At 38.3% G+C, this 144,179-nt stretch overlaps 9 protein-coding genes and 1 pseudogene across 10 annotated transcripts; 5 read left to right on the forward strand and 5 right to left on the reverse strand.

The window, feature by feature from the left end:
* Window positions 1-43,887: 43,887 nt before the first annotated feature.
* LOC120419312 (protein Dr1) lies at window positions 43,888-44,936 on the forward strand. Its single transcript, XM_039581981.2, has 2 exons — window positions 43,888-44,149; window positions 44,213-44,936. The coding sequence occupies exons 1-2, from the start codon at window positions 44,051-44,053 to the stop codon at window positions 44,633-44,635; spliced, it is 522 nt and encodes a 173-aa protein (XP_039437915.2). The 5' UTR covers window positions 43,888-44,050; the 3' UTR covers window positions 44,636-44,936.
* Window positions 44,937-50,785: 5,849 nt separating this feature from the next.
* LOC128093175 (uncharacterized) lies at window positions 50,786-52,315 on the reverse strand. The gene is made up of 2 exons (XM_052709093.1): window positions 52,120-52,315; window positions 50,786-51,900 (listed from the first exon to the last, which is right to left on the reverse strand). Exons 1-2 carry the CDS (start codon window positions 52,148-52,150, stop codon window positions 51,221-51,223), a joined length of 711 nt encoding a protein of 236 aa, XP_052565053.1. The 5' UTR covers window positions 52,151-52,315; the 3' UTR covers window positions 50,786-51,220.
* Window positions 52,316-55,864: 3,549 nt separating this feature from the next.
* Window positions 55,865-58,279, forward strand: LOC128093176 (uncharacterized). Its single transcript, XM_052709094.1, has 2 exons — window positions 55,865-55,944; window positions 57,059-58,279. The coding sequence occupies exon 2, from the start codon at window positions 57,064-57,066 to the stop codon at window positions 57,733-57,735; it is 672 nt and encodes a 223-aa protein (XP_052565054.1). The 5' UTR covers window positions 55,865-55,944; window positions 57,059-57,063; the 3' UTR covers window positions 57,736-58,279.
* A 131-nt stretch (window positions 58,280-58,410) lies between these two features.
* LOC120419322 (uncharacterized) lies at window positions 58,411-59,791 on the forward strand. 2 transcript variants are annotated; one of them, XM_039581994.2, is made up of 4 exons: window positions 58,411-58,581; window positions 59,166-59,382; window positions 59,445-59,582; window positions 59,651-59,791. In XM_039581994.2, the coding sequence occupies exons 2-4, from the start codon at window positions 59,269-59,271 to the stop codon at window positions 59,789-59,791; spliced, it is 393 nt and encodes a 130-aa protein (XP_039437928.1). In that variant the 5' UTR covers window positions 58,411-58,581; window positions 59,166-59,268. The 2 variants fall into 2 exon arrangements, with proteins under 2 accessions (XP_039437928.1, XP_039437927.1); XM_039581993.2 differs by having other exon boundaries at window positions 58,525-58,636; window positions 59,081-59,382.
* Window positions 59,792-60,947: 1,156 nt separating this feature from the next.
* On the reverse strand, window positions 60,948-86,466 carry LOC120419321 (putative U5 small nuclear ribonucleoprotein 200 kDa helicase; annotated as a pseudogene).
* Window positions 86,467-90,390: 3,924 nt separating this feature from the next.
* On the reverse strand, window positions 90,391-91,483 carry LOC120419304 (DNA-directed RNA polymerase II subunit RPB3). The gene is made up of 2 exons (XM_039581971.2): window positions 91,299-91,483; window positions 90,391-91,225 (listed from the first exon to the last, which is right to left on the reverse strand). The coding sequence occupies exons 1-2, from the start codon at window positions 91,382-91,384 to the stop codon at window positions 90,484-90,486; spliced, it is 828 nt and encodes a 275-aa protein (XP_039437905.1). The 5' UTR covers window positions 91,385-91,483; the 3' UTR covers window positions 90,391-90,483.
* A 116-nt stretch (window positions 91,484-91,599) lies between these two features.
* On the reverse strand, window positions 91,600-92,977 carry LOC120419305 (uncharacterized). Its single transcript, XM_039581972.2, has one exon. The coding sequence runs from the start codon at window positions 92,612-92,614 to the stop codon at window positions 91,919-91,921; it is 696 nt and encodes a 231-aa protein (XP_039437906.1). The 5' UTR covers window positions 92,615-92,977; the 3' UTR covers window positions 91,600-91,918.
* A 133-nt stretch (window positions 92,978-93,110) lies between these two features.
* LOC120419303 (snRNA-activating protein complex subunit 1) lies at window positions 93,111-112,719 on the forward strand. Its single transcript, XM_039581970.2, has 4 exons — window positions 93,111-93,348; window positions 93,405-93,892; window positions 111,965-112,388; window positions 112,449-112,719. Exons 1-4 carry the CDS (start codon window positions 93,215-93,217, stop codon window positions 112,474-112,476), a joined length of 1,074 nt encoding a protein of 357 aa, XP_039437904.1. The 5' UTR covers window positions 93,111-93,214; the 3' UTR covers window positions 112,477-112,719.
* LOC120419302 (juvenile hormone esterase) lies at window positions 93,893-102,167 on the reverse strand. Its single transcript, XM_039581969.2, has 3 exons — window positions 100,906-102,167; window positions 94,186-94,460; window positions 93,893-94,124 (listed from the first exon to the last, which is right to left on the reverse strand). Exons 1-3 carry the CDS (start codon window positions 102,136-102,138, stop codon window positions 93,959-93,961), a joined length of 1,674 nt encoding a protein of 557 aa, XP_039437903.1. The 5' UTR covers window positions 102,139-102,167; the 3' UTR covers window positions 93,893-93,958.
* A 13,203-nt stretch (window positions 112,720-125,922) lies between the features above and the next one.
* On the forward strand, window positions 125,923-135,195 carry LOC120419323 (spondin-2). The gene is made up of 5 exons (XM_039581995.2): window positions 125,923-126,166; window positions 126,320-126,585; window positions 134,162-134,439; window positions 134,500-134,721; window positions 134,777-135,195. Exons 2-5 carry the CDS (start codon window positions 126,348-126,350, stop codon window positions 135,113-135,115), a joined length of 1,077 nt encoding a protein of 358 aa, XP_039437929.1. The 5' UTR covers window positions 125,923-126,166; window positions 126,320-126,347; the 3' UTR covers window positions 135,116-135,195.
* Window positions 135,196-144,179: the final 8,984 nt, after the last annotated feature.

Genomic DNA, 144,179 nt, shown 5'->3' on the forward strand with positions numbered 1-144,179 from the left:
AAACGAAGCTTGATTTTTTATAATTTCTTTCAAAAGTATACCTTGCAAATAAAATAGCAGCTATTTTTTTTAACAGCCAATGAAAATATTACTAAATTTAGTTAGTTTCTAAAAAAACTCAAAAATCTGAACATATCTTCAAATGGTTTATGTCAACTTGACATACATATATAATCAAGCTATTTAATTGAAAACTAATAAAATTTAATTAAATAGTCTTTTTAAATGAAACATTTATTAAATTGTTATTTAAATAAATGATTTAAGAAAATTGATAAATTTCACGAATTTCACGTCGTCCACGAAATCGTCTTAAATCACTAACCGTATATTAGTAATTATCCCAGGGTATTCACTCGCTTAATTCTACAGTAGTTTATAAGATTATTTTTATTCCTTTTTGAATTTGATAAATTATTTTGAGAAAAATCGTTACATTTTCACACAAACATAAAATTTCACGGGATTTCGCGGAAAAAGCTAAATTTCGCGGATTTCACGCTGTCCGCGAAATCGTGAAATTTCACTAACCCTAGTAATGAGTATTTTATAGGGTCCGTCTATTTATGACAAACATGATTCACTTTGCGTTTAAAAATAAATAAATCTCACATGGTAATATTGTCGTCAGTTTTTTTTTCGTTAAAAGAAATAATAAACTAAAAAATGAGCAATACAAAACAAATCTTCAGCTTTCCAGAGGGTTGAAATAAAATCCAAAAACAATTTAAAAAGCAGATTGAAACCATAATAGAATGCAGAAAAGGTCAATTGACAACTTTTTCTTGCTGATTTATAAGGTTATTACAAATTTTATTTAAAGTTTTTGTCCCTCGGCTCTGGTCAAGGTTGAGGGGATGGACAAAAAAAATAATTTCAAATTCAAGCCCATTTTAAAAAGATTGAAGCATGAAATATCACAAAATGCTTTATACATTATTACAGATACTATAAATACCACCAAAAATTTTAAAAATTTCAATGCATCTGGAAAAAAAATGTCCTGAAGTTTAATGTCTTTCTCGAACTGTGATTCCAAAATTGAAAATATGCAAAAAAATCTAAAATTGTCCTATTTGATAAAAAAAAATACATATGCATACAATGAATTTTTAATAGTTTACAATCAATTGTACAAGTTTTTAAATTAAAATTTGAATTCCAGCAATATTTGTTTTGACATTTTTTTATTTTTTTTGGGAACAAAAACTTGAAATATTTTTTTTAATGGCTTGAAGATATTTCTGCACTTTTTACGGTACGTACATATAAATATGATCTTTAAATAGTAGTTTATGCAACAAGATTTTTTCGGCACGAGTCGTATATTCATCCAACAAGATTTACCGACCTGGATAAATAAGACGAGTGCTGAAAAATCTTCTTTTTGCAACGAGTTGCTTACAACTTTTTTTGCCACCGTTCAAAACAGAAAAATATTGAATAATGTTACTTTTTGATAAAAGTGTTTAAAAGTTCAACTTTCAGAACCCATTACAGTACTGAAAAGAAGATCATTCTGTTATTTTTGGTAGGGAAAAGTAGGCCGTTTCGTTTCTCCAGAAAGTCAGGAAAAGTTTGACAATTTCACAGCGGAATTGCAAAAAAATATTAAAAATGTTCTTTTTTGTTTTAAAATTGAAAAAAAAAATGAAATCGAAAAATACGTTACATTTTTTCGATAAAACGTTAAGAGTTCAAGTTTTAGCAATTTGAGGGTTAATAATTTTTTTCAGGTTGCTGGAAAAATTATCTACAAAATTTAATTTAACACTTTAAACATTGGACAAAAAGGTGTCGAAAAAGAGCATAGTAAAGTATTACAGTTGAAAAAAATGTATTTTATTGAGTTTATTTAACAATTAGTCTTAATTGTAAAAGTATAAATCGCGACTTTTTTTTGTTAGGTCCTATAAACATATGAAAGACAATAGCTTATAGGACCTTTTAAAAAAAAAACTCTAGAAATGTTGGTCATTTTAAAATGATAAAATCTGGATATTTTTTTGAAAAGTCCAATAAACATTTTTTTATCTATAGCTTTTTGAGTACTCGAGACTCAAGGCGGTTTCAGAATCATACAAAATGCAAAAATTGAAAATTTTGTATATTTTGACCTTTAGAAAAAACACTCTACAAATCTCGATTTTGAAATTTTGGAATCTTTTTATTCGACAGATTGCAGAATTCCACAGAGATATAAATATTTGGTTAAAAATTTATATCTCTGTGAAATGTTACACTCAGTCGAATAAAAAAAAAATCAAAATCAATATTATTTAATTGGCCTTTTTGAGAAGTTATGCCTGATTTAAAATTAGTTTTTAAAATATTTTTATTCGAGTAATTGGAAAATTGTACACATATTTAACTTAAAAACATTTAAAATCGGCTTAAAAACATTGAAATAATAATTGTCAAGATATCATCAGTTAAAAAATTATGGCTAATTAAAAAACCCTTGGATAATTTGAAAATTTGCTATTTCCAATTTCTATGTTTCACCTATAATTGGCTCTTCGGCGTTAAATTACACCTTCTAAAGACGTTTTCATCTGAAATCAAGTAATAAACTGCTTAACGGGAAGTGAAAAAGCAGGTTTCTCTCAAATGTTTTGACATATAAGATTTTAATAATGAAAAAATTGATTTGGATGGAAATAAGAAAAAAATCTTAACCTACCAAACATACGAACATTTTTACCCTTTTTTCAGACATTTAAAGTCAAAAAGGAAAAACGTAGATAATTTTCTCAGCTAATTGAGAAAAAATGTTTTCAGAATTACTAGAATTTGTTATAAAGTTTGATTTAGTTTTGTATTTTTTTAGTATACATAATTTCATTTTTTTCATATTTCATATTTTATATTCATTTCATAAGTTTTGTATTTTTAAAGCATACTTTTTGCTTTTTTTTCAGAGCGAAGCTATTTTTTTCTGAACTGTCCTCATCATAACTTTGAACTTTGCTGATGACTCCAAATCGATCAGAAAATAAGATTTATTTAGAAATTTGTTTATGGACAGCTGCTAAAATGAGAGAGGCTTGTAAGGATGAAACAACTATGCAAAATGCCTTCTTTGGTCATAAAATTGAGGGCTCGATTCAGCCAATTCCATAGATAACAATAATAAATAAAATATTTTCTGCAGAATTTTTAGAGAATAAGTGCAAACAATCTCTTCAACCATCTAGCCTAGTTTTCCGTAATCCTTCCGCAATCTCTTCCCTCCAAAACACTACTTGCCACTCTTCCCATCCTCTCTTATTCATCCCTCTCCAAAGCAGGGCGCGCCCCTATGATGCACATCATTTCCGGTTCCGTTTCACACACAATCAAATTTAATTTCCGATCCGATATCGCATCGCGCAGCCACATGCTCATGCTCCGTGTTTCCAACGAAAATCCCGGCTTGGGTGCAAATAAATATTAAGCCTCGGCTCGCCTCGAAAGCGTTTATAAATTTGCACCGAATCGATACCCGATAAAATTGCAGAAAATATATATATTGCCCTAACCTAGATCGATCGTTTGCCTCCACAACAAACCCACATAAAATCTCTAATACCATCGACCAGCAACAACATCAACAAGACCGAGGGGTCCGCCAAAGGATGATGAGCGAAACCGCCGTCGGACGGACGAGGGGAAAATCAATTCAACAACATATTAAACTCGTTTATAATTTCGTAACTAATATCCGTAAAATATTTCCAATACGGCAACTGCCTTCGACTCTGGTCGATTCTGGGAATGTAAATATCTCGATTCCGAGGGGTTCTTCCCAATTTCCCATGGCACCACCCTTTCTCCCCCCGTTTTGGTGGTAATAATTCCCCCCGGCTCAATATCGTCTTCCTCCCTCTTCACAGAAAAGTTCTTGCTTCATCACAACTTTTTAATGCTACACACAGCAGACTCCCATCATCATCCTACTTCTTCTCACATTCCTCAGAGTGCCCTTCTTCCCTCAACCCCTCATCTTGACGAGAACGTCTCGAACTCCCGGAGCGAAAGAACGAACGAAGTTTTCCTTTCCTGGTGCTTCTTCTTAGCTCCTGCCTCCTACTCTTGCCCAGCATCTCTTCCAGACTCCCCTCCGAGAGTCTGAGCGATCTGAGTGAGTTTTCTTTTTCCAGTCACAGCTTTTTCTTCTTGGTGGATGTTTTTGTTGCTGTTCCTTAACAGTTTGCTCTCCCTTGGAGTGTACAGCCTCTTCTCGACCGCCAGTGTTCCCTTGGATCCTGGCAGAAGTCCTAGGTTTCCATGGGGCAAGGGCAGTGATGCCAGACAAAATATTGGGAGGTTAGAATTACTGACAGCACTGATTTAAAATATATAAATAACGATTAAGGTTATACATTGTAATACCGACAATAACTATTAAAAGTGAAAATGAACTCTTTTGTTTATAATTTTTTCTTGCAAAATCATAATTTTATTACTTTCTTAAACACACACACAAAAATGTAGTATAACTTTTTTTCGAGAAGAATATTCACATCACGCAAAGTTGTATTCTCAAAATAAAATATTTTATTATTTTCGATTTTTTATAAGTTTCATGGGACTCAAACATTTTTAAGTCATTTGCATGATGGTGCAAAATCTGGTTCAAAGGAATTATTTTTTGAAAAAAATTTTTTTTTTTGGAAAATACTGAAAATATTTAATTATTTCAAAATCTTCATAAATTGCAGTTGAAAAATACAATTGAATTGAAAATAACAATTTTTTACGTTTTTACACATTTTATGAAGATACAGCTTTAAGAGTACAGCCTCACAAAAAATTCAAATCGATGAAAATATTTTTTTCCAATTGTCATCTAATTAGCCTGTAATTTTCAATTGACTTGAAAATTATTGGTTCGATTTTCAATGTTAAAAAAATAAACATTTATGAATTTTTCTGATCTTTTCATTAAAAAAAATTCAAAACATCACATTTTCCACAAGATTCATATCTTTGGAAACAGATTTTTCACCATCATGGATTATGGCTCAAAAGACGTATTTTTAAGTTCCATTAAACACATAAAAAAAATAAAAATACGTATCTTGGAAATCCGACATCGATTGAAAAAAAGTTTTATAAAAAACAAGCCTTACCCGACAAACTTCGTCTTGTCTATTTTCGTTTGTTGACGTTTTTAGTTCTTTTGCTTATTCAGCCTCCTGTGATCAACATTTGATTTTACGTAACTGTTCCCGTACAATCTACAGATTTTCGGGAATCGGTTCCAGAGTGGCCAAAGTTGTCGCTTATTGGCGTAAGCACCTTCCTTGGACTTATACGAACCCAACGCAATAAAGAGCACCTCGATCCGACGCTCCGTATTGAACTGATTCGCGTTCGAACAAAACCATCGAAATTTTTTATGTATATAGATTTATAGAAGATGAGTAATAATGTTTTAAAAATATGCATTTTGTAATTTAAATAGTCAATAAACTATTGTAATTTGTCGCAGAACTCGATTATGATGTTAAAACAAGAAAATAAAAAAATAGATTTTTTTTTGTTCTAGATTCTTGAAGTCCCATACGAACCTTCGGATAATCGAAACTTCGAAAAATCGAGGCTTTGGATAATCGAGTCTGGACTGCAGTAGAGGTGGGCAAAACCGCTCTTTTTTTAGAAGCCACTCATTTTCGCTCGCTCGTTAAAATGAGCGGCTCTTTTAAACGGTTCTTTCGCTCTTTTTTTAAATTTTTATGAAAAATTTATTGTTGAAAATGGTGTGTTTTTTATATTTATTATCAAGATTTGATTTAATCAAAAAGTCTATGAATGCTAAAGTTTAATCGGACAAGAGGATATATTTTTTCCAAAATCTCTTAGATATTTGGCAGATTTTTCAAAAAAATTCAAGTTAAGCTATTTGAAATGCTCTAATTTATATTCGGGTTAAAACTTTTACGTATCTTTTTAAGGATGGTTTTTAAGTATTGTTCCAATATTGGCATAAATGCAATTTTTAGTCTTCAAATATCTATGCCTCTGTGTTCTCTTAATGAGAAAGTTGCATTAGACCCACCAACGGAATATGTAGTTTCAACTCTCAAAATGTCGGGAATTCTGGCAAATTTGGCATTAATTTATAAGCATTGATATATTTGAAATGTCATTTTCAGTTCTAAAAAAAAATAACACTGCAATTTGTTGGAAATTCAATGAATAATATTTATTAACTTAAAAATCATACAAATTTATTCTTTCAAAAGACCGGTGGTTCAAAAAGAACCAAGGCTCTTTTGTAAGCCATGGATAGTTCGCAATTTTTAGTGAGCCGGCTCATTGAGCGGCTCGCTCTTTTTTGCCCACCTCTAGACTATAGTGAAAATTAATGGTGCCAAATGAAAATGGCCTCTTTGGACGTAGAGAAGGTACTCACAAAGTTTATCCATACCAATAAAGAAAAAAAAGTATCACAAAATGCATTATTTATTTTAATTTGCAAAATATCAATTTATAAAAATATTTTTTTCCAATTCCGTCTTTCCCCAATATGTGATTCCAAATTTCAAAATGTGTTATATCTTAAAAAAGTTAAATGCAGAAGTAAAGGATAAAAAATGTATTCTAAATTAAACTTTATTTTTCAAGGATATTTTCAATTTCTACATAAATTTTTGTTCTGCTCCTCGATTTTTGAAGAAAATTTTGAATAACTTGACATAAAATTTGCGATGGAGCAATTCTTTGAGACTTCGATAAACATAAATGTTCGTATTTTTGAATTGGGCTCACATTTTGCATACACTTTTTGTATGCCCAGAGGAGTCATTTTTCATAATTCATTTGTCCATACAAGTCTCCATACCAATTTTTGGTGCAAATGTTCGATGTAATGATTTTTTTTTTTAAATTGATGGAATTCTCAGATTAATATGTTGTTAACGGCAAAGTTTAAGGTACATATAGGTAAGAATAATTTCGGAACAAAGGTACTCTCTTCGAAAATTACTCATTATCTAGTCACTCTAATGCAATATTTTTTTTACAGTTTTTTAAACAAAATGTTTTTTATCGTTAAGCTATAGAAATTTCCCACAATTTGCTTTCAAGAAATTAATAATTTGACCAATATTTCCAATCATACAACCTCTGAATGCAAAACCAATAGGAATAATACAATTTTCTGAGTTTTACCCAAAAATGTCAAATGCCGATATCTCAGTAACTAATGGTCCGATTTTGATGTCAAATCATGAAACCTCCGTAAAATTACAAAAAAAATACCTTTAATTTTGTACATCACGTTTTGGGAACAATTTCAAATTTGCTTCATTGTATATTTAATATCATCTTAAATCCAACATATTGAATTCTTGGAACGAAGCAATTTAATAAAAATATAGAACTTTTAAACCCCATTAATAATGTTCCACACAGTCCTGTCCTAAAACCACCAAGTTGATTTTAATTGATAAAACCCCTGCTCCACACCCTCCTTAACGGCATTTTCCCATTGTTATCCAGCTCCAGCTTAACATCATCTGCCGGGAGCGCGCGCGTAAAAAAAATAACCCAGTCTCTCCTTCCCGATCAAAGCCAGTGACTAATCATACGATGCAAATGAGGTGTTAATTTCCATCAAAAGTTCCTCCACACAACTCACACCGACTGTGTGTGTGCAAGCAAGTGAAGCCGGGGGTTTGCCGCTCTAAACCGACCCCGGTACTGCTAAACTGGATTAGTTCTAGCCTCTGCTGCTGCTTCAGCTGTACAACCCGAACACGGGGAACCCACAAATTCAGCCTAACTGTTGTGAGATCTGGCATCTCTGCTGTCTCCTATCTCTTCCACGAAAAATGTGCACGAACGTTCTTTTTTTCTTGAACCATTCCTTCTTCTTCTTGGTGGTAGTCTTGGCTTGAGTCAGAGTTCCAACGCTGTTTGGTGGTCTTCTTGTTTTCCCAGCTTTTTTTTCTGCTTGGTTGATGCCGTCTCGCTCGCACATCCGTAAATTTCCGCGCCAAAGTACCCGAGGTCCCGGGTATTTGTACGTTATATTTACGTTCCTCCGCGTCCGCCGCCCTTCCCGCCGTTTCACAACTGATTCGGTTCGTGCCACTTAGCCCTGTAAACTTCCATTCCGTTCTTCGCCTACGTAAAAAAAACACACCACACACCAGAGCACAACACCAGAAATATATTCGTCCAAAAGAGTCGACGACGACAATCCGAGTCGGCGGTGGCGAGAGCGAGACGCCGAGTATTGGTTTCTTTTCATAAATATCTGCGCAAAGTCGTATTTTCATTGGTCGAAATTTAAAAAGCTGTTGTAATCTCTCACATCGCTGCCGGTCGACTCCACGTGGAGTCGAACATTTTCTCGCTTTTATATTGCTCCGTTCCTTCTGCCTCTTCCTCTCGCCCTCTCTCTCTCTGGTGTTGCCTCGTCGTTGCCGCCACTACCTGCTACCATCCACCGGACCATTTCATTTGCTGCTTGTGCTTCACCCTCCTCTCTTGCCCCGTTCCTCCGCACGGTCTTCTTTGCTTCAGCTTGCTCGCCGCCGCCGCCGCCGCCTGCTTCATTCTCTCGACACTCTCGGCAAACCGACCCTTCGTCAACGACCTACTGTGTCCACCACCTCGTTCCGCCAACCTCCCTCGTTCGGTTTGTGTGTGTTTGCTATGGCTCTTGCCTTCGGGCGAGTTCTCTCCGCTCTCGTGCGCTGTCTGTTTCAGCACTGCTGCTCGCCCGCACTTCGCCTCGCGCCTGTCAGCTTTCGCTTCGTTTTATTATTGCTATTATTATTCCCTCGTCAGCAGTGCTGCTGCTCCCCAGCACCCCCTTCGTGGTCGCGTCTATCTGCGGCCTGCCTGATCCTTCGCAGTCATTTCTGCTGCCGCTGCTGCTTCTTGCTCGAACCAGCTTATTCTCTTCATTTTCTCGCTTCACTCTGTGTGTCGGTCCGCCGCCAGAACCTTCCTCCTCCGTTCCCCCACTTCACGAGAGGGATCCCCACCGCCGTCACCACTGGGTACAAAAACACCGAGTTCGTCAGAAATTCGTCCTCAATCGTTTCCTCGTTCTCTCGTTGGTCCTTGCGGCTGGTGTTGCACGCTCTCTCTCTCTCTCCCAGGATCCCCCCAACCGCGCGCTGAATCCACACTTTATTTTTGTGTGCCGGCTTGCCTCAGCCGCCAGGCTGCTCTCGGATTCTACACATCACTCAGCCCCCTCCCCTCCCCGGGAGGAACTCGCGCGCGAAATTCTCTTCCTCCTCCTGCCCGCTTCGTCGGCGGTTTCGTCGAGGCAACCATCAACGATTCCCCACATTTATAACTGCGCTGCCAAGCTTATAGGTTAGCAACGCTTCCTGGGCACCCTCTGCTCCCCCCATCTGTTCCTTCTGCATCCTGTGACGCGCGTGGAGAACTCCTCTCATTCCTCCGGTCCGGCCACCATCCACCACCACCGACGACGACGACCGTAGCAAAACAAGTCATTCTCCCCCAATTTCCCGTCCCGCCGGGAACCACCGTCCCCCTCACGACCGGCTCTGTGGCAGCTTTAATGGTAGGTCTCTGCTCTGCCAACACCGCCCGCCATGTGTATATATATCGTCGTGAGTACACACACACACGCCGTACACACTGTGGGAAATAGGGCCGGCAGCGGCGATGGTGTCCCACCGGGAGTTGGCCGCAATTTTACGGTTGGTTTTGTGATCATATTTCTTGAAAGCTTGGAAGAGTTGCACTCACCTTTGGCTCCGGAACGTTTTTTTTTTTGGTAAACACAAACTCACGTGCTGCTGTGACAACTGTCAAAGCGCGTGCGAATATTACGCAACGCATCGTTTTGGCGCAACTGTCAAAGTGAGCTAGCGAAGTTTTTCAAAAGGCACTATGACTGAAAATGTAAACATTTCGCATTTTGACCGTTCTTGCAACCCTATCTCCCCTTATTCAAACCCGCCCATTCCGTCCCACTTGGCTAACAGAGGGAATTCGAAATGGTACCCCAACCTCCGCATCCGTTCCCCCCCTTCAAACTTCTTTTCGCTCAAACATTGGCAGAGCCAAAAAAAAACGAAACCCCGAAAAGAAACACATCAGAACACCCCATTTGACCGCCCCCAACCCTCCAATCTCCGGGAAAAACTTTAACCCAAGTTGTGTGTATGTGCGGACTCAATCATGTCATGTTGTTGTTGTTGTTGCTCCAGTCGATTCCTTTTACCGCTTTCCGATCCCTCGGCCTCCGCCATTCATCATGGCGCGCGCACTCGTCAATTTCCAGGATCACCCACAAACGGGTTGGGTGTGTGTGTGTAGACATGCACACATACGGAACAGTTTTATTTTGTTTAAGGGTAGGAGGTGTTGTTCTGGTGTTGACACAGTGTTGTTTGTGTTTATCTAAGTTAGTTATTGAATTTTTGAATTCTTATCAATTCAAATTGAAATTTCGAATCTACGAACAAACCTTTACTCAAACAACCAAACGTCAAATTGACGTTTGATGCTCATCTTTTTTACCTTATTATTTTTTTTTTTTTTCGTTTTGGGGATTTCCCTTGAAAATGCAACCCAAAAACCACTTCACGTATTCTTCCGTATTACACTCAACCCCCGGTGGTTGGTCACTTTTTCGTTTGACACTTTTTTAGTTTGTACCCCGTTGGTTGGTCAAAGTCAAACTAAAAAGTGACGAACTGTCACTTTTTACACGGCGCTCACGCACACTTTCGAAACAAACGTTTGGTAGTGCGTGTGAACTCAGTGTAAAAGGGGTGTCAAACTAAAAAGTGACCCCGTTAGTTTGACAACAGTTTGTGTCAAACCATCGGGATTTGAGTGTAACTTTTCAATTGGGCGAATCTGTAGGTGTAAACAAACAGTCTATCTCACTTGCTCTAGTGACAATTCGCGTTTAGTAAGAAAGGGATAGGCTGCTTGTTTACATCTACGGATTCGCCCTATTGAAAAGTTAATACGGTATTCTTAAACAACGTAAGCGACAAAACATTGTTTACATTACAATTACGCCACTTTTCATTGTTGACAGTGATGCCAGTTTCATGTTTTTTTAACTTTTTAGTGAATTGGCAACACTGCTGTCACTTTCGTTACCCTCAGCTCCCGTGGGAGGGGTGGAAAATAAATCCGGAAATCATCCGCTCCACATCATGTTGCGATAGTAAATTCTGCAACCAACCTAACGGATTCGAAAAGGATCGGTAATGAGCGCACAAACGGCACACTTACATGCATGCATCATATTCCTTTGCAAGCTTCAACTCATGTTGGTTCTGAGAGGATAAATATCGCATACACGGAAAAAAATGTTGAACTGATTTAGGGTAAACTGACTCAATTTTAAAATTATCTGATTTTTTTTTATTTGGGAGTGGTCTTTTATTATGTAACGCAAAAAAAAATAATTGTTAGACCCCTCCGTATAAAAATTTCCATACAAATTAAAAAAAAATGTATGTAGCGTAACAAGGCCTTGAACCCCCCCTCCCTCCAACTGCGTTACGATATTAAAGAACTCTCCCTTTCAGAAAAAAAAAATAATTTAGCAACTGAATTAGATAAGAAGCACAAAACGTGAATTAAAATTGCATTTTTTATATTTTTGAAAAATTATTTTAAAAAAAGCTAATCTAAGTTTCTAAATATTGTTTTAATTTCTTGAAAATTCTCAGTGCATAAAATCTATTTCTATAGTTTTTTGGCAGCTGAACAAGTGAACCATGAACCATGTGTAAGGTCGGTAAACCCCCCCCCCCCCTCCCCACCCCCCTTTTAAAGAGAGGAAAATCGTTGCAAGCTCCAAACCAACGAATGCGGTCGGAACGGGTTGGGTTTCTGGAGGAGGGTAGCATGTATAAAATAATGTAAAATATTGGAAAGTTGAAGTGAACGGCACATTTCAGAACAGTGTTGAGGTTAGGGGAGGCAAACTTTTTTGGACGGGTTTCCCCAAAAATACTCTTTTGTTTTGCACCGTAACAAAAAAAAAACATACTCTCCATGGCAAAAGGGTTAATCCACATGCACGGGAACAGGACGTTCGGACGATGCGATGGCATGTGCATCGTTCCCGCGTGTCCTATAGAGTGGAGTCGGAATCCAGCTGGGACTGGGCCCAAGCCAGCAGGTCCTGGAACCGACAGCTCAACAGAAACGAAACGGAAAAAAAGCTTAAATGGAATAATACAGAAAACGACAGCGAGTTTTTTTTTTTTTTTTTTGCTGTTCGTTTCATTTCCCAACCTCTCGCACAGTCCTGAATGCTGCCCTTTCCACCCTTTTTTCCACCCTTGTGGAGAAGGGGAAAATCATGTTATTTCAGATGAGGCGGGGGAGGGGGACTGGAAGTGCAGCGTTTTTTTTAACGCTCAGCCTCATCTCTATTTTTTATTATTATTATTTCGGGTTGCCCAAAAGAGCCGACTCGAACGCAAAAAAAAGTATTTTATATGCAGATAGCATTTTATACCCATCCTGGCGAGAAAAAAAAACTGCAAAATAGGGTGTTACTATTTTTGGAGATCTCCAAAACGATGAACATAAAAAAAGAAGTACTATTTTAAATAATTTCTTTAAATTGGAAAAAAAGAACAGTAAAATCAGTCGAATTTATACAATTCCCTTCGAAATCCAGCATTTTCGAGAATTATATTTTAATATAAATATAATTTAATTTTTTTATTGGCTGATTGTTTGTGGGGGTCTACTCTATGACTTAAGTGGAAATTTTGCATAGTTGATTTGTTCAATATATTCTCCATGCAATTTTCACAGCTGTCTGTATAAAAATGGTATTGCAATGTATTGAATTAGAATAGAAAGTCTAAGCATTTTTTTTTCATTTTTCAACTGACGATGGCTCTTTTCGAAATCTACCTTTTTTAGAATTAAAGATTTTACAATATTAAGAATTAGCCATAACATTTCAAAAAAGGTAAATCACAAATTCGTATTTTTCCTTTTTTTGTCTAATTTTGAAATTTTTAGTTGTTTTTTCTTCTTACTTTTGGTTAAATTATTTTTCAAGATTCTCTTAAAAAAATGAATTGCATAGACAAAAAGCAAAAAATATTAGATTTTTTTTTATTAAACTTTATGTCTCAAAGATTAAGACATGAATACAAGTTTGCTGTTGTCAAATATTTTCAAAACACCTAAGAAATAATTAATGAACATGCGGTTTAATTACTGTTAGGAAAACAACCTATTTCTTCAAAATACTTTTAATGGATATTTAAGAATCATATTTGGCATGTTAAAGCTTGATTTTTTTCAATAATATTTCAAATTCAAGGTACACAAAAAGTTGTTTTTTTTGTTTTTTTTTTTAACATATGATGTCAAGACAACAGGACAGGTACTTGCTCGATATGCAGAACAGCCATTTTCAAGTCACAATTAAACGTTTGTATGGAAAATCTTTAATAGGTTATTAATTATTTTTGAACTTCAGACCAGTTTCGAGTAACCTGTATATTTTGCCAGGAGCAAGATAGCACCATACTTCGAGAAAGTTTTAGAAGATCTCAATTTGATCGCTCTTGTATAAATTTTTCAATTTAAAGTAAAATTTAAATTACAAAAATCATATAACAAAAACGTACCTTACAAATTCCCATACAATATTTAAATTCTTTGCGGAAGATCCGGCACTGATTGCACTCAAATTTTAGGAGGTTGTTTGGGGCCTACACAGCAAAAAATCCGATGGTAAAATCGCATGCAATAGCATGCACATCACCCTCGTCAAAAGAAACACTTAATATTACACACTGCATGTACATTTTTTGTAAACATAAAAAAAGTTACAACCGACGGAAATCAAACCCAGCACCAACAGTAAGGATTGGCGCCTTAGACCGCTCGACCAACAGACCGATGAAGAATGGAAAGGATAAACGCATATATGAGCATGACATTTCGGTCAAGTTTGTTTCCCATACACATTTCAGGATGTAGTATTACATATAATTTTATAAAATAATGCAACATTTATTTTACACCTGGACCTTTTATATGCAGTTGGATTACTACTTTCTTTGTTGTGTAATTACGACCAGAAAAAATATTTAATCTGTAATGCCAAAATTTGTTTTGAGGATTTTAATTTTCCCCGTGTTTAGGAAGCATATTGCGCAAATTTTTATTCATCGAAAAACTGTACTTCTCTCGATTATGTTTTTTGTATCATTTTTAGTATTTTAAATTGCATCTTCTTTTTCAGTTTATGATTGTTTCTGATTTGGCTTATTCTACCACCTCCAAATATTACCACTTGCATTTTCAGTTTCACCATTTTTTTTTACAGTCACTTTTTCAAGTTTTGGTTTCACATTTTCTATGTAATGAAACCAATATCATTTGAATTGCAACGACAATGTGTGAGAGCATTGTCTGGTACATGACAAAAATGACTGCGTACTTAGGCCGTTGCAAATATTTTTCAAGGGTATGTTGCCCCCCCCCCCCTTCAAAGTTGGCCTGAATAATCAGGGGGCAAATTTTTTTTTTCGAAAAACTTCAAAATTTTAATGAAAATTCAAGTTTAATCAAATGAAAACCAGTTAAAATGCATTTTCCCGCGTTTCTAATCATATTTAGCATGTTTGAACTCCATTGAAAACATTTTAAATTTTCATGAAATACCAATGTACAGTCCCACGAAAAGTTTTTTTTTGTTGTGAAAAAAACCCGTCAATACCTCGATATTTTCAAAACTAATGATTGGAAAGCAACTGTGCGCCTGTAAAATGCATTTTGAAACACTTTTTTCATTTTCATGTTGAAACCTAGGCTTGTAATTTCAATTTTTTTTTGCCCCCTCCCCCCCTCGTTTTTGGTCAGAGCCGAGGGACATAAACTTCAAAAAATATTTGCAACGGCTTTATTTCGATTAAAATAAAAAAAATACGATTTCATTTTTTATTCCAAACCTGACACCCAATTATTTTTTTAACATTAGCAAAATATTATGAAACAAGTCAAACTTCCACACCTAAATTTTCTGCAATTTTATTACTTCTTCTTTCAAACACTTTTTTAGGTAAAAAAAATGGTTGAAAAAAAACTTTTTTGGCAATTCAGGGGGCAAAAAAATATATTTTCCGGAAAACTTCAAAATATGTATGGAAAAAAAGTCTAAGGCTGGTACAACTGGTACAAATTGAATTTGGTAATTTTTAAGGCAATCAACCATTCAAATTTAACTAAAACGGGGTCGCAGAACTCGAATTTGCTATGAAAAATAAGAAAATGAATAAATACGAAACAACTTTGTTTTGTTCGTGATTCGATTAAAACCTTAACCTTCGGATAATCGAAACTTAGGACAATCGAGGCTTTGGATAATCGAATATGGGCTGTATTAGGATTTATAGAAAAAAAATAACTCCTGTATTTATAATCATATTTAATGTTTTTCGCAAAAAAAAAACTTCGTCGATACTCACATATTTAAAAATAAAAGTGATTGCAAAATAACTGGACTGCCCATGATCGCATAAATGTCCCATATGCATTTTCATCACTTTTGAGTTATAGATGCAGTTTGGTTCAAAATCGTGTGCTCTTTCAAAAGAGCATATAACATCCAGTACTTTGTTCTGGAAATTAGGAGGAAATCCAGTTTTTTCGTGAAAACTTAACATGTAGCCTTATGTGTGGGACAAACTTTAAATGCGTTTTTCTCAGCTTGCTGTTTTTGCAACATGGGCAGTGGACTGGTGTAAAATGCATTTTACAACCCTTTTTGCATCCAAATGTTGGAATAATTGCTTGTAATTTCAATTTTTATATTTGGTCAGAATCGAAAGATATGAACACAAAAAAAAATGCAACGGACCTACTTTCTTTCCATAACCACTTAACTTGGTTAACTCTAAAATTATTAAAAGGAAATGTAAGAACTACAATCTCGATTTATAATAAAAATCTCAAAAAAAGTATAACATCTCTGCCGGCAAAGCAATCCACTTGCAATCCACCCTTCATTATTAATTTAATCTCACCAAATAAGAAATCAATCCCAATCTCATCAATTCAACCCAAACTTGACGAAAAGCAGCGCCGAAACCCAAGTCCGTGTGCAGATCAAGCCATCGCAAAAAAAACCAAAACTAGAGCACCCTAACCAACCACCCACCGAAGCTCGAAGAGTGGTGTCCTTCCCACCCTCCCACCACACCCCTTGCCACCGGGGGGGAGGGGGGAAGGGGGGGTCCCGCCAATCCAACCAAATCGAAACGACGACGACCCAACTTTAATGCCTCCGGTCTTTCGCGTTGAGCACCAGCACCAAAAAAAAAAAGAGGAAAGCGAAAAAAAGCAGCAAGAAGAGCGCGGCGGCAGCAGCAAAAAAAAAACATTGAATCCCCCCAACTGCCAGTGGCGCGGAAAAGTTTGGGGTTGGTGGGGGATTGGGAGTGGAAGTGGGGGGTGGTTGGAGAGGGGAGGCCGATGAGGATCCAATGAAGTGAAACATGAGTAAGAAAGGGTGGGGGGGTGAGGGGAGCAGAAGGGGGGAATAAGAGGATTCCATTTCGAGAGAGAGCACGAGAAAAAAAAAGTTGTTGATAGAATTGTTGAGTTTGTGGGACAAGTGAGTGGGTGGGGGTGGGTAAAGGAGGATAAACGGCGAGGATCAGAGAGAGCGCAAAAAAAGGACACGAAGCAGACAGGGGAGAGGGGGAGGGGGTAAAGCATGGCTTGCTATGGCACACAAGTACCTGCTGCTGTGGAGAACGACGCGACGCAGAAAACGGCAAAGCAAACTGAAAGCAAAGGCAAGCGCGAAATGCTGATGCTGAATGGGAACTTGGGAAGAGAAGAGCTAAGAGAGAGGGAGAGAAGAGTGGGCTCTCAGTGTTTGTGTGTTGGTGAGAACGGATGGTTCGTATACGTACACGGAGGGTTGTTTTGAATGAACAGATTCTGCATCGATGGGAAGTATTGTAATTCGGGGTGGGCTGAATAAATCGGCCCACGGGGATGTATCATGCCATTAAATGTCAAATAATGAGCGTTACATTTTATAGTTCTAGGCCCAGTGAGAAAAATATATAGGTAATTCAAATCTGAAATAAAGAACTCCTCTTCACAGTGTCGTGATGTAAACAAATATCGAGCTCGAACATTCCCTGCAAACGTGTTAGCTGCCATCCGCACAACGTTTTCATAAAAATATGTAAGATCCAGCCTCAAACATTGTATAAATAACACTTAAGGCTTCATCCATAAAGTACGTCACGCAAAAATCGGCCAAAATTTACCCCATTTGCGTGGTTTTGTCAATAAATTTACATTTTTGCTCGTAATACAAAAATACAAAGAATTTCAAACGTCGTTTTCGGTATGGTGATGTTTTTTGGCGTCCTTTATAAGACCCTTGCCTTACAGTTGGTCTGAATCCATTCTAAAACCTAAAACCAAGGGTGGCCCATTCTGCCCCCCCCCCCCTCTCCTGCCCCTATACGTGAAAGTGGGTTTGGAAGGTCCAACAAAGTTATCGTTATTTCGATAATTCCATCGGCGATAATCTTATCGTCGATAATGGACGATAGCTCTTTTTAAATCTTTCCAAATTCAAATCATGTCATGTTAAATTTTCAATGCTTTCACAGGGGCGCCGACTTTGGGGGGGCACGGCACTTTTTGCCCCCCCTAAAATTTGGCTGGGGGGGCAGCCCATACATTGTGCCCCCCAGAAATTTTGGAAAAATATTCTTATTTCAAATATAAAAAAAAAACAGAAATAATTGAAAATAATATCTAAAACTTAAATGGAACATTGTTTGTACACATTGATAGAATTCTTGTAAGCGAATCCGTAAAATAGTTCAAAAACATTTGTTGTTTTCGAAATCGCTGAAATTTTTTGAACAAAATTGTTTACAATTTTCTGGATTTAGATGCATTTTTTTAAATCGACAACGTTTTATCTATACCACTGTGCTCTCTAGGAAAATCAGTAAGCTTAGTACAAGAGCACAGTGGCATCGGTATATGATTTGAGAGATGTCGTCAACATAGATTTTACGGATTTGCTAAAAATATTTCTATCTGTGCATGTTGTTCCAAAAACAAAACCAATGTACTTTATCCATAGCACCTCATCTACAATCAAACTTAAGCAAATTCTTGCGAAAACAATTATCAAGTTTTCAACCGCAACATTCTGCGATTTGCCATTGTAGATCAGGATTTAGCGAGTATAAACTGAAACACTTTTCAAAATGGTCATTTGTTGACTGCTTTACATTAACAAAAATGCTGATAAATTCGATATTTTTTTGGGTTATTTTAGAAAGGATTTGAAAAAATTTCAAAGACATTTGTTAACCGTTAACCGTTCTATACCAATTTTAGCTGAAAAATACAATTGTTTCAAAAAAAGTAAATTTTTGAAAACTAGCGCACCGCTTTACTGAGAAACCGCCAAATTTAAACATAATCTGAGACAATTCCACATTATAATCTAAAAAAACACAAGTGTATCCCTTCTGCAATTTATGATCGATTTAAAAAATAAAAGGGTTATAGAAATTTTAACTGCACCCTCAAAAAATATGCCAAAAAATCAGAAAAAAGAAAAAAAGAAAATTTTCAGGAAACGTTTTTTTTTTTTTTACAACGTTTTTTTTTAAATTCTTAAATTCTTAAATTCTTAAGTTCCTAAATTCTTAAATTCTTAAATTCTTAAATTCTTAAATTCTTAAATTCTTAAATTCTTAAATTCTTAAATTCTTAAATTCTTAAATTCTTAAATTCTTAAATTCTTAAATTCTTAAATTCTTAAATTCTTAAATTCTTAAATTCTTAAATTCTTAAATTCTTAAATTCTTAAATTCTTAAATTCTTAAATTCTTAAATTCTTAAATTCTTAAATTCTTAAATTCTTAAATTCTTAAATTCTTAAATTCTTAAATTCTTAAATTCTTAAATTCTTAAATTCTTAAATTCTTAAATTCTTAAATTCTTAAATTGTTAAATTCTTAAATTCTTGAATTCTTAAATTCTTAAATTCTTAAATTCTTAAATTCTTAAATTCTTAAATTCTTAAATTCTTAAATTCTTAAATTCTTAAATTCTTAAATTCTTAAATTCTTAAATTCTTAAATTCTTAAATTCTTAAATTCTTAAATTCTTAAATTCTTAAATTCTTAAATTCTTAAATTCTTAAATTCTTAAATTCTTAAATTCTTAAATTCTTAAATTCTTAAATTCTTAAATTCTTAAATTCTTAAATTCTTAAATTCTTAAATTCTTAAATTCTTAAATTCTTAAATTCTTAAATTCTTAAATTCTTAAATTCTTAAATTCTTAAATTCTTAAATTCTTAAATTCTTAAATTCTTAAATTCTTAAATTCTTAAATTCTTAAATTCTTAAATTCTTAAATTCTTAAAAAAAATCATTGATATATCATAATTTTTAAATTTTTGATTTTTTTAAGCATTGAATTTTATTGTTATTTTTAAATTTCTGATTGCTTTAATTTCTGAATTTCTGCTTTTGATTTCTTATCATTTTCAAGCCATGAGTTTTTTTTAACCCTGGAATTTTTTTATTCCGTATTTTTTTTATTTTGGAGTATTGAATTTTGTGTATCTGTAATTTTTTTCTAAATTGCAGATTTGAAAAATGGATGTTTTTTTAAATGAGTATTTGTATTTTTAAATTTCTGAAGTTTAAATTATTTATTTTTATTATTTACTGTTACTTCTAGATAATAAGTGAGAATATGCCAATGAGAAGGAATTCGCCTTCCAAACATATTAAAAATTCCCCACAATTAATATTCTCAATCTTGTTTTGATTTATTATCTTTTTCGTAAAAAAAGGATTCCGGATGAAAAAAATATAATCCCATCGTAATAAAATTATTAAAATTCGTGATAAACAATAAACTTTAACATCTAATCGCCAATCTTACCTATCGATTCCAAAAACAACCGTGCCCCCCCAACATTTTGGACTAGTCGGCGCCCCTGGCTTTCACTAAGAAAATATTTTTAGAAAATGTAGGAAGTTTCAAAACTGAGCAGTTCTCTAGGATTTCGGTCATTCGATTTTTTTTGTATTTTTTAATCCGACTGAAACTTTTTTGGTGCCTTCGGTGTGCCCAAAGAAGCCATTTTGCATCATTAGTTTGTCCATATAATTTTCCATACAAATTCGGCAGCTGTCCATACAAAAATGATGTATGAAAATTCAAAAATCTGTATCTTTTGAAGGAATTTTTTGATCGATTTGGTGTCTTCGGCAAAGTTGTAGGTATGGATACGGACTACACTGGAAAAAAATAATACACGGTAAAAAAAATTTGGTGATTTTTTTATTTAACTTTTTATCACTAAAACTTGATTTACAAAAAAACACTATTTTTAATTTTTTTTATTTTTTGATATGTTTTAGAAGGCATAAAATGCCAACTTTTCAGAAATTTCCAGGTTGTGCAAAAAATCACTGACCGAGTTATGAATTTTTTAATCAATACTGATTTTTTCAAAAAATCGAAATTTTGGTCGTAAAAATTTTTCAACTTCATTTTTCGATGTAAAATCAAATTTGCAATCAAAAAGTACTTTACTGAAATTTTGATAAAGTGCATCGTTTTCAAGTTATAGCCATATTTAAGTGACTTTTTTGAAAATAGTCGCAGTTTTTCATTTTTTTAAATTAGTGCACATGTTTGCTCAGTTTTGAAAAAAATATTTTTGAAAAGCTGAGAAAATTCTCTATATTTTGCTTATTTGGACTTTGTTGATACGACCTTTAGTTGCTGAGATTTTTTTTTTTTTTTTTTTTTTTGAATTAAATATACTTTATTGAATCTTTCTTATAATAATTACATTTGGTTTACATAATAAGTGGTCAGCTGTGGCTCTTCAGCTTTAGTTTGCTTTTCGTGATTTAAACACTGTTCATATTCATAACTTTAAAAGTATATGATTTATCATTTTTGTAACACTAGGTACAATGAAGAAAAAAAAATTAAGAAAACATAACCTAACCTAAAACTAACTTAATCTTACCATAAACTAAACCAATCCTTGAATCAAGGGGTATTCAGATATAGCACATTTTTCCCTGAATTTCAAACATTTTTCTTGAATCTTCTGATCCAACATTTTTACTTCTGCTAATTCATGAACCTCACTTGATCTAGTCCAGCCAGGAACATTCAAAACCATTTTGAGTACCTTGTTTTGGACACGCTGGAGCTTCAATTTATGAGTTCTAGCGCAACACTCCCAAACAGGTACTGCATACTCAATAACGGGGTAAATTATTTGTTTGTAAACTGCTAGCTTGTTTTTCAAAGATAACTTTGATTTTCTGTTAATTAAAGGATACAAACACCTGATGAGAATGCTGCACTTGTTCAATATTTTATCTACATGCTGTCGAAACAATAGTTTCGAGTCAAGTATGAGACCTAAATATACAACTTCCTTTGACCAGGGTATTGAAACATCATTCATTTTAATCAAAACATCATCCTTTGGGACAAATCGGGCCGATTTGGAAAGTGGAAAAATGATGGTTTGAGTTTTGGCTGCATTTATGCGAATTTTCCAGTCGCCAAAGTATTCGGAAAGAACGTCAAGACCCTTCTGAAGACGGCCGACTAAATATCTGGTTACTTTACCCTTATAAATAACGGCAGTGTCATCAGCATAAAGTGACAACACACCATTACCAGGAAGAGTAGGCAAATCAGATGTAAAAATATTGTACAGAAGTGGGCCAAGAATACTTCCTTGGGGAACCCCAGCATCAATGTTGAATAATCCAGAAGCAATCCCATTCAGAAAAACCCTGAACGATCTCTCCGAAAGATAGTGCTGGATAATTTTGATAAGATACATTGGAAAACCGTATAAATATAGTTTATGTATCAAACCATCATGCCAAACATTGTCAAAAGCCTTCTCAACATCCAACAAAGCCATAGCAGTTGATTTAGACTCAAGCTTGTTCTGCTTGATGATTTTAGTTACTCTCGTAAGCTGATGAGCAGTATTATGCCCCTTTCGGAAGCCAAACTGCTCATTCAAAATTATATTATTATCGTTGGTAAAATCCAAAAGCCTTGAATAGATGACCTTCTCAAAGAGTTTGGACAGACTACTCAAAAGACTAATGGGACGATAACTTGTTGGCGATGTTGGATCTTTTTGAGGCTTCAAAATTGGTATGACTTTGCCCAGCTTCCAATTGGTGGGGAAGTAAGCAAGTTGCAAACATTTATTGAAAATATTGGCTAGATGTTGAAAGAACTGATCACTCTGTTTTTTCAACACTAGATTAAAAATGTTATCAAAGCCAGGAGCTTTCATATTTTTCATTTGTTTAACTGCAACTTTGACTTCCTCACCAGAAACATGGGAATCTGCAGGAAATTCAAAGGTAGAGTCATTGATTGTTGAAATACTATTGGCAACTGATGTTTCTTTACGGCTGGTCATGGAAGCGCCAAGATTATGTGAACTAACAAAATGAAGCCCAAGTGCATTTGCCTTTTCCTCGGATGTAATCAAAGGAGAATCCTCAACAATAAGAGGAGGAATAGGCTTTGGTTTGTTTTTAAGAACTTTTGAAAGTTTCCAAAATGGTTTTGAATAATTCCCAAGCTGGCTTACATGTTTTGAAAATTCTTGATTTCTGATATTGTCAAGTCGGTCTTGTATGATTTTGTTCAAATTGTTAACTGAAATCTTTTTGTCATAGTCCCCAGTCCGTTGATATTGTCTCCTATAAACATTCCTAAGTCTAATCAAGTGTTTAGTATCTACGTCAATATCAGTTACCTTAAAATTAACAGGAACCTCCCGAACGTTGGCAGCCTCTGCTTGGTTGATAGCCTGCTGGATCACCTCCAGCGAACGATCAATATCAGCAGAAGTTTCCGGGTGTTGATCATAGTCGATGTTGCTGTCTACCACTTGCTGAAACTGCTGCCAGTCAACGTTGTGGTAATCTTTCCGGGTTGGTTGCCGCTGCGGAGTAACGGAAGCTCCAACCTCCACAACCACCGGATAGTGATCAGAACTCAACTCTTCAAACACCTCAGGATGAGCCACGTTCTCAGCCATATTGGTAATGAAGAAATCGATGATTGAGTGATTCCCTGACCGAGCCACCCTCGTTGGACGATCCGGACTCACAACGTTGTAGTATCCGTTTTGCAGATCGTTGTGCAAAATCACTCCGTTTCGATTCCTCCTGCTGTTGCCCCAAACTTCATGCTTCGCGTTGAGGTCACCAGCGATGATGTACTTTACGCTCCGCCGTGTCAGCTTCTGGATATCGCCCTTCAGTTTTGCTGCTGAACCATCTCTGGCATTCACCTGACGTGGGCAGTATGCAGCAATGAAGAGTACTGGGCCAACCGAAGTGGGAATTTCCACTCCAACGGCCTCGATGATGTCCAGCTTAAAATGTGGCAGCCGGCGTGGCTTGAGATCACGATGAACAGCGACAAGCACACCTCCTCCTCCAGACGTGGTCCTGTCGAGCTGCGTCGCAATCTTGTAGTTTTGCAGATAAACTTTTTCACCGGGCTTCAGATGAGTTTCCGTGATGGCAGCTACGTCGATCTCCTTCTCGCGAAGAAAATCCACCAGCTCTAAGTTCTTCCTCCTAATGGAGCAAGCGTTCCAATTCAGCAGCTTCAGGGACCTACGATCCATACTGGATGACGAACGAGGTCAGCACTTCAATCTGCTGGGTCTTGGTTTTGCATCCACGCAGTGCAGCGGACATCTGTTTGAAAATATTGAGGAGTTCGGTTGAGGTGTAAAGATCATTACCATTTTCCTCAACTGCTGGTTCTTGGGTTGGTCTTGGCTCCTGGCTGAAGCCCGGTGGTGGCGGTCTCGGCTCCTGGCTGGAACCCGGCCGTGGATGATTCATCTCAGCTCTCTTCCTGGGATCCAACGGTAACGGTGCCAAGTTCGGGACCTGGCGTCGCGGTTGAAGAGGTGGAAAATTTTGCTCCACCAGGGCTGGAGGAGTTCTACGACGCTGAGGCTGATTCTTCGTCGATGCTTGCTGCCGAATTTTCACGAACTCAGCTCTCTTGGGGCACTTTCGGTCGGTTGACGAGTGCTCACCGTTGCAGTTGAGGCACTTCACCAGCGAATCTTGGATGCACTGGGACGTGATGTGCGCATCAGTACCACATTTGGCGCAACGACGCTTCAGGTGGCAGTTCTTACCTCCGTGCCCGAAGCCCAGGCAGTTGAAGCATTGTGTGACGTCACGATGCACTGGTCGGTATCGCTCCCACGACACGATAATGTTGAAAACCGCTCGGATTGCCTTCAGCTCAGGAAGCGTCGTCGATCCCTTAGCCAAATGCAGCAGGTAGAGCTGGTCACGGTACTTGATGTCTTTGTTGCGTCGGCTCATTTTGTGCACGGCCAACACATCCAGTTTCAAAACTTTTAGCTCGGCAGCTAATTCCTCCACTGGCATGTCGTACAGACCTCTGACGACGATTTTGTACGGCTTATCCATGACGACATCATGGGTAAAGTACTCCGCCTCGTTTTCGGTCAAGTAATCCTTGACCAGTTGATAGTGCTGCCTGGATTGCACCAGCACCTTAAATCCGTCCTGACACAGACGAATGTTGCCTAGGACTTTCCCAGACTTGATGAGTTCAACCAGCCCCGCTCGAAAGTCGATCGTTGCTGCTGATTGCCGCACATAAAAAGGAGGCAGTTTCTCCTTTCGCTGTTTCACTTCATTCTCCTTTGCTTCCGCTACCTGGTCCTCGTCAGGCAGTCCAGCAAACTTGTTGTTCTTCAAAAGCTGCTCCTCGTGCGATGAAGAGTTCTCCTCCTCCTCATCCATCGGTACAGTACCGTCGCTCTTTTTCGTCTTTTTGCTGTTCGATGTCACTTCCAAAAGCACCTTCCTTTTGGAAATTCCCGGTTTTTGGCCATCAGTTGAGGCCTCAACCTTCCTTTTGGAAATTCCCACTTTTTTGCCTGCTTGAGCCGCAGGTAGGGCAATATTGCCGGCGTTTTGCGCCGGGACGCGACGAGTCATGTTGATTCAGACAACCTTCACCAACGAATGCTCGGATAACAATGAAGTTGCTGAGATATTGCAATGCAAAGGTTTAAAAACAGGAAAATTGATGTTTTCTAAGTTTCACCCAAACAACCCACCATTTTCTATCGTCAATATCTCAGCAACTAATGGTCCGATTTTCAATGTTAATATATGAAACATTTGTGAAATTTTCCGATCTCTTCGAAAAAAATATTTTTGGAATTTTCAAATCAAGACTAACATTTCACAAAGGCCAAACATTCAATATTACGCCCTTTTAAAATGTTTGTCTTGATTTGAAAATTCCAAAAATATTTTTTTCAAAAAGATCGGAAAATTTCACAATTGTTTCATATATTAACATTGAAAATCGGACCATTAGTTGCTGAGATATTGACGATAGAAAATGGTGGGTTGTTTGGGTGAAACTTAGAAAACATCAATTTTCCTGTTTTTAAACCTTTGCATTGCAATATCTCAGCAACTAAAGGTCGTATCAACATAGTCCGAATAAGCAAAATATAGAGAATTTTCTCAGCTTTTCAAAAATATTTTTTTCAAAACTGGGCAAACATGTGCACTAATTTAAAAAAAATGAAAAACTGCGACTATTTTCAAAAAAGTCACTTAAATATGGCTATAACTTGAAAACGGTGCACTTTATCAAAATTTTAGTAAAGTACTTTTTGATTGCAAATTTGATTTTACATCGAAAAATGAAGTTGAAAAATTTTTACGACCAAAATTTCGATTTTTTGAAAAAATCAGTATTGATTAAAAATTCATAACTCGGTCAGTGATTTTTTGCACAACCTGGAAATTTCTGAAAAGTTGGCATTTTATGTCTTCTAAAACATATCAAAAAATAAAAAAAATTAAAAATAGTGTTTTTTTGTAAATCAAGTTTTAGTGATAAAAAGTTAAATAAAAAAATCACCAAATTTTTTTTTACCGTGTATTATTTTTTCCAGTGTAGTCCGTATCCATACCTACAACTTTGCCGAAGACACCAAATCGATCAAAAAATTCCTTCAAAAGATACAGATTTTTGAATTTTCATACATCATTTTTGTATGGACAGCTGCCGAATTTGTATGGAAAATTATATGGACAAACTAATGATGCAAAATGGCTTCTTTGGGCATACCGAAGGCACCAAAAAAGTTTCAGCCGGATTAAAAAATACAAAAATTAAAATTGAAGAAAAAAGACCGATTTCGTAGAGAATTGCTCAACTCTAAATACTCAAAATTGTATTTTTTTCGAAAATACTCAAATTTTCAATATATGCAGTGTGGGTATCAAACGAAGTGAATTTATTAGAGTTTTTTTTGGGCAAATACTAAAATTTTTACAAATTATCGCATTTTTTCGAAAATACTAAAATTTTCAAAATATGCAATACGGGTCACGGCGTGTTTTCTAAAACAAACTTTTCAGGAAAAAATAGTCATGGCTACTTTCTAATTTTCTCAGCTTTCCAATGCTTTTAAGAGCGAAATGATCCATCGAGAAATTTCTGAGATATCTATTTTTTTAGTTGTTTGTTCTAAATTCCTTCCTTATTTATAGTAAACTTTAAAAAAACAGTTCTGGAAACTTGTCAAATTATGTGGTTTATGTGTCATTCAATCATCAAAATGTGCAAAACAAGACTAGAAACAACTTTGTAGAAGGTTGCAAATTACTAAACATTTTAATAATGTTTCAACTAAGTTTTTGAATATGTGTGATTTATTCTGAAATCAAAAACATAAAACCGTAATAAAATATGTTTTTAACATGAACTTAAAGTTAATTACATAATTGTTATGTACAAGTTTCACGTGTCTGCTCTGATTTACAAAAATTAAATAATATTTTAAAAACAAACATAACTTCCATTCCAAACTAGTTGAACAAATGCCAAAGTATTTGTAAAATGTTTTAAAAAGATAAGATTTATAAGATTTCTATAATAATGTTGATTCCTTGATAATTTCATACAAGAAAACTTACAAAAAACAATTATACTCAGGAAAAATATTTCTTCTGAAGCTTGCAACAGTAATTTGTAGTTAAATTTAGAGTAAAAACATGTTTTTTATCCATGCAACTGGTAAATATTTGGTCTTTTTTATTTAAATATATTTTAATCCGGTTTTATGACTTTCATTTCTGAATAATTCCCTTATATACAAAAACTCGGTAAAACTGTTTTTTAAAAATGTTCAGCGTTTTGTAACCTTCTACAAAGTTGTTTCTAGTCTTATTTTGTACATCTAGAGTTTTTTATGAAAAGGTCCTATAAACCAAATTTTAAATTTTTGCTTTTAGGGTGTTTTTTTAGTCAGGGGTATCCATAAAATATCGCAAAATACCGTAGTTTTTCGAAAGTGCTAAAATTTTCATAATTTGCAATATGGGTATCAAACGAATTGAAATTTCGTATGCATTTTCAATTATTGGAGTTTTTTAAATACTAAAATTTTCATAAATGACAGAATTGGTTCGAAATCACTAAAATTTTTAAAATTTGCAATATTTGAAGTATTTGAGTATTTTCAAAAAGATACGGTTATTTGTGAAAAATTTAGTATTTTTCAAAAAAAAATAAGTGGAAAATGCATATGAAATTTAATTTTTTTTGATACCAATAATTCAAATTTTGAAAATTTGAATATTTTCGAAAAAATACGTTATTTTGTGATTTTTTGTATAAGGCCGTTGCAAATATTTTTTTAAATTTATGTCGCCCGCCATTCAAAATTGGCCTGAAAAATCAGGGGGGCAAAAAATATTTTTCCAAAAAACTTCAAAATTTCCATGAAAATAGAAGTTTAATCAACTCAAATTAATCTAAAATGCATTTTTCTGCATTGATAACCATATTTAGCACGTTTGGGCTTGATTAAAAATATTTTGAATTTTTATAAAATTCCACTGTGTAGCACCGCAAAAATTTTAGTTTTCGCAAAAAATGAAATTTTCGTCAATACATAGATATTTTGAAAACAAATGATTGCAAAACAACTAGGTAGATGTAAAATGCAGTTTTAAACATTTTTTTCACTTAAATGTCAATACCGTGGCTTGTAGTTTATTTTTTTATATATTTTTTGCCCCCCGACTTTGTCCAGGGTCGAGGGACATAAACTTTAAAAAATATTTGCAACGGCCTAATTTAAAAAAAAAGCTTGAATAAAGTGAAAAAGCATACAAAAATTCGCTTCGTTTGAAATCCAAATTGCATATTTTGAAAATTTTTATATTTTCGAACAAAAAATACGGTATTTCATAAACAATTTTGAGTGCATAGTAGGGTGCCTCGTTCGTGAAAAGTTATTAACGATCTAAAATAGTAGTTTATGCAACAAGTTGCAAAAAGAGGATTTTTTCAGCACGAGTCGTACATTTATCCAACGAGGTTCACCGAGTTAGATAAATATGAAGAGTGCTGAAAAAATCAAGTTTTGCAACGAGTTCCATACAACATTTCTTGCAATTCCAATAAACACACACTGAGTGAAATTTTAAGTCAAATTTTCATGTATTTTGTCAATAAATCGTTTAAATCAAAAAAAAATGTTGAAAAGTGTTACTTTTCGAAACAAGTGCTGAAAAGTTCAACTTTTCAGCACCCATTTGAGTGCTGAAAAGTAGAACTATTCAGCATTTTGTTTGAAAAGTGTTGCTATTCGATTCTGTTATTTTTGGTACAGAAAAGTAGGCTATTTCGTCGTTCAAGAATGACAGGAAAAGTGAGTAGTTTCACGACGGAATTGCAAAAAAGTAATTTTTGTATGAAAAACATTTTTGTACCAACTTTAGGGTCGGGTATCAATGTGTTAATCTCAACCAATTTCTCTCAAAATTTTCACAAATGCTCAAAATAACCCATAAATCCGTTTTCCACTTGTGGAGCAGGAGGTCATATTTTCTGGGCACCCTAGTGCATAGTTATGTTTTAAAACATCCTACATTTTCAAAAAATATATTTTTGGTGAAAGCATTGAAAATTTAACATGATATAGTTGAATAAATTGATTTTAGATAGATTTAAAAAAGAGTTATCTCCATTATCGGCGATAAGATTATCGCCGAAAAAATTATCGAAATAACTACAACGATAGATTATCATTATTGTCCCGACGATAACAATAACCATTATCGATATCGTCAGACGATAATATTATCGACGATAATTTTATCGATTGAAAACCTTGGTAAAAACATGAAACAACTCGATAGGCAAATGACAGGTAATGATAGGACGGAATAGGATGAGTCAAAGAAACTAAACATGGCACATGATAAAAGTACTTAAAAATAATGAAGAAAAACACGAAACAAGGGAAATAAAGTTTTTCTTAAAACAGAAGTTGCTCAAAATAACCGGGGGAAATAAAGGGGAAAAATAAAAACCTTAAAAAAAATTAGCATTGGAGGGTTATAATAAGACTAGTACTTTATTTTTTTTAGACATAAAAACCGAGATTATGGGCTTAAAATACAAATACAAATGACATGGTTAATTTTCTTTAAAAAAATACAAAGAGCATAAAAATCCTATATTTTTAAATACATTGATAAGTTTCAGGGGGCTTCAGGGGACAACCTTATATAGATATTTTTTAATAACGTTCAATTTATTCCTAATCTGTAATTTATGATCATAGTTCTGATAATTTCTGATATTTATTTAAAGAGATTAAAAAGGCTTTTATTGTTAAAAATGCATTAAAACTCGTTATGCATTTTGTTCCAAATATTTAACAAACGATTTTTCATGTTTTTCGATGCAAATTTAATTATTAAATCAACTTAATCTTAATCCACCAATGAAGTGGACACGCCGTCGCATTCACCTGAAACGAGGCCAGAACCCCAACGCACAGGATGCCCTTCGGTGTCCTATCCTGATTTTCCACCCTGGGCCACCAAGTGCCGCTACTGCCACGCCGACTGCTGCTCCGATTTTTTGCGCCAAATTAACATCATCAAAATGTAAAACATGAAATTTAATTAAGAAACACCATCAGCGACACGAGCGCGAGACAGCCTCCCCCTTTTCCCCCTCAGGATCCACCGGGTGGCAAATACTCCCCCAACTCCCCCAATTTATGTGAGCCTGGATGCTGCACGCTTTTTCCCTCGTTAGCAATCGTGTTAACTCGGATTTGCATTGAGGTGGAGGGCGGCCGGTGGAGGGAAGTCTGTCCTCTTTCAGATTGCGCGCGCGGAAAAATTAAGAAGAAACATATTTAAGTTATTCCCGTTGGAGTTCAGAAGCACAGCCACCAGCACCACCGCACCGGTTGGAAAGTTTTCCTCTCAAGTTTCCTCCGTGTGAGAGATGGTAGGGGGAAGTTCGAGGGGCGAAAAAACATGTAAGAAACATTCCTACGCTAACTTAGTTGATGTTGTTAATCTGTGGATGATGTGTTGGGGGAGGTTTTCGGGGTAAACAACAAAGAAGAAAGGTGGCTCTGGAGAAAACAACTAAGGATTATGAAGAACTGCGAAAAAACATATAATGACTAACGTCCAAGTAAGATCTTCTTCTACTTCTAGATCTGGGTATCCATACCTACAACTTTGCCGAAGACACCAAATCGATATAAAAATTCCTTCAAAAGATACAGATTTTTGAATTTTCATACATCATTTTTGTATGGACAGCTGCCAAATTTGTATGGAAAATTATATGGACAAACTAATGATGCAAAATGGCTTCTTTGGGCATACCGAAGGCACCAAAAAAGTTTCAGTCGGATAAAAAAATATAAAAATTAAAATTGAAGAAAAAAGATCGATTTCGTAGAGAATTTCTCAGCAGTTGTTCATTTTTTTTAAATGAGTGCTCATGTTTGCCCAGTTTTGAAGAAAAAATATTTGAAGAGCTGAAAAAAATTATCCGGGACCATGGTGTAGGGGTAATCGTGAATGCCTCTCACCCAGTCGGCTTAAGTTCGATCCCAGACGGTCCCGGTGGCATTTTTCGAGACGAGATTTGTCTGACCACGCCTTCCGTCGGACGGGAAGTAAATGTTGGTCCCGGTCTAACCTAAAGGGTTAGGTCGATAGCTCAGTCCAGGTGTAGTAGTCGTCTCCCTGGGTCCCTGCCTCGGTGGAGTCGCTGGTAGGCAGTTGGACCTTTGGACAATCCAAAGGTCGTCAGTTCGAATCCTGGGGTGGATGGAAGCTGAATGTAAAAAGAGGTGTGCAATTGCCTCAACAATCAAGCCTTCGGACACCTAGTTTTGAGTAGGAATCTCGCAATCGAGAACGCCAAGGCAATGCTGTAGAGCGAATAATTTGATTTGATTTGATTTGAAAAAAAATATATTTTTTGCTTCCTTGAACTTTGTTAATACGACCCTTAGTTGCTGAAATTTTCCAATCTTTTCGAAAACATTTTTATCATTTTTTTCTTAATCAAGTCTAACATTTCAAAAAAGCGTAAATTTAATATGTTTGAAATGTTTGTCTTGATTTAAAAATTGAAAATATTGTTTTCGAAAAGATTGCAAAATTTCACGAATGTTTAATATTTTTTAATATGATGGGTTGATAAGCTAAAAAAACCTAAAATTTTCCTGTTATTTTTCCTTAAAGCGGTTGTATCTCAGCAACCCGAGGTCCCATCTTCAATGTTTCTTAGACAATTTTATAGAAAATTTTCTGAACTTAAAAAAAATATTTTTAGAAATGGCCACTCATGGTCACTATTTTTAAAAATCGAAAAACTACAAATATTTCGCTCAAATCAAACTTTCAGTTGCTATCTCTTGAAAACAATACCTACAACTTTTCGATTGGAAATTAAATTTTACATTATAAAATTACGTTAAATTTATTTTTGCATCAAATTTCGATTTTTTTCCAAAAAACACTATTTTTTCAAAAAAATCATTACTCGGTGGCAGATTTTTTGACCATGTTTATCTATGGCTCAAAAGTTGCGTGTTTTTGTCCCCTAAAACATATCAAAAAATCTCGAAAATCAAAAAAATACGTATTTTGGGAAATTGAGTTTTTGTAAAAAAAAAGTTGATTAAAAATATGGGTGTACCTATTTTTTCTCAATAGTCCTCATCAATACCTACTACTTTGCCGAAGACACTAAATTGATCAGAAAATTCACTCAAAAGTTACAGCTGTTTGAATATTTACATACCTTTTTTGTATGGACAGCTGCCAAAATTGTATGGAAACTTGTATGGGTGAACCAATGACACAAAATAGCTTATTTGGTCATAGGGAAGGCCCCAACAACGTTTGAGCCAGATCGAAAAATAAAAAAAAATAAAATGGTCGAAATCTGCCGATTTCGTAGAGAGTTGCTCAAAATTGAATTACCGAAATCTATCTCTATTTGATTTATTTTTTCTAACCCTTGAAAACTTTTGAAAACTGTTATATGATGATATTTTGAAAAAAAAAATCGTTTAACAATCGAATCATAAAATAATAGTTTAAATATGTAAATTTCAATGGCTGTTGGCAAGGTAGGAGTAAAAAAAAATAAATTGTGCATTGAGATTAGAAAAGTGATTTTTCGGATATACATTTTGCTTCGCTGGAAATATGTAGAAAATATTTCTTCAACAAGTTTTGTAGGGGAAATATACCCTTTCTAATCAAACACCTATCTTCGTCATATGTAGAGTTTGATGCTTCGTCATATGAAGAGTTTGATGCTCGATTAAAGCTCCAAAAATACTATTCAGGCTATAAACTTACCAGCAACAGCACCACCTCAAGTAAGCACGCAAATTTATGCCATTCACTGGCCAAAAAGATCAAATTTAATGCACTTTTGACCATAATTTCAATTATGACACACTTATACACACGCAAGATGAGAGGTAAACTGCTTAACGAAAGTCGCCATCAGTATCTTTTTACTTGTGCTAACGATTTCAAAGCGCTTAATATATAAAATTGCTTCCAACTACCGGCAACATGTTCTTTTGCACATTAGTTAGTCACTCACTCGAAAAATAATCCCAAAACATGTAAATAATTAGCAAGCGCCATAAAAAAAACAAACACGCTAAGTCTTTTGACGTTTGAATTCTGATGACCCATTCCAATCAAAGGCTGAAGAAAACCGAGCGAGAAGCGAAGGCAAAAAAAAAACAAAGAGTGGCCACCAACACCACCAGCAGCGCCTGTTGGAGTGAGCCAGTGATGCCAGAAAACTATCTCTAAAAATGCTACTTTTCGTGAGTGTTCGCTTAAAATGTCATCAAAGTTGGCAGCACTAAGCAGACCCAAAAGAACGCAGGAAGAAAAAAGAACTTAGCTGAAAATAGAAAAATGGGCGTGGCTCAATGCATTCTCGTTTGATTAGAACACATTTTGGATTTTTTTTTTAAATGATTGTAAAAGAAATAGAATAAATTTTGGTAAAAGTGAAAATAAACAGAAACTTTCACAAAAAGTTGCTCTTCTCGTTAGTTTACTTGGTTTTAGTAAATTTCAAGAAACACTTCAGATTATCCAGCATCATTCAAACACGACCGCTTATTGGGCTTAAAATGGGTATATTTCCCCTAGGCAACCTCTAGGTAAATTTGCAGGGAGGTTGGCAAAGAATAACCAAAGAATAAAATAAAAAAGTATACAGCCATTTTGTATACTCAAATAGATTGCCGATTAACATATTAAATTTGAGCCCCTGTATTTATAGCATAGCATAGCATAGCATTACGGGTCTGCACCACGCTGTAGGGGGTGCTAAATTTGAGCCCCTGTATTTATAATAGTAAAAAAAAGTGCCAAAAAATAAGAATTGCAAAATTATGTTATTCAAACAAAACATGTTTTTTTTGTATAAATCAATGTGCAATGTATTTGTTTTGTTATACCTAAGATTTTTGTAATGATGTTACCACAACTGTAAATCGTAAATAATGGTTAGGTTGCAATTCCTAGTAGCAAACAAAATGAACATCAGTTCTTATAAACCCGTTGTTCACCAATCTTGCTATCTGGGATTGTTAGTAAAGAATATTTACCAAAATTTGTATACACTGCGTGAAATTTTAGCAATCTCCAGGGAGTTTTAATTAATTGAATATTACAAGACTTTCTAATTTTTAATAATAACACAGAAAAAAAGTTGAATTTTGAAAGGTTGAAAATTTGGTTGGTTGAATATTACTTCTTTTTTTGTGTAATATTACTTAAAAAATGTATAAAAATGTGAACCTGATGAATATTCATCAAAAACTGATGAAAATTCATCATTTTTAGAGGTAAATTAATCATTTTTTTGCCACAAAATCTGTCATCATTTCATGATGAATATTACCATATTTTTTTTTGTGAAGGACAAAGTTGATTTTCCAATTAATTGCGGTTAAAATGTTAATTGCTTTAAAGCATTTTGTTAAAAGGGATTTTTTGCATAGTCACTTGGACAGAGCGGGTAGACTGCCGTGAGTAGGGGTTGGGGTGCCGACGGGTATGCTAATAATTATGCTAATTTGTGGGAATTGATTTTTTTTCCTCTCCCCATTGCCATCGTCTTCGCCTTCGGTCGAGATCCGTCGGTCAAGATTTGGTCCTCCTCCTCATCCAATAAAACCAAATTTGGCCCCCAGTAAACCCCCCCGGTGGGTGCTTTTTGTGGGGAGATTAACCTTTTCCCACCGGTTCGGTGCGGTCACGGTTTTGTGGTCTCACTTCATCTGTTGTTTGGGAGATTTCGGAGTTGATATACGAGGCGAGATAAGTGAGAGATAGATGGAAGTCCCCCCCATCAAAGAAAAAAAAAAGCTCAAGCTCCAAATGACCAACGAGGGTGAACATCGTCCATCATAAAGAGGGGCAAGTTTTTTGCTGCCCCAAACGACTAGATGGCATTAATTTTATTGGTACCGCCGCGACCAGGTTTGGAATTTTAATCACCAAATAGACTGAAACTTAAACTTTTCGTGTTCCTCGGCTGGGCCGCGGACAGATCGCGGACAAAACGGACAGGTTTGATGATGGCTATTAACCTCGATGAATTTCAAGCCCCGCGGAACACACACACACGGCCACGAGTGACACCCCAAAAGTGGCATTAACGACACCTTGTCCCAACCCCAAAGATGACGATGACGACCACGAAATGATTAAATTTGGACCTGACCATGGTCAGCTTTTGGCTTTTGTGGATTAGTGTAGTTAGTTATATGGCGACTTGCTCCGTTCCAAATTAGCACCTTAAGACTGATGGCAGATTGCACCGTGGTCCCCTTTCCGGAGATTTGCTACTGGGGCATGAAATTGCGTTTCCTGTGTCGATGAAATGGCATCGCAACGCGATTGAGCGATTTGTTCAAACTGGAAAGTGGTTTTCTATTGAGTCATTAATTTGTCGTTTAAAATTTATATAGAAAATCTCTCGAAATGATTTTCAAGAACATTTCAAATTTTATCAGCACAAGTCGAAGAGATAAATAAATATGAAGAGTCGTCCTTCAAAATAATGTAAACAACAATTGACCGGGTAATAATAACCCGAAACAGACTAATCCTTACTGAAGCGTGTACTTGGTTTTTGACAGCGCATGAAAAGCGGCGCATGTTTATGTTTACGCTGTGAACAGTTGATAGTGAACGTTTGGCTCGGAATTGTGAGTGTGATTGAATTGTGCCTGAACCGGTTGGCGAAATCCGGAGAAGGACACGACGGAAGCGGACATGAGGTCAGTGGGTGGTTGGGAGGTTAATGATCGGCAGCGATGGTGCTGCGTCCGGAACGTCGTGTCTCAAGGAGTCCCGGTTGCAACTCTACACTAAGCTGTTGTTCAAGAAAAGGTTAGATAATTACAACCTAAACATTTCCCATCCCATCCCGGTCCGAATATCCCAAAACCCCTTCAAGAAACAAAAAAAAACTTGTCAAATCCTTATCTCCCGTCGAGATTAAAAGGTCCAAAACGCCGATGGTCACGAAAGTCGACGCAATCCGCCCTCCTTCCAGGATCCAATGGCCAAAAGGCATCGCGATTCCTCCTAATCTCATCCCGCAACGAAACGCGACTTTGGCCTTTTTTATTAGCTAGCGAATCTTTCCCTTTTTCCCCCCTTCCCGAAAGTCGATGATGGTTCTTCGCACAAAGGGCTCATTAAAAATTCCGCAGATCTTCCTCCGAGACTCTCACGAACGAAAAGAAGAGTCCAATTCTTGGAGTTTTTTTTTTCGTGAATCGCGCTCCCTTAAAGGTGGTCTAACAAAGTCCTTTTTCTGGGTCGTTGAAGATTTGAGGACAAGCGAAGCAAAAAAAAAAGAAGGAAAAGAGTAGGTTTATCTCTGAACCTTCCCGAGTCGAGGAGTGGGGCGAAAGTGGGCGATAAAATCCTCTAACGAATTTGCTTCCTGGAAAAGATGGCTGAGGAAGTGTGGGACATTTTTTTTTCGAGGGACTACAGCGGCTTGAAGGACGCAAGGATCCGTTCGTGCATAAACGATGAACACCATCTCGTTTGAGCGATGTTCTTTGGGGTTGGGGTCATCTGATGACATTCCTTTGGATGTGCCCTTTAGTAACTTGAGTTTTTTTGTGGGTAGGGAAACGTTTACTTAATTGAAATGCTATGGAGTGCATTCAGAGTAAATCGATTGAGCTTATAAATACAAAACAAAAAATACAAAAATACAAAAAAACACAAAACATACAAAAATACAAAAATACAAAAATACAAAAATACAAAAATACAAAAATACAAAAATACAAAAATACAAAAATACAAAAATACAAAAAAATACAAAAATACAAAAATACAAAAATACAAAAATACAAAAATACAAAAATACAAAAATACAAAAATACAAAAATACAAAAATACAAAAATACAAAAATACAAAAATAAAAAAATACAAAAATACAAAAATACAAAAATACAAAAATACAAAAATACAAAAATACAAAAATACAAAAATACAAAAATACAAAAATACAAAAATACAAAAATACAAAAATACAAAAAAACAAAAATACAAAAATACAAAAATACAAAAATACAAAAATACAAAAATACAATACAAAAATACAAAAATACAAAAATACAAAAATACAAAAATACAAAAATACAAAAATACAAAAATACAAAAATACAAAAATACAAAAATACAAAAATACAAAAATACAAAAATACAAAAATACAAAAATACAAAAATACAAAAATACAAAATACAAAATACAAAAATACAAAAATACAAAAATACAAAAATACAAAAATACAAAAATACAAAAATACAAAAATACAAAAATACAAAAATACAAAAATACAAAAATACAAAAATACAAAAATACAAAAATACAAAAATACTAAAATACTAAAATACTAAAATACTAAAATACTAAAATACTAAAATACTAAAATACTAAAATACTAAAATACTAAAATACAAAAATACAAAATACAAAAATACAAAAATACAAAAATACTAAAATACAAAAATACAAAATACAAAAATACAAAAATACAAAAATACGAAAATACAAAAAAAATACAAAAATACAAAAATACAAAAATACAAAAATACAAAAATACAAAAATACAAAAATACAAAAATACAAAAATACAAAAATACAAAAATACAAAAATACAAAAATACAAAAATACAAAAATACAAAAATACAAAAATACAAAAATACAAAAATACAAAAATACAAAAATACAAAAATACAAAAATACAAAAATACAAAAATACAAAAATACAAAAATACAAAAATACAAAAATACAAAAATACAAAAATACAAAAACACAAAAATACAAAAATACAAAAAATAAAAAAAAACTAAAAATAAAAAAAGATTAAAAGAGGAAAAATCATAAACATTCTAGTGAAATGTAAAAAAAAGTGTTCTCGTTTGTTTGACAATAGGAAACATAGGCATTAATCACACTAAGCCTTTCGACCAATTCTCATCACTTTTGCCGTTTTCCGCTATTAACTCATCATTTTCAGATGTATCAACAATGATTAGTTGCTTGCTCACATTTATTTGAGCTATTTATTACTTTGGAGCAGTCAAAAACACTTTATTTAAACTGTAATTCATGATCAAAGTGCTGATAGGCCGATTATATAAATAGGCTGAGAAAGGATATTGTACCCCTAGTTGGTGTCAAATTTTGAAGCAAAGTAACAAAAAAAATATCTTCACCAGACACGCCAACGCCACCTTCCAGCTCACTAGCGCCACTCGGTGGCAGCTGACCGCACTAAGCCGATTAGGCTCTTCTGTCCATCCGCCCAACTCTCGAGACTCACGCCGATTACAAATCAATCGGTTCTGCTCGCCAAAGCTTTCCAACAGAAGCTCTCCTCCACACCGTCAACGTCCTCGCGCGGACGGAGTTAATTTGATTACAACATTCCGACATCAACCGTGAAGGAGGGGGGGGGGGCAACATCGACGGTCAATCGGCTTAAAAAGTAGCGTGACTCTGCGTCTTTAACCTCTCCACTTCGATGGATGCCGCCGCCGGGCCTGGTTTGCAGAGATAATCTCCGATCACAAACTCGGTGGAATTATTCATAGACATTAAATCCATCAGCATTTCTAATCGATTCTCGTCTTTCATTAGAGACTTTACGCACCCAACCCCAGGGGGTGGTTTGAAGAGGGGACGGGGACACCGGGGACACGTCCATTTCGGTTTAAAATCGTCTGTCTTACGTATCGGTCCAATCATGGAGTCGTGGCTCTTAACGATCCAGAATACGAGAAATTAGGTAATAAAACTAGCAACACTGTTTCATATAATTTGTGAAGTTGTTTTTGGCAGATAGGACTGTATTTTTAAAAGGGACTATGTTTCAATACCTCCTTTCATTTTATAGCTAATTTGACAGATTCGACCGAGGATTCGACAGTATTTTACAAAGGGAATACTTCTTTTTATGAAATTTTCTTCTGCATGGTCATTAAGTGCTCGAGCGTGTTGTCATGACTTGTGTTGTTTCGAAACGCTTCCCAATGTTGTACCGTGCTACACCACTGGTCCCGCACAGAATCATCCGGGGTGCTTGAAACGTGCTCCGATATCTCAATTCGTTGATCAAAAGCTCATTATAAATTCATCAGTGCTTCTCGATCTATCTATTTCCACCTCTTCTACCTTGGATTACCACCGACAGCCGTCCCTCCGCCAGTGATCCACATATTCTGGAAATCGGAGACCCCCTCTCTCCTCACACAGTCGGTAGTAGTTCCTAACCTACAAACCACAGAGAGCTAGACCGAGTCAGTTAGCATGTACAAACACACACACAGTTTGTTTGTTGTTTCGGTTTTATATGTTTGAGATATGTTCGCTGAGTGATAAACAAACATCATGGTTGGTGATTTCTGGCTCTTCCTCGTGTTGTCGTCGAGGTTGCGTCACATTTGTCACACTTTCGGTGTCTCCTCACATTCCCGGTTCTACGAATTCCGATGGACCGATGTTTGACTACATTTGTCTGGAGCGTAATCGATTCGATTTGGTTTCGGGCAGAACTGGGCCAGAACTTCACGCGGACGACCGCTCAACCAGATTTTATGGCAGCCTCCATTATGGCGTGTAGTGGTGACGTTTGGCCACAACGCAAAGGGCTTATGAAGTTTGTAAACAAACAAATTATAATTAGTCAACTAGTTACGTTTGGAATTTATTCACCTGCTCATTAATTTATTTACGACTTTTAAAGCTAATTATGCCACATAATGCAATCAAACCAGTAGAATCAAGCTGTTGTAAAGCTCACTTAAATCAATTAAATATTCATCAACTCGCGCGAGACGACCCAGGCCATCGGCCAAGAAACCCCAAAATCTAGAGCAGCGATCCAATAACCAAGAAAGGTCCAATTTAACCTCGCAGCTAAAAAAAAATCGCCCCAAGAACCACAATAAAACGATTCACCAATAAAATCCCGCCATAAAAAATAATAACAATAAAATGATAATAGGTTCTCGTCTCGTATTACCCTTTTTCGCTTCCTGGCACGATGGGGGAACAGAGATGAGGACCTGAATCCGTCGTCATCATTTTCTTTAACGTTCTAGCTCGAGAAACCATTTGCCATTTTTTCGCTACCATATTTTGGAGGAAAAACTTTCACCATTCATCAAAATGTTATTCTGTTTAGGTTTGTGTTTGAATTCCATTTTGAAAATGATTCTTTTAACTCAACCATTCATAATATTACTTTAATTAGGTCAACAAAAATTAAGTACAAGATTTAATTTTTTACAAAAAACACTATTTAAAAAAAGCATAACTCGTCGGTAAAATTTTGGGTCATACTTCTGAATGGCTTAAAACATGTGGGGTTTTGTCCCCTAAAACACATAAAAAATTTCAAAAATACAAAAATATGAATTTATGAAATTCGAATTCTTGTGAAAAAAAGATAATTTTTTTCTGAATACTCCTCATTAATACCTACAACTTTGCCAAATGGTACGTTCGTTTGACGGCTAGTTTCGCACAGAGTGCCGCACTCAGAGCTGTCAAAGTGTTTTTTTAAGAAACTCGCGCCAATTCCGCAAGAGTTTTGCCGCCATCTTGGAATTGAAACTCTACTGTCGCACCTGATATTTTTTTCAGTTTCATGCGACTAACAGATCGGGAGTTTTTTTAAAAGTCCAATAAACCAAATTTCCAGTTTTTGCTTTTTGGGTGTTTTTGAAACCGCCTTGAGTCAGGGTTATTAAAAAACACCCAAAAACAAAAACTGAAAATTTGGTTTATTGGACCTTTTGAAAAAAAAACTCCAGAAATGACGTTTGATTGAACCAAAACTAGCACTCAGTACCACACGCACCGGCTCTTCAAACGAACGTACCAAAAGACACCAAATCAATAAAAGAAAATTCTTCAAAAGTTACAGATTTTCGAATATTGTCCGTTTCTTTCAAAGGTACACGCCGCGCGGCATTTCAGAATATGCCATAGACATTGTTGCCTTATTCTGTATGAACAGCTGGCAAAATTATATGGATATTTGTATTGGTGAACCAATGACACAAAGTGGCTTATTTGGTGATTGAAGAGGCCCCCACAAAGTATGAGCCAAATTAAACAATATCAGTTAAATCCATTTTCTGGTTTGGTAAAGAATTGCTCATGCCCAGAGTTTTTTTTTTTTTTCAATAGGTCCTATAAACATATGAAACACAATAGCTTACAGGACCTTTAAAAAAAATCTAGATATGAAAATTATCGAAAAAATGCTTCGATTTGGCTCAAAATTGGACTGGAGGTTCCCTGGCCGAAATAATAAGACCCGTATTTTTTGTTTGGCCATTAGAGTGACCTACGCCGTATTAGGGTAAAAAAAATTGCCATTTTCGTCGATTTTTACAAAAACAACTTATTTAAAAAAAATCATTGCTTCGCTCCATTTTGTTTAATGTATGGGTCATTCCAGGTCAACTGAGTACACTTTTGGACTCGACCTTCACCGATTTGGACCAAACTTGGAGGGAACGTTTATCTATCGATAGTTAACAGAAATCCCAAGTTTGGTGCTGATTGGACCATCCCTCTATTTTTGGCACCGCCCTCTTTTTTGGCGATTTTCTAAAAAACTTTTTTTTCTTTTAATCATAACTTTGCAACTATTTGAGCAAAAGACTTTCTACAGGTTGCATTTTATAGAAAATTGTCCAAGGAATTCGATAAAAATAAAATTTTAACCCTTAAATGCCCACTAATATTATATATTAACGTTTTAAGTATAAAAATTCAGTTTTGACCAATTGATTATATTTTTATTTTTTTTATTTTATCGCCATCGTGTTCCCCGGACAATTTTACATAATAATCAATATAGACTTCAAACTAAAATGAACTATTGGCGAGATACAGCGATTTTACTGAAAAAAGTTTGATTTTGCACTGCACTCTGTCCTATGAATTCAAATCCGAAATAAGTTTCTCACATATAAAAACCGAATTATGCGAGATTCATTCCTTTTTGTTGAAAAGTACACCATGAACTTCCGAGTGCTGCGCAAAATCAAACTTTTTTCAGTAAAATCGCTGTATCTCGTCAATAGTTCATTTTAGTTTGAAGTCTATATTGATTATTATGTAAAATTGTCCGGGGAACACGATGGCGATAAAATAAAAAAAATAAAAATATAATCAATTGGTCAAAACTGAATTTTTATACTTAAAACGATAAAATATAATATTAGTGGGCATTTAAGGGTTAAAATTTTATTTTTATCGAATTCCTTGGACAATTTTCTATAAAATGCAACCTGTAGAAAGTCTTTTGCTCAAATAGTTGCAAAGTTATGATTAAAAGAAAAAAAAGTTTTTTAGAAAATCGCCAAAAAAGAGGGCGGTGCCAAAAATAGAGGGATGGTCCAATCAGCACCAAACTTGGGATTTCTGTTAACTATCGATAGATAAACGTTCCCTCCAAGTTTGGTCCAAATCGGTGAAGGTCGAGTCCAAAAGTGTACTCAGTTGACCTGGAATGACTAGAGATCCTTAATAGGGAGACTGGTCGAAGTGAATTTGACGTACCCAAACAGACACGAGTTTGACGTATCCAAACGAGCATTTGCCTTTACGCCCAGCAAAACTTATCAGTGTTGCCAAGCTCAAAACATACGTTGCCAGATCGATTTAGCCAGCTTAGACCAGTCTCCCTATTTAGGGTCTCTAGGAATGACCCGTATTTATTTAGGGTTTCTTTTCCATGTACATTCATTCAGTTAAAATAAAATTGAGTGTCCAATCACAATCGGTGGCTTTGACCTCAATGTTAAATACTAGCCACTTTCAGTTATTCATGAAATATTGTAGCTTTCGCTTTTCAGTGATTTCAAATGTAGGAGGTCCTATAATTAGAGAGCCTATATGGTGAGGCGAAATGTCACTCTCAGGGCTCCAATCGAACTGTCAAATCGGGGTTCCAATCGAGCAACAAGATCATGCAAGAACAAGGTTGGAATCAATTTAAAATAATTTTGGCAAAAAAAACGAGACTTATAACAATCACAAGTATTGTAAAACTGTTGTTGATAATAATCTGGTAGTTTTTGTTATTTTTGTGCTTGTTCGGTACAAGAAAAGTGCCAGCATCAAAGAAAAACTACAAGTTTTTCAACCTTTAATTTGAATAACTTTGGGTGTTTGAAATTTCACCCAGAACATTTCATTTCCCTATGTAGGTCCCTACCTATAATGGGTGCTGAATAGTGGTTCGCAAAACGGCTTCAATTTTGAACTGTCAAAGTTGAACCAATTTACTGTTCGCCAAAAGTAGAGAGTATTGTTATCGATCATTATTTATTACCATTTTTTTTTTTTTTTTGCATGAATGAAGAAAGTTGAAGTCGGTATTTTTTTTAATAATTATGAATGGAAGTTTTTTATGGAGTCGATGTGGTTGTATCCATCCAGAAGCGGTCTTTATTGTTCGATTCCGTTTTTTAAACCTAGTTTAGTGAAAATCATCTATGCTTGTTGGATCAGCTTCGCCATGCTTATGCTTGAACAGCTTCCTACTTTGTAGATGTAAACAAAGTGGTATCATTCGAAAATCACGTTACGCATTCTTTCTATTCATTACCCAGATTTTTAATATTAAAAAAAGTAAATATGATTTCGAACTATAAAAAACTTCCGTTGAATCATCCATATTCCCAGCATATGCTTCAAAAATTGGAATCGCCCGAAATTATGCAACATCGACCATATCAATCGTTTCGTTTCACAACCTTTCCAAAAACTCAGCTCGTTCTATTCTCACGCCGAATCGATGAATAAAGTCGACGAATAAAATCGACGAAAGTTTGACGTTTGCTCTTGGTGTCGCACAATTTGTTTTGACAACTTGTTTGTTTTGTTCCGCGTTCACTCCCAAAACCAGAGAAAAAGAGGAGAATTTGGTTGTTATTTTCTTTGAATTTCCCGCTTTGCCGCCGAAAGAGAGCGTTTAAACTAGATTGGCACGCCCTGCCTTCCGCTGGAGTCCCCGTTGGCCATGTCGGATCCCCACGACGAGCTGTGCCCGCCCAACAACCCGGAAGATGACGAGCTTACCCTGCCCCGGGCCAGCATCAACAAAATCATCAAGGAATTGGTTCGTCGGGAATTCCTTGTTGTTGGTGGACCAAATTTAGGTAACGATATCTTCCTATTGTAGGTTCCCTCGGTGCGGGTGGCCAACGAGAGCCGCGAGCTGATCCTGAACTGCTGCACCGAGTTCATCCACCTGGTCAGTTCGGAGGCGAACGAGGTGTGCAACCAGCGGAACAAGAAAACCATCAACGCCGAGCACGTCCTCGAGGCGCTCGACCGGCTCGGCTTCAAGGACTACAAACAGGAGGCGGAAGCGGTGCTGAACGATTGCAAACAGGTCGCCGCGAAACGGCGGAGGCAAAGCACCCGGCTGGAGAACCTGGGCATCCCCGAGGAGGAGCTGCTCCGGCAGCAGCAGGAGCTGTTTGCGAAGGCCCGCGAGGAGCAGGCCGCGGCCGAGCAGCAACAGTGGTACAGTCTGCAGCAGAATGCGGAACTTTACCAGCGGCAAACGTCGCAGGACGAGGACGATAGCGATGACTATTAAGGCGGGGGGAGAGGAAGTGAACTTCGTTCCGGAAGATGGTTCCGGAAAAGTGAAAAGCAAACGGATTTGAAGCACGGACTTAAACAAAACCTTCATTGAGAGAATGCTTTGATGGGTAAGCACTTTGTAATTGTGGAAACATGGAAGTAAGCTGATATTAAAGGAATTGGAATTGAAAAGGGCTTGATTTTTAATACAGCGGAATACTGTTTGCTATTGAAAAGAATGTTCTAACTACTTAAAGTCGTTAATAAGATGCAGCAAAATACACAGAGTTTTTTTTTTTATTTATTGTTGAGGATTTGTTATGTTTATTTCATACTATATTCGTTTCGTTTTTTATGTCTACTTAATATCTGATCAAAATATTTTATTTTCTTTTTTGTATCCAACAAAATTGATCGACCTTGTTCCTGTGGTTGATACCAAGCCCAAATCCTAAATATGAGCGTGATTAGACGTAACCGGAGCCGGTGCTTTGCCTTTAAATTTTAAATGGATTCCAATCCGTAGATTTTTTTCCTTAATTGTTGAGATTATTTTCAACACTACTGGCGTGTAGGCCAAAACTTGCATTTTGGTAAAAGTTCTATGCACTCTGGAGTTTACCTTCTTTAATTCATAAATTAAAGAAATTTTGAAAATTTTTAACTTTTTTAAAACCATTCATCATTTTAAATTTCTAAAAATTTAAAAGATTTAAATAGTATAACAAGCTCTAAAAACTCTGAAACTATGAAAATTCTAAAACTTCTGAAGATTTTGAAAGTTCTAAAATCTTTCCAAAAATCCAATAATTTCAAAAATTAAAAAAAAAGTAACAAAATTTGTTTTCAAATTTTCTAATTTTTTTAAACATTTTATATTTCTGAAAATTCTTAAAAATAAGAAAATTTTGAAAATACTAAATATTATGATAATTTTGAAAAATCTGAAGATTCTAAAATTCTGAAAATTTTGATATTTCTAAGAATTCTGAATTTCAGAAAGTTCTGAAAATCAATTTCTGAATGTTCTGAAAATTAAAAAAATAATTCTAAAAATTCTAAAAGAACAAAAATTCCGGAAATTTTGAAAATAAGGAAATTTCTGATTATTCTGAAATTCTTAAAATTCTGAGAATTCAGAAAATTTAGAAAATTTCAAAAGTATTACAAATTTAAAAAATAGCTTAAAATTAAAAAGGTTTTAAAAACTCTGAAATAAGAAAAAAAGTAAATTTCTGAAATAATACTGAGCTTTAAAAATCAACTTAAAATTCTGAAAAAAAAAAAATATCTGTAGATTCAAGCAATTCTAATGATAGAAAAAATTCTAAGAAATCCGAACATTCAGAAAAATTAGAAAATTTTAAAAATTCTGTTAATGTTGTTCTTGAATTGAATTACAAAATCTTGAAGTATCATTATAAAAAATCTAAAAATTAAGAAAAGTTAAGTTTTGAGAGTTCTAAACTCTAAAAATTCTTTAAATTTAGAAATTTAGAAAATTTTAATGATTCTTAAATTTTAAAAATAATTGAAAATTCTTAAAATTCCTAAAACCTAAAAAAAATCATACTCCAATAATTCCAAAAAATTTAAAATAATTTGAATTCTGATAAAAATAATAAAAAATTCTGATAATTTTCAAATTTTGAATTTTTCAAAAAATTCTAATATTTTAAAAAAATCAGAAACTTAAAAATAAACTAAAATTTGGAAAATACTGAACTTAATAAATATTCTGAAAATTCTAAAATTCGAAATTTTTTCTGTCAAATGCCTTACTAAAGTCTGTGTAAATTGCTTCTACGAAATTGCGATTATGCATTGCATTCAGTGTAAAATTTACAAATTTTAAAAGGTTGGTGCTATTAGAGCGGCCTTTAAAAAAGCCGTTCTGTTTACATGTGATGCGGGTTTTTACTTGCTGAAAGATTTTTTCATTTATAATAGATTCGAAAAGTTTTGGAATGCAAAATCATTACTACATTAAACTACGAACTGTATTTCAAGATAAATCCTCCAATTGTTCCTGGCGAGTTTTGCAACCACGCAGTGTTGTTGTCATCTTCTTATAATAAGGAAATTTCTAATAATTCTGATAAATCAAAAAATTCTGCGATTTTTTTTATTAGAATTATTTTATTTTTATTCTGAAAATTTAAAAGATTTAAAATACAAATTCTAATAAAATCAAAATTCGAAAAATGCAAAAAGTTCAAAAAACTCTGAAATTTCTATTTTTTTTATTTCAGAATTTTGAAAATTCTATACATTATAAATAATCTGAAAATAGATCCAAAAATTCTAATAATTCTAAAAAAAACTAAAAATTTTAAAATATTATAAAAAATCTGAAAACAAAAAAAAAATTTGTTGAACATTTTAAAAATTTTGTTCCGGATTTAATTCCTTAAATCTTGATAAATGATTCTAAAAATTCTAAAAAAATAAGAAAATTCAGAAAATGATTTTTAAACTATAAAAATTAAAAAAAAATGTTATTAAACATTTAAATTCCCTAATTCTAAAACCATCCGTCGGAAGGCGTGGTCAGACAAATCTCATCTCGAAAAATGCCACCGGGACCGTCTTGGATCGAACCCAAGCCGACTGGGTGAGAGGCAACCACGCTTACCCCTACTCCACGGTCCCGGAGTTATGAAATTTTTTAATTAAAAAATTCTAATAAAAAAATTCTAACGCTTTATATTTTATTTTAATTTTTTTAAATTCTTCACAATCAGAATTTTTTTTAAATACTAAACATTCTGAATATTCTTAAATTCTGATAATTTTGAAAATCTGAAGATTCTAAAATTCTGAAAATTTTGATATTTCGAAGAATTCTATACATTCTGAAATTAAATTTCAGAAAATTCTGAAAATTTAAAAAAAAATCTAAAAATTCCTAAAAATTATTTTTTTGGAAATTTTGAAAATTTTAGGCATTTTTAAAATTAGGAAATTTCTGATTATTATGAAAATTCTAAAATATCTGAGAATTCTAAAAATTTTGATTATTTTAAGTATTACAAATTAAAAAAAAATCTATGAATTCAAAAGGTCAAAAACTCTGATTTTTTAAGAGTAAATTTCTGAAGTAATTCTAAGCATTATAAATTATGATTAAAAAATTCTAAAAACTCCGAAAATTCTGAAAAATCAGAAAATTTTTAACATTCTGTTAATGTTGTTCTTAAATTGAATCACAAAATCTTGATGAGTAATTAGGCCGATGCAAATATTTAAAAAAGTTTTTGTCCCTCGGCCCTGGCCGAGGTCAAAAGGGGGGGCAAAAAAATAAAAAAATATAAAAATTGAAATAACAAGCCATAGTTTTCACATTTAAATGAAAAAAGTGTTTTAAAATGCATTTTACACTAGATCAGTTATTTTGCAATCATTAGTTTTCAAAAAATCTAAGATCTGACAAAATCAAAAATTGTATCGAAAAAAAAGATTTTGCATCGAAAATTTTCAAAAAACCTTAAGGTTTTTTAATAAACCCAAACATGCTAAAAATGATTTTAAACGCAGGAGAATGTATTTTAATTTGATTTCAGCTGGTTGCACTTGAATTTTCATTGAAATTTTGAAGTTTATTGTAAAAATATTTTTTTGCCCCCTGATTTTTCGGGTCAATTTTGAAGGGGGGGGGGGGGACAAAAACTTTTAAAAATATTTGTACCAGCCTAAGCAAAAACTATTGTGTATTTCCAGAACATCTTTTCAGTGATAAAGATTTAAAAAAAAAACTATAAAAGGCAAATTATTCATACCGAAAATAGATCGCTGCTTATATTTAAAAATAATAAAAATTGAAGTTCGAAATTCGGGTGCAAAAAATATATTTTTACATAAACTTTGCATTTTGAAGAGTAACGAATTAATAATTTAGTATATATTTTTTCACTTTTTTGAATATTGTATGTGTTTAAAATCACAATAACATAAAAAGTTTTTTTTTGCAATGACTATTGAAACTTTAATATTTGTTTAATAAAAAAAATAAATCGAGGGTTTTAATTACAATCGTCAAAACAATATTTTAACAATTTTAAACAAACAAAAAAAATAAATAAGTCAACCAAACACATTTTTGAAAGTCATCTGTCTATTTCATTCTTAATATCTGGAGTTTTTGCCTTCCTCACTTTACTGAGGAAAGGCTATAAAATCACTCGAAAAACGAACTTTATAGTTAGACCCAAGGGTCCTGATTTTCGGTTCATTGAATGGAAACCACTCACTCATCGCCTATCCATTCGTCGCCTATTCCAACCCGCTAGCATTCATGAGCGAATGATACTCGCAAGCAGCTAGCGAGTGGCCCGAACTGTTCACTCAGCGAACAAATACATCGTGAAAATATTTGTCTACTCCGTCACTCGACGACACTCACACTTTACCATGCTCAGCGAAGAGCCACTCTCACAAAATGCCAGCGCGGCAGTCTTTTTGTCTCCATGCCCTCAGTTTGCCATCAATTTGATTTTTTCTTGGTGGAAATTTCTTTTAATGGTGTCTATAATGTTATGAAATCAGAATAAATGCACAATTTAATTGATAAAATTGATTTTAGGCAGCCCAAATCAATGAGTACAACGCAGTGCATCAGAGAAAAAATGTGTTCAGTTCAGAGTGATCGGCGACGTTCGGCCTGTCTGAGCCGTTCGGAGACTGAGCCGATCAGAGAGAGAAGGAGAGTAGAAAAGAGAGTGTTTGGGAGCGAATGGTTTCAAAGTGACAAACAGTAGCAATTCATCAGGGCAGTATCGCGTCGCCTGCTATTTGTGCTCGCGAATGGAGTGGTTGATTTTGAGCAATCAGGACCAGGCCTGCAAACTGTTTCCAACCCAGCGTACACATGAAGCAAACCAAAATGTCAGTTCACCGCTAGCATGTGACTGTAAGCCTACTGTGTCCGTTCAAACACTGCCGCCTGACTCGTGCCGGTCGGCTGCTGGAGAATGAGAGACGTGAAAAATTGAGCTACACTCACTCAATTCGTGTCGTATGACTGACTCGTAAAATCCTCTCTAAACACTATTTGGATTATTTTTAAACAATTCAATGGTTCTAGACTGTGCAAAACACTTAAAACAACCATAACTTATGTTCAAAATAACATTTCCACGCATAAATACCAACTTTTTGTGTAAAAACTTGTTTCTTTAAGTGTGTGCGTGCAACGTCGAATGAGCGTTGGTCGACTACTGCCTCGCATTGCAGCTGCTCAGTGAACTAGGGCACTCACGACTGAGTCGGGTTTGTTTATGTCACGGTTTTGCGGTTCAGTGAATGGATCTGAAAAAATCGTGTATGCGTCGCCGATTTTCGCGTCAGGACCCCTGACATTTTCAGCTCTGATCAGGACCCTTGGTTAGACCTCCTAGACCTACCTTCATTTGTACATATCGACTCAGAATCACCAGCTGAGCAAATGTCTGTGTGTTTGGCTGTATGTAGACATGTGTACCAAATCAATGTCACTGAAATATCTTGTCACAGGCTCAACCGATTTTGGCCGGAATGGTTTTAATCGATCCGTCTTAACATTCCCTAAGTTTCTATTTCAATTCATGCGGTTTTATCATGTATTTAAAAAGTTATGTCAAAAAAACTGTTTCATATTAAATTAAAATTATGGTAAAAAGGGTGGTTTTTTCATCAAACCCTCACATGTTATATATTTTTAGAATGCATATGAGAAGACCTTTCTTGTGGATTAAGAATTTTCAAGATCTGACTTACCTATCTGAAATTACAAGCATTTTAAAAAATGTCTGAATTTACATAACCTTAAATGGTCTGATCGCCACGAAAAAAACCTTATAGAGGGATGCCATTTTCCTGAAAGGCGGTGTCTGTATAATCTTGACAAAAAGTCTGTAAAAAGTCAATTTTGTTTTACTCGTCACTTATTTTTATTAGGACCTCTTAGGTGCTGCGATCACGTTAGGGGAGATCCAGTGAGAGGAAGGCACCAACCACCTAAAGGTTGATTAAGTAACGTTTTTTGAAAAGGTCCAATAAACCAAATTTTCAGTTTTGCTTTTTGGGTGTTTATAATACCCCTGGCTCAAGGCGGTTTCAAAAACACCCAAAACGCAAAAACTGGAAATTTTGTTTATTGGACCTTTTCAAAAAAAAACTCCAGATATCAAGATATATGAAACTTATTTGCAACTCTAGTTCTTTTATTTATTTACTTTTAATGAACCCAATCATAAAAAAAAACATGAAAAAATGTGTTTACTTTTTCAACTTTTAGCGAATATTAGTTCCGGCCCGCCACTGCTACAGAAAAATAAGATCTGGCCCGCAGGGCCAAAAGGTTGGGCACCCCTGGGTTAGACTCACAATCTCAAGGTCGACTGTTCCAATTGCAGGGTGGAAGGTTTCTTGGAGTATATTTTTTTTTTTCATTTGTATGCTATTTTAGAAACAACTAACTACTGAAAAACACTCTATATTTTTATTCCAATTGAAAATCTGTGCGTTGCCACAAACTCTAACAAAACGGTCGAAAATTTGGGTGAATATGTTTTAAGGTATTTTACTCTGGTTATAATATTTTCTGTTAAATATGTGCCACTTATTTTCTGAACATGGTTAGCAAAATAATCATAAAAGCTTCAATCACAATGCTTTTTAAATCAAAATCAATTAATTTTGCATTTGATCTTTCAGTGGCTGGAATTAGATCCTTCATATATAGTAATGTTTTTTTAACTTTAGTTTGATTTTTTCGAGCAATAACAAATTCGTTGATAAAGTTACAGCTTACATCTTTTTGCTTCCGGTTCAGTTGCTCTTTTTCAAAAGAGCTCTCTGCTTCCAGGATTCCATGCCCGGTGACATTGTGCACCAGTTGCTTACAGCCGCTCAGACTGATGTAATCTCCGTACCGGTCCAGTCTAATGTTTTTCTCGTTCCAATCGTATTGTTCCTGGCTGCTTTTTTCAGTCCAGACGCTTAGCGGAGGTAGCTGACCAGTCAGTGGATCCGGCTGTTGGCAACGCAGGGTTACATTGAGGGCGATTGATTCCGACGAGGACACGAACATTTCTACGACGAATTCGGGCTGGAAGTGCCACGCGTCGAACGTGTTGAACGGGCTGCGTCCGAAGTTGTCCGGAATCCATTTGGTTACTCGGCCGCAGAATGGTTTGGCTTCAATGGGTTCAAATTTTGGACAGCTTCCAGTTTGCGGTTCACCGGCCACGCGATGGTTTAGCAGCAGAAGGTTGATTAGGGTGAAGAAATCCATTTCGTCTGAGAAGAGGAAATTTGAGTGATTTCTTTTATAGTGAACAGCGACAAAAGGCTTTTCAGAGCATTCATTCTATCGAAATGAAATCGACACAATGAGTCGTCAAAATGTGATTTTTCGTTAATGGATTCATTTTCGTTAATTGCATTTATGAATAATATCATGATTGATACAATTTTTCAGCAATTTATTAAGTATTTTATCGATTGATCTTCTTTTACCGTTATCTGGAGGGAATTGGGACAGCAGCATTTAAAGTGTCTGTTAAATACTCACTACAGCAACAAGTTAGATATTAGACGAGAAAATCGTGACGACAGAAATGAACTTAAATCACTCAAAGTTTATTTTGTGAGTGTCTTTAACAGTTTGGCCTAGTTTGACAGCTACATTGTCCCCAGTTTTCTGTCGGAGAGAAAAGGAGACGAATACTTTATAAAAATCATACCTGTCAAAATTCCTAGCCTTAAAATGTTGTCGCGAGTGGCTTTTCTCCTCTATTGCTTTAGTTTAGCGAGGGCAGTATTTGAACTTAAAAAATGAGTTCTGGAGTTTTTTTTTTAAAAGGTCCAATAAACCAAAATTTCAGTTTTTGATTTTTGGGTGTTTTTATTACCCCTAACTCAAGGCGGTTTCAAAAACACCCAAAAAGCAAAAACTGCAAATTTGGTTTATTGGACCTTTTCAAAAAAAACTCCAGAATTTGACACTTGCCAAAAATAGATGCCGCCATACAAATGAATGTTGAACAGTACAGTTTGCATGAAAATACATAAATATAAAGAAAGAGACAGAATGGGAACACTGATGGCAACAAAATTGGCAACAAAGCCGTGTGAGAGATCGTGAAGGAGCCAATACACTACCGCAAACAAACAAACTTCGCACTTTTTCGTGTTTGGCAGGTTGCCAAACTCGCAAACTTGTTTGCGGTAAACTCTCAAACAAGGCATAATGTATGCAGGCATGCAGTTCTACAAACAAATCCAGACAAACAAACAAAGCAAACAAACTGGCAAATTGACAAAAAGTGCGAGTTTGTCTGTTTGCTGTAGAGGAATATTATCCGCGCACCACCAAACCGAAGTGCGCATCTTTTCTGTTGCGCGAAAAAATCTGTTGCGCCGTACAAAGTTGAGTGGTTTGTCGTAAGCGTGTACATAAGTCTGTGGCGCAACAGCCCTGTTTGAAAAATGTCGCACGTCGTGCGAGCTGTCGCGCGGTTTTGATTTTACCGTTTCGATATCGATTGGTCGAAAGGACGACAAACGTGCGACAAACAATCGACATGTCCGACATCGTTTTTTCCATCGATTTTTTGAGCGATCGACATTTTTAGTCGATGCTCCTTTGACAGTTGTAACCAGAGTGTCGATCTTGTTCTGACGTGATAGAGAAAATTTTCTAAATTGTGGTGCAGCTGGAATAAAATGTTTTCTCCGTTTTTTTAATGTTTTTCTGGTTTAATTTCGCGCTCGCGTGTCGTATCGTTTATCTTTTGCTTTCGGAAAGTGTTTTGTTGTGCGATTGGTGTTGGAAAAGTGGCTTGATATCGAATAATTTCATTGTAAACAGATGAAACTGCATCGGGAAATCAACAGCTTACAAGTATAGATTATAATCCGGCACTTATACTCCTACAGCAAATCTGTATAAAGTTGATATCGATATCAATATAGTTATGATTAAATCAAAACAAATTTTGTTTTAGTTTGTGTTGTTTATATAACAAATTGCTGGTTGCTACGTAGGGTAGGGTAGTCATCAATGAGACACTTTTGGTTTTCAACTTTCAACGATTTTTCTATTTTTTTCATCAGCATGTTTTAATGAGCTTTTTGTTGCATTTTATTTCTTTTAGTGTGTTCTAACATTGACCAAAATATGAGATCGATCCGACATCTACAGCCAGAGTTATTCAACTGTCTCATTGTAGACGCACTTGGCAGGAACAATGAGACAGCTGGGGAACAATGAGACACTCTACGAAAATCAATACTTTTCTAGTAAAACATCATGTTTTTGTATTTTTCCATAACAGGTGACTTGCCTTGAACATTTTAGAACAATTTTGCCAACATGAAACTTTAATTAACAAAAGTTAGACTAAAAAGTATTTAAATTTTATGAAATCCATATATTTATACCAAATAACTTTGTATGTTTGGTTAAATGAAGTTGAAACTCTATAAATATGCCAAAAATCACTTTCAATTCATGTTTTGAAAAATTTACATGAATTTTGAAATGTTTAATGAAGAAAAATCAAAGTGTCTCATTGTTACCCATGGGCTAAAATGAGTGGGGAACAATGAGACAGTCCTGGATACTGGGTATATTCTAAATTTTGGTCAAACCCAATGAAAGGACATTGTAGCCTAACTCAATCCCTATGGAACGTCGAAATAAATTTGAAGAAATATTAGTTTTGTTGTAAATGGCAGGCTACGAGCGAAAAAGTATTTTTTGACCATAATTTACTTTTACACCCCAGAATCAAACATTTATGAATAACTTTTCAAGGGAGCGTCCATAACCAAAGCCACTATAATGACAGACGTGTATCCAGTAGACACACCTTTCCCTCAAATATGAGCCTGATTGGTTGAATCTACGACTTGTGAGAGCCATTTTATCATTGTTCCCCGTGTCTCATTGATGACTACTCTACCCTACATGAAAAATGTGTGGCTGGTGCTCAAAAGAAGACCTGTTTTTGGAAATCCCAGGTAAGTTTTCGCTTTATGTTTTTAAATTGATATTGTGGAACCGGAGGGATGGGGATATTGACGGGTAGGGGGGAGGGTGTAGGGTTTGATGGTTTTAAGTCCTGCTAGCAAATGTATCCCTTTTCCACCTTATTTAGATAACTGAATGTTTACATATGTTTAGGACCTTATAAAAAAAACCATCCAACGCGCTCAAAAGATTAAAGATTTTACTGCAAAATAACGATGAAGTGCTGAGGTCAAATTTAAAAGACGCAACACTCTGCAGAGCAACTGAAAACTTTTTTCAAATTTTATTTGATTTCAAGTCACAATTAAATAAATATGCAAAGTAAGCATTGCAATTAAATTTGAGTAACTTTTATTTTTATATTTCATAAAAAAAAAAAAAAAGATGCATCGTTATTACTCGTTCAGCCCAGTTAGCGAGCAGCATTCGGTGATTGGGCTACGTTCTCATCCCAGTTAACGAACAAGTACTGTAGTCAAATTTTACATTATACATTAACATTATATAATTTTTTAGTTTTGCTGCCTTTAATTTAATAATTATATATAATTATAGATGTTATTTTAAAAAGATTTGGCGTTACGCGAGAAACAGCAAACACTGCCATTAAGGCCGATGCAAATATTTAAAAAAGTTGTCCCTCGGCCCTGGCCAAGGTCAAGGTAAAAAAATATAAAAATTTAAATAACAAGCCTTAGCCTTCTTGCTTCACAATAACTCCTTGAGAGATTTTGCGAACACAATTCCATTCCATTGTAATAAGCATTTCAAGTAAAACATTTTTTGGATGCTTTTTGGACTTATTGAATGTATTTTGGAGACATCGCTGAACCTATTTTGGACCCACACTCTGATTGGTTGAAATTTTGACAACTCGAATTGCGGCGTGCGGCGGAAACACGCACACTTACAAAAAACTCGGTTTGATAAACCAAAGGGCCTATCCACGATTGTAATTTGGAAAATAGTAATTTCAGAAATTAAATAATTATGATAAAACAATGGATTTGAATTTGAAACGTGTTTTAATTATATTGAATGGAAACTCACGCATCTTCAGCAGGTCTCTGTCCTATTTACAATTTGCGTATTCTTACGACCTAATTGTTCAAGCATTAGAACATAGAAGACAACCCGTGATTAGTCGCAACCCGTTATTAGTCGCAATAAAAACACCTTAACTTAAAATTAAATGAATGACAGAGATACATAACAAGTTACAATGAAACCTATTAAAAGTAGGACCAGCGGGTGGCGGAAGATAGAACTGATTACACGGAATTAGAGGCAAAATAAAACATTTCGAAGTGAGTCCAAAAAGGCTTGAATGGGATGAGCACTCAAACCTTAAAGAAGAGGATTGAGTGCTCTCCCCATTCAAGATAGAGGGCCTGGAGCACTCGAGCAGTAACTTGCAATAAAGACCACAAAAGACCTGTGGATCGTTGAAGTGGATGTTTTTGTTTGTTGATTTTGCTTAATTTGACTCAGATTCATGTTCTGAGCATATGTCTCTATTCAAAGTCAGCAAATTTAGGGGCCTTCCATAAAACTCATGGAAACTCAACCACCTAACGGTGGATTAAGTGACGTTTACAGCTACCGTAATCTGGGGTGAATCGGGACTTCAGTCTGAATAGGGACAGCAGTTTTTACAGCACTTAAAGCTTTTAAATTTGGAAATGGATGTACACATTTTGTTGGCCTGAGTCTGTTCTAACCGAAACCAACCAGAAAAATCAAAATACTGTGTTCCAATATGGTTAAAACTGCTGTCCCAATTCGCCCCATGTGTCCCGATTGACCCCAGTTTACGGTATCAAAAGTTTCAAACCTAGAACCCGATATTGTAATTTATTTTTTCTGGGTCTTTTCTAACCGAAAACAATCGCAAACATCTAAATACTAGAGACCCTAAATAGGGAGACTGGTCTAAGCTTGCTAAATCGATCTGGCAACGTATGTTTTGAGCTTGCCAACACTGCCAAGTTTTGCTGGGCGTAAAGGCAAATGCTCGTTTGGATACGTCAAACTCGTGTCTGTTTGGGTACGTCAAATTCACTTCGACTTGTCTTCCTATTTAGGATCTCTACTAAATACTGCGCAAAAACTTATTAAATGCTGCTGTTCCGATTCTCCCAACATAACGGTAGGAGAACATCAATTCTAGATTAAATTTTCAAAACAACCTATCCCTCATGGGTTTCCTATGCAGATAGGACCTTTTGAAAATTTAATCGAGAATTGATGAAATACTAAATAATTGGCTGGTAAATTCAAATTGATAAAAAATATTCCATTATCGAAACTTCACATTTAGACGACTCATTGTGATAATTTCTTTTAACTAGAATGAATGCTCTGAAAAGCCTTTTGTCACTGTTCACTATAAAAGAAATCGCTCAAATTTCCTCTTCTCAGTCGAAATGGATTTCTTCACCCTAATCAACCTTCTGCTGCTAATTCATCGCGTGGCCGGTGATGTTGAAAACGGAAGTTGTCCAAAATTTGAACCCTTTGAAGCCAAACCATTCTACGGCCGAGTAACCAAATGGTTTCCGGACAACTTCGGACGCAGCCCGTTCAACACGTTCGACGCGTGGCACTTCCAGCCCGAATCCGTCGTAGAAATGTTCGTGTCCTCCTCGGAATCAATCGTCCTCAATGTAACCCTGCGTTGCCTACAGCCGAATCCGTTGACTGGTCAGCTACCTCCGCTAAGCGTCTGGACTAGACGACGACGGCAGGAACCATACGAGTGGAGCGAGGGAAACTTTAAACTGGACCAGTACGGAGATTACATCAGTCTGAGCGGCTGTAAACAACTGACGAGTGATACCGGCGCGGTTGGAATCCTGGAAGCAGAGAGCACTTTTGAAAACAAGCAACTGGACCGGAAGCAGAAAAATGTCAGCTGTAACTTCATCAGCGAATTTGTTATTGCTCGCAAAAATCAGATTCAAGATAAAACCTTATTAAAAGCGGAACAAACAATTCCAGCCGCCGGAAGATCAAACGCAAAATTAGTTGATTTTGATTTAAAGTGGATCGTGATTGAAGCTTTGATAATTATTTTGCTAACCATGTTCAAAAAATAAGCGGCAAATATTTAACAGGAAATATTGTAACAAGAGTAAAATACCTTACAACTTATAGACACAAATTTTCGACCTTTTTGAATAAGTTAGTGGCAACGCACAGGTATTCAATTGGAATTAAAAAATAGAGTGTATTTCAGTAGTGAGTTGTTTCCTATAATTGCATAAAATCAATGGATTACACGACGGGCCAAAATTTCTCATAGATGGCGTTGTTCGTTTGGTAGTAAGAATCTCAAATTTGTTCTGAGAAATTTACTTTTTTGTGAATATCTCAGCAACTACAAATCGCAGGGTGACAAAATTTGACCTGCTGATTCACAAAAAAATTAGCTTTCACCAGGTCAAATTTTATCTCTAACTGACCTTTAATTTGGGAAATATTGAATTTAAATTGATTTCCCCCATACATTTTTTAAATTGCTTACTAGGGAGCGTTCTTTTATTACGTAACGCGAAAAATCGGACTTTTAGACCCCCTCCCCCCCCTCGTAACAAAATGTCCATACAAATTTTAAAAATTTTGTATGGAGCGTAACACGGCCTCCGACCCCCCCTCCCCCCCTACTGCGTTACGTAATAAAAGAACGCTCCCCTACCAGCGTGACAGCGGCAGCCATGTCATTTTTTTCTCTTTCTCGCCCAACATTTGACAGCGAGATCTGTCAGATCGGTCAGATCGAAGTGTCAAACTTTGGTTTTGTTTTCTCCCATCGCAAAATCGTCGACGGATTGGTCAAAACGGACCAACAGCCGGTTAAATCCTTTCCGGAAAGGTTTTGCGTCGAGGTTTAAATACGGTGCGCGGTTGGTTTGTTCACCGGTAAAGCTTTGGTGATGTGGAAGGTGCGCTAGAACAAGTACACGTGGTGGAGTGTGCGGATTTGACCGGGAAGGTGGTGTGAGTGGGGTGGCGAATCGAAGACCCGGATCGCGAGGACTTTGCGGACCTCGCATGCTTCCGCCGCCGAGGCAGGTCGATTGACCGAGGTCGGTACACTGTGCGGATCTTCCATCGTGATTGGAGACGGCGGATTGTCATTGAAGACATTGAAGATCCGCTAAAGATCCAGCCCGCCGTCGGTCAGCAGTACGAGGAGGACGTTGTTAAGAGGACGAAATGGCCGTCTACCGGAGACGATCCCAATCTGAGGACGACAATCCGCCGTCTCCAACCACGATGGAAGATCCACACAGTGTACCGGCCTCGGTCAATCGACCTTCCTCGACGGCGGAAGCATGCGAGGTCCGCAAAGTTCTCGCGATCCGGGTCTTGGATTCGCCGCCCCACTCACACCACCTTCCCGGTCAAATCCGCACACTCCAGCCTCTCCTTACCCACAAGGTATGGGTGGACGTGACTCGCAGCACCACCCCAACTTCAACATGACTTTAACCCCCACTCCACACATGTCACATCCCTCGCCAAGTGTGACCTGATGCCGTCATCCCCGTTGAATCCTCAACCAAGACCGATGGCTCACTTACCGGGAACCACAAACATGCCGTACATGGGCGGACAATCGCACACCGATGGAAGCCCGTTTACAGTGTCACACTCGCCAGCCGCATCCAACTGGCCCGGATCACCGGGAATGCCGCGACCATCATCACGACCTTGCCAAAATCCGGACCACAAGGCGAAGAGTGAGTATTTTTGATTGGTTTTTGTTAGCGGTTGATGTGATGATCGTAACTTTTCCTTTCAGCTCCACACCACAAAACTTCCCGCATTCTGCCAGCTGCAACTGCAGGCCAATTATATCCATCAGCTGATTCATGGCCGCATCGTGGACAGTCCGGACGCGTTGGCTGAGGTGTACAACTGCTTGCGCTATTTCTCGCGGGTGAGATGGTCCGAAGCGAAACACCCGACAGGGAAATGTAAGATTCTAATTATTTTTTATTTGACCAGTTGATTGTTTACCACCAAGGACGCGACGTGCAAGTTGAACTCCACGCTGCAACTGCTGTGCGACAAAGTGAGGGACGCGGCCCCGGAATTTCTGCGCAACCGGCTGAAGGTCGCCCTGCAGGGAACGCTGATAGAAGTTGAGCCCGGCGTATTGCTAATGTTTCACGACCCGGATAAGGCGTAATGAACCAATTGCTTGAAGTCGAGTGATGACGGTGCTGAGGTCATCTCGGTTAATCCGATCTTCTATTTGCTGTGTCTTGGGCTGGAAGAGGTGATGATGGAACTCCTCGGCGGGCGCAGCTTGCTGAATCTTTCAACTTCTGATCAGTGCAAGTCACGCCCAGCTGGGGACGATTCGGGTTATCACGTTCAACACGGCCCGGTTCATCGTGCAGACGTTTCCGCTGATGGCCTCGGCACGTTCCGGCAAGGATGCGCAAAATCTGCAAGCTCCGCTCGAGTTCATCAACCTTATGATGCTCCGATCGACGGAGTTCACCACCTTCTATCGCGAGATGATCGACGTGTTCAGCGCCTATTGGAAGCACCGCAGTCAGATCATGCAGCGAATTTCCCCCAAGAACGAAGGTATCGAACGGATAAAGAAATACCTGCTGAAGATCGTGAACGACTTACTCGTCAAGCTGGCCGACGTTCCGTTCGGTTGACTGATCAAGCCCGATCCAGGCCTGGCGATGAGCGGCATGAACGAGTTCATACTCGTCGAACCGATCGCGAACAAGTGAAGCTGATCCGCGAACCAAACGTACCGCGCAATCACTGACCGGCTTCTTCCGACGAGTCTCCCTGATCAAGGAATCGGGATGCTACGAAATGAGCCTTCCGGAGGCGTTGTGGATGAACCTGATGGTCATCATGATCAGCCAAGACTCGCCGAAAGCTGTCGAACAACTACAAGCTGCTCCTCAACGGTACAAGGTACCACAAGTGTAAGTTTTCGTATGATAAATTAAAATTAGAAGGTCACTAATGAAATGCTTCTTTTCTTAGAACTTCCCGCGCAATCCTGTTACATAGGTTTGATCTGCGGCGTTACAGAGCACACCTCGCGGCTACTGTCCAGCGAAGAGAATATCAAAACACGCAAAGTGATTAGGAGCGTTTGCGACGCGGTTGGTTCGCTCTAGGACTCCGAATTTGTGTACTCGATCGGTTTCAAGCAGGTTGACAACACGAACGCTTCCAACTCGCTAGAGAAGCAAAAACAGCGGGTGAAGAACGTCGCAGAGTTCCTGGCACCAGATCCAGAACTTCGTGCACGTTTGTCTGGACCACACCGCAGCACCGATGGAAGAAACCTAGCACATCAACGTGTAATACCTTGGACATATCGCCAACCTACCTGACCATTTACCTGAACGATTACCGGAACACGATCGCCGTCTTGGAGCTGATCATCCACGCCGCGATCTTTTGACAAAGGACTTTGTCTTAAAGCTCTATCTGCGGTGTCAATGCAAAATTTTTCGAAAATGTAGCGTTACCGTCGCAAGCCCTGACATTCTGTTTCTGTTGCGTAGATGCCGTGAAAACTATTTAAGCTAAAAGTTAGCCTCTGGAGGATTTAGTGTCCATCAGACTTTCATCAAAGACGGACCTTACGTTGGGAATTTTATTGATCACACACACACACGCAGGTGGTGCACGAACTTGAGAGGAGGTCCAAGAAGTTATTGACGGTAGCCAGAACGGTCACCGGAATACCGAAATTATTGGGAACAATTTGGTAGGATATCGGCCACACCCGGTGTGGCCAGTGCCCTGAGGGAAGGTTCTACCGGGAGGACATTTACGGAACCATACGTCTTGGGGCAATATGCGTATCAAAATTCATGGTTTTTGATACTGGTGATGAAAATGGCCATTTTTGCAGAATTGGCCACACCCGGAGTGGCCAGTGCCCTGAGGGAAGGTTCTACCGGGAGGACATTTACGGAACCATACAAATTTGGGCAATATGGGTATCAAAATTCATGGTTTTTGATACTGGTAATGAAAATTACCTTTTGGCAGGATTGGCCACACCCGGAGTGGCCATTGCCCTGAGGGAAGGTTCTACCGGGAGGACATTTACGGAACCATACGTCTTGGGGCAATATGCGTATCAAAATTCATGGTTTTTGATACTGGTGATGAAAATGGCCATTTTGGCAGAATTGGCCACACCCGGAGTGGCCAGTGCCCTGAGGGAAGGTTCTACCGGGAGGACATTTACGGAACCATACAAATTTGGGCAATATGGGTATCAAAATTCATGGTTTTTGATACTGGTAATGAAAATGGCCATTTTGGCAGGATTGGCCACACCCGGAGTGGCCATTGCCCTGAGGGAAGGTTCTACCGGGAGGACATTTACGGAACCATACAAATTTGGGCAATATGGGTATCAAAATTCATGGTTTTTGATACTGGTAATGAAAATTACCTTTTGGCAGGATTGGCCACACCCGGAGTGGCCATTGCCCTGAGGGAAGGTTCTACCGGGAGGACATTTACGGAACCATACGTCTTGGGGCAATATGCGTATCAAAATTCATGGTTTTTGATACTGGTGATGAAAATGGCCATTTTGGCAGAATTGGCCACACCCGGAGTGGCCAGTGCCCTGAGGGAAGGTTCTACCGGGAGGACATTTACGGAACCATACAAATTTGGGCAATATGGGTATCAAAATTCATGGTTTTTGATACTGGTAATGAAAATTACCTTTTGGCAGGATTGGCCACACCCGGAGTGGCCATTGCCCTGAGGGAAGGTTCTACCGGGAGGACATTTACGGAACCATACGTCTTGGGGCAATATGCGTATCAAAATTCATGGTTTTTGATACTGGTGATGAAAATGGCCATTTTTGCAGAATTGGCCACACCCGGAGTGGCCAGTGCCCTGAGGGAAGGTTCTACCGGGAGGACATTTACGGAACCATACAAATTTGGGCAATATGGGTATCAAAATTCATGGTTTTTGATACTGGTAATGAAAATTACCTTTTGGCAGGATTGGCCACACCCGGAGTGGCCATTGCCCTGAGGGAAGGTTCTACCGGGAGGACATTTACGGAACCATACGTCTTGGGGCAATATGCGTATCAAAATTCATGGTTTTTGATACTGGTGATGAAAATGGCCATTTTGGCAGAATTGGCCACACCCGGAGTGGCCAGTGCCCTGAGGGAAGGTTCTACCGGGAGGACATTTACGGAACCATACAAATTTGGGCAATATGGGTATCAAAATTCATGGTTTTTGATACTGGTAATGAAAATGGCCATTTTGGCAGGATTGGCCACACCCGGAGTGGCCATTGCCCTGAGGGAAGGTTCTACCGGGAGGACATTTACGGAACCATACAAATTTGGGCAATATGGGTATCAAAATTCATGGTTTTTGATACTGGTAATGAAAATTACCTTTTGGCAGGATTGGCCACACCTGGAGTGGCCATTGCTCTGAGGGAAGGTTCTACCGGGAGGACATTTACGGAACCATACGTCTTGGGGCAATATGCGTATCAAAATTCATGGTTTTTGATACTGGTGATGAAAATGGCCATTTTGGCAGAATTGGCCACACCCGGAGTGGCCAGTGCCCTGAGGGAAGGTTCTACCGGGAGGACATTTACGGAACCATACAAATTTGGGCAATATGGGTATCAAAATTCATGGTTTTTGATACTGGTAATGAAAATGGCCATTTTGGCAGGATTGACCACACCCGGAGTGGCCAGTGCCCTGAGGGAAGGTTCTACCGGGGGGACATTAATCGAACCATACGACTTGGGGCAATATGGGTATCAAAATTCATGGTTTTTTAAACTGGTAATGAAAATGGCCATTTTGACCGGATTGGCCACACCCGGAGTGGCCAGTGCCCTCGGGAAGGTTCTACCGGGAGGACATTTACGGAACCATACGTCTTGGGGCAATATGCGTATCAAAATTCATGGTTTTTGATACTGGTGATGAAAATGGCCATTTTGGCAGAATTGGCCACACCCGGAGTGGCCAGTGCCCTGAGGGAAGGTTCTACCGGGAGGACATTTACGGAACCATACAAATTTGGGCAATATGGGTATCAAAATTCATGGTTTTTTAAACTGGTAATGAAAATGGCCATTTTGACCGGATTGGCCACACCCGGAGTGGCCAGTGCCCTCGGGAAGGTTCTACCGGGGGGACATTAATCGAACCATACGACTTGGGGCAATATGGGTATCAAAATTAATGGTTTTTTAAACTGGTAATGAAAATGGCCATTTTGACCGGATTGGCCACACCGGGAATGGCCAGTGCCCTCGGGAAGGTTCTATCGGGGGGACATTAATCGAACCATACGACTTGGGGCAATATGGGTATCAAAATTCATGGTTTTTTAAACTGGTAATGAAAATGGCCATTTTGACCGGATTGGCCACACCCGGAGTGGCCAGTGCCCTCGGGAAGGTTCTACCGGGGGGACATTAATCGAACCATACGACTTGGGGCAATATGGGTATCAAAATTAATGGTTTTTTAAACTGGTAATGAAAATGGCCATTTTGACCGGATTGGCCACACCCGGAGTGGCCAGTGCCCTCGGGAAGGTTCTACCGGGGGACATTAATCGAACCATACGACTTAGGGCAATATGGGTATCAAAATTCATGGTTTTTTAAACTGGTAATGAAAATGGCCATTTTGACCGGATTGGCCACACCCGGAGTGGCCAGTGCCCTCGGGAAGGTTCTACCGGGGGGACATTAATCGAACCATACGACTTGGGGCAATATGGGTATCAAAATTCATGGTTTTTTAAACTGGTAATGAAAATGGCCATTTTGACCGGATTGGCCACACCGGGAATGGCCAGTGCCCTCGGGAAGGTTCTATCGGGGGGACATTAATCGAACCATACGACTTGGGGCAATATGGGTATCAAAATTCATGGTTTTTTAAACTGGTAATGAAAATGGCCATTTTGACCGGATTGGCCACACCCGGAGTGGCCAGTGCCCTCGGGAAGGTTCTACCGGGGGGACATTAATCGAACCATACGACTTGGGGCAATATGGGTATCAAAATTAATGGTTTTTTAAACTGGTAATGAAAATGGCCATTTTGACCGGATTGGCCACACCGGGAATGGCCAGTGCCCTCGGGAAGGTTCTATCGGGGGGACATTAATCGAACCATACGACTTGGGGCAATATGGGTATCAAAATTCATGGTTTTTTAAACTGGTAATGAAAATGGCCATTTTGACCGGATTGGCCACACCCGGAGTGGCCAGTGCCCTCGGGAAGGTTCTACCGGGGGGACATTAATCGAACCATACGACTTGGGGCAATATGGGTATCAAAATTAATGGTTTTTTAAACTGGTAATGAAAATGGCCATTTTGACCGGATTGGCCACACCGGGAATGGCCAGTGCCCTCGGGAAGGTTCTATCGGGGGGACATTAATCGAACCATACGACTTGGGGCAATATGGGTATCAAAATTCATGGTTTTTTAAACTGGTAATGAAAATGGCCATTTTGACCGGATTGGCCACACCCGGAGTGGCCAGTGCCCTCGGGAAGGTTCTACCGGGGGGACATTAATCGAACCATACGACTTGGGGCAATATGGGTATCAAAATTAATGGTTTTTTAAACTGGTAATGAAAATGGCCATTTTGACCGGATTGGCCACACCGGGAATGGCCAGTGCCCTCGGGAAGGTTCTATCGGGGGGACATTAATCGAACCATACGACTTGGGGCAATATGGGTATCAAAATTCATGGTTTTTTAAACTGGTAATGAAAATGGCCATTTTGACCGGATTGGCCACACCCGGAGTGGCCAGTGCCCTCGGGAAGGTTCTACCGGGGGACATTAATCGAACCATACGACTTGGGGCAATATGGGTATCAAAATTCATGGTTTTTTAAACTGGTAATGAAAATGGCCATTTTGACCGGATTGGCCACACCCGGAGTGGCCAGTGCCCTCGGGAAGGTTCTACCGGGGGGACATTAATCGAACCATACGACTTGGGGCAATATGGGTATCAAAATTCATGGTTTTTTAAACTGGTAATGAAAATGGCCATTTTGACCGGATTGGCCACACCCGGAGTGGCCAGTGCCCTCGGGAAGGTTCTATCGGGGGGACATTAATCGAACCATACGACTTGGGGCAATATGGGTATCAAAATTCATGGTTTTTTAAACTGGTAATGAAAATGGCCATTTTGACCGGATTGGCCACACCCGGAGTGGCCAGTGCCCTCGGGAAGGTTCTACCGGGGGGACATTAATCGAACCATACGACTTGGGGCAATATGGGTATCAAAATTAATGGTTTTTTAAACTGGTAATGAAAATGGCCATTTTGACCGGATTGGCCACACCGGGAATGGCCAGTGCCCTCGGGAAGGTTCTACCGGGGGACATTAATCGAACCATACGACTTGGGGCAATATGGGTATCAAAATTCATGGTTTTTTAAACTGGTAATGAAAATGGCCATTTTGACCGGATTGGCCACACCCGGAGTGGCCAGTGCCCTCGGGAAGGTTCTACCGGGGGACATTAATCGAACCATACGACTTGGGGCAATATGGGTATCAAAATTAATGGTTTTTTAAACTGGTAATGAAAATGGCCATTTTGACCGGATTGGCCACACCGGGAATGGCCAGTGCCCTCGGGAAGGTTCTATCGGGGGGACATTAATCGAACCATACGACTTGGGGCAATATGGGTATCAAAATTCATGGTTTTTTAAACTGGTAATGAAAATGGCCATTTTGACCGGATTGGCCACACCCGGAGTGGCCAGTGCCCTCGGGAAGGTTCTACCGGGGGGACATTAATCGAACCATACGACTTGGGGCAATATGGGTATCAAAATTCATGGTTTTTTAAACTGGTAATGAAAATGGCCATTTTGACCGGATTGGCCACACCCGGAGTGGCCAGTGCCCTCGGGAAGGTTCTACCGGGGGACATTAATCGAACCATACGACTTGGGGCAATATGGGTATCAAAATTCATGGTTTTTTAAACTGGTAATGAAAATGGCCATTTTGACCGGATTGGCCACACCGGGAATGGCCAGTGCCCTCGGGAAGGTTCTATCGGGGGGACATTAATCGAACCATACGACTTGGGGCAATATGGGTATCAAAATTCATGGTTTTTTAAACTGGTAATGAAAATGGCCATTTTGACCGGATTGGCCACACCCGGAGTGGCCAGTGCCCTCGGGAAGGTTCTACCGGGGGGACATTAATCGAACCATACGACTTGGGGCAATATGGGTATCAAAATTAATGGTTTTTTAAACTGGTAATGAAAATGGCCATTTTGACCGGATTGGCCACACCGGGAATGGCCAGTGCCCTCGGGAAGGTTCTATCGGGGGGACATTAATCGAACCATACGACTTGGGGCAATATGGGTATCAAAATTCATGGTTTTTTAAACTGGTAATGAAAATGGCCATTTTGACCGGATTGGCCACACCCGGAGTGGCCAGTGCCCTCGGGAAGGTTCTACCGGGGGGACATTAATCGAACCATACGACTTGGGGCAATATGGGTATCAAAATTAATGGTTTTTTAAACTGGTAATGAAAATGGCCATTTTGACCGGATTGGCCACACCGGGAATGGCCAGTGCCCTCGGGAAGGTTCTCCCGGGGGACATTAATCGAACCATACGACTTGGGGCAATATGGGTATCAAAATTCATGGTTTTTTAAACTGGTAATGAAAATGGCCATTTTGACCGGATTGGCCACACCCGGAGTGGCCAGTGCCCTCGGGAAGGTTCTACCGGGGGGACATTAATCGAACCATACGACTTGGGGCAATATGGGTATCAAAATTAATGGTTTTTTAAACTGGTAATGAAAATGGCCATTTTGACCGGATTGGCCACACCGGGAATGGCCAGTGCCCTCGGGAAGGTTCTATCGGGGGGACATTAATCGAACCATACGACTTGGGGCAATATGGGTATCAAAATTCATGGTTTTTTAAACTGGTAATGAAAATGGCCATTTTGACCGGATTGGCCACACCCGGAGTGGCCAGTGCCCTCGGGAAGGTTCTACCGGGGGACATTAATCGAACCATACGACTTAGGGCAATATGGGTATCAAAATTCATGGTTTTTTAAACTGGTAATGAAAATGGCCATTTTGACCGGATTGGCCACACCCGGAGTGGCCAGTGCCCTCGGGAAGGTTCTACCGGGGGGACATTAATCGAACCATACGACTTGGGGCAATATGGGTATCAAAATTCATGGTTTTTTAAACTGGTAATGAAAATGGCCATTTTGACCGGATTGGCCACACCGGGAATGGCCAGTGCCCTCGGGAAGGTTCTATCGGGGGGACATTAATCGAACCATACGACTTGGGGCAATATGGGTATCAAAATTCATGGTTTTTTAAACTGGTAATGAAAATGGCCATTTTGACCGGATTGGCCACACCCGGAGTGGCCAGTGCCCTCGGGAAGGTTCTACCGGGGGGACATTAATCGAACCATACGACTTGGGGCAATATGGGTATCAAAATTAATGGTTTTTTAAACTGGTAATGAAAATGGCCATTTTGACCGGATTGGCCACACCGGGAATGGCCAGTGCCCTCGGGAAGGTTCTATCGGGGGGACATTAATCGAACCATACGACTTGGGGCAATATGGGTATCAAAATTCATGGTTTTTTAAACTGGTAATGAAAATGGCCATTTTGACCGGATTGGCCACACCCGGAGTGGCCAGTGCCCTCGGGAAGGTTCTACCGGGGGGACATTAATCGAACCATACGACTTGGGGCAATATGGGTATCAAAATTAATGGTTTTTTAAACTGGTAATGAAAATGGCCATTTTGACCGGATTGGCCAACCCCGGCATGGCCAGTGCCCTCGGGAAGGTTCTATCGGGGGGACATTAATCGAACCATACGACTTGGGGCAATATGGGTATCAAAATTCATGGTTTTTTAAACTGGTAATGAAAATGGCCATTTTGACCGGATTGGCCACACCCGGAGTGGCCAGTGCCCTCGGGAAGGTTCTACCGGGGGGACATTAATCGAACCATACGACTTGGGGCAATATGGGTATCAAAATTAATGGTTTTTTAAACTGGTAATGAAAATGGCCATTTTGACCGGATTGGCCACACCGGGAATGGCCAGTGCCCTCGGGAAGGTTCTATCGGGGGGACATTAATCGAACCATACGACTTGGGGCAATATGGGTATCAAAATTCATGGTTTTTTAAACTGGTAATGAAAATGGCCATTTTGACCGGATTGGCCACACCCGGAGTGGCCAGTGCCCTCGGGAAGGTTCTACCGGGGGACATTAATCGAACCATACGACTTGGGGCAATATGGGTATCAAAATTAATGGTTTTTTAAACTGGTAATGAAAATGGCCATTTTGACCGGATTGGCCACACCGGGAATGGCCAGTGCCCTCGGGAAGGTTCTATCGGGGGGACATTAATCGAACCATACGACTTGGGGCAATATGGGTATCAAAATTAATGGTTTTTTAAACTGGTAATGAAAATGGCCATTTTGACCGGATTGGCCACACCCGGAGTGGCCAGTGCCCTCGGGAAGGTTCTACCGGGGGACATTAATCGAACCATACGACTTAGGGCAATATGGGTATCAAAATTCATGGTTTTTTAAACTGGTAATGAAAATGGCCATTTTGACCGGATTGGCCACACCCGGAGTGGCCAGTGCCCTCGGGAAGGTTCTACCGGGGGGACATTAATCGAACCATACGACTTGGGGCAATATGGGTATCAAAATTCATGGTTTTTTAAACTGGTAATGAAAATGGCCATTTTGACCGGATTGGCCACACCGGGAATGGCCAGTGCCCTCGGGAAGGTTCTATCGGGGGGACATTAATCGAACCATACGACTTGGGGCAATATGGGTATCAAAATTCATGGTTTTTTAAACTGGTAATGAAAATGGCCATTTTGACCGGATTGGCCACACCCGGAGTGGCCAGTGCCCTCGGGAAGGTTCTACCGGGGGGACATTAATCGAACCATACGACTTGGGGCAATATGGGTATCAAAATTAATGGTTTTTTAAACTGGTAATGAAAATGGCCATTTTGACCGGATTGGCCACACCGGGAATGGCCAGTGCCCTCGGGAAGGTTCTATCGGGGGGACATTAATCGAACCATACGACTTGGGGCAATATGGGTATCAAAATTCATGGTTTTTTAAACTGGTAATGAAAATGGCCATTTTGACCGGATTGGCCACACCCGGAGTGGCCAGTGCCCTCGGGAAGGTTCTACCGGGGGACATTAATCGAACCATACGACTTGGGGCAATATGGGTATCAAAATTAATGGTTTTTTAAACTGGTAATGAAAATGGCCATTTTGACCGGATTGGCCACACCGGGAATGGCCAGTGCCCTCGGGAAGGTTCTATCGGGGGGACATTAATCGAACCATACGACTTGGGGCAATATGGGTATCAAAATTCATGGTTTTTTAAACTGGTAATGAAAATGGCCATTTTGACCGGATTGGCCACACCCGGAGTGGCCAGTGCCCTCGGGAAGGTTCTACCGGGGGGACATTAATCGAACCATACGACTTGGGGCAATATGGGTATCAAAATTAATGGTTTTTTAAACTGGTAATGAAAATGGCCATTTTGACCGGATTGGCCACACCGGAGTGGCCAGTGCCCTCGGGAAGGTTCTATCGGGGGGACATTAATCGAACCATACGACTTGGGGCAATATGGGTATCAAAATTCATGGTTTTTTAAACTGGTAATGAAAATGGCCATTTTGACCGGATTGGCCACACCCGGAGTGGCCAGTGCCCTCGGGAAGGTTCTACCGGGGGACATTAATCGAACCATACGACTTGGGGCAATATGGGTATCAAAATTAATGGTTTTTTAAACTGGTAATGAAAATGGCCATTTTGACCGGATTGGCCACACCGGGAATGGCCAGTGCCCTCGGGAAGGTTCTATCGGGGGGACATTAATCGAACCATACGACTTGGGGCAATATGGGTATCAAAATTCATGGTTTTTTAAACTGGTAATGAAAATGGCCATTTTGACCGGATTGGCCACACCCGGAGTGGCCAGTGCCCTCGGGAAGGTTCTACCGGGGGGACATTAATCGAACCATACGACTTGGGGCAATATGGGTATCAAAATTAATGGTTTTTTAAACTGGTAATGAAAATGGCCATTTTGACCGGATTGGCCACACCGGGAATGGCCAGTGCCCTCGGGAAGGTTCTATCGGGGGGACATTAATCGAACCATACGACTTGGGGCAATATGGGTATCAAAATTCATGGTTTTTTAAACTGGTAATGAAAATGGCCATTTTGACCGGATTGGCCACACCCGGAGTGGCCAGTGCCCTCGGGAAGGTTCTACCGGGGGGACATTAATCGAACCATACGACTTGGGGCAATATGGGTATCAAAATTAATGGTTTTTTAAACTGGTAATGAAAATGGCCATTTTGACCGGATTGGCCACACCCGGAGTGGCCAGTGCCCTCGGGAAGGTTCTACCGGGGGGACATTAATCGAACCATACGACTTGGGCAATATGGGTATCAAAATTCATGGTTTTTGAAACTGGTAATGAAAATGGCCATTTTGACCGGATTGGCCACACCCGGAGTGGCCAGTGCCCTCGGGAAGGTTCTACCGGGGGGACATTAATCGAACCATACGACTTGGGGCAATATGGGTATCAAAATTAATGGTTTTTGAAACTGGTAATGAAAATGGCCATTTTGACCGGATTGGCCAGTGCCCTCGGGAAGGTTCTACCGGGGGGACATTAATCGAACCATACGACTTGGGGCAATATGGGTATCAAAATTCATGGTTTTTTAAACTGGTAATGAAAATGGCCATTTTGACCGGATTGGCCACACCCGGAGTGGCCAGTGCCCTCGGGAAGGTTCTACCGGGGGGACATTAATCGAACCATACGACTTGGGGCAATATGGGTATCAAAATTAATGGTTTTTTAAACTGGTAATGAAAATGGCCATTTTGACCGGATTGGCCACACCGGGAATGGCCAGTGCCCTCGGGAAGGTTCTATCGGGGGGACATTAATCGAACCATACGACTTGGGGCAATATGGGTATCAAAATTCATGGTTTTTTAAACTGGTAATGAAAATGGCCATTTTGACCGGATTGGCCACACCCGGAGTGGCCAGTGCCCTCGGGAAGGTTCTACCGGGGGGACATTAATCGAACCATACGACTTGGGGCAATATGGGTATCAAAATTCATGGTTTTTTAAACTGGTAATGAAAATGGCCATTTTGACCGGATTGGCCACACCCGGAGTGGCCAGTGCCCTCGGGAAGGTTCTACCGGGGGACATTAATCGAACCATACGACTTGGGGCAATATGGGTATCAAAATTAATGGTTTTTTAAACTGGTAATGAAAATGGCCATTTTGACCGGATTGGCCACACCGGGAATGGCCAGTGCCCTCGGGAAGGTTCTACCGGGGGACATTAATCGAACCATACGACTTGGGGCAATATGGGTATCAAAATTCATGGTTTTTTAAACTGGTAATGAAAATGGCCATTTTGACCGGATTGGCCACACCCGGAGTGGCCAGTGCCCTCGGGAAGGTTCTACCGGGGGACATTAATCGAACCATACGACTTGGGGCAATATGGGTATCAAAATTAATGGTTTTTTAAACTGGTAATGAAAATGGCCATTTTGACCGGATTGGCCACACCGGGAATGGCCAGTGCCCTCGGGAAGGTTCTATCGGGGGGACATTAATCGAACCATACGACTTGGGGCAATATGGGTATCAAAATTAATGGTTTTTTAAACTGGTAATGAAAATGGCCATTTTGACCGGATTGGCCACACCCGGAGTGGCCAGTGCCCTCGGGAAGGTTCTACCGGGGGGACATTAATCGAACCATACGACTTGGGGCAATATGGGTATCAAAATTCATGGTTTTTGAAACTGGTAATGAAAATGGCCATTTTGACCGGATTGGCCACACCCGGAATGGCCAGTGCCCTCGGGAAGGTTCTATCGGGGGGACATTAATCGAACCATACGACTTGGGGCAATATGGGTATCAAAATTCATGGTTATTGAAACTGATAATGAAAATGGCCATTATGACTGGATTGGCCACACCCGGAGTGGCCAGTGCCCTCGGGAAGGTTCTACCGGGGGGACATTAATCGAACCATACGACTTGGGGCAATATGGGTATCAAAATTCATGGTTTTTTAAACTGGTAATGAAAATGGCCATTTTGACCGGATTGGCCACACCCGGAGTGGCCAGTGCCCTCGGGAAGGTTCTACCGGGGGGACATTAATCGAACCATACGACTTGGGGCAATATGGGTATCAAAATTCATGGTTTTTTAAACTGGTAATGAAAATGGCCATTTTGACCGGATTGGCCACACCCGGAGTGGCCAGTGCCCTCGGGAAGGTTCTATCGGGGGGACATTAATCGAACCATACGACTTGGGGCAATATAGGTATCAAAATTCATGGTTTTTGAAACTGGTAATGAAAATGGCCATTATGACCGGATTGGCCACACCCGGAGTGGCCAGTGCCCTCGGGAAGGTTCTACCGGGGGGACATTAATCGAACCATACGACTTGGGGCAATATGGGTATCAAAATTCATGGTTTTTTAAACTGGTAATGAAAATGGCCATTTTGACCGGATTGGCCACACCGGGAATGGCCAGTGCCCTCGGGAAGGTTCTATCGGGGGGACATTAATCGAACCATACGACTTGGGGCAATATGGGTATCAAAATTAATGGTTTTTTAAACTGGTAATGAAAATGGCCATTTTGACCGGATTGGCCACACCGGGAATGGCCAGTGCCCTCGGGAAGGTTCTATCGGGGGGACATTAATCGAACCATACGACTTGGGGCAATATGGGTATCAAAATTCATGGTTTTTTAAACTGGTAATGAAAATGGCCATTTTGACCGGATTGGCCACACCCGGAGTGGCCAGTGCCCTCGGGAAGGTTCTACCGGGGGGACATTAATCGAACCATACGACTTGGGGCAATATGGGTATCAAAATTAATGGTTTTTTAAACTGGTAATGAAAATGGCCATTTTGACCGGATTGGCCACACCGGGAATGGCCAGTGCCCTCGGGAAGGTTCTACCGGGGGACATTAATCGAACCATACGACTTAGGGCAATATGGGTATCAAAATTCATGGTTTTTTAAACTGGTAATGAAAATGGCCATTTTGACCGGATTGGCCACACCCGGAGTGGCCAGTGCCCTCGGGAAGGTTCTACCGGGGGGACATTAATCGAACCATACGACTTGGGGCAATATGGGTATCAAAATTAATGGTTTTTTAAACTGGTAATGAAAATGGCCATTTTGACCGGATTGGCCAATGCCCTCGGGAAGGTTCTATCGGGGGGACATTAATCGAACCATACGACTTGGGGCAATATGGGTATCAAAATTCATGGTTTTTTAAACTGGTAATGAAAATGGCCATTTTGACCGGATTGGCCACACCCGGAGTGGCCAGTGCCCTCGGGAAGGTTCTACCGGGGGGACATTAATCGAACCATACGACTTGGGGCAATATGGGTATCAAAATTAATGGTTTTTTAAACTGGTAATGAAAATGGCCATTTTGACCGGATTGGCCACACCGGGAATGGCCAGTGCCCTCGGGAAGGTTCTATCGGGGGGACATTAATCGAACCATACGACTTGGGGCAATATGGGTATCAAAATTCATGGTTTTTTAAACTGGTAATGAAAATGGCCATTTTGACCGGATTGGCCACACCCGGAGTGGCCAGTGCCCTCGGGAAGGTTCTACCGGGGGGACATTAATCGAACCATACGACTTGGGGCAATATGGGTATCAAAATTAATGGTTTTTTAAACTGGTAATGAAAATGGCCATTTTGACCGGATTGGCCACACCGGGAATGGCCAGTGCCCTCGGGAAGGTTCTATCGGGGGGACATTAATCGAACCATACGACTTGGGGCAATATGGGTATCAAAATTCATGGTTTTTTAAACTGGTAATGAAAATGGCCATTTTGACCGGATTGGCCACACCCGGAGTGGCCAGTGCCCTCGGGAAGGTTCTACCGGGGGGACATTAATCGAACCATACGACTTGGGGCAATATGGGTATCAAAATTAATGGTTTTTTAAACTGGTAATGAAAATGGCCATTTTGACCGGATTGGCCACACCCGGAGTGGCCAGTGCCCTCGGGAAGGTTCTACCGGGGGACATTAATCGAACCATACGACTTGGGGCAATATGGGTATCAAAATTAATGGTTTTTTAAACTGGTAATGAAAATGGCCATTTTGACCGGATTGGCCACACCCGGAATGGCCAGTGCCCTCGGGAAGGTTCTATCGGGGGGACATTAATCGAACCATACGACTTGGGGCAATATGGGTATCAAAATTCATGGTTTTTTAAACTGGTAATGAAAATGGCCATTTTGACCGGATTGGCCACACCCGGAGTGGCCAGTGCCCTCGGGAAGGTTCTACCGGGGGGACATTAATCGAACCATACGACTTGGGGCAATATGGGTATCAAAATTAATGGTTTTTTAAACTGGTAATGAAAATGGCCATTTTGACCGGATTGGCCACACCGGGAATGGCCAGTGCCCTCGGGAAGGTTCTATCGGGGGGACATTAATCGAACCATACGACTTGGGGCAATATGGGTATCAAAATTCATGGTTTTTTAAACTGGTAATGAAAATGGCCATTTTGACCGGATTGGCCACACCCGGAGTGGCCAGTGCCCTCGGGAAGGTTCTACCGGGGGGACATTAATCGAACCATACGACTTGGGGCAATATGGGTATCAAAATTAATGGTTTTTTAAACTGGTAATGAAAATGGCCATTTTGACCGGATTGGCCACACCCGGAGTGGCCAGTGCCCTCGGGAAGGTTCTACCGGGGGGACATTAATCGAACCATACGACATGGGGCAATATGGGTATCAAAATTCATGGTTTTTGAAACTGGTAATGAAAATGGCCATTTTGACCGGATTGGCCACACCCGGAATGGCCAGTGCCCTCGGGAAGGTTCTATCGGGGGGACATTAATCGAACCATACGACTTGGGGCAATATGGGTATCAAAATTCATGGTTATTGAAACTGATAATGAAAATGGCCATTATGACTGGATTGGCCACACCCGGAGTGGCCAGTGCCCTCGGGAAGGTTCTACCGGGGGGACATTAATCGAACCATACGACTTAGGGCAATATGGGTATCAAAATTCATGGTTTTTTAAACTGGTAATGAAAATGGCCATTTTGACCGGATTGGCCACACCCGGAGTGGCCAGTGCCCTCGGGAAGGTTCTACCGGGGGGACATTAATCGAACCATACGACTTGGGGCAATATGGGTATCAAAATTCATGGTTTTTTAAACTGGTAATGAAAATGGCCATTTTGACCGGATTGGCCACACCCGGAGTGGCCAGTGCCCTCGGGAAGGTTCTATCGGGGGGACATTAATCGAACCATACGACTTGGGGCAATATAGGTATCAAAATTCATGGTTATTGAAACTGATAATGAAAATGGCCATTATGACTGGATTGGCCACACCCGGAGTGGCCAGTGCCCTCGGGAAGGTTCTACCGGGGGGACATTAATCGAACCATACGACTTAGGGCAATATGGGTATCAAAATTCATGGTTTTTTAAACTGGTAATGAAAATGGCCATTTTGACCGGATTGGCCACACCCGGAGTGGCCAGTGCCCTCGGGAAGGTTCTATCGGGGGGACATTAATCGAACCATACGACTTGGGGCAATATAGGTATCAAAATTCATGGTTATTGAAACTGATAATGAAAATGGCCATTTTGACTGGATTGGCCACACCCGGAGTGGCCAGTGCCCTCGGGAAGGTTCTACCGGGGGGACATTAATCGAACCATACGACTTGGGGCAATATAGGTATCAAAATTCATGGTTATTGAAACTGATAATGAAAATGGCCATTATGACTGGATTGGCCACACCCGGAGTGGCCAGTGCCCTCGGGAAGGTTCTACCGGGGGGACATTAATCGAACCATACGACTTAGGGCAATATGGGTATCAAAATTCATGGTTTTTTAAACTGGTAATGAAAATGGCCATTTTGACCGGATTGGCCACACCCGGAGTGGCCAGTGCCCTCGGGAAGGTTCTACCGGGGGGACATTAATCGAACCATACGACTTGGGGCAATATGGGTATCAAAATTCATGGTTTTTTAAACTGGTAATGAAAATGGCCATTTTGACCGGATTGGCCACACCCGGAATGGCCAGTGCCCTCGGGAAGGTTCTATCGGGGGGACATTAATCGAACCATACGACTTGGGGCAATATGGGTATCAAAATTCATGGTTTTTTAAACTGGTAATGAAAATGGCCATTTTGACCGGATTGGCCACACCCGGAATGGCCAGTGCCCTCGGGAAGGTTCTACCGGGGGGACATTAATCGAACCATACGACTTGGGGCAATATGGGTATCAAAATTAATGGTTTTTTAAACTGGTAATGAAAATGGCCATTTTGACCGGATTGGCCACACCCGGAGTGGCCAGTGCCCTCGGGAAGGTTCTATCGGGGGGACATTAATCGAACCATACGACTTGGGGCAATATAGGTATCAAAATTCATGGTTATTGAAACTGATAATGAAAATGGCCATTATGACTGGATTGGCCACACCCGGAGTGGCCAGTGCCCTCGGGAAGGTTCTACCGGGGGGACATTAATCGAACCATACGACTTAGGGCAATATGGGTATCAAAATTCATGGTTTTTTAAACTGGTAATGAAAATGGCCATTTTGACCGGATTGGCCACACCCGGAGTGGCCAGTGCCCTCGGGAAGGTTCTACCGGGGGGACATTAATCGAACCATACGACTTGGGGCAATATGGGTATCAAAATTAATGGTTTTTGAAACTGGTAATGAAAATGGCCATTTTGACCGGATTGGCCACACCCGGAGTGGCCAGTGCCCTCGGGAAGGTTCTACCGGGGGGACATTAATCGAACCATACGACTTGGGGCAATATGGGTATCAAAATTCATGGTTATTGAAACTGATAATGAAAATGGCCATTATGACTGGATTGGCCACACCCGGAGTGGCCAGTGCCCTCGGGAAGGTTCTACCGGGGGGACATTAATCGAACCATACGACTTAGGGCAATATGGGTATCAAAATTCATGGTTTTTTAAACTGGTAATGAAAATGGCCATTTTGACCGGATTGGCCACACCCGGAGTGGCCAGTGCCCTCGGGAAGGTTCTACCGGGGGGACATTAATCGAACCATACGACTTGGGGCAATATGGGTATCAAAATTCATGGTTTTTTAAACTGGTAATGAAAATGGCCATTTTGACCGGATTGGCCACACCCGGAGTGGCCAGTGCCCTCGGGAAGGTTCTATCGGGGGGACATTAATCGAACCATACGACTTGGGGCAATATAGGTATCAAAATTCATGGTTATTGAAACTGATAATGAAAATGGCCATTATGACTGGATTGGCCACACCCGGAGTGGCCAGTGCCCTCGGGAAGGTTCTACCGGGGGGACATTAATCGAACCATACGACTTAGGGCAATATGGGTATCAAAATTCATGGTTTTTTAAACTGGTAATGAAAATGGCCATTTTGACCGGATTGGCCACACCCGGAGTGGCCAGTGCCCTCGGGAAGGTTCTATCGGGGGGACATTAATCGAACCATACGACTTGGGGCAATATAGGTATCAAAATTCATGGTTATTGAAACTGATAATGAAAATGGCCATTATGACTGGATTGGCCACACCCGGAGTGGCCAGTGCCCTCGGGAAGGTTCTACCGGGGGGACATTAATCGAACCATACGACTTGGGGCAATATAGGTATCAAAATTCATGGTTATTGAAACTGATAATGAAAATGGCCATTATGACTGGATTGGCCACACCCGGAGTGGCCAGTGCCCTCGGGAAGGTTCTACCGGGGGGACATTAATCGAACCATACGACTTAGGGCAATATGGGTATCAAAATTCATGGTTTTTTAAACTGGTAATGAAAATGGCCATTTTGACCGGATTGGCCACACCCGGAGTGGCCAGTGCCCTCGGGAAGGTTCTACCGGGGGGACATTAATCGAACCATACGACTTGGGGCAATATGGGTATCAAAATTAATGGTTTTTTAAACTGGTAATGAAAATGGCCATTTTGACCGGATTGGCCACACCCGGAGTGGCCAGTGCCCTCGGGAAGGTTCTACCGGGGGGACATTAATCGAACCATACGACTTGGGGCAATATGGGTATCAAAATTCATGGTTTTTAAACTGGTAATGAAAATGGCCATTTTGACCGGATTGGCCACACCCGGAGTGGCCAGTGCCCTCGGGAAGGTTCTACCGGGGGGACATTAATCGAACCATACGACTTGGGGCAATATGGGTATCAAAATTCATGGTTTTTTAAACTGGTAATGAAAATGGCCATTTTGACCGGATTGGCCACACCCGGAGTGGCCAGTGCCCTCGGGAAGGTTCTACCGGGGGGACATTAATCGAACCATACGACTTGGGGCAATATAGGTATCAAAATTCATGGTTATTGAAACTGATAATGAAAATGGCCATTATGACTGGATTGGCCACACCCGGAGTGGCCAGTGCCCTCGGGAAGGTTCTACCGGGGGGACATTAATCGAACCATACGACTTAGGGCAATATGGGTATCAAAATTCATGGTTTTTTAAACTGGTAATGAAAATGGCCATTTTGACCGGATTGGCCACACCCGGAGTGGCCAGTGCCCTCGGGAAGGTTCTACCGGGGGGACATTAATCGAACCATACGACTTGGGGCAATATGGGTATCAAAATTCATGGTTTTTTAAACTGGTAATGAAAATGGCCATTTTGACCGGATTGGCCACACCCGGAGTGGCCAGTGCCCTCGGGAAGGTTCTACCGGGGGGACATTAATCGAACCATACGACTTGGGGCAATATGGGTATCAAAATTCATGGTTTTTGAAACTGGTAATGAAAATGGCCATTTTGACCGGATTGGCCACACCCGGAGTGGCCAGTGCCCTCGGGAAGGTTCTACCGGGGGGACATTAATCGAACCATACGACTTGGGGCAATATGGGTATCAAAATTCATGGTTATTGAAACTGATAATGAAAATGGCCATTATGACTGGATTGGCCACACCCGGAGTGGCCAGTGCCCTCGGGAAGGTTCTACCGGGGGGACATTAATCGAACCATACGACTTAGGGCAATATGGGTATCAAAATTCATGGTTTTTTAAACTGGTAATGAAAATGGCCATTTTGACCGGATTGGCCACACCCGGAGTGGCCAGTGCCCTCGGGAAGGTTCTACCGGGGGGACATTAATCGAACCATACGACTTGGGGCAATATGGGTATCAAAATTCATGGTTTTTTAAACTGGTAATGAAAATGGCCATTTTGACCGGATTGGCCACACCCGGAGTGGCCAGTGCCCTCGGGAAGGTTCTACCGGGGGGACATTAATCGAACCATACGACTTGGGGCAATATAGGTATCAAAATTCATGGTTATTGAAACTGATAATGAAAATGGCCATTATGACTGGATTGGCCACACCCGGAGTGGCCAGTGCCCTCGGGAAGGTTCTACCGGGGGGACATTAATCGAACCATACGACTTAGGGCAATATGGGTATCAAAATTCATGGTTTTTTAAACTGGTAATGAAAATGGCCATTTTGACCGGATTGGCCACACCCGGAGTGGCCAGTGCCCTCGGGAAGGTTCTACCGGGGGGACATTAATCGAACCATACGACTTAGGGCAATATGGGTATCAAAATTCATGGTTTTTTAAACTGGTAATGAAAATGGCCATTTTGACCGGATTGGCCACACCCGGAGTGGCCAGTGCCCTCGGGAAGGTTCTACCGGGGGGACATTAATCGAACCATACGACTTAGGGCAATATGGGTATCAAAATTCATGGTTTGGCCACTACGGGTGTTGCCAATCCGGGTGTGGCCAATCCGGTCAAAATTGTCATTTTCATTACCAGTTTCAAAAACCATGAATGTGGATTCCCATATTGCCCCAAGTCGTATGGTTCGATTAATGTCCCCCCGGTAGAACCTTCCCGAGGGCACTGGCCACTCCGGGTGTGGCCAATCCAGTCATAATGGCCATTTTCATTATTAGTTTCAATAACCATGAATTTTGATACCCATATTGCTCCAAGTCGCATGGTTCGATTAATGTCTCCCCGGTAGAACCTTCTCGAGGGCACTGGCCACTCCGGGTGTGGCCAATCCGGTCAAAATGGCCATTTTCATTACCAGTTTAAAAAACCATGAATTTTGATACCCATATTGCCCCAAGTCGTATGGTTCGATTAATGTCCCCCCGATAGAACCTTCCCGAGGGCACTGGCCACTCCGGGTGTGGCCAATCCGGTCAAAATGGCCATTTTCATTACCAGTTTAAAAAACCATGAATTTTGATACCCATATTGCCCTAAGTCGTATGGTTCGATTAATGTCCCCCCGGTAGAACCTTCCCGAGGGCACTGGCCACTCCGGGTGTGGCCAATCCGGTCAAAATGGCCATTTTCATTACCAGTTTAAAAAACCATGAATTTTGATACCCATATTGCCCCAAGTCGTATGGTTCGATTAATGTCCCCCCGATAGAACCTTCCCGAGGGCACTGGCCACTCCGGGTGTGGCCAATCCGGTCAAAATGGCCATTTTCATTACCAGTTTAAAAAACCATGAATTTTGATACCCATATTGCCCTAAGTCGTATGGTTCGATTAATGTCCCCCCGGTAGAACCTTCCCGAGGGCACTGGCCACTCCGGGTGTGGCCAATCCGGTCAAAATGGCCATTTTCATTACCAGTTTAAAAAACCATGAATTTTGATACCCATATTGCCCCAAGTCGTATGGTTCGATTAATGTCCCCCCGATAGAACCTTCCCGAGGGCACTGGCCACTCCGGGTGTGGCCAATATCCTATAAATGTGGTCCCAAGCCCATTGCCCCAAATCATTCTGGTCCGGTGATCGTCCTTACAATCTTCATAAGAACAGAATTCCTCCCAATTTAGTGCACAAACTGTGTCTTTCAATGTGTGCGTGTGTGTGTGTGAGCAATAAAATTACCACCGTGGATCCGCTTTTGTCGAAACTTCGTAAGGCACTGAATTTTTCTGAGGCTATCTGTTAGCTTAAATAGTTCGCATGAAATATGGCAACATGGTGCAAATTTTGCCTCCTCTCCTGTTTACGTGGAACTGTCACGCGAGAATGTTGCACCACTGTTGCCATATTTCATGCGAACTATTTAAGCTAACAGATAGCCTCAGAAAAATTCAGTGCCTTACGAGGTTTCGACAAAAGCGGATCTACGGTGGTAATTTTATTGCTCACACACACACACACGCACACATTGAAAGACACAGTTTGTGCATTAAATTGGGAGGAATTCTGTTCTTATAAAGATTGTAAGGACGGTCACCGGACCAGAATGATTTGGGGCAATGGGCTTGGTACCACATTTATAAGATATTGGCCACACCCGGAGTGGCCAGTGCCCTCGGGAAGGTTCTACCGGGGGGACATTAATCGAACTATTCGACTTGGGGCAATATGGGTACCAAAATTCATGGTTTTTGATACTGGACATGAAAATTACCATTTTGATTGGACATTTTCCGAACCATACTTGTTTTGGCAATTTATTTCCACAGAGGAACCAAAGATTGAAAACATTTTTTAGGAATAAATTATTTAGGATTAAATACATAGGCAATGTTTTAAAAATATAAAATAAAATAGTATATTTTTTAGGAGTTTTGTACAAAGTTCTTTGTCATATTGGTCATGTAGAACATAACCACCTGCACCTTTTTAATCTACATTTGTTCTCGATGTGTCGATTTCATTCATATTAAATAATAAAATTATATGGGCGGGGAAGGATGGGGGGAGGGGGGGGGGACTCAAGGTTGTCTTCTTGTATTATTAGTGAACAAAATATGATCCTCAAGGGGCTTCGTCACTTCCCGGCGAATGAATTCTCGTTTGCTAAACGGGCATGGTGCTGGTGATCTGTTGAACTGCAATCCTGCGGAGTTCGAGCTTCGGTCGCTGTTGGTGTTAGAACCTGTTCCGGATCCGTGATGCAGATCCGCCAGCTGCAGTTCGGAGGACAATCCGACTAACGCATCGAGGCGGCAGCAATGCACCTGATGGGGGCAAACCCAGCCAGCTCGAATCCACACAGTCCTTGGACATCGGATAGATCGTTACGTTGCCATTGTGCAAAAGCAAAACTCTGTGAATCGGCATTATCCGTGGGAAACAGTTTGTCCTGCTCCTGACTGTGGAACTTAATTGCTGGATGCGGAAGAGGTGAGCCTGCAGCTGCAGGTTTGTCTTGATGTGAGGGTCGATGTATCTGAATGGGGATTGGTCGAAATTGATCTTCTGCGAACATTTAGTATTCAGACATACCTACTTGGGAGCAGTTTTGTTCGGTCCGGTCAGCTTGTTTGGCAACTGCGCGGCCAAAATGTTGTCCTCGAAGATGATCTCCTGAAACCTATAGATTCAACGACAAGTTGAACAGCTCGATTGTGGTGTAGTTGATGTAGTAGTAGGTACGCCGCGATCATGCCCAGATTCAGCGGCAGCGTATCCATCTCGTCCTCCACGCTGATGCATATGGACTGATCCAGGTCGGAGAGGGTCGATTCGACCAATTCGGTGGTCCGACAAGTGTCGGTGGGTGACGCCCTGCAGGTTGTAGTAGTTCGGGTTCTGGGTGAGTCGCCGGTACAGGAACGTCCAGGTAAGGTAATCAACGGCGTCCTGTTTGTTTTCAATGGTTTTGGTGACGATCTCCGCGTTGAAGGGATCGATGATCCAGATGACTTTCCACCGGTAAACTCTCGTTGAGGAACTTCTTGAAGTCATCCTCTAGCGGACGGTTGGCCCTTCCCACCATCTGCATGACACGCGTGACCGGGTAGTCGTCGTACGAGTGACTCTTACCGTTGTAGAACTGCGTGTCCATGATGATCACCAGGTAGGCGGAAATGTTCAAGCCCCAGCACAGATCCCGCGTGGTGACGGCAATCTGCACCGCACCGGAATCGAACAGCTGCTCCACGATGCGGTGATCAGACGCCGTCAAGCCTTCGTTGATGTACGCAACCCCCTGCGAGAGTGTCTCCTTCAACGTTTTATCCGTCATACGAACCAAAAACGGCTTAATGTCCTCCTCCTCGGCGTGGAAGAACCGGTTCAGTTGAACTTCAGCAGCACAGTAAGTCAAAATATCAATCGCCGTCGAAACGACCCAACTTCCTCGAGCTCACAAACACAATCACCGGTTTGTGCGGGCTGAACTTGGTTACGGCGTTGTACACCGGTTTGGACATGGCCGCAATGCGCGACGCAGTGTGCGTAATGTTGAATCCCTGCACGTGCAGTTCCAGCGGAATTGGCCGCACGCTCGGATGGAAGTTGAAGGTCGCATTCGCGTTGCAACCCAGCCATTGAGCTACGTCCCGGGCGTCCGACAGCGCGATGATCCGGATCTGCTTCTCAATCTGGGACGAAATGTACCGCATACCGGAGCAGACGACCTCCAACACAGGACCTTCCTCACCGCCAATCAACTGCAGCTCGTCCACAATAAACAGCTGGATATTCTGGACGTTCTTCCTCTGCTTCCAACGCCGAGACAAAATGTCCCACTTGTCTGCCGTGGTCACGATGATTTGCCCCTTGGCGATCAGCTTCAAGTCCGTTCCGGTTTCCCTTGTCAGCTTGACCACCTTGCAGCCCAAGTTCTGGCCAAATTTCTGGTGCCAATCCATGAAGATCAGCTCGGCCAGCGCCTCCCTCGAGACCAGATAAACAACCCGACCGTGCGGATTCTGCTGCAACATCCGCAGCACGGCAAACTCCGCGATCGTCGTCTTGCCCGACCCGGTTGGCGCACCCACAAACATATTGTCCTCACTGTTGTACACCGCGTTGAAGACCTGCGTCTGGATCGGATTGAACTGCGGGAACCGGTCCGCGTACGGCTCTTCGAAGCGTGGTTCACGCAACGCACTGATTGGCAGAGGCTGCAAATCGAGCAGCTCCGTCGGCGGCAGGTTCTTCTCTGGTAGAATCAGGTGACGGAACGAAACCGGAAGTTGCGTCTCCGCGCCAATCCACCGGTCGGACACGATGCGCAGGAAGTACTGCGGTGGCAACGGTTCAAAAACCGGCACGAAGAACTTCACCAGGTGATCGTCCTGGCAGTACTTGTACTTGAGCAGGAAGTACTCGTGGTGCAGGATAACCTCGGAGTCGACGTCCTCAACCAAAATCCATAACGCCTCCGACTGGCCGTGAACCTTCTCATCCCACTGGAAGTCCGGTGTGATGGTCAACTCGACGCGCAGCGTATAACGCGTAATCGGTTGAATGTGCGTGGACAGCTCCAGCTTGGGGAACTGGTGCACGTACTTGTAGATGGTCTTGCCCAGCTTCGGCACGCGAATCAACTCTCCGATATCGTTCGCCTCCAGATCGTACAGCCGCTCCCACGGGAAGTTCTTCTTCTCGATCTTCTTCACGATCTCCTCGGGCATCTTTCGGAACTGACGCAACGGGGACATGCTCTGCCACATGCGCCGATCGATCATCTTGCACAGCGTTAGGCACTTGTCCGCCAGCTGGGCCCACTCGCGGTTCAGGACAATCTCGAAGATGGCACGCAGGGCAAAGCCCTCGAGCTTCAGCTGGGAGATGTAGGCTTGCAGGAGGACGTTGACCTTGGCCGCTGGGTTCTTCCATGCTTTCCTTGATCGGGATCGGAACGCGCTCCATCAGCTTTTGCAGCTCGAGTGTCTCTTCCTCGCGAACCGTTATGTTCCGGAACTCGCCGGACATCCGATCGATTCTGGTGACCTGGAAGTGGTCACTTTTGCGGTCGTACTTGATGAGACCACTCTTCCACAGGTTTGCACCAAGTTGACGCGGGAGTCTTCCAGCAGCACTTAAAAATTCAAAACAAAAACATCCAATGTTTTTGCAATATTTGTAAACATTACAGGCAACAGTTTTGTACCTACTTGTGGAAGCTGGATATTTTTTAATCAATTTTATTTAACACTAAGATTTATTGCATTTTTATGGTTTGACTTATCTAAAACTATTTTGGCATGCATCAAAATTGTGTTAAACATCCAAAAAGTATTTAAAAGGTGCAACATTAAATAAAAACTGAAAAAATAAAAATATATTTTAAATCCAGTAGAAGGTTCTGTACGGTAGGCATGTTTGGGTACAGTGCCGCCATCTATGAAACAAATGAAGGGTTCACAAAACTGTCGATAGAGGGCCATCGCGCACCAACACTGCGAACCTGGCGGTAAAAAAGAGAAACATGCCGTCAGGTGTTCCATTGTTGTGAACAAAACAAAATGAAGAAATTTTCCATATTTAGAAAAAACAACACGAAATACGTAATACCACAGACAGTCAGTGGTAATACAGTGCTTGTTCGGTAGCCGGATATTGTTTAACCACGGACGTCCGTGGTTTAACTAAAGACAAGTTAAAATTTAGAAAAAATATAAAAAAACAATAACGGAGCAAAATGATTGGTTGGATTGGATTGGTTAAGTGGATGCAAAAATAAGAATATCCACAAAAAAAACACTTTTTTTGTTTTTTTTTTTATTTTATATTGCTTAGGCCGATGCAAATATTTAAAAAAGTTTTTGTCCCGCCCGTGTGGATCAATCGGACCGCGCACTGGACTCACAATCCAGAGGTCACCGGTTCGAATCCCGCGGCGGGCGCTCTAAAATTCTTTGTGTAAATATGGGTATTCGGCGCCGTCGCTCCGTGCCATACTTTCATACACTTAGGAGCCCAGGGCGGCGAAGTCCTTGTAGATAAAAGGAAGACACTAGTGGTTGGTACTAGCAATGGTGGCCGACAGCTATAAAGTCAACTTCGTTTTTTTTTGTCCCTCGGCCCTGGACTAGGCATTTTACACTAGTTCAGTTGTTTTGCAATCATTAGTTTTCAAAAAATCTAAGATCTGACAAAAACAAAAATTGTATCGAAAAAAAAGATTTTGCATCGAAAATTTTCAAAAAATCTTAAGATTTTTTAATAAGCCCAAACATGCTAAAAATGATTTTAAACGCAGAAGAATGTATTTTAATTTGATTTCAGCTGGTTGCCCTTGAATTTTCATTGAAATTTTGAAGTTTATTGTAAAAATATTTTTTTTTGCCCCCTGATTTTTCGGGCCAATTTTGAAGGGGGGGAGGGACAAAAACTTTTAAAAATATGTGTACCAGCCTTATTGGTCGTTAAAGTGGATTGCTTTTTTTTATTGCTTATTGCAAGATAAAATCACGATTTTCCTTTGCTTCGACTTACAGGAGGTCAAAGCCGCCGAACTTCCGCAGTGTAAAAATCTGAAAGTTGAACTGAAACTCCGTGTAGATTTGGCTGTCAACTTGGTTTGTTTTCAATATTTCTCAAAAAGTTAGCTGAAAACTCAAAGCAACCTTTGACAGCAGACGAAAATTTGTTTTGCGGTTGTCATGCGGCCATTCTTCTGCGGTCATATCAGCGCGCGTGAAATCTAATTATTGACGCCCACTATAATATCATATTTAAAGGTCACTTAGAGGGTATGCTCTGGAAATATTAATTAGGTTATGTTTTATATTTCGTGTAGATTAAATATATGTTCCCCTCGAATGCGCTGAAAAGTACCACTAACGGCGCCCTCCATGTTAATTTGTAGATTATGGGGACAACTTTTGGTATTGCAGTGTTATTATACGGTGGTGTTATTGAATACTTTCAAAAGTAAAAGATAAAGTAGGGACACGAGTTTCGGAACAACAAAAGCTCAGTAATGGATAACTTTAACACTGGGGTGCCCAACCTTTTGGCCTTGCGGGCCAGATTTGATTCTTCTGAAGCAGTGGCGTGCCGGAACTAATGTTGATAAAAGTTAAAAAAGTAAACTTTTTTCTCATAAAATGTATTTTATTACGTTTTTCTAAGTAAACAAGTAAATAAAATAGTGTTGCAAATAAGATTCATACATCTTGATTTTGGGAAAGAAAAAAAAAGAGATTACTTCCAAAGATTTAATTATTGTGAAAGCAGACAAAAATCGAAACACGAGCGCAACCTGTCAAAGCCTGTTGCGCCACAGGCTGGTGTACACGCTTACGATAAACCGCTCCATTTTTGTATGGCGCAACAGATTGTTTTGCGCAACAGAAGAGATGCGCACTTCGGTTTGGTGGAAGCTGCATAATAATTTTCTTTATTTTTGGTTAAAATTGTATTTTAATTGTTTTTGTCAATTAAAATTAAATACCCTGATATCATGAACTAAAAAAATCGTCGTTGCCAAGGTCGTTGCGTAGTTTGAAAAATCGACGAGACAAGATTAAATTTATTGAAACAAAATATGGATTCAAATTTTCTTTACGAAAAAACATTTTTTGCGTTGTTGTGCACCTTTATTCAAATATTTTACAAAACATTTCTAAATGATTTTAAAGACAAGATATTAAAAGAATTGTAGAAAAATATATATCTGATAGTTTTTAGTTCGTCATTCGTCAAATTTCTAAGAAATAATTGAAGTTAATGAAAAATTTGCTAGCTTATTTCTAATATTTTAAAAATATTTGCAGTGATCTTTATTTTCGATATGATGAATTTGCCATCATTGAAAAGTTGTTCTAAACAAAATACATTTTTTCTGCTTACTCATTTAAGAATACTGAATTTTAATCAAAATCCTTAAACATGTAATTTGTTGTTTTATTGGGTACGATAACTTGTTGTAACAATTCAATAAGAAGTAAAAACAGCCAAATTTAAATTTGGTGTCTTTTAGCAATCCTTTTGCACATTTATCAAGTTTAATAATTGATTTTCAGAATTAGGATAAGAAAGAATATTGAAATGTATAAAAAAAAACGCATTTGAAAAAATACAAAGGCAAACACCAAACAAAACTTTGAATTAGCAACATTAAATGTTTATTAAAATTAAAATTTAATGTTAAAGCAAAAACAAAAAATCAAAAATCAACTTATTCGCTCTACAACATTGCCTTGGCGTTAGCAAAAATATAACAAATAAATGTTTTGGTTTAATATCTGAAAATTTGATCTCAAGTTTATATCTTAAATTTTTACACTTAATTTATTAATTGAGTATTTCATAAACAGCCTTTAGGGCCGGTCATAGAACTATTTTGAAAAGCCGTCGCGGGCCGGATGAAATGGCATCATGCGCCGGATCCGGCTCGCGGGCCGGACGTTGGGCAGGCCTGCTTTAACATATATAACAATCAAATTGGGAGCGTTATTTGATTACGTAACGTAATGGGGAGAGGGCAGAAAGGGGGGGGGGGGGGGGGGGGTGTTTGGTCGCCGTGTTTTACGCTCCATAAAAAAGGGTTAATGGATAACTGCTTACAGGAGAATTAATTTCAAAACTTCTACTACTACTTTTACAGCAGGTTGCACAAGTCAAGCAAGTGCGTAGTGACCGTACCATGAGATTTAGTTTCCACGTTCTTCCGTTTGCAACAAACGTTTCTAATGAAAACGATTATACTAAACTCCCCTTGAAAAAGGCTCAAACCCCGAGCCGAAACGTCGGGCATTTTCAAACAACAAATCGTTTGAACTTTGTTTATTTGACTGAAAAAGCCAAAAAATCATCAAATTGAATTTATTTTGAAAATTTAACATCGCTTTGCCAAACGTCCACTAGATAGGTGTTTACAAACATTCCTACCGTTCCTCAAAAAATAGCTTAAACCCAGCAAGGTCCCCCTTATGTCCGGGTAGTACAGTACTAGCTCGGTAACTGAGCGTTGCTTAACTGGGCTGCTTTTTAACTGGGCGCTCGATAACTGTGCTGTAGCCCAGTTAAAAAGCAGACAAACGTCAAAAACCAAAACAAACAGAAATGACCGAGGGGTTAATGGATGCAATAATCATGTTCAATAAATAAAAAAACTGTTTTCAAACTTTTAATCAATTTCAAGTCACAGCTAAAGAAATATGAAAAGTAAGCATTGCAAATAAATTAGAAAAACTTATATTTTCATATTTCATTGGGAAAATATTATAAATCGTTGGACCCCTCGAAATTTTTCGTTCAGCTAAGTTAGAAAGCAGCATTCGGTGACTGGGCTACGTTCTCAGCCCAGTTACCGAACAAGTACTGTATTACATAATCATCAAAAGATGAAATCCGGATGAGGGTCTAATAGAGTTATCTACGTGCGCATGTATCGCGTGTACGTACACGAAAAAAAGTGAGGTTAAATTTTGTACCAGCCAGCAAAACAAATGGTGTGCTAGTGTGTGTGAGATCGGGCTTAGATAGCTCTATAAAGCCACACCAAATAGTGGGATAAGCGTTGCTCCGTAGATTGGGCGTCCTCAAATTCTAAATGTGGTCTTTTCCAAACTCCAAACGCGACGGATTTCTTTCATTTAAAATATCAGAAAAACTCAATTTGCCTTACACTTAAATACTCGCTTTATCAGGTCAAATCAACTCCTTCACAATGAACATTTCCGCCACGAATTCAAACCCACTCACAAAACTTCAAATCGCCAGCGCATCACTCTGCGTCTCGTGGCTCAGCTGGGTCTGCAGATTGGACAGCTTGTTCTTCAGCACCTGCACGCCCATCATCACGATATTTTCCGGCTTCAACGCTCCGGACGATTCCACGTTGAAGAAAAACTTGTTCGGCTTAATCTCCCAGTTAAAGTCCGCCTCGTACTTGTCGTCCTCCAGCTCGGTGTGCTCGGACTTGGGCCACTCGTCCGGCTTCGGGAACAACGTGTGCCGCATCGAGTTGTCCGGATCGTACTCGAAGCAAACGCCGCAGGTCGGGTTCCACTTGGCGTGTTCCTTGCCGAAGCCCTTCTTGGCGTACGCTCGCAGCTTAAGCTCCTGGCCCTTCCGCAGCTTGATGATCAGGATTTCGTCCGTCCCTTCGCCGTACTCGTTGTCCTCGTCCTCCCGGTGCCTTGACGTGACCGGCAACACCCGCGGGTCACTCGACTTCAAATCCGCCGTCGTAACGTGACGCGTGTGCTCGTCGTTACACTTTACGTCCAGCGTGAACTCGACGCTGCATTCCGTGCAAAAGTCCAGACAGGTGCAATCTCGACTGTACTGCATCCGCTCGACGACCTCGTCGGAAATTAACGGAATCAGCCCCACCCGGTGGGCCAGAAACTCGTCCGCCAGCACCGTCGTGTTGGACTCCAGCTGCACCCAATCGATGGCCAGCGTTGGCGTTTCCGCGATAAAAACCCGCCGGAGGCTGTTGGTGACGCTGAAATATCCGGAGGAACCATCAAAACATAACCTTACTTTTTCCGTATCAAGCTAAAAACCCCAAAATTTACCTCAATTCCGTGTCCTCAACGACGAATTTCACATTCTCGTCGGTCAGCTCGGTGATGGTTACCGATGGCTGGTTAGCGTACGGCATTTTGGAACGATTTTACCGGTGAAATTAGGAAAATATTGTAGAGCTGAAAAAACAACAGCCGATTCGCGACCGAACTGATGCACTTTTGAGAGAAAAGTTTGACAGCTAACAAAATACAAACATCTTCGTGGTTCGTCGAGCTTCGAAAAAGTCGATCAAACTCCGTGGTTGCCAGATTTCAGTGTTTACAAGTGTACAGACTTTTTGCATTTTTTTTTTTTTATTTGAGGTACTGGCCTTTTGTTGCCATAATTTGGCCAAGTTTTGAAAAATAATACAATAATAATAATAATAATAATACATTTTATCGACGTAGTTCTACGTCAAACAGTTTGCTTCCAAACTCTTCTTTTTGGCGTGGTTGTTGTTGGTAGTCCAATCAGATGTCCATTATCATTGCGTTGGTCGTTGTCGAGAGTTGGTGATTTGCCGTCGTCGTCGTCGTCCAAGCACGATCTTTTTTCTTCGGGTGCTTGCTTCTCTTCCAACTGCCTCTTTGTTTTGCCTTTCTTTACAACAGTAATAAATCCGTCATTACCATTGTCCTTTGTGAGTGTGAGGAACAACGACTTGGGATTGTACTGCTGCTAGATCGGCGATAGGCAAAACAGGGCCAGATGGAGATGGATTTTTTTGTGGTTTCGGCTTCGGTTGCTGTTTTTTAGCCGCCTCGGAGCAGCTTTTCGACACGTGTCGCTGGAATCCACATCGTCGGCACGTGGAAATCTGACCCGTGTGTGTGGCCAAACTGCTAAGGCCGCAAATCGTGACGTACGAGGGAACGGGCTTGGAGATCTTCATTTTTAGCACCCGCACACCATTGGGTACGCCGGCGAAAATGTCTCTCCAAACCTCGTCCCTGATCGTCAAAACTTCGCCGTACTGGAGCATTGCTTCGGCGATCTGCATGTTGGACATGTCCGGCGGGAGATCGTGGATCCGAACGTCGACGATGTCATCGTCGACGTAGACCGGAATCGCGATCTTCTTCGTCGGGCTGATCCGGAAGGCGTGCTTGAGGTGATGCTGCACTGCTACTTCGACGGCGGCTGCTGGATCCGCCATCTGGATGAGCACGCAATGGCGAATGTTGTGCAGCTGGATGCTTCTCAAGTCAGTGGGATTTAGTCCCAGACTTTTTTCCACAAACCGCTGCACCATGTCCAGCTTGGGACGCTCTGGGAGGACGCTGAAGTCCACGACGAGCGTATTTTTGCGGACAGCACTCATTTCAGAGTCTTCCACAACGCGTTGTTTGTTTGTTCGAGCAACAATAGCGAATTTTTGAACGCGGAGCACAAAGCTACGTCTGGTGCACACGCGAGTACAGAGCCGACTGTTTTTTGCATTTTTTTAAGGTTTTAGCCGTTTTAGCGTAACTTGTCTGTACACTGTACATAGATCTAGGGTTTTTTCTCAAAATTTATTTTCCCTAAAAGAACACCCAGTTAGCAAAATCTAAACTTAGAAATATGTATCCTCCCTGCAAAGGCTTATGAATTGATCTCAGTTGAAAGGTTCTCCAAATCTCTGAATTGCAAATGTAACATCCTGGAGCAGAACTGTTAAATTCTAATAAAAACACAATTGAATTGAAAAAATTGTCTGTACACTGTATCAGAATTCTTTAAATCTTTAAATGTGCAAAAATCTTCAAGAAAACTGTAACTGACCCTATTTTTCTATCCTGCAATCACGGCTGTCACTTTCATCGATTTTTGAATAATCGATCAAACCAAATGTTTACAAAACAAAAGCCGGCTTATCAATCGAACAGATTCCCAAAATACTCGCTCAAAATCAGTGAAATTTTCAAATTTGCCGCCAATCATGGTCAGCGAAATCTCCCGGGGCTTCCGGGAGGACTGCTACAACTTCCTGAACGGCTTCACCAGCCACCAGTCGATGGACTTTCGGTACTTTTGCCAAGAGTGGAAGCGAACCGGCTTCAACTACGTCTTCTAGTGAGTATTTTTAATTGATTTGTTTTTCGAGAATTTTTAAAATGAATTAATTTCAGCGCCCGCAACACCGAGGTCGAGCTGGTCGAGTTCACCCACGAAGCGCTCGTCATCGTGAAGCACATCTTCCTGGCGGCCAAACTTCCGCTGGACCGGATCGGTGCCTTCTACCTTCTGTACGCGCTGTACTTTAAGCAACCGACGGAGCTGTTCTGCAAGATCCGCGTCACGCTGGCCGATTGGCGCGAGATTAAACGGTTCGTGTTGGAGCGACCACAGGAGGAGGCGCCCCAGCTGGTGGTAATTTTTTGGAAGATGTTCATCGGGGACGCGTTCCGGTTCGTGCAAGACGAGAAGGAGTACGGGTACGATTCGTTCTTCATCAAGGGAGGACAGTCGAGCAAGTACGACGATAAGGTGCGGGAATCTTTCAAGATCATCCGGGAGGCGGAGAAGGATTTCAAGAGCATGAAGTCGATTACTGGGCTGTTTACGGCGCTGGACGCCCTCGAGATGGGTTACAACGAAATGAAGGAATCGCTGGACGGTAAGTTTAAAGCTTTATTTTTGGACGTTGCTGATTGGGCTATAGAAATTTGTAACTTAAATGACACTACCACTTGCTCGGCAGAGGGAACAATTGGTCCCAGAACGCGTAACGATCCGTGTAGAGACCTTCCTCCATCGAGAGACCGTCTCCGATGACCAGATAGTTGTCGTGACTTATGCTGACCGGAATCCAGTTGGGCTTCGGAAACATTTCCGCTTGATTTGGGTCTCTTGAAAAATCAACAAAATTAGTCAAATTTAAAATCTGCAAAAATATTCAAAACATCTCACCCAGTTTTGGCGAATGCGCTCCACATCCGGGTCAGCCGCTCGACGGTGCCATTTTCCGGATCGGTCTCATTGAATATAGGTGCCTTTGATGGAATCGCAAACAAGTAAAGCAGATCGTCGTGGTGGACCACTCCGTACGGGGTTGTTGCGTTCGGGTAGTAAAAGAAGCTGTACCGACCGACGTACGAGAACTTGTACTGGTAGACGGTGGTGTGGCGGGCGGCAAGCTGGACGAAGCGATGCATCGCAAATCCAATGAGACTGTCGGCAAAGAGCTAGAGGAGGAAACAATTGTATTACAATAAATTTGTGTATAACAACATTGCCGAAGAGTCCAAAGAGGCTCATCTACTCTAAAGGCTGTTGGGGTTGGGGACTACTCGAGCAGACGGAAATAGCTTGGGAATAACATTTTTTGATATTTGAAAATACATACTAGGCCAACCACATTAACAGGTTTTGTTAATCGGCGTTATGATTTTTTTTGTTATTGTATTATTATTATTATTATTGTATTATTGGATTGTTATTGTAATAACAGACTAATAGCATTTTAAGTTATTCTTCGAACAAATCTTTGTTATTCTTTTTTGTTATTTTAACAACTAATCCAATCATCCCAATAACAATTGGAGGTATTCTTCCATAACAAAAAATGTTATTCCAACTGTTATTAAACTCTAATGCAAAATTGGATTTTTAAAGAAGAATTCGTAGCATTTTCTGTTATTATAACAATATTTGTTATTGAAATGGCATGAATTAAGTTACTACCGTCTGTTCGGTATAGGAACCATGTCTTCTGTAACAACTTTTCAATAGGGCGAAACCCTCAGATGTAAACAAACTGAGTTTTTGTCAGAATCATATAAAGCGAACAAAACTGATTCTAAAACACCCTCCATCATCACAAAATTCCGAAAATACGTAGTTTTACAAGCAAAAAACAAAAGGGCTAATCAACAACATCAATCAAAACAAACCAATTTGAGTTTCCGCCCTTGTGTTTTCATCCAATCACGAGGGGCGAATGTAGTGTTTTCTGCAAGTTCCGACGTATATTTAGAAACACTAAATTTTCGTTATAATTTAGTGAATTTTAACCTGACAATCCTCAAAATGGATCAAAATGTATGTTTTTGATGTCTCTGACCACAATTCCACAACAAACACAGATTTGTATGATCCTAAATACATAACTTTTTAATTTCAATTATTGTAGTATCGGATCTGGTCTGGATTCACAATCTAGATATGAAGGTCCATAATTTACCGGTTCTTGGGACATCCGGGGATTCTGGGTCGAGCAGTTGCAGGACAAAAAGTTAGTGTAGGGAGGTTTAGGAGGAATGCCGTACAAAATCATCGCCTCCGTAACCATTGAAGCTAAGCAAAGATTGAGAAGGCAGGATGGTGTCGCGGGGTGGCCTAGTCGTCAGGTGCCATGTCTCCCACTTCCGGCGGGGACACCCCAAGGAACGTCACTTCAATATAGACCACATCGTCAAACCAACTTGCTACTTACGGTGTATCCTAGCTCAACGAGTCTTGGCCTGAATCGGACTCCTTATGAAGGCTTTCTAGACCAATTTTTTATCACTGAGGTTGCAAATATCACTGTATTATCACTGACTGTAACGTTTCACAATGATAAAATAGTTGTTTCACCACTTTTTTCTTTAAAAACCCGAAAAGTGAACAAAAACCAAAAGGGCGAATCTGTTGTTTACTTTTGCTTTGTGGCGTAACCTGACGGGCTAAACCGTTGTTTTGGTTGAGTGGGTGGCGAATACGGTGGGGCGAAAATGGAGGCACGCTCTTCAAAAAGGCGTAATTTGTTTTTCTCAATTTTTAAAAGCAAAAACACCTTAATTAATTTCAAATTGCTCTCTATGATGAAATTATTGCTATTTTCTATTACGTTTTGAAAAAAATGATGGTTTTCATGCTTTTTTGTGGAAATAGGAATTGATTGGAATTGCAAAATTTTGAATGTTGATTTTCCCGAAACGGCAGGATCGTAGGTTTCGCCCTTTTGAAATGTTGATACTGTCTTCATAAAAAATAGAGGTTGATTTTTCAAAAACCTCATGAGCTTTTAGTTTGGGATGCAGGGAATCATTCTATCAGGATGTAGTATAAACAGTCAGTTTTAAGAGAATGCATGCAAAATATGTATTTTCTAACAATTTTTCATCAGAATTTAAAAATTAAAATGACTTGTGCTTCTAATCCCGGACTCTGATAAAAGCTGATTTTAATTCCAGACACTCGAGTTGTATTGTTATTTTGAATTTGGTTAATCGCGGTGGATTTTCTTGAAATAATTCGAACTGTCAAAAATCCACCAACGCGTATACAGTTCCAACTATTTCAAGAAAATCCACCGCGGTTTACCAAAATCAAATTAACAATGCAACTTTGATTTTGCTTGAGAACCGCAGAAATTTGGTATTTTTTTTTTGAAATATTTGGAACTGTCAAAATTTCTTCAAAGCATCTACCACAGGCCCAGCATTCATTCATTCATACAGCATTCTAGCAGAAATGTTCCACCGTTCTAGCAGGATTCTGGCAGAACCAGCTCTGCTAGAATATTTCGTGACTGGGGGCCTGTCCAACGTCCGGCCCGCGACGGCTTTTCAAAATAGTTCTTTGACCGGCCCTTCATAAAATATTCAATAAATAAATTGAGTGTCTATGTCTAAATAAAAAAAATATCTTGAGATCAATTTTTCAGATAATATAACAAAACCTTATTTGTTTATTTTGCTTTTGACATGCAATGTTGCTAATTTCACATTTGTTAGGATTATGCCTTTGTATTTTTTGAAATGATTTTATTTCACATCGAAACATTCTTTATGTTTGAATTTAATTCTTATCATTTCAATATTGATGTTATAATAATTAATTATTAAACTTCAAAAATATGCAAAAAGTTTGCAAAAGACACTGAATTCTAATTACTGTTGATCTCAGGGGCCCTGAATCTACCACATTGACACAAAAAAAGTGTCGTAAAACCTAATATCGCCAAGTTAATCGTAGTTGCAATGTAAATTTGATTTTGGTTAAGCGCGGTAAATTTTCTTGAAATAATAAGTTGGCGCCGGACTTTCAAAAATTGTTCGCGTTTGATACTTTTCTACACGAACGTTCAAAATCACTCACTTTACGTCAAAACCGAACCTACCCAGAAATGCGTAAAGGGGGCATCTGTCAGATTTGAGTGAATTTCACTCAGAGTGAATTTCACTCAGATCTGGGTGAATATCACTCAGTTTTCGTGAAAGTCACGAAACGAGCTTTCAGGTAAAAATATTTACGAGACTGAAAAACCAAGTCTGTCATATAGAAATTGCCAATAACCACCAAAAAATCAATTTTTTCAACATTTTGCCTTCCTCACTGAGGTAAGGCTATAATCCAGCTCTAAAAATGAACTTTCTATTAAAAGCTCCTAGATCCACCTTCATGTATACATATCTACTCAGAATCGAAAACTGAACAAATGTCTGTGTGTGTGTATGTGTGTGTGTATTAGGGTGGGTACGGATTTTGAAAAGTTCTCAGATCAAGTTCTGGTGTGGTTCCCCTTGTAAGGAATACCCATAGGGAATCTCACGCCAAATTTCAGCTCATTTGGTTGAAAACTGTCTTGTCTCAAGCGAGTTCAAGTTTACATGGAATTTACTATGGGAAATTTTGAATTTTCGTTCATTCGCTACTACAGGCCTGGGGAAAACATGTAGAAACTTCTAGGATGGCCAGAAATGAGCGGAATCATCTGGAGAACAACTTTCCCTAAGAGAGCATATCGATTCGTTCAACCCCCATCGAGCTCAACGGCAATACATCCGGGGTTTTCGGAACCAACGGTTTTCCCCAGAAAAGCATCAAATTTTCCTTAGCATGCTATGAATGCTTGATGAACACCACTACACCACATGTCAAACAGCTACCACGTGATTGTAAAATTTGCACCATAACAGTTTTTTTTTTCTTTTTTGGAGGTTCAGAATACAGCTGAATAGTATCCTGATAACCATAAATGATAATTCTAGGGCTCAAAAAGTAATAAAAAGTAATTTTTTGCAATTCTGTCGTGAAACTACTTACTTTTCCTGTCATTCTTGAACGACGAAATAGCCTACACACAAAAAAATATTTCCGAATGTTACATCATTTATGATGTAACACTTTTGCACGTCAATAAACATTTAAATTTAAATGCAATTTGATGTAAATTTGCAACAAATTATACGTAAAAACATGATTTTACGTGTGATTCAACCGTTTACGTCGAATCTCAAGTTTACATCAACTGAGTTTACATAAGATTCATTTTTTCCGTGTCGAGTAAATTCACATATTTTTTTCTGTGTACTTTTCTGTACCAAACATAGCAGAATCGAATAGCAACACTTTTCAAAATAAATGCTGAAAAGTTCTACTTTTCAGCACTGAAACGGGTGCTGAAAAGTTGAACTTTTCAGCACTTGTTTCGAAAAGTAACACTTTTCAACATTTTTTTGATTTAAACGATTTATTGATAAAAATACGAAAATGCGACTTAAAATTTCACTCAATGGGTGTTTTTCGAAATTGCAAAAAATGTTGTATGGAACTCGTTGCAAAACTTGATTTTTTCAGCACTCGTCGTATTTATCCAACTCGATGAACCTCGTTGGATAAATGTACGACTCGTGCTGAAAAAATCCTCTTTTTGCAACTTGTTGCATAAACTACTATTTTATAGGCGATGCTAGTCCACGTGGTAGCTGTTTGACATGTGGCGCCGCAGTGTTCATCAAGCATTCATAGCATGCTAAGGAAAATTTGATGCTTTTCTGGGGAAAACCGTTGGTTCCGAAAATCCCGGATGTATTGCCGTTGAGCTCGTTGGGGGTTGAACGAATCGACCTGGTCTCTTAGGGAAAGTTGTTCTCCAGACGATTCCGCTCATTTCTGGCCATCCTAGAAGTTTCTACATGTTTTCCCCAGGGCTGTAGGAGAGAATGAACGAAAATTCAAAATTTCCCATAGTAAATTCCATGTAAACTTGAACTCGCTTGAGACAAGACAGTTTTCAACCAAATGAGCTGAAATTTGACGTGAGAGTCCCAATAGGTATGTCCTACAACGGGAACCACACCAGAACTTAATCTGAGAACTTTTCAAAAATCCGTACCCGTTAGGTAATTGAAAGGCCTTTCCAATGAGTCCAAAACATTGAAGATCTGGCAACCCTGTCTCCAGTTATGACCACTTAAGTTATACATTGTGTTCTTTTTTTTCTGGATCTAAAAAAATGATGAAACCACTCATATACCCATTTTTGGTAAAAAGTGAGGAAGGCATCAACCACATAGGTGGATTAAGTTAGTTTTTATTTTTAAAACCGCTGTATCTTCTCAAGGATTGGACATAGGACAATGGTCAATATGGAGACTTTTATGTAAAATTGTCTGGGGAATCGATTCCCACTACCGGTTTTTTTTAAATTTTGACGTTTAGACCACTTTTCAAAAAAACAGTTTTAGTAAATGATTTTTGTATTTTTTAGGAGACTTAAACCATCCTGCATTTTTCGTCAGTCTTTTGGTATTATCTTAGGCTATTTCCTCAAAAATTTTGAATGAAAAAAAAAATCGTGACTTCACCTTTAAATTTAAGTTTTAGACTTAAAAATCAAAAACCTCAAATAAGTGGCGTGTATTTTTGTTTCAGTGTATTTTTTCAGAAAGCTCGTCCAATTTCCTGCAAGCTTGTTTTTGACCGCTTTGTGATACGAGGCAACGGCTTCGAAATACAGTAATTTTTAAATTGCAAAATACAAAAATATTTAAATACCTTACGCCCTTCTCAAATGTTATTTTCGAGTACTATTGGCTCCATATACACAAAAATGGCTTATACAGGTCTAGGATAACATGTTTACAAAGTTTCATTGAAATCGGAGATGGTCGGGTACAAAAGTACCAGAAAAAATCCTGATTTGAGCTGAAATTGGGTCCTAAAATGAAGCTTAGATTGCTGATATTATTGTTTACAGCGATAAAGCTTATTTTTCTGAGTACAATGACCCTTTGTACGAGCACAAAGAGTTTAAAATGGATTTTTAAATCAATTTTGAAAAATTAACCTCGCGGTCCTTCTTGACAGAAAAGTTCCTACTTGACAGCTCGTTCCAAGGGGACCATAGTTGATCCATCGAAAAAATGTTGTCTTGTCAAAAAAAAATTTTGCATTAAAATGAAAAAAAGTGATCAGAAATGGTATTTAATCGTGTTTTTTACCGTTGTACATAAAAATTGACATAGGACTTTAGTACCCAATTGCTCTATAATGAATCGAAAAATTAAAAGTGCAATCTGGAGTTAAACTTTCTGTCAAGCTTCTGTGAAGTTTACCATGACAGTTGCGAAAGTTTAACTCCATGTTACTGGCTCACATGTCTCTTTTTAATTTCTTGATACGTTTATCGAGACGGACAATAAAAAGTTTTCAACGGAATTGCAAAAAATAAGTTATGAAACAGTTAATCGTTCCAACTTTTTACAACACTCTCACTCTTATCTATTACACTCTATAATTATATGTCTACCACATATTGTCATCCCAGCTAATTGCACAACAATATGCAAAAGAATTCCCCTTGTCAACATTTAAACAGCACGCACGCACTCTCTCGATTACCCGTTTCGTAACACCCACCTGACTTAACCCTTCCAGCGATCGCTCCAAGCTGAGTGACTCATTCCCGAGGAATCTATCCCGTAATGCAGCGCTCTCCCTGGTCGATTCCTTCGTGCCACGCTCGTACAGAAACAACACCGGCGCCAACGCTTCGAACCCTTCGTCCAGCTCCATCCGGAGCGATTCATTCCGCAGGAAGTTTACGGCCGGGCCGGCGAACTCGTCCCGCGTGATCCCGGCGATGATCGGGATCTTGGTGAACTCTCCCTTGAGGTAGGCTTCCGTGGGGTCTTGGGTGAGGAAGCGCTCCTGACCAAAGTCGGGCTCGATTACGGGTTTCCAGAGCAGGATTGGGTTCCACGCGATCATGAACATGGATTGGAGGGAGTTGGCGAAGTCTGAGGCTGGTTTTTGACGGAGGCAGTCGATCATCTTTGGTGTGGAGGTGATTGGGCAGTTCAGGAGGATCGCTTGCTTTTGGGCTAGCTCTAGTTGGTGGTTGGGGATGTGGACTTGACTAGTGGTTGCTCCGCTCATAACGATCGCCCGGTGGAACAGTCCGGCGGACATCGGGGAGATCAAGTGCAGGGTGATGCTGAACGCACCGGCGCTGTAGCCCATCAAGGTCACCGAGTTGGGGTTGCCTCCGAAGGCGGAGATGTGATCGCGGATCCACTTGAGCGCTAGAACTTGATCTTTGAGGCCGGCGTTGCCCGGGCAGTGCTTGGTTCCGGTGGACATGAACCCGAGCGATCCCAACCGGTAGTTGATCGTCACGAGGACAATGTCGCGATCCATCAGGTACTGCGGTCCGGCGTTGTTGTGACTTTGACCGGAAAAGGCGTAGAATCCACCCGGGTGCAGGTAGACCAGCACGTCCGCCGGACGAATCCGGATCAACTCGTCCGGAATAACCCGACTGTACACGTTCAACCGCAAGCAATCTTCCGACACGTCACTCTCATCGATCGCCGGCTGGGGACACATCGGGCCATCCCCACTCGCATCCAGCGTGTCATTCCACGGCGAAACCGGCCGCGGCGCCCGGAACCTCAGCGATCCCGTCGGAGCCTCCGCATACCTGATCCCTCGAAACGCGAAAAACTTCTGCCCAAGTCGCGTCTCCAGCACAGACCCCCGAATACTCCCAAGCCCAGTGTGCACCACCGGCGGCTTCCCGTACCGCTCCGGAAGACCCGCGACGATCGCCGCGACGCAGCAGCACAGAATCGCGGTCGTCCCGCACTGCATGTTGTTTAGAACTGTACTAAAAAGAGTTGTTGTTAAGAACCGATGAGTGCGCGCGATCAACAACAACAGATCGTTAACGATCGTACGACTGCGCGCGCACGTGGAGGAAAAGTCCCGTCAGTGAGTCATATGATTGATGGTTTTGAGCGAGTCACGTGCGAGCTTTGCGAGATCTGTGCGCACGCGGTTGCGAAAGAATGACCTTGGGATTGAACGGTGGTGGTTTGCGACATTCAGGGGCTTGCAGTTTGCAGCAGCAGCAGCACAAGAATGAATGGGAAGCGGTTTGGTAAAGGGAGGGTTCTCTGGAGAACTGCAACTGTTGTAGAAATCGGGACGAGTAATTTTGCTTACAAAAGACGACCTTCAGAAAAGTGCTCCTCTCTTTCAAACTACACTGAGCAAAACTCACACAGCGCATCGAAGTGTTTCGCACATGATCTGACCCTGCAGTACAGAGCACTCAAATATCAATCGCAAAACACTTGAAATTGCGGTGATTGGCCATGAAATAATTTCAATAGCCAAACACTTGAATTTTAAATGGTGTTGAAAAATAATAGTACGTACAAGCGATATACAGGTTCTCGCTTGCTAGTCGTGCACGCTACCACTGCGCCGGCCGGCCAGTTGAAAACGGGAGAGTTTTTTGTGCTACTCGTTCTAGCCTCGCTTCAACCCATCGATAAAAGTCGCGCTAAAATCAATCAGTGAAACACATTAAATTCAAGTGGAAAATCACGTTGACTTTGAAAAGTGCTTGTTTTGTGTATGTCTAAAGATCAATTTCAAGTGTTTTCCTCATCACTTTGAATAGTTCAAGACAGTGGGACAAATTCATGAGCAAAACACTTGAAAAGCTTGAGCCACCCGAATGACAATAAAGTGTCAAAAAATACCAAAAAGTTAATCGCCCAAACACTTGCATTTGATAGTGATTTGGATTGATGTTGAAACACAAACCAATTAGATCTATGATGTGGCTTTATTCAATAATTCATGTGTTTGGGCACTTGAATAAAAAGGGTGGCGTATTTTCAGTGATACATATCAGCAATGTTTCCCTACACGCAGAAAAATGTTTTGTAGAATATAATCAACAAAACTTTTGCGTTCAATCAACCCTTGATTTTCTCAATTCTACAATAGTCTGTTATTGTTTTGAAAAAGTTGCTTTGACGTTTAGCGTTGATTCAACAAAAATTATGATTTTCGAATCAGCAAAATGTTTTGTTGATTCAAATATGCCTTATTTTTCTGCGTGTACAAGTTCCCGCCCGTGTGGATCAATCGGACCGCGCACTGGCTCACAATCCAGAGGTTGCTGGTTCGAATCCCGCGGCGGGCGCTCTAAAATTCTTTGTGTAAATATGGGTATTCGGTGCCGTCGCTCCGTGCCATACTTTCATACACTTAGGAGCCCAGGGCGGCGAAGTCCTTGTAGTTAAAAAGGAAGACACTAGGGGAACAGCATCTAATTCCAGCGTGCCTCTAATGTTGGCAGGTCAGAACTTTGACATTCAATTAAAGCTAATAAAAAGCGTTTTCAACTGAAATCGAGCGATAAATAGCTCAATAAGAAGAGAGCAAGCAAGTTTCTATCAAAAGTTTTGCAAAATTAGTTGTTTAAATAGTGAAAATCAGCAAATTGGATGGAGTTAGGAGCGAGTGCTTAACCTGCCAAACATACGAGAATTTCCCCTAGTGGTTGGTACTAGCAATGGTGGCCGACAGCTATAAAGTCAACTTCGTTGACAAGTTTGAGAAATATTTGTAATCAAATTCACAGGCCACTCAAGTCGGGAAATCGGGAAAGTCGGAAAAAAGTCGGGAATTCGCCAAAATCCGCCAAAAATCGGGAAAAAGTCGGGAACAGTCGGGAATTCTAAGCATACTTGTTTGAAAATTATTGTTTAACTCTTGAATGATTTTGTAATATTTTGTACAATTTTCAAATTGAATTCACTCAATTCTTTATTAACTTACTTTAAATTTATGGGTTTTTTCACTATTTCAATATATTTGAGTATGGTAAAGCTGTTTAAGACATTCAAAATCTTATTGTATATTGGATGCCCTTGACAAAGATTTTCATAATATTTTTTTATGAATCAAAAGATCTCTATTAATTTTTGTTTATCAAACAAGAGGTAAACTAAACGAAAAACTAATATAAAAATAGAGCATAATGGCCAGCTTAGAGTTATGATTCTATTTCATTTTGACACATAGATTGAATATTTGGAAACAGATTCCAACTCGAGTTTCGCAATGTTTTTTTTGGTAAATATTTTTATTTGTTTAACTAAATTCATTAAGTAATTTATAATAAATGTTTTTTTTTTTGCAAATTGAAATGTTGCCTTTGAACTTTTTTTTGTGAGTACAGCAATTTTGTTTTAATCGTTCTATGATTTAAAATGATGATGAAGTTTAAAAAAAAATAGGAAAGAAATTTTAAGTTCAGTCTCTTTAACTTTTGTCATTTCCAGTTGAAACGAAGTATCAAAAACTATACGTTTGTCAATTTAAAATAAAAATAACATGGAAGTTAAAAGTATTGTTGAACTTTGATTATTTTTCAAAGAATAATTTCTACTCTGAATCATAATAATTTATTTCCATCTTTGAAGTATTTGTTTATTTGTAGTTCATTTTCTGTATTTACAAAAAATTGCCTATAGTTGGATTTTTAAAAATTCATTTAGAATTTTTTTTCGGTGGTTAATATTGACTTTTCTTATAGAAAGTTTTTTGTTTGAAATCATTCTTTAGACAAGAAATGCCTATAATTTGAGCATTCTGAAAAAATCGGAAAAAAAGTCTTGAATTTGAAAATGGGATTTGAGTGGTCACCCTGTAAAAATTTATAGTAATAGTTGAAAAATGGAAGCAACTTGCAATGTTCTTTGTAGTTTTGGTTATGTTAACAACATAACCACTTGAACTTTTTTTTTATATAACTTCTCGTGGGTTGCAGAAGGTTAAACTTTTTGGAACTAAATTAGAAATTTCATTCTAAATCAATTATATTATTAAATTATAAAAACAAACTTGACTGCAAAAATGAGACCTTTTAAATAAAACATAAACTTCCAAAAATATTTGCAACGGCCTTCATCAAATGTTTACAAATATAACTTTCTATTGGAAATGAAGTTTGATTTAAGCCCTTTCAAAACGTAAGTCGTCATTTAAAATATTTGATAATATTGTTTTCAAAAGGTTAAGAAAATTTCACATGAGTTTTACTTTTTAACATTAAACATCGGATCAATTGATTCTAAGATATCATCAATTGAAAATTTAGGGCTGAATGGGTAGCATTTAGAAAAACTATTATTTAGTAATTTTAATTCTTTGCATATAGCCATATCTCAGCAACCAAAGTTCGGATCAACGATGTCCAAAAAAGAGAATTTTAGAGTTTTTCTGGATTTTTTTAATGAAAAATTTAACCTAAAATGGCTTCTATTCGAAAACGGTGCATTTCCGAAGTTTATTTCTAAAAAGTGGCAAAAATCAGGTTTATTAACTTTTTTTGTCTTTCTGTTTTTATTTGCTTTAAAAAAACAGATTTTATCAAAAAATCACAAAAGTACTTTTTATTAAAAAATCAAATTTTGCATCCAAAATTGACTTTTAAAAAATTTTCCTCGATTTGTTTTAAAATGTTAAAATGTTAAAATGTTAAAATGTTAAAATGTTAAAATGTTAAAATGTTAAAATGTTAAAATGTTAAAATGTTAAAATGTTAAAATGTTAAAATGTTAAAATGTTAAAATGTTAAAATGTTAAAATGTTAAAATGTTAAAATGTTAAAATGTTAAAATGTTAAAATGTTAAAATGTTAAAAATGTTAAAATGTTAAAATGTTAAAATGTTAAAATGTTAAAATGTTAAAATGTTAAAATGTTAAAATGTTAAAATGTTAAAATGTTAAAATGTTAAAATGTTAAAATGTTAAAATGTTAAAATGTTAAAATGTTAAAATGTTAAAATGTTAAAATGTTAAAATGTTAAAATGTTAAAATGTTAAAATGTTAAAATGTTAAAATGTTAAAATGTTAAAATGTTAAAATGTTAAAATGTTAAAATGTTAAAATGTTAAAATGTTAAAATGTTAAAATGTTAAAATGTTAAAATGTTAAAATGTTAAAATGTTAAAATGTTAAAATGTTAAAATGTTTAAATGTTTAAATGTTTAAATGTTAAAATGTTAAAATGTTAAAATGTTAAAATGTTAATGTTAATGTTAAATTGAAGAGAAAGATACATTTTAAATATGAATATTTAATAACACAACGAAAATGGATTTTTTTCAAATGAAATGGGGAACGCAAAGAGAAATTTAAAAAGAATGACAGTTTTTAAGAACACAATTTAAAAATTTGAAAACATCGAATTTGTAAAAATCGATCCAAATATAAAATATTTAACATTTAAAAATTTCGAACAGAGAACCGACTTCCCTGAGACTTGCTCTGCTGCCTGCAGCAGCCAAGTGCGCGGCCACGACTTGTTCAGGCTCGATGGACAATTACAGAGTAGGTAGTGCCTAAAGAACGCTCACAGTGAGCAGAGCGCGCAGCAGAATCTTGCTGCACTTTTGGAACCGGTTTACGCAGGCAAAAGTATGGCAGTGACTGTGGCAGTGGCAGTGGTGGCTTTTAGAACCTATTATAGTTAAGGGGACCACCAAGTCGGGTTGAGTTGAGTTGTGGTTACTACGTACGAAGAGTTGTTTTCGATCGAAAGCCATTTCGGAAGGTTCGGGAAGGATGGAATCTCTTTTTCCACATGGGCAGGTGAGCAACACGTGCTTCGTTGTAAATTATTTAGCGGGGGAAAACCCCCTCGTTGAGTGATATTGAGTCGGGAAGGAGGGGAAGGTTTAATTCCCGGGTTTTAAGTCGCACTAGTTTACATCTTAAAGTGCATCTTGTTTGTCGGTTTTGCTAATATATTGATTATTCAGAACAGAAGGGAATGAATTGAACGGTGTTTGTTCGACGCCACGTGATAGGAAAAAGAGGCTATCGAAGATATCAGAAAAAAATATCCGGTCAATACATTGTATGAGTTAAGAGTGCAGTAATATGAGGCTAAAACGATACGACAGTTTCGCATTTGAATCCCACCACGATATGGCGGAAGCAAATATTATAAATAGAAATGACCCATGCAAGATGTATACGTAGAAACGTGTGCTGATTAAGAATATGTTCGATTCAAAATATTCTACACTCAACCCCTGGTGGTTGGTCACTTTTTCGTTTGACACTTTTTTAGTTTGTACCCCGTTGATTGGTCAAAGTCAAAGTAAAAAGTGACGAACTGTCACTTTTTACACGGCGCTCACGCACATTATCAAAACAAACGTTTGGTAGTGTGTGTGAACTCCGTGTAAAAGGGGTGTAAAACTAAAAAGTGACCCCGTTTGATTGACAACAGTTGGTGTCAAACCATCGGGGTTTGAGTGTATTGGTGAAAACTGCTTTTTTAAGAAAAAAATGTTTCAAATACTAATGGAGACGCCTGGTTCTAAATAAAAATGAAAAAAATGATATAAAAATTCATTTTTAGAAGATCAAACTTATTAACCCTCTACTGCCCAAATTTTTTTTTCGAATATTTTTATTTTTCCCGTGTTCAGGAGGTCATTTTGAGCAACTTTTGTTCTACGAAAAACTTTACTTCTCTTGTTTTATGTTTTTCTTGTTTCATTTTTAGTATTTTAATTTGCATTTATCTTGTTTAGTTTATGTTTGTTTTCGGTAGTTTTTGGCCTATTCTACCACCTCCTATCATTACATTTTGCCAATCTAATTTTTTAATGTGTTTACAGTAACTTTTTAATTTTTTTGCATGTTTTTCACATTTTCTGCTTTAAAATGGCACCATTATCATTTAAATTGTAAATAAATGCGTAAGGGCATTGTCCGGGGCACTAGAAAAATTACTGCATACTTCTTTTACCTTAAAGTATAGAAAATGTTAGTAAGAAACACAGCCAAAGTTGACCCCTAAAAAAATGACGTTTCTAAAAACATTGGCAAAGTCACATAAAACAAGTTAAACTTCCAACCCATACATTTTCTAAAATTTTAAGAGTTCTTCTTTCCAATGCTTTTTGAAGATCAAAAATTGGTTGAAAAATGGATTTTTGGCGATTTTTTAAATCGAAGCCCGTCTAAAGGCGGGGTTGGGTTGTAGAGGGTTAAACGTAAAATTTAGCTAAAGAATTTAAAATAAATCTCGCATGGGTCATCTCGATTTATCATATTTGCCTTCTGTTGCAAACAATGATCGAGCTCGAACTGTCACAACCACGCGAAATATGTTAGCTAACATATCGGGCGGTCAGTCAAAAAACCAGCTAGAAGTCGCTTGATACCAAACTTTTGCTAGAAAAAGAAAGCAAATCTGATGCAAACAAACCCACAGCTGCCATGTAAACATATTTTGAATGTGTTGGTAAATTCTGACTAGAAAGCCGTTTTTTTAATCAAGAAGGTGGAACACAAGTCTTTTTTTAATTTTGTTTTTTTTTTTTTTTTTTTAATCCAGCTGAAACTTTTATGGTGCTTTCGGTATGCCCATAGAAGCCATTTTGCATCATTAGTTTGTTCATATAATATTCCATACAAATTTGGCAGCTGTCAAAAATCTGTATCTTTTGAAGGATTTTTTTTATCGATTTGGTGTCTTCGGCAAAATTGTAGATATGGAATTTTTTTTTAGTGATATGTAATTTCACTTTTTGTCACTAAAACTTGATTTGCTTAAAAACACAATTTTATTATTTTTTTCTGATATGTTTTAGGGGACATCAAATGCCAACTTTTCAGAAATTTCCAGAATGAGCAAAAAATCTTTGAATTTTTGAATCAATACCGTTTTTTTTCGAAAAATGGAAATATTGGTCGCAAACATTTTTCAACTTAATTTTTGGATGTCAAAACGAATTTGTAATCAAAAAGTACTTCAGTGAAATTTTGATAAAATGCACCGTTTTTGAGTTAAAGCCATTTTCAAGTAACTTTTTAAAGCAGTTATTCATTTTTTTTAAGTTAGTGCTTATGTTTGCCCACTCTTTAAAACATATTTTTGAAAAGGTTAGAAAATTTTCTATATTTTGCTTTTTTGAAATTTGTTGATACGACCCTTAGTTGCTGAGATATTGCCATGCAAAGATTTAAAAACATTAAAATTGATTTTATTCTAAGTCAACCCACCATTTTCTAATGTCGTTATCTCAGCAACTAATGGTTCGATTTACAATGTTAAAATATGAAACATTCGTGAAATTTTCCGATTTTCTCGAAAAAAATATTTTCAAAAAATTAAATCAAGACTAACATTTCAAAAGGGCGTAATATTGAATATTTGGCCCCTTTGAAATGTTAGTCCTGATTTAAAATTTTTGAAAATATTGAGCATGAGCATGAGCGTGAGAGACCACCCATGGTTGTCCTTCTCCGTTGCTGAACAGGACCGTAATATCCCATCAGCACAACCAGTCACACGCTTTAACGATCAAATGATGTTTCTCTTATCAACAGCATGCATGAATGCGCTGAAAAGATAAAACATCACGATCATCAAAACTAGAGCCGGTGCGAATAGGAAACAGGCGTTGGCCACCAACGGCGCCCGCCATGTCAGTTTGTAGATCTCGAGGGGATGGGACGGGAATGTTAGTTAGCACAGGCTGCTACCAAGGGTGGGTTCTATACGATATCCACACCCCCGCGTGTGCCGGAAAACTACTTCTACTTGGGATTTTGTTAGTGGGGAAGGGTAATGGCCAGGATTCATCATAGAGGATGGCCCAATAATCAATGAATTTCGTTGAATAGGGTGATGTATTATGTATTCTCAAGGCAAATAATCGAATGATGCGGATGAGACTGTTCCCGGTTATTTGGTGTTGAGTTTAGCATAAATGATTCAATCTTAGATAGCCGGCTGTGGAAAGATAGAATCAAAATTATGTGTGATTAAAAGGTGAAATATTAAACTCAGCGTAACATATTTACGTAGAGTTGACCTGAGACTATTTATACTTTTAAATTATTATAAGATGAGCGACCAATTAATGACTGATGAGTTATGATGTTATCTGAAGGACTTGAACAATCGCGTTGAAACAATATTTGTCGCCGTGATTCGCGGGAAACGAATGGTCGAATTGAATGATAATTTATATTTTGCTAACGCAATTTAAAACGAATCTTCCCGTCTAACAATTGCAAATCCTTATAGTATCAATTCGACCGCGATTCTCCACAAATTCTTCGTCGTCGTGCCTTCCGATCAACGGTGATGTAGGAAGGGCTTCATCCATTAAAATGAGTTTATGACATAAGCCTTAAAATATATTCGTCGGCGTGCCTTCCGATCATCGATGATATAGAAAGGACTTAATCCAGCAATACGACTTGCTTGTCACGAACTAAAAAAAAAAACTAAAAAAAAAGAAGAAGAAGACCAATTACCCCATGCAAACAAACAGCGACACAAAAGAGGCAAAAATAACACGAAAAAAAACAGGACCGTGCGTCATTTAAAATTTTTGAAAATATTGTTTTCGAAAACATCGGAAAGTTTCAAGAATGTTTCATATTTTAACATTGAAAATGGGACCATTAGTTGCTGAGATATCGACGTTAGAAAATGGTGGGTTGTTTGGGAGAGACTTAGAAAACATCAATTTTCCTGTTTCTTTAAGTTTAGTATTTTTCGATTGCAAATTCAATTTTACATAAAAAAATAGGTCAAATTTTGTTTTGTATATTTAAAATTTTGATTTTTTTCAAAAATCACTATTTTTTCAAAAAATCATGACTAGGCGGCAGATTTTATGACCATACTTCTCTATGGCTCAAAAGTTGCGAATTTTTGTCCCCTAAACTGCCGTTCACGCATAATTGTCCCATGTTCAAAAAAGTACAACTGAGAAAAACGCGATTGAAATTTTTCGATCGATTTCTGTGTTTCTAAGCATAATTGTCCCGTGGGTTCTTATTCGACCTATGTGTCCCCAATCGCCCCAGTTAGTAGTTTATCACTCTTATTTATGATTCTCTTGCTATACAGTATGTAAACAAGACTCAATGCTTCGTATAACTAATGATTCCGTGAAAGAAAATACTTGGTGGGACAATTATGCGTAGAAGTGTAACGATGGGACAAACAGACTTGGTGTTGTTTTTGATGAGTTTCCGAACAAAGTACTAGATTTTAAGGGTTTTTCGAAAAGTATACGACAAACTAAACTTAAAAATGTCAAAAGGTCAAAATCGTCAAAAAATGACATGGGACAATTATGCTTAGAACGGCAGTAAAACATAGAAAAAAATCTCGAAAATCAAAAAATACGTATTTTGGGAAATTGAGTTTTTGTGAAAAAAAGTTAATAAAAAAATCGGCAATTTTTTTTTCCGTGTACCTATTTTTTTCTCAATAGTCCTCAACAATACCTAAAACTTTGCCGCCAAATTGATCAGAAAATTCACTCAAAAGTTACAGCTGATTGAATATTTACGTACCATTTTTGTATGGACAGCTGCCAAAATTGTATGGAGACTTGTATGGGTGAACCAATGACACAAAATAGCTTCTTTGGTCATAGGGAAGGCCCCCACAAAGTTTGAGCCAAATCAAAAAATACAAAAAATAAAAATGGCCGAAATCGGCCGATTTCGAAGAGAATTGCTCTAATGCAAAGTAGCTTCAATTCTAGAAAATTATTATTCTACCCTAATTCGAATTTTTTTTTTGAATAAATGTACCTTTCTTTACCTTCCTTTCCCCTCACCAGAAACCGAAGCATCGAGCAGCAACGCCACCTCCACGGACAAAATACCCCAGTCCAACCTGATGCAGAGTCTGCACAAGGACCTGGACGCCATCATCAAGGTGCTCAGCCCCGACGAAAGCGCCGCAGCTGCAGCGGCCACAACAGCAACCGCTGACCAAGATGCGTCCGGAGGTGGCGACGAGTTGGCCGTCCACTCGAACGAAAGCATCGGCGCGAAGCGATCGTCGCTGAGGGAACGTGCCTTCCGGCGGAAGGTCAACCGGCGGGACTTGCAGATTGCCACGGCGACCGTCAGCACGACGAGCGTGGGTTCGTCCGGAAGTGGCGCGAGTCCCAGCAAAGGAATCAGGCCACGGGCAACGAAGAAGAAGGGCGTCAACACTTCGGTCTTTGAGAATGTGACGCTCGGGTCGACGGATATGAGGTGAGATTCGCGGTTGAAATCATGCAATGTGCTGATGAGTTGTCTCTTTGTTAATTTTAGCACCGATGAAGATGATCTTGCGACGTAGCTGAGAACACGCGCGACGCGGTGATGCAATCCGCTGCTGGTCCAGCTATCGCCAGTGTCGGCGGATTCTATATTTATGAAGTGTGATAATTGAGGACGGCGACACACGTGTGTGGGGGTGGGTTTTCTCTCAATCTCCCCCAGCAATGCAAATCTGTGAATCTGAATGGAGATTTTTGCGTCGTTTTGTAGCTCGTTTAGGCTTAAGTACGAATAAATCGAATAAATTATTGACTCGAATTGATACCGGTATTTTTTTCTTTTCTTGATGCGATTATGTGGTGGAAACCTCAAAGCAGTTGGTGGTGTGGCAATTTACGCAGGTGTTTTGGAATTGTTTGCTCAAATTTACGATTATTGGAAGTGTTTAACATGGCTCGTAAGTGGGCGAGCTTGAGATGGGAAGATTATTTGCCAAATATGATGTCACGCGCGACTTAATCGTGTTCTGGTTTCGAAATGTGAGCAGGAAGATGTCGGCTGATTTTATTGATCTTTGTGAACCCTATCGATTTCAGGAAAAGGAGAGGAACTGAAACTTAAGCAGCAATACAAATGATGTTAATTATATATCGCAATTTGCAATTTTCAGTGTAAGAACGGGCCTTCTCCTATCTTATGCACCAGGTTCCCGATGCACACGCACTGCCCTTACACCTACATCTCACCCTTGAGCAATTTTCTAGGAAATCGGCCGATTTCGACCATTTTTATTTTTATTTATTTTTTTGATTTGGTTCAATTTGGCTTTGTGGGGGTCTTCCTTATGATCAAATCTAGATTAAATTTTCAAAAGGTCCTATCTGCATAGGAAACCCATGAGGGATAGGTTGTTTTGAAAATTTAATCTAGAAATGAGCTATTTTGTGTCATTGGTTCACCCATACAAGTCTCTATAGAATTTTTGCAGATCGATGCCCGTGTGCTCTCTTGTTCTATCTAGATAGGAATCCCAGCAAGCTTAGTACAAAAGAGCACACCGGCATCGAGCTGTCCATACAAAAATGTGACGTGAATATTTGAAAATATGCAGCTTTTGAAGGAATTTTCTGATCTGAGTGGTATGGACGGATCAGAAAAAACAATTACACGGAAAAAATCTTGACGATTTTTTTCCTTAATTTTTTTTTTACCAAAACTCAATTTCCCATAATTGTTTTTTTTATAGTTAGTTAGAATTTTTTTGAAATAAAAAGGATTTTTGGAAAAAATCGAAATTTTATATGAAAAGAGCCTTACAGATTTTTTGATAAAGTGCCTCGTTTTCAAGATATAACCATTCAAAGTTAAATTTTGTCCGATAAATTCCGTTTTTTTTTTACTTTTTAAAATAGTGTCCATGATTGTCCATTCCTGAAAATATTTTTTTCGAAAAGTTCAGAAAATTTCCTACAATTTCGTCTAAGAAACATTGAAGATTGGACCACTGGTTACTGAGATACAGCGGATAAAAGAAAAAGAAACAGGGAAACCCTCCATATTCTAATGCCGATGTCTCTGCAACTGCTGGTCCGATTTTCAATGTTAAAAAATGAAACATTCGTGAAATTTTCCGATCTTTTTGAAAACAATATTTTCATTTATTTTAATCATGACTAACAGTGTTGCAAATGAGTGATAGAAAAGCTATCAATTGATTATCTCTGCACCAAAAACATCCGAGAGTATGTATCCAGGTTTTTAACAATATGGACGAATACCGAAGTTAACGCTTGTAACGATACGGGGGTACTGTCAAACCAATTTTGTAACGCACGCGCACGTCACGTCATTCCTGAACTCCTGTCATAAATTTTCACCAAGATGGCGTCTCACATTTTTGCTTCCGCACCGCACCGTCCGCACACAACAATTTTTTTCTGCTGCTGCCCGGAATATTGTCGAGAGAACGCAGCTACCCAGGAGCAACCGGAGACAGATCCGCCTTTACCCGCTGGCCGGAACGTGAGACGACAGTGCCAGAAATCAACCGGAGACAGCAAGGCAGAAAGAAAGATCGTGAAAGAATCATATTTTCTCAATCATTTGCCAACTGTTCTACCCGACCCGCTGACTTTATTTGTCCCATCGAGCGGAACCCTTCGGACTTGTCTTCGCATTTCCTGGTCCATCTTCCAAAAGCAGTCCCCATTCCGGAAGGAAAACACCATCTCGAGTTTTAGGGTTATGATGACAAAACAAATCGAACTGTTGTGTGCACTTAACCGTACTTTTACGAGATGTTGTTTTTCTTCCGGCACAGAACAGGCTCAGTGTCCGTAACACCAAAGAGCATCTGAGAATAAACGTTTCTGCCGGATGACAGCTGCCGGGAACAAAGAAGCGCTCGTTGAAGAGTGGAAAAAATCGCTAGGAAACACCCCAGACAAAACCTTCAGACCAGACCAGAAACCAGAGAACCAAAAAAATACCAGAGTCAGGACGCCAGAAAGAAACTCGCGACAGAACTGTTAGCTGGAACCGTGTCCGTGGCTAAGAAAAACACTCGACCCCGAGACAACACCGTTTTTACCGGCAGCCGCTGCCCGAAACCAACAGGTTCTGTGTCGAGTATTCTCACGCGCCTTTCCGCTGTTACGGTCAGTGGCCAGCGAATGTTGCCTTGGGTGTTTTTTTTAGCCACGGACACGGTTCCGGCTGGCGTTAGCAGGAAGATGGGGTTGTTTCACGATCTTTCTTTCTGCCTTGCTGTCTCCGGTTGATTTCTGGCACTGTCGTCTCACGTTCCGGCCAGCGGGTAAAGACGGATCTGTCTCCGGTTGCTCCTGGGTAGCTGCGTTCTCTCGACAATATTCCCGGCAGCAGCAGAAAAAAATTGTTGTGTGCGGACGGTGCGGTGCGGAAGCAAAAATGTGAGACGCCATCTTGTTGAAAATTTATGACAGGAGTTCAGGAATGACGTGACGTGCGCGTGCGTTACAAAATTGGTTTGACAGTACCCCCGTATCGTTACAAGCGTTACCTTCGGTATTCGTCCATATTGTTAAAAACCTGGATAGCGGCCGTCACTATTGAAGAATTCGACGACGTTTTTTCCGCTAGGTTCGCTGTTGTTCCAGCGGTGTTCGGCATGACAGCCCTCATACAGTTTGAGTAGTTTTTAGGGAAAAATCGCGTTTATGATGAAAAATCAAGCATTTTCAGAAAAGTGGGGTATTGCAAAGTGTGGCAATTTCGCTAACGATCATAATGCGTGGTGATTTGTAGTGATTAATTGTGACTGGTATTTTATTTAAACGATTTTTCTAAAAAGATGATCGATATTTTGGATAACTTGAGTTAAATGTTGCAAAAGTTAAAAGTAATGATGAAATGGTATGTAAAAGTGTTTAAACTTTACTTTTCCTCCCCTTTGACCAAAATTTTGACCTTAAAAATGCATTTTGGTGATTTTTTGGAATTTTTTGGAAAAATTTGAATAACTTTCAATTTTTTGAGAAAATTATGGTAATTATGCTGTAATATGACTCTAATAGTTTGTTCTATCAATAATACACACATAAGGAGCATTATCAATCAAATAAATCATATTTAAATCAATTTTTCAAAAGATCTTTTTGGTAAATTTGAGGAAAAGACATGAAAAATTAACTCAGCCCCTATGATTTATACATCATTCGATTCGTTTATGCGATTGCCACACTTTACAATAACTTTCATCGACGTTAAAAAATATTTGAAAGAAATAAAAATCAAAAACTGCAAAAAAAAATAATATTTCCAAGCACGCTGTCATTCCAAACATCGTTGCGTAGTGCTTCTACTCGCCACCAGGATGCGTGCACGTTTCTGTCGAATCTCTCAATAGGCCCCCAAAACCAAAGCTAAAAACTCGATTCGCCACCTACATTCGAGTAGGAGAACTTTGGTGCAAGGTTACGTTTACGTTTTTGCGCGATAAGTGCAAAGGCGAGTGAAAACTATTTTAAGGTTTTTAAAAAGAAAATTGATCTTTTGGAATAAAATAAACTTAACAGGAGGTAAGAAATAAAAAGTTCTACCGATTGACTTTTTTGATTTTTTTGCTAAGTTGCCTTTTTCATTGAAAATTCTGAGATCCGGATTGAAAACGCGAGAATGAGGTTAGATTGCAAATTTTGAAAATCATTCCAATTACCATTTTTCAAGCAGAGCTTTGCTTTTATGGTAGAAGTGACTTTAAAAATATTTGTCCACTTGAATAATCTACATTCTCAATTGATTAGTTAGGTTTTGGTTGATTAAAACATTCCCTTATTTTGAATCAGATAATGAACAGGTTAATTCGTCCATCACAAAAATATTTTCGTTTATATCAATTAAGCTATTAATTTCTTACCTGAAAATGGTATAATTTGCTATTAATGTCGATTTTATGATGAAATAAAACAATTTCAAATTTCAAACCAACTTACTCGCTGTAGGTTATAATGAAAACATCACCCCAAGTTTCAGCGCCCTCTAGTGGGGGGTAATTTTGACGTTTGATTGCCTATAGCTTGTGAGATCTCTTCTTGTGTCTTGTGGTTCCCAGCGTTGTCATTCTCTCTCTATCACTCCTCCCCATTCCTCGATTGAGTCTCTCAATCTCTCCGAAAACTGCAGTGAGAGAACGCGAGATGGCGATTAGGAGCCGACCACGCATGACGTCCCGTTAAACTGCGTTTGCGAACTTGGTTTTGTGGCGGCATTTATGGTTAAACGCTGTTGTGGTAGGATGATCGTGGAAGCGAGAATGAGAGAGAAAAGGAAAATGTCAATCGCGAGTGTGTAAACACGAAGACGTGTTCGGCTATGTTCGGCGCTGAGAGTTTCAATAAGGAGAAAAGCGCAGTTGTATTTGAGGCGTGAATATTCAGGTGGAATAATTGTAGTTGTAGTAAAATGTTAGTCTTGGTCGTATTTTACGCAAAAATCTGACCCTTTGAAATAATTTTAATGATAGCAATGGATTTTGCAGACAAAATTACATCATAAATGATCCATCAGATTTACGATACAGCCTTATGTTACATTTTAAAAGCATCCTAGCAAGATTTTACTTGCGTGCAAGCTGGCAAAACTTGAAAGCGAACCAACTGAAACATTAATTTTAAAATGCCTTTAAATATGCGTAGAAACAATCAAATTTAAAAGTTGTTTAATCGAGGGTTATTTTGTAAAATAGTCAACAAAGTATCCCATTTTACCGTAAACTAAAATTTCAAACGAATGTATCTCAAAATAGAGAGCATTTGAAGCAATTCTGGACCCAGATTCGGATTCGGATTCAGCAGGAAAAAATCTACCATGAACACATATTTTTGTTATTTTTGAAACATTTGATTTTTTGTTGAACTGTGAATCGAACAGCTGATAATCGAAGCTTCGGATAATCGAGTCTGGACTGTATTCAGGAATACTTATTGTCTTCTGTAAAGTTGCTGGGCTTGCCAATCCAAGCAACTTTGTCGTAGACACTGAAATTCTATCCCGCAATCCACGTCTTTCAGGACCAAACCTGAGCAAACCTTCAAAAACCAAACCAAAAGTTGCCCCTTCCCATTTGCAACAACTCTTTTGAAGACACCAAAGCTCAAAAACTGCGCAATTTTTCCTTTTTTCATTTAATTTTACGATCAGGACCACTGTGCATTGAACCATGCTCGAGCTTATTTAAAAAAATAAGTGTTAGTATTCAGTAAAATGTCGGTGTACAACACCGCATCAAGCCGCAAATAATTATTTCGCAAAAAAAAAATATTTTTATTTTTTATATTATTGTTTCATTGAGAAAGTTTAGCATTAAATATAGTAGGTTGTTTTGAAAATAATTTTTTTTTAATAAACTCTACAAATTTTGTCATGGGAAATGTTCGGAATTTATTTTATCCAAATTAATAAATACAAAAACTAGTACAAAACAAATCGAAACATTAACCGATCAACTGTATAAAATAAATAGCCTGTCCCATGATTACTACAAAGCTACAAATCAGGAGCAACAATTGACAACGGTGCAGAAGCATTTTGTCAAATAGAAATATTTAGCAAATTCTAATGGGACCATCCATAAACCACGTGGACACTTTTTTTTTAAATCCTAGGGCCCCCCTCCTCCCCTCGTAGACAATTTTCATACAAAACAAATCTTTTTTGTAAGGAGTGTGGACAATCGCTGAACCCCCTCCCTCACCCCACAGGTGTCCACGTGGTTTAAGATTGGTCCCAAGATTATATGTAGCTATCTGGGTGCTGAATAGTGGTTCGCAAAACGGCCTCAATTTTGAACTGTCAAAGTGGAACCAATTTACTGTTCGCCAAAAGTAGAGAGTATTGTTATCGATCATTAAAAAAAGTTTTTTTTTTTGGAAGAATGAAAAATGTGTGGCTTTTGAGGACCTGGAGTTGAAGTCAAGAAATCTTAAGAAAGTTGAAGGCGAGATCGTCATTTTTTTATAATTATGAATGGAAGTTGTTTATGGAGTCGATGCGGTTGTATCCATCCAGAAGCTGTCTTTATTGTTTGATTCCGTTTGAAAATCTGGTTAAGTGAAAATCTTCTCTGTTTATTGGATCAGCTAGAATAAGCGATGTTTTTTCGCTGAGACAGGATTCCAAAATCAGCCAGGGAATTTATCTGCGACAAGGAAGAATGACACTCTCGCCGCAGTGCTTCGTTACCCGTAAAAAAGAAAAATCTTTTCTAACCGATCGAAACGTGACAATTTTCCAGCAAAACATGTCAAAAACTAGACAAAATAAAACACATACTACTGATTATAAAACAGCTCATTTATCAGTAAAAGTCATGCTTGTGCTTGAACAGCCTACTACTTTGTAGATGTAAACAAAATGGGATCATTCGAAAATCACGTTACGCATTCTCTCTATTCATCACCCAGGTAGCTATGGAGGTCAGCTAATGTTTTATATTTTTGAGTCACGTGTAAAAGTTACCTTCCAACTGTTCCAGCTGAGAAAAATGCAAGTGAATTTTGTCCCACACATAAGAGGGCGTGTTAAGTTTTTGCGAAAAAAAATTCCTCTGATTTAAACTGGATATTTTTAGCTTTTCTTAAGGCGCACATGTTTTTAAACCAACCTGCATTATAGTTATCAAAAGTAATGTGAATGCAAATGGGACATTTGTGCGAACAGGGGCAGTGCAGAAGTAATTAATTAATTAATTTAAAAATGTATCATTGGATGCAATAAAACGAATGATATTGATTATTTTCTTTTTTTTTTGTAAATTCGGTATGAAAAGATTGAATCACCCTATTTTCACACCTTCTATCGAGTAGGTGCAACATCCGATTCCAATGCCCTTAAAGGCACATCTCTTCAAGTCTAGACACTAATCCTGTCCAGTCCTTCATAAATCTTAACGTTAATTCTCATGTTAACCATCGGATTTGTCTGGTTGAGCCAAGGTGAACTGCCGCTGTCCACCCTAAAGCCCACCAGCAATATGATAACTTCTACACTAGAGCTTCAAATCAATCTCGAAGAACAAGGTTTTAAACCATAAAGTTGCATCCTCCTCGAAATCGACCCACACGGGACGCAGCCACGATCAAGGTTTAATTAATGGAACCCACCTGAGATAGCCGCGGTCCATATTTGCCGTTCGATGAGCTGCAGGAAGATGATAATTTCACCCAATGCGTTCAAACTTTTGAATGCATTATGCATGAGCACACTCAAGTGGGGTCTCCAAGTCTGGCAAATGTTTCTTTTTTTTTTCTTGTGATGTCATTTTCGAAGATGATTCACACGTATATCTTCGTTTTTTTATGATCAAAATTTGCCGAATGAGTCATGTGGAGGAGATCTCGCGATTCTCTTTGGGGAGTTGATAAATAGTCACCATGCTGCGAGGTTGTCCAAAAAGTGTCACTTCCAATATGCATCAAACCGAACGAATGACATCATTAGCATTAGCGGAAGCCACTTTCGGTAAACGGTCTTTAGGATTTGCCTTGTAAGCCGCGTTCAAACATCTGGCTTTGGTGCGATATCGTAAATTATAATGTGCCAATTTTGCAGTATGGATTAGCATTTTTGTGAATGAAGCTGACCATTTTCGTTTATTTTATGGTTAGCAGACTGGATGATAAACGGGTCTAATAAATCAATGAATATGAAAAGCATGATTTGTGTGGTTCAGAATTATTGAATAACTAATTTTAAAAAACACAAGTACAAGTTTATCTTTTAATTTTTAAAAGGGGTAATTCTCCGCCAACTCACACAGCAGTTGCCCCGACCCCTCTTCGATTTGCGTGAAACTTTGTCCTAAGGGGTAACTTTTGACCCTGATCACGAATCCGACGAAACAAAGAGAAACGCAAAAAGTAACTTTTTCAAAACTTTTTTTCGTAAAATCGCGATAACTCGTGATGTTTATAAGACAACCCCTTATGTCTATATATAAAATTTTTGTAATTGTCTGCTCTACAACTTTGTAAAACATTGTTACACTCTAAAAAATAACCCTGCAAAGTTAGAAAAAACACGAAATTTTAAAATGAAAAATTTTGTTCTAAATGAAAAAATGACCCTTCAATGTAGATTCGAAAAGTACATAAAATTTCCCTTGAAATGACATGTTCCAAAAATATTTACAGTCGAGTAACGGAAAATGGGAGAATTTTTAAAACTTTTTTAGTGTTTTTTTCGATAAGAAACACGTTTTTTTTCGGAATTCTGAGTACGCCATCAAATCGGGCGTCTAATTTTACATAAAAGTCCATTTGACACCAAATTTCTATCTCATCACCGTTTCAGGCTGCAAATTATTGGAAAACACCCCTTTTTCCGCATGTTCAAAAATGGAAGGGGTCGTACCGCCCCTCCGTCACGAGATATCAAAAAACGGACCTCGGATTCGTGATCAGGGACAAAAGTTACCCCTTAGGACAAAGTTTCACGCAAATCGAAGAGGGGTCGGGGCAACTTTTCCCGATTTCGTGTGAGTTGGTAGAGAATTACCAAAAGGTAAATTATTAGACATTCAAAACCACGTTCAAAATGTGTTGCTGAACACAATAATCGCTATCAAACCAAAATTTTATGTTAATTATTTCAAAGTTATTGAAGTTCACAATCATTATATATTATTTAATTTGATTAGGAATGTGAATAAAAGTATTGGAGTTCAAAAATCAAGCCCCATACACTTTAAAATTAAATCAAACATACACTTCCAGCTCCCCATTTTGGCACCTCGCTAAACTGTTTATTCCGCCGTTTTAAAAACAAAAAGTTTGTATTATTTTGTTGAACACTTTATGGACGCTCGTATAGTGTCGTGAATAAACGACTGGGACGGACGGCCACACGCTACGCTCCCACGAGATGGAAATATTTCAAATGGGGTCGTAAATTCATTCGGTCACACTTTGACGTTGACGCAGAGTGTGATGTCGCATATTAAAATATATTTTCGGTCCGTTGTCTGTGGTGCTTGCGCAAACGGATGGCGATTTGATTTGATCGATCGAAATCATGAAATTTTTGCGCGACATCCAAATGTTGCTCGGTTTTTAATGCAAAATCAACATCAATCGCTGGTCGCACGTTGAATACTGGAAATAAAAGATACCTAGGAATGATAACTCTTATGATTAAAATTTTGTTGAATAATTACTATTTGAAACATACGACTTAAACTTCAAAAAATATTTTCAAGCTGTTTTATAAAAAAAAATCAACTGACACTTCCGCACCCTACAACTTTATAGATTCCAAATTAATACACTTTGCTAAATCATCGATCAAACATTTGTTCAGCAAACTGACATGCCGGTTGCGGCTTCGCTTAGTACCACACAAAGAGACTAAACTAAACACAACACCTAAATCACGATCCTCGCTCTCCATATCTCTTTCTAAGCACAACAACAGATGGTCCTTTGAATAGTAACTAAGCCGCACCCGCTTAGTTGCTGATGCTGAATACTCCATGACGCTTCTGAGTTACCTCCTGTGAGCAGTGCGTGGTCTATTCGCAATTCATGAGTTTGATTCCGGGGGCGCGTGCGCGCTTGGACAAAGCGCGTTATTGATATGCGGTCACTTTATTATCGAGCAGGGGTTCAAAAACAACAAATAAAATGTCAAAAATGTCAAAAATGTCAAAAATGTCAAAAATGACAAAAATGACAAAAATGACAAAAATGACAAAAATGACAAAAATGACAAAAATGACAAAAATGACAAAAATGACAAAAATGACAAAAATGTCAAAAATGTCAAAAATGTCAAAAATGTCAAAAATGACAAAAATGACAAAAATGACAAAAATGACAAAAATGACAAAAATGACAAAAATGACAAAAATGACAAAAATGACAAAAATGACAAAAATGACAAAAATGACAAAAATGACAAAAATGACAAAAATGACAAAAATGATAAAAATGACAAAAATGACAAAAATGACAAAAATGACAAAAATGACAAAAATGACAAAAATGACAAAAATGACAAAAATGACAAAAATGACAAAAATGACAAAAATGACAAAAATGACAAAAATGACAAAAATGACAAAAATGACAAAAATGACAAAAATGACAAAAATGACAAAAATGACAAAATGACAAAAATGACAAAAATGACAAAAATGACAAAAATGACAAAAATGACAAAAATGACAAAAATGACAAAAATGACAAAAATGACAAAAATGACAAAAATGACAAAAATGACAAAAATGACAAAAATGACAAAAATGACAAAAATGACAAAAATGACAAAAATGACAAAAAATGACAAAAATGACAAAAATGACAAAAATGACAAAAATGACAAAAATGACAAAAATGACAAAAATGACAAAAATGACAAAAATGACAAAAATGACAAAAATGACAAATGACAAAAATGACAAAAATGACAAAAATGACAAAAATGACAAAAATGACAAAAATGACAAAAATGACAAAAATGACAAAAATGACAAAAATGACAAAAATGACAAAAATGACAAAAATGACAAAAATGACAAAAATGACAAAAATGACAAAAATGACAAAAATGACAAAAATGACAAAAATGACAAAAATGACAAAAATGACAAAAAATGACAAAAATGACAAAAATGACAAAAATGACAAAAATGACAAAAATGACAAAAATGACAAAAATGACAAAAATGACAAAAATGACAAAAATGACAAAAATGACAAAAATGACAAAAATGACAAAAATGACAAAAATGACAAAAATGACAAAAATGACAAAAATGACAAAAATGACAAAAATGACAAAAATGACAAAAATGACAAAAATGACAAAAATGACAAAAATGACAAAAATGACAAAAATGACAAAAATGACAAAAATGACAAAAATGACAAAAATGACAAAAATGACAAAAATGACAAAAATGACAAAAATGACAAAAATGACAAAAATGACAAAAATGACAAAAATGACAAAAATGACAAAAATGACAAAAATGACAAAAATGACAAAAATGACAAAAATGACAAAAATGACAAAAATGACAAAAATGACAAAAATGACAAAAATGACAAAAATGACAAAAATGACAAAAATGACAAAAATGACAAAAATGACAAAAATGACAAAAATGACAAAAATGACAAAAATGACAAAAATGACAAAAATGACAAAAATGACAAAAATGACAAAAATGACAAAAATGACAAAAATGACAAAAATGACAAAAATGACAAAAATGACAAAAATGACAAAAATGACAAAAATGACAAAAATGACAAAATGACAAAAATGACAAAAATGACAAAAATGACAAAAATGACAAAAATGACAAAAATGACAAAAATGACAAAAATGACAAAAATGACAAAAATGACAAAAATGACAAAAATGACAAAAATGACAAAATGACAAAAATGACAAAAATGACAAAAATGACAAAAATGACAAAATGACAAAAATGACAAAAATGACAAAAATGACAAAAATGACAAAAATGACAAAAATGACAAAAATGACAAAAATGACAAAAATGACAAAAATGACAAAAATGACAAAAATGACAAAAATGACAAAAATGACAAAAATGACAAAAATGACAAAAATGACAAAAATGACAAAATGACAAAAATGACAAAAATGACAAAAATGACAAAAATGACAAAAATGACAAAAATGACAAAAATGACAAAAATGACAAAAATGACAAAAATGACAAAAATGACAAAAATGACAAAAATGACAAAATGACAAAAATGACAAAAATGACAAAAATGACAAAAATGACAAAAATGACAAAAATGACAAAAATGACAAAAATGACAAAAATGACAAAAATGACAAAAATGACAAAAATGACCAAAATGACCAAAATGACAAAAATGACAAAAATGACAAAAATGACAAAAATGACAAAAATGACAAAAATGACAAAAATGACAAAAATGACAAAAATGACAAAAATGACAAAAATGACAAAAATGACAAAAATGACAAAAATGACAAAAATGACAAAAATGACAAAAATGACAAAAATGACAAAAATGACAAAAATGACAAAAATGACAAAAATGACAAAAATGACAAAAATGACAAAAATGACAAAAATGACAAAAATGACAAAAATGACAAAAATGACAAAAAATGACAAAAATGACAAAAATGACAAAAATGACAAAAATGACAAAAATGACAAAAATGACAAAAATGACAAAAATGACAAAAATGACAAAAATGACAAAATGACAAAATGACAAAAATGACAAAAATGACAAAAATGACAAAAATGACAAAAATGACAAAAATGACAAAAATGACAAAAATGACAAAAATGACAAAAATGACAAAAATGACAAAAATGACAAAAATGACAAAAATGACAAAAATGACAAAAATGACAAAATGACAAAAATGACAAAAATGACAAAAATGACAAAAATGACAAAAATGACAAAAATGACAAAAATGACAAAAATGACAAAAATGACAAAAATGACAAAAATGACAAAAATGACAAAAATGACAAAAATGACAAAAATGACAAAAATGACAAAAATGACAAAAATGACAAAAATGACAAAAATGACAAAAATGACAAAAATGACAAAAATGACAAAAATGACAAAAATGACAAAAATGACAAAAATGACAAAAATGACAAAAATGACAAAAATGACAAAAATGACAAAAATGACAAAAATGACAAAAATGACAAAAATGACAAAAATGACAAAAAGAACGCTCAGAACCCCTGAAACAACATAGTCATGGGTGTTTTAAATTTATACATCTGTATCCAAAATACTAACCAGCAAACAGCTCTTAAGTTCGCACCGCCGTGGACAAGATCGTTTCGTACGATCTTTTAGCCCCGCGCAGATGAGTCAGTCTTCGATGAGAGCTGGTCCGGCGCGGTAGAACTTTTTCTGTCGCAGTTTCGCAGTCAGAGGTCGCGATCGCGCTCGAATCCGTCGTTGAACTCCCATCGCTTCGATCAACGATTTCAAGCAACTTAGTGTCTAGATCAACCGCCAGCTTTGTCACTGTAGGTCACGTGACAAGTGCCTTTCTCTACTGGCGAGATTCCCGCGTCGGTTGATTGATTCGTCTAGACGAGCTGATTGACGGCTTCACTTTGGAGCGAGAAAGAAAAATCATAACTCTACGAAGTCGTCCGGGACACACCCTCCCGGGGAGCCTTCTGGTTTAGTTGGTGGTGCGCGATTTTAAATCTTCATCAGCTCAGGAGTTGTTCTCTGGTAAATCGGAAAATTCCTGGAAGATTAACGGTAGATTGAAAAAGCTGAATTAAAGCTTAGCTAGACATATTTGAATTGAAAACATCATTTTTGTTTGAAATTGAACAACCGATTCACCAAAGAATTCCTCCGCAAACGTTTCGGAATTCCTAGTTTTCTGCACTGGTTTTGCGCGCGCGAGATGAAGAAAACGAAACTAGTTCTGTGGCGACGACCCTCGCCGCCGTTGGTGACCGTGCTGCTGCTGCTGGTGTTGGGGCTGATCCCGCTAATGGATGGGGCGGTTTTGCAAAGTGAAAGCTGCAACTCGGAAGCACTCGTCTTCTACCGGATCCGGCTGCAGACCAGCTGGAGCAGGCAGCTGTTCCCGAAGCACTATCCCGAGTTCCGGCCGCCGCCCCAGTGGAGCATGACCTACGGTAAGGGGTGGATGTTGGTGGGTTGTCACTTGAGTTTATGGTAAATGCTACATTTTTGTGTTGCAAGAAGATTTACATCAACCTACGTTTTGATTGAATAATGCTGAGATTTTTTGTTTGAGAAACCTGTTAAGAAATGAATTTAAATTTAAAATTAATTGCGTTTAATTTTTTAATTTCCCTCATTAAAATTGACTAGAGATAACAAACATTGAATAATAATTGAAATTTTAACGTTTAAAATTTGTTTGAGATTAAAATATTGCAAACCTACTCAAAATTGCTCCAGCGATTTAAAACAATTCAAACGCCAGTAGCAAATTAATATGACAGCTTTTGTAATCAACCAAAGAATTCGAGTGTCCAAGTATCCATGTTATTTCTTAACATTCCAACGCCCAAGGCTCAAAAAAAGTTGGAACGGTAACTTCAACTCAATGGTTCTCGGGCATAACTCAACCAATCAAGATGATTCTTCTTTCCAGTGATTTGTTAGGATGTCTAGATGATTCTAGAACTTTACAGAACTTAATTTGATCAAATCTGTATTTTTTGCGATCAAACACATCGTTCCAACTTTTTTTCGCGTGTAAAAAAAAATTCGCCAAAAATTCCGCGGAGGCAGTCTTTTTAAAAAAGGTGGAACGATGTTTTCGGTCGCAGAAATTACAGATTTGTTCAAATCAAGTTCTGAAAAATTTTAGGATCATCTAGACATTCTTACAAATCACTGGAAACAAGAATCATCCCAATTGGTTGAGTAATGCCCGAGAACCAGCGAGTTGAAGTTACCGTTCCACCTTTTTTGGGAGGCTTGGGCGTCCGTGTAAGTTGGACATGTGTTGGGCGTTCCAGTGTTAAAAACAATCCTCAGAATATGATTTTTTTTTGTTTGTAGTCTAAGATTGGAGTTTCATGTTTCAAATGACCAAAATCTATCAAATATTTTAATTTTGAATAATTTGACCTACAGTATTGACTCAATAGTAAAGTTTCACTGTATTATTGTTTTTCATATGTTCTTTTTTACGAACAAACGTTCAGTTTGGTTGAGACTACATCTGGAAACATAAACAAACATTTTTTTTAGAACTAGCCGTACATTACATACACGAGGTTCACCGAGTTGGATAAATACGACGAGTGATGAAAAATCAACATTTTTCGAAATTCCGAAAACACTTTTTGAATGGAATTGTAAGTCAAATGTCCCTGTATTAGCCAATCCACCAATTTAATAAAAACAATGTTGAAAAGTTTTTTTTCGGAACAAGTGCTGAAAAGCGATCTTATGGGATTTGGGCTATATTGGAGACATTGGCTATAGTCCTATGCAAAATCATCCAATTTTTTTAAAATCTTAATGTTTTAAAATCGGGATGATGTCAGCTATCGATTGCATTTTTAATTGAATGAATATTTTCACAACCATAAGTATTTTCCTGTATTTTGAAAATGCAACGTTTCTCGAAAAAAGACTCGAAATTGTTGTTATTGCAATAAGGGTAATAAATGATCGGGACTTTTTCATACATTTCGAAAGTTATGACACATTTTTTTTTTGAAATTACTCTAAATTTTAACAAAACTACATATTTTCGAAAAATAAATCGTAAAATTTAAGTTTAATCGGGATTTTTTCATAAATTTCGATAACAATAACACAAGTTTTTGAAAATACTCAAAATTTTCTCAAAACTACGTATTTTTGCAAAAATACTCAAAATTTCTGGTTTTTACAATATGGGTATCAAATGATCGGACTGTTTCATAGATTTCGAAAGTCATAAATTTTTGTTTCAAAAGTACTAAAAGTTTTCACGAAAAAAAAACATTTTTTTCGGATGAAAAGCAAAAGTTTCAGTTTCAGGTAAAGATAAAGAAAATGTTTTTCTACATTAGGCCGTTGCAAATATTTTTTGAAGTTTATGTCCACGAGTATTCAAGAGCCACGGTTTTTACATTTGAATGAAAAAAGTGTTTAAAAAAGTATTATACACCTGTCCAGTTGTTTTGCAATCATTAGTACATTGGAATTTTATAAAAATTCAAAATTTGTTTAATCCAGCTTAGACATGATATCAGTGCAGAAAAATGGTTTTTAATTGTTTTCAGTTGATTTGACTTTTATTTTCGTTAAAATTTTGAAGTTTTTTAAAAATATATTTTATGTCCCTCTGAAATTTCGGAACCATTTCGAGGGGGGGGGGGGGGTTTCATAAATTTCAAAGGCAATAACACATTTTTTTTAAAAAGCTAAAAAATATCACAAAACGACGTGTTATAAAAAAAATACAAAAATTAAGTAAAACCTGAAATTTTGATTTTTTTTCTCGAAAGTGCGCAGTTTTGTGAAAATTTTGAGTATTTATAAAAATTCCATCGAAATTTACAAAAAAAACTAATCATTTGATACCCATAATGTAAAAAATTATAAAAATTATAAAATACGTAGTTTTGTGAAATTTTCGAGCATTAAAAAAAATGTGTTATTGCATTCAAAATGTATGCAAAAATCCCGAACATTTGATACCCATATTGTAAAAACCTGAAATTTGTAATATTTATTTCGAAAATGCGTAGATTTGTGAAAATATTCAGTACAGTCCAGACTCGATTATCCGAAGCCTCAATTATCCGAAGGATTGTATGAGACTTCGGATAATCGAATCACGAACAATAAAAAAAATCGTTTATTTTTCTTATTCTTGTTTTAAACATAAAATTCGAGTTCAGCAACCCCATTTAGTCAAATTTTAATAGTTTTTTGCCTATTAAATAAAAAATGCGTTTTTTCAATATTTCTTCACCGCCATATTGGCATCATGGATTTATTTTTTTTAAATCACTTTCGCGTTGTTTAGGGGTCATACTTAAGCTCGACAATCAAAAATTAGACAGTGAATTTTTTTTTCGTGATTCGATTATCCGAATTAAAATTTCGCCGAGGCCTTCGGATAATGGAGTCTGGACTGTATTTTCAAAATTGTGTGTTGTAACATAACTTTCGAAATTTATGAAAAAAAAAAACCATAATTTGAGTTTTTCTTTGAGAAAAAATTGCGTTTTAAAAATACAGAATTTTTTTTTGTAAAGACTTTCAAGTACCGTAAACTGGGGTGACTTTGATAGCCCGGGTTGACATTGATAGAAATTTGATTTGGTCACTAGTTTTGATACATCCAATGTAACAGTCACATGTTTGCATATATGTTCGATAATAAGCTATCCCTTAATGCTTACATACTCACAATTCTCAAAAATGTTTAGATTTTAATTTGACGGGCATTTGAAAAACCTATCAAAGTCACCCCGGGCTATCAAAGTCACCCCAGTTTACGGTAATTATAATTGAAATCGATAACAGACGTCATCTCGATTCTATAACACTATAATTTTTAGAAGTTTGGATGACTTTTAATCGCATTATACCCTGTCTCCCCTATAGTTATGAACCTTCATGATGCAATGTTGAAGAAAAAAGATGATATTTTTTTTAAATTTAGATACAGTCTCATTATTTATATTATTAAATCTGTCTTTATATAAATAGAAACAGTGAATTTGAAAATAAAAAAAATAAGGTTCATAAATTGCAGGATTGTGCGTTGTTTGTTTTTATTTCAGTTACAAACGCTACCACAATATTGTTAGGAGCCAAAATTAAAAATATGCCTTATTGAAAGCCAATCGTGCATCAAACTACCACCGGATCAATCACCAAAGTAGCGCCCATTTCAAAGCAAAATTAAACCTCGTGCCGTCAATGGCGGTTGCCACGTGCCGCACAGACGAGCAAAAATAACCATGTTTTACTGCTTTGCATTATATGCTCGCACTAAAGTAATAATACCATTCAGTTCAGCTGCCCAAAACTTCCTCCGTTGTTGATCCGTGGCTCACCTTAATTCAATGTTCCACCTGATTGGCAGCAGGCACCGGCTCGTGCGTACATTAAATCGGGCCATTTATTTTGTTATGCTACACTTTTCTCCTTTGTTGCAATTTCCATTCAGCGGTGGGCCGCGAAGTAATGAATTAACGACAGCCGAGCTCGCAGATCGTTTTGGTCAACAGTCCCATTAGGCGTGGGTATTACATTACACCCGCAACGGCTAACATTGTCAGTGCGTTCATGAGGTGTTGGTGGCGGTGGCTGCAACGAAAGTGAGATTGAACATTACCCATTAATGAAAGGTTTTTGGAGGAGTAGTTGAATGCTTTTGTTGAAGTTAGATTGGAAGAAAAAGAAAAATCGATTTTAACGGAGCATTTTGCCTAGGAAGGAATCCTTGAGAGTAGAAAAACACCGTTATATAAAAAAATCTTCACCAAATATTTTTTTTAATTTATTTCATTTAAATATGTGGACCTTCTTGTTTGATCTTTTATGATCTGAAGTTTTATTTATTTAATTTTTTGGTATCGCAAGATACCAATATTTTGCACAATGTAAAAATTATTATTCTTTAAAAATTCAAGTCACTTTATTCCCTTTTCCTTTCGGAAATCTGGCAACTCTGCCAAATGAATTTCGACCAACTTGTGCTATAGCTCAAAAGTTGATATTTTCCGTCTTCTTAAAAATGGTAAAGTTGCGCAATACATTTTATGTGTGTGTTTTTAGGGTGTATACATTTTTTGAGAATTTTTAAGCAATACATTCAACTTTGCCAAATACACCTAGTCGATCATAAAATCTGTTCTCCTGATCCTGATTTTTGAATATTCAAATCAAGAGTTTTTTTTAAAGGTCCTACAACTTGTAGGCTACAAGTTGTTGTGTTTCATATGTTTAAAAAAATAAATGAAATTTTGTTTCGATTTGAGAAATAGCCCCTTTGAGAGGAGACTTGAAGTATGGACGAACTAATGATGCAAAATATCTTCTTTGGTCATAAAAATGAAAGTACTCACAAAGTTTCATCCAAATAAAAAATATGTAGAGTTTTTTTTTTTATTAGGTCATATAAACATATGAAAGACATATGGTGCTTTCCAAAAAAAAAAAAAAAAAAAAACTCTGGATATGAAAAATAAAATTTCCAGCAAATTTTCTCATTTTTGAAAAAATCTCTATTTGTGGTACTGTACAATTAAATAACACAACAAACGAAAAAGAGGAAAAAAAATCGATTTTTGTGGAACTTTGTTCAGATGCAGAAGTCATCAAACTATGGCCTGCATTAAATTTTCAAATTTAAAAACAGACCAAATCATCAAATCTGGGCCAAATTTAAGCATCATAGGTCAAGAGAAAGTTTGATAAAACAATGTTCGAAGTTAAAAGCTCTGAATATGGATTATGTATTATGTATTGAAATCACGAGAGTGCTTAATTTTTCAAGCTTATATTTTTTCATGAAAACGGACGAATTAGGATTCTTTTTGTATTTGTGCTGTTGCAAATATTTTTCCCCTCGACTGGACAAATCAGCAGGCATTTTTTTTTCAAATAACTTTTTAAATTTAAATTTTAGGAAAATAAACGCGCAATCAACTGAAACCAATTGAAAATGCATTTTCCATCGTTGATTATTATTTTAGGAATGACTCAATCGGTTTAAAAATATTTAGATTTGATATGGTGTCATTTTTTTTTAAATTTTTCGTTGGAACTTGATTTTATTAAAACTTACTAAAGCAAAAAAAAACTTTTATGTTGACATTGCATTTTACAACATTTTAAAAAATTATAATGTTGAATCCAAGGCTTGTAACTTGAAATTTATTTTTTTAATGCAAAATACAAATATGTAATAAAGAATAAACCAATGAATATACCATCTAATAAGATATCCGTCCCATTAAAAAAACATATATTTTGAGTGAAATTTAAATTAAATTAACTCAATATTTTGGAACCTACAGTAAACATAGATTTAGGTCCGTATGGTTTTGAAATTTTACAGCAAGATCGCAATCGGTCCGAAGAATTCAACCACATGTTTGGAATTGATGCATTTTTTCAATTTTCTTGACATAAAATTTCATTGAATCAAAATTCTTATGTTCAATTTTATTTTCCGAATAAAATAAGAAAAAATGGTTTTCATGATTTAATTATATTTCTTAACATAGTTGAAAAACAAGGAAAGTTAGAATCTAACTTTTTGATTTTACTTCGTTAAGTTATGAGTTTGATTTCTTTTTTTAATGCTGTTTAATGTTACCAAAAGTAAATGTTATAATAGAGCAATTCACTATCAAAATCGGAAATGGATTTTATCTGTATTGTTTTATTTGACTCAAATTTCGTGGGGGCCTTCCCTAAGACCAAAGAAGCCATTTTGTGTCTTTTGTTCACTCATACAAGTCTCAATACAATTTTGACAGCTGTCCATACAAAAATGGAACGTAACTATCCGAAAATTTGTAACTTTTTAAAGAAATTTTTGATTGAATTGGTGTCTTGGGCAAAGTTGTAGGTATCGTTGAGGACTGTTCAGAAAAAATAGGAACACGGAAAAAATCTTGCCGATTTTTTAAATTAAAAATTAAACCCGCAACTTTTGAGCCACCGAGTTATGAATTTTGGAATTAATAGTGATTTTTGGAGAAAAAAAAATCGAAATTTAATACATATACATTTTTTACCTCATTTTATTATGTAAATTTGAATTTGCAATTGAAAATTACTTCACAATTTGTTTGATAAAGTGCCCCGATCGTTTTCAAGATAAAGCCACCGAAAGTTAGATTTCTGTGAAGTATTTGCAGTTTTTCGATTTTGAAAAATAGTGACCATAAGTGACCATTTCTGATTTTTTTAAGTTTTTTGAATTTGCTATAAAATTGTCTAAGAGACATTGATGATTGAATTTGTGGTTGCTGAGATACTGCGGCTGAAAGAAAAAGAAATAAGAAAATTGAAGTTTTCTTAGTCTCACTCATGTTGATATTTTAGCAACTAATGGTTCGATTTTCAGTGATAATTATTAATCATTCGTGAAATTTCCGATCTTTTTGAAAAACATATTTTGAAAAAACCCATTTTTTTAACCAATTTTTTGATCTTTAAAAAGCATTGGAAAGAAGAACTCTTGAAATTTTGGAAATTTTTAGGATTTGAAGTTTGACTTGTTTTATGTGACTTTGTCAATGATTTTATGAATGTAATATTTTTAGGGGTCAACTTTGGCTGTGTTTTTTACTAACATTTTACAAATTTTAGAAAAAAAGTATGCTGTAATTTTTGTGGGGTTCCAGACTATGTCTCAACGATTTTTTTTTACAATTTAGATGATAATGGAGCCATTCTAGAGCAGAGAATGTGAAAAACAAGCATACAATTGAAAAAGTTACTGCAAGAACATGAAAAAAAAATTGAAAGGCAAAATGTAATGATAGGAGAATACTTAAAAATAATACAAGAAAAACTTAAAACTAGAGAAGTAAAGTTTTTCGTAGAACAAAAGTTGCTCAGAATGCCCTCATAAACACGGGAAAAAATAAAAATGTTCGAAAAATAATAATTCCAAAGCGAACTAGGAATTCTCTTTAATAATTCCATGTATTACTGATAATAAAATCAATTTTCATAATCAATTTTCATCATAACATTTAAATTCTCCAGGTCAATCCCACAACCGCGCCTTCAACCTGTTCCGGCTGAACGACCTCGCCAGCGCATCGATCAGCAGGTTCGCCGAATCGGGCCACGCCCACGCCCTGGAGGAGGACCTATCGCGCCAAAGCCCGGCCATCCACGACGAGTTCCACCTGCCCAAGATAGCCAAGGGCGAGGGCTCATCCGAGGGGACGTTCTTCCTGGACGGGTCCCATACCATGGTGTCGTTCATCACGAAGATCGTCCCGTCGCCGGATTGGTTCGTTGGACTGGACTCGTACAATGTGAGTTGTTTTTTGGTTGGGTTGAATTGAGTAGAAATTTAGAATTTTTTGACATTTTAGCTATGCCGTGGAGGTCGCTGGGCTGACAACGTTACGATCGAGTTGAGTCCGTTGGACGCCGGCACGAGCAACGGGTTGACGTTCACGTCCCCGAAGTGGCCAACGAATCCGCCGAACGTGATCGAGAAGATCACCGCTCGGTATCCGAAGCACTTTGCTAGCAGCTTTTTCTATCCGGAGATTAAGCATCTGCCCACGATAGCAAGGGTGACATTTGAAAAGGTTAACCGTTCGAATATTTTGAGGTTATGTTCTGTTAATTTAATGATCTTTCTAGCTGCACGAGTACTACGGATCAAACAACGTTCACAAAAAGGTGAAGAAGCTCAAAACCAAGCAGCGCAAGAGGTTACTGAAGAAGTTGGCCGCCGCCCGTGGAAACGACCCACGGAAGTCGGAGAATGAAACGGAAAAGCAGGTCAACGACTGTCGAGTCGGAGCATGGTCCCCGTGGAGTCCGTGCAGCAAGTCCTGCGACGTGGGCAAGAGGACACGGTCCCGCGTTGTGGTGAGGTACGCGGTGGACCAAGGCCGAGACTGTCCTCACCTGACGGAGACTCAGTGGTGTGGATCGGCGAGGAAGTGCTCCGTTGATGAAAACTACTTCCGGTGGTAGAACTAAGATCTGGGAGAAGAGAAACTGAAGAGTGCAGAGTGCGAAGTGTGTTTTGAGTTGATAAATGTTGTTGAATGAAAGCAATCTGGTTTGAGTTCATAAAATATCACCGTGTAAAATTTGTACTTATTCAACTCATTTCCATTGAAAATGTTAACATTTCCGGACAGCCCGTCGGCCATCGATCGCACCATCAAACCATCCGTATCGGTCAAATCTGGTCCTACATCCAGCAATCCAACAACCGACAACATTTCTTCTTTCTTTTGCAGACCGTTTTTTCCCCGCTGCAATCAACCTTTCCTCACCACTAATCGAAGTTTAATTTGTGCTGCTTCTGAGTAAAACTGTTCGATGTCGTAACCGGAGATCTGTGCTGGCCCGCGCCGCTGGCCAAACGCAACGACGACCTGACATCCTTCCTCTCTCTGATGGTACGTCGTCGTCAATACCGGTGCTGAATTTCTGTGGAAGTGTCCGAGATCTGGTCGCCGATATCTTATCGCGCAATGTTACGAACCGCGGCAGTGAGCGACATTTCGCAAAAGTTTACATTTCTTTTTTCGAGGCTTGGAAACCTTTGAATGAAGTTAGGGTTGGTGGTGTTTTGTTGGAGCATGAAACAAATAAAAAAATGTTTTTTTTTATTTTGTGAGGTTTTAGATTCGTTAATAGAAACAATCAGGCTTAAACTTTTAAATAAAAGAGAGATAAACTGCCAAGAATAATCTTTTATTTTGAACGTGTCAGTTAGCATTCTGTTATTGCGTAACGCAAAATCGGGATGTTTCGCCCCCATCCCCCTCGTAAAAAAATTCCATACAAATATATTGTAAAGCCCTTTGTTAATTTTTATGCACAACGTTTAAAAACATGCTTAATTTAAGGACCCAATTGAAAAAAAAATTGGGGCCTTGAACTGCCCCCGCCCACATAACTACCGTTCGTAATAAAAGAACGCCCCCTAAGTATCATTCAAAATGTCGTATAAAGTCAATGCGCTCAAAAAAGCTTTATCGTTGTGAACAAAAATATCTTCAATTCATGCTTAATTTGAGGACCCAATTAAAAAAATGTTCCCTTGAACAAGCCCCTCCCCCCCCCCCGTTTTTGACCGTTTCGTTTATGACATTTTTTTTTGTTAGAAATCATAACTTGATTAGCAATTTTTTTTTCAAAAATCACTGATATTATTGAATTTTTAGGTTTTTTACGTTCAACATTTTTGTAGAAATAGCCTAACATGACAAAATTCAGAACGAAGCAACTCTCCTAGGAAAGATACACAAAAAAATTATTAAAACCTATTTTTTGAGAAGTTTACACGACAAAATTTCAAAAACATTGGTTTTCGACACATGTTCACATCACAGTCTTCCTACATGTATGGGGGGCAAAACCGCTCTTTTTTAGGAGCCGCTCATTTTCGTTCGCTCATTTAAAAGAGCCGCTCTTTTGAACGGCTCTTTCACTCTTTTTCAAAATTTTGATAAAAAGGTTTTTTTTAAAGAATTGTGTGATTTTTAAAGTTATTTAACATTTAATTTACAGAAAAAGCCAGCAAAGTGCTGACTAAAAAATCGAAAACTTAGAAGAATTCCTTGAGAACCATACACCCAGAACTGGGCATCGGAATACGAGAGGATAAAGAGCACGATTCGGTAGTAAAATGGTACTGTGTGCAGACGGAGAGGATAAATCCCGAAATTACCGAGAGTACTTTACTCATGGGTTCATCTTCAAAAAAAGTTCATCCATCAAAAAAAAAGTACCGGTACCGAGACTCGAACCCAAGACCTTCGGCATATTGAACCGTGCCTTTGCCGTATGGGCCACCATGGTTCGGTGACTACGTGGCGGTCATTTGTCCATATAAGCAGGGTTACCAGGTCAAAATTTAAAAAATCTGGCAAAGTATCGATTAAAAATCTGGAAAAATCTGGCAGACGAAAATCTAACAATTCTGAATGATGAAGATGAGGGAGGATATGAATTAATTCAAAAGTTTGTAGAATTCAGATGTTTTAACTGATTTTATGGCCTAAAAAATGTTGAATTTACATTTACTTTAAGAAAAACTCATTCTAGATTTTATGATTTTCAATTAAATTCGCTCATTTTAATCAAAAAGTTGTTCAAAATGGGCTTTAAGTGGAAAATCTGGCAAAATCTGTCAATATCTGGCACAGGGAAGGGTGAATCTTTATTCTGGCTGACACTTGAAAAATCTGGCATTCCCAGATTTATCTGGCAACCTGGCAACCCTGCATATAAGCCACTCAATAGGATGAACTGTTCCAATGAACGAATGAACACGTGAGAGGACTATACTCTCGCAAAATAGCACTTTCCTCACGTTTCTTTTCGTGAGGACTATCCTCTCGTTCTTTAACTTTGGGTGTAGGATTTTGGAGAAATTGCTATCAATTTTAAAATTGCGTTTATTTTTGCCAAAATTGAACTAATGCTGACATTTTATTCAGGGAACTCTTTTCTACATTCTGATTTAATCGATAAAGTCTACAAACGCTAAAGTTTAATCGGGCAAGAGTATTCCATTTTTTTCTTCAAAATCTCTCAGCAATTGAGTAGATTTTTGGAAATATTGTACAAGTTAAGCAATTTAAAATGCTCAAATTTGTATTCGGGTAATTCTTTAATGTACGATCAGTTTTTTTTTCATTTTGTTAAGAAAATCGTTTACTGGAATTTTATAGAAAAGTAGGAAACTGAAAATGAGCTTGAAAACTTTGAAGTGGTGTTTGGCAGTAATACTATTTTGGGATTTATTTATTTATCGATATTGCAATTTGTGCGAAATTCAATTAATTATATTTATAACAAATTCAAAAATCATTCTGTCTTCGAACGGTTCTTTCAAAAGACCGGAGTTCAAAAAAGAACCGCGGTTCTTTTTTTGTGAGCCATGGTTCGTTCGCTCTTTCTAGTGAACCGGCTCTTTGAGCGGCTCGCTCTTTTTTGCCCACCTCTAATACATGATGACCATTGCACAGTGGTCCAGATCTCAAAATTAAGTGAAAAATGGATTTTCCGAAAAATGGTGAAGTTTTAGAGTCTTCAGAAGCGTTGTTACAAATGGAAAGGGGCAACTTTTGGTTTGGTTGAAAATTAGGGTGGTTCAAGATTAGGGTGATTTTAAAAAATTAACATTTCAGGAATATTTTTGAGATTTTTGGTCATATTTTGGGATTATATGACAATTTTTCATAGAAACCCAGAAAGTTACCAAAAATCGATATGTTGATGTTGATATGTTTGGTCGTAGAAGGCGTAGATTGCAGGATAAAATGTTGGTGTCTTTGACAAAGTTGCTTGGATTGGCAAGCTCAACAACTTTAAAGAAGACAAACAGATCCCAAAAATATTCCTCAAAAGTTAGATTTTGAAAATCACCCTGATCGTGAACCACCCTAATTTTCAACCAAACCCTTCTCATTTCCACCGGCTCTAGACTTCACAGGTTATAAGGAAGGTAACAACTAGATTCTGAAATTTGTTTAAAAAAAAAAAAAAAAATGATTTCAGTATCAAAATCGAATTAAAAGTACCTTGTTTCTCCATCGAAATGAGTTCCCAGTACAGTTTGCTGGAAATGCATGCATTTTTTCATATCTCAATATCAATATCTCAGAATCATGAAATCATGGAAGAAAGTCTTGCGGTGTCAGTCTAACAAATTTGTTGTTATTAGCTAAAACTATAGCGACAATTTTATATTTTTTCTATCATCGTTCAAAATGATCCCGACTAAGGTTTTTATGAAAAAAAAACCTAAAAATCCCTGCAAAGGTTTATAGTAATTTATAATATATAATAATTTATTTATGTAATAAGTAAAATTATAATTCATCGTCCTTTTTATCGGCTTGACAGTCGTGTGGCATGGATCAAACATTGAATTGTTATTTGTCCGACGTTTCGATTAATTTAACCCTCTACTGGTAAATTTTTTTTCAATAGTTTTAATTTTTCTGTGTTCAGGAGGTCATTTTGAGCAACTTTGTTCTACGAAAAATTTTACTTCTCTTGTTTTATGTTTTTCTTGTTTTATTTTTAGTATTTTATTTTGCATTTTTCTTGTTTTATTTATCTTTGTTTTTGGTAGTATTTGGCCTATTCTCCTATCATTACATTTTGCTTTTCTAATCTTTTTACATTTTTACATTCACCTTTAAAATTTTTGGCTTGTTTTTCACATTTGTTCTAGAATAGTACCATATTTTTTCATTTGTTAAAAAAAATACGTGGAGGCATAGTCTGGGACACTAAAAAAATCATTTTTTTTACTCTAAATATAGAAAATGTTAGTAAAAAACACAGCCAAAGCTGACCCCAAAAAAAATTATTGCGTTAGAAACATTGGCAAAGTCAAATTTAACAAGTAAAAATTGATTTTTGACGATTTTTTAGATCGAAGTCCGTCTAGGGGCGGGGTTGGGCTGTAGAGGGTTCAAATCTTTATTGAGGAATAAATAAAGATAAAGATTTTTAATAAATTGATACGTCGGACAAATAACAAATTAACCGCTTTTGATCTTTGCTAACGACTACCAAGCCGATTAAAAGGAAGATTGACAATCACAGTCGATGCAAGTCAATGGATAAAATTATTGCTAAAGGTTTTTTTTTTAGATTTTCCAGGATTCCGAAATTTGGCTAAAAATTTATTATCAAATTTTTCATTCAAGCAGTATAAAGAACACCCAGAAACCAAAAATATCGCGAAAATGCATCTTACCTTAACCCCGGTCGATACAAATCTCGGCTCGGCGACAGGTGCGGAATAATCCACGTCGGATCGTGTGAAATTGTTTTTCCCGTCGCGTTTGTTGTTTTTCATCGCAGGCAACAAATCAAAACGCGTGCTCGCTCACGCGTACAGTTGCTACTACGGCCCATGTGACCACCTCCGGTCCGAATCCGGGTTTGACGCGCGGTGGAAAACCAGCCTCCAACTGTCAACCATCGGTGCAGCCCCAAAGAAAGGCGAAATAATTTATCACGATCAATTTCCTGATGCAGATTTAGCGTTTTTCTTGGTGCATTTTTTCTCTCTCTCTCTTGCCAGATTCGAGATCTTCATGGCATGCGATGGATTTAGCTTGGCGAACGGATTTGAACCAGTTTTGGAGAGCAGATCCAAAGTAGCTTTTCCTTGCGCTAAGCTGGTCTCTATACTTGCCTGCAGCGGTACTTGTCATGAGATGAACGGAAAAAGTGATAGGAAATGCGTTGCTGAATTTGTCACACGGGCCATCATGAATGAAAAGTGCGTTTTTTTCATTCAGGTTTCGAGTCATAATTTGAGATTGAACGAAACACACAACTTACCTTAACTACATGGTATAAAACAGAATGGTCAACGAAAATTAGTTCAAGTTATCTTTCTACAATAAAATTAAACTGTGCGATGCTTCTATAAATTTACATTTCATACGATAATTGGAGTCCTCCGAGGATAAATCATCGTAATAACCGTCCATAGCGCGTAATTGCTGATTCAGGAAAATGCACCAGAAAACTCTCATTTTCACCACCAACTCTCCTGAGCGATTGTCCTTGTAAACCATTTCAGCCGATCAGGCCTGGTCTCCTTCGGCTCAAATTGTATGTTTGTTTTATTGCTCAGTCCATCAAGTTATGAGTTTTAAATTACGGTAATAAATTGTGCCAAGCAGTTGCGCATTGCATTTCCTTTCCTTTCTGCAAAAGTGCACTCTCTGTCCAAAAGTGGATACGACTCACCCCTCAGGGCACACCAACCAGCTCAAAACCATGGCAGTTTAATTAGCCATCCTCGTCCGTCATGATGGTTGGTGATAAAACTTAGAAGAGAGAAAAAACAAGTTTTATCGTTGCATTCGTAGATTGATTGCCACTGAATCGTCACTGTCTGCTGTGTATGTTTATTGAATGGCCGTACACTATTTATTGACAACTTAAGTAATGGTTTGTGCTGGAATCACCGGAAGGTATGGCACTTTAACACCTGCTGATGGATCTCCAACGCATGGGGAGATGTGATGTGATTTTCGTGATAGATGCTGTGAGATAAAGGTGCAATTGCATTAAATCCTTAGTGGTCTTCAAATCAATGATACAGAGTAAAAAAAATAGGTGATTTTTAATTTAACTTTTTGTCACTAAAACATGATTTGCAATAAACCACTATTTTTATTTTTTTTTCTATTTTTTGATATGTTTTATGGGACATAAAATGCCAACTTTTCAGAAATTTCCAGGTTGTGCAAAAAATATTTGACCGAGCTCTGAATTTTAGAATCAATACTGATTTTTTCAAAAAATCTATATATAGGTCGCAAAATTTTTTCAACTTTGTTTTTTGATGTAAAATCAAATTTGCAATCAAAAAGTACTCTAGTGAAATTTTGATAAAGTCCAACGTTTTCAAGTTAAAGCAATTTTCAATTAACTTTTTTGAAAATAGTCGCAGTTTTTCATTGCAAATATTTTTTGAAGTTTATGTTCCTCGACTCTGGTCAGGGTCAAGGGGGGGGGGCAAAAAAATAAAAAAATATATAAAATTCAAATAACAAGCCATGGTCTCAACATTTGAATGAAAAAAGTGTTTTAAAATGCATTTTACACCTGCCCAGTTGTTTTGCAATCATTAGTTTTCAAAATATCCAAGTATTGAAGAATTTTTTTTTTCGTCGAAAAAAAACTTTTTGCGGTGCTGTACATTGGAATTTCACAAAAATTAAAAATATTTTTGATCGATCACAGACATGCTAAATATGGTTTTAAACGCAGGAAAATGCATTTCTAATGGTTTTCAGTTGGCTAGACTTCTATTTCCTTTAAAATTTTGAAGTTTTTTGAAAAAATATTTTTTTTGCCCCCTGATTTTTCGGACCGATTTTGAAGGGGGGGGGCGACATAAACTTTGAAAAATATTTGCAACGGACTTAGTGCACTTTTTAAAAAAATTAAAAAGCTTTTCTCTATATTTTGCTTTTTTGAACTTTGTTGATAAGACCCTTAGTTGCTGAGATATTGCCATGCAAAGGTTTTAAAACAGGAAAATTGTTGTTTTTTTTCTAAGTCTCACCCAAACAACCTTAAAAAAAAGACCGATTTCGTAGAGAATTGCTCCTGTGTGGAATTTCTGCATAACATGGGTTGTTCTATACCTACTCAAAAGAAATCGCAAAAAATGCCCCGACGCCCCATCAACAATCGTTAAACTTTCTTTAAGGAGGTAATTTTTGCCAAATATTTTGAATTCGAGGTTTGATATTCGATTTCTTGTGACAGAAGGGTAGAACGACCTGTTATTTTTTAAATGGTAGCTCGTAAAGGTAATGAGTTCAGGTGATACAAAAATAAACGTTACTTACAAAAAAGTAAAACATCGTTCGCCATTTTTTCTATTCAAATTACAATTACTGGAAATAATGATTATTTTTGCTTGCAGATTTTTTGGGGACTTTTCGAAGGGACATAATGAATAAGCAGGAGGCTTATTTATAAAATTAAAATTAGTTTTCAAAATTTATTGAATCCTCCAAATTTGTTTTTTTTTCGTAAAATCGCAATAACTCGCGATGGTTACAAACAAACACCTTTAATATACAGCATTTTCATTTGAAAAGAGCCTTAACCGAAAAATAGTTCTTCGATCGGGCTCAAAAAAATTCGGGGCTCCTCGGCCAAAATAATTAGACCCGTATTATTTTTCAATTCAATTCGGTTTTATTGGTGAATTATCAATATACAATAAGTTCTTTTGAAATACATAACAGAGTTTTGGAGTTCCTTTCAGCTGTGTGTTACATCATAATCCATTTTGGAACAATTGTTGCTTGTAGTTAAGGGGTTACCGAAAGTAAGAAAAAGATAAGAAAAAAAAACTTACTAAAATTGCAAGGGAAAGGGGATAGAAATAGAGAAAGCTTAAAACTAGATCACAATTTTTTATCCTTTATAGATGTGCTTGATCATCAGCTCCCCGAGGGCCAGAAATTGCTCCGCCTTGTTACGGCAGGTCCGAAACCGCGTCATCATCTCCCCCGCGAGAGCAAAGAACTCCGGCAGGGTGAAGAGATCTTCCGCGGTGACTCCTTGCTGGGTCGCATCGCCGCTACCGGCAGCGACCACGCTCGCAAACGACCGCCCCCATCCAGGAGGGAACGCTGGGTTGTCCGCTGGAACCGTACGCTGGCCAGCTGCAGGAACGGCTGCGCTCGTACTTCGCTGAGGAGGATGGGACGCTGCTGCTTTCTTCTTCCTCTTTTCCTGCTCCTCGAGGTAGGACTTCCGCGCGACGCATCCGCGGTAATTACCGGTATGGTTACCGCCGCAGTTCGCGCACTTGATGCGCGCCTTGGTTTGCTCTGCCTTGTCCCCCAGGTCCGCCTTGCACGGCAGTGCACACGCCTCAGAGAGGTGTGTTTCACCGCACTTCACACAGCGGGGCGGGAGGTTGCAGTTCCGCGAGCCGTGGCCGAATTTCTGGCAACGGTGGCATTGTGCTGCGTCCGACGGGTTCTTTGAGTAGAACCGCCAGTTTACCCAAAAACCGTCCAACGCCTTAGTCCGCCGCAGGTCTTGAAGTTTGACGGTGCCGCGGTCGAAGTACAACAGGTACAGTGTGTGTGTACCTGTGACTGTTGTCTTCCGCGAGAGGACTTTTATGTCTCGCGGCGTTATTCCGACACCCGAGAGGTGCTCCTTGAGGACGGAGGTCGGGCGGTCTTGGTACCCCTGCAAGACGATCTTAACAGCGGTCTTCTGCACGGGGTCGAATGTGTAGAATTTGAAGTTTTTACGCTTCAATTTCTCCACAACCAGGTCGAAGTTCTTTTGGTCAAATGTGAACACTTGCACTGACGATTTACCTATTTTGAGGCAGTACACGAGGCCTTCCAGCTGCTCGTCAACATCGTCCGCCAACGTGTCCAAAACGAAAATTGGTGGTGGTCGTCGTTCCTTTGGAGTAATTACTTTTTTTGGCGAAATCACTTTCTTCCGTGTACGACCATCGTCGTCGTCGTCGGTAGTGCTACCATCGGTGTTGTTG

Source organism: Culex pipiens, chromosome 2 (genome assembly GCF_016801865.2).
Source record: "Culex pipiens pallens isolate TS chromosome 2, TS_CPP_V2, whole genome shotgun sequence".
NCBI lineage: Eukaryota > Metazoa > Arthropoda > Insecta > Diptera > Culicidae > Culex > Culex pipiens.

Excerpts from the sequence above, each read along its gene's own strand:
- LOC120419322 (XM_039581994.2), top strand. The coding sequence starts at position 59,269 with ATGGAAGCCCGTTTACAGTGTCACACTCGCCAGCCGCATCCAACTGGC. Across the intron at positions 59,383-59,444 it reads TCCGGACCACAAGGCGAAGA|CTCCACACCACAAAACTTCC; the intron begins GTGAGTATTTTT and ends TTTTCCTTTCAG. Across the intron at positions 59,583-59,650 it reads GCTTGCGCTATTTCTCGCGG|TTGATTGTTTACCACCAAGG; the intron begins GTGAGATGGTCC and ends TTATTTGACCAG.
- LOC128093175 (XM_052709093.1), bottom strand. The coding sequence starts at position 52,150 with ATGCTGCTGTCCCAATTCCCTCCAGATAACG. Across the intron at positions 51,901-52,119 it reads CCAATTCCCTCCAGATAACG|ACGAAATGGATTTCTTCACC; the intron begins GTAAAAGAAGAT and ends TCCTCTTCTCAG.
- LOC120419312 (XM_039581981.2), top strand. The coding sequence starts at position 44,051 with ATGTCGGATCCCCACGACGAGCTGTGCCCGCCCAACAACCCGGAAGAT. Across the intron at positions 44,150-44,212 it reads ACAAAATCATCAAGGAATTG|GTTCCCTCGGTGCGGGTGGC; the intron begins GTTCGTCGGGAA and ends TTCCTATTGTAG.
- LOC120419305 (XM_039581972.2), bottom strand. The coding sequence starts at position 92,614 with ATGAGTGCTGTCCGCAAAAATACGCTCGTCGTGGACTTCAGCGTCCTC.
- LOC128093176 (XM_052709094.1), top strand. The coding sequence starts at position 57,064 with ATGGATTTCTTCACCCTAATCAACCTTCTGCTGCTAATTCATCGCGTG.
- LOC120419323 (XM_039581995.2), top strand. The coding sequence starts at position 126,348 with ATGAAGAAAACGAAACTAGTTCTGTGGCGACGACCCTCGCCGCCGTTG. Across the intron at positions 134,440-134,499 it reads TTGGACTGGACTCGTACAAT|CTATGCCGTGGAGGTCGCTG; the intron begins GTGAGTTGTTTT and ends TTGACATTTTAG. Across the intron at positions 134,722-134,776 it reads CAAGGGTGACATTTGAAAAG|CTGCACGAGTACTACGGATC; the intron begins GTTAACCGTTCG and ends TGATCTTTCTAG.
- LOC120419304 (XM_039581971.2), bottom strand. The coding sequence starts at position 91,384 with ATGCCGTACGCTAACCAGCCATCGGTAACCATCACCGAGCTGACCGAC. Across the intron at positions 91,226-91,298 it reads GTTGAGGACACGGAATTGAG|CGTCACCAACAGCCTCCGGC; the intron begins GTAAATTTTGGG and ends CGGATATTTCAG.
- LOC120419303 (XM_039581970.2), top strand. The coding sequence starts at position 93,215 with ATGGTCAGCGAAATCTCCCGGGGCTTCCGGGAGGACTGCTACAACTTC. Across the intron at positions 93,349-93,404 it reads GGCTTCAACTACGTCTTCTA|CGCCCGCAACACCGAGGTCG; the intron begins GTGAGTATTTTT and ends AATTAATTTCAG. Across the intron at positions 112,389-112,448 it reads CTCGGGTCGACGGATATGAG|CACCGATGAAGATGATCTTG; the intron begins GTGAGATTCGCG and ends TGTTAATTTTAG.
- LOC120419302 (XM_039581969.2), bottom strand. The coding sequence starts at position 102,138 with ATGCAGTGCGGGACGACCGCGATTCTGTGCTGCTGCGTCGCGGCGATC. Across the intron at positions 94,461-100,905 it reads CGCTGGAAGGGTTAAGTCAG|CTCTTTGCCGACAGTCTCAT; the intron begins GTGGGTGTTACG and ends TTCCTCCTCTAG. Across the intron at positions 94,125-94,185 it reads AGCGCATTCGCCAAAACTGG|AGACCCAAATCAAGCGGAAA; the intron begins GTGAGATGTTTT and ends TGATTTTTCAAG.